Source organism: Talpa europaea, assembly GCF_964194135.1.
Source record: "Talpa europaea genome assembly, chromosome: 7".
Taxonomy (NCBI): domain Eukaryota; kingdom Metazoa; phylum Chordata; class Mammalia; order Eulipotyphla; family Talpidae; genus Talpa; species Talpa europaea.
In genome coordinates, this window is record NC_140074.1 from 74,773,358 (window position 1) to 74,917,536 (window position 144,179).

The 144,179-nt window shown below is 40.6% G+C and overlaps 2 protein-coding genes across 2 annotated transcripts; both read right to left on the bottom strand.

The window, feature by feature from the left end:
• Positions 1–4,900: 4,900 nt before the first annotated feature.
• FBP2 (fructose-bisphosphatase 2) lies at positions 4,901–61,373 on the bottom strand (the record flags this gene model as incomplete). Its single annotated transcript, XM_084238307.1, has 7 exons — positions 4,901–5,095; positions 6,628–6,747; positions 11,924–12,061; positions 22,007–22,147; positions 49,759–49,851; positions 52,807–52,969; positions 61,204–61,373. The coding sequence occupies 7 exons, from the start codon at positions 61,371–61,373 to the stop codon at positions 4,901–4,903; spliced, it is 1,020 nt and encodes a 339-aa protein (XP_084094433.1).
• Positions 61,374–91,173: 29,800 nt separating this feature from the next.
• Positions 91,174–120,637, bottom strand: FBP1 (fructose-bisphosphatase 1; the record flags this gene model as incomplete). Its single annotated transcript, XM_084236150.1, has 7 exons — positions 91,174–91,365; positions 93,636–93,755; positions 94,779–94,916; positions 98,567–98,707; positions 106,186–106,278; positions 108,623–108,785; positions 120,468–120,637. 7 exons carry the CDS (start codon positions 120,635–120,637, stop codon positions 91,174–91,176), a joined length of 1,017 nt encoding a protein of 338 aa, XP_084092276.1.
• Positions 120,638–144,179: the final 23,542 nt, after the last annotated feature.

A 144,179-nucleotide genomic window follows, 5' to 3' on the forward strand; every position in this document is an offset into this window, starting at 1 on the left:
CAGGTACTGATTGCAGCCCATGATAACAGCCCTCTGGGCATTGCCTAGTATCTGGAGGGTTTCTCTGAAAAGACTATCATGGAGCTGAACTTGCCAACTGGTATTTTCATTGTATGAATTGGGTGAGAACTTAAAGCCCATCAAGCCTGTTCAATTCCTGGGGGAGTGAAGGAACTGTGTAAAGCCATAGAATCTGTTGCTGCCCAGGGGAAGGCTGAGAAGTGAGTTGGAGCAGATAGAACAGGTTCCCAAGGAAACACACCTTTTCCTTGCACATGTCACTCTGAGTGTTTTGTAGGCATCTTAAGTTTTAGCTGCAGATGGAAACCAGTGGTCCCTAGTTTCATTTTAACTATTTTGTCTATTGCACTTTCTCCCTCCATACAGACTAGTCAGCATGGGCTCTCTGGAGCATGGGGTCTCAAGCCAAGCTGAACAATGACTCTTATCCAAGAGCACTTAGAGGAAGTAACTGGAATTTTTGCTAGTGTTTTGTTTACTGAGGGCTGGCTTGGGTAGGGAGGAACCATGCCAAGGTGTGACCAGTGAGCAATAAGAGAGACTATCTGTACTCCAGAAGCCAGTCCTGCACTATAATGTGGTCAGGAGACTGGCTGGGGGATCTAGACATTCAACTGGAAGATAAATGCAACCTGCATGGTGATTCAAACATTTGCTCTCAGAGGAGCTGACTCTAGATTGGGATCCATCTTGAATGTTGTGTTACATTTACTTTTACAAAAAAAAGTATATATACAAAATAAAAACCTTTTTGGGGTTTTCTAGTGGCGGGTGAAACATTTCCACATGTGGTCATGAGAAAATAAGCCATTCCTCATACTAATGAGGGGTAAGTTCCTTAATCTGCAAGGAGTTCATCCTGCTGTTTTAGAATCGCTACTCCCTTTCCTGTTTTGTGGCAGTGAAATTCCTCTTGAGCACATTCCAGTGTGTCATTGTGTCTGATTCTAAATCATGTGCTATTTGCTTGGTACTCTATTTGAGCATAACTTTACTAAACTTCTGTTTCCAAATCAGTATACCAAAAGAGTGATGTGAAAAAAAATAAACATATTTAAAATTTATGTCCCTAGCACATGCACAGTTCTGTTTAGATGGTTACCATAGCTATTTCTATTTCATTGTTATTTGGAGATATCCATACCATGTATATAGGGTACATACCATTTTGTATGTATTACAAATTTCTCCAGAATGAGAAATTTCTTTTTTTTTTAAATAGTGTTTTGTTTTAATTCTTAGGCATCTTATTTTTATTTATTTATTTATTTATTTATTTATTTGTTTATTTATTTTTATTTATACAAGCACTGGGTACAGTCAGAAGCGCGGGAGGGTGAGAGAATTCACCAGAGCCAGAGCAGGGAGCAGAGCAGGCAGAAGGACCGAAGTACACTGCTGAGGGGAGCAGCGGGCAGCAGGAGAGTTCTGCACGCCATGTGGGACCCTCCTCCGGGGGCCGGGGAGCAGCCGGGGATCGAACCAGCGCTTCAGAGGCTGCAGGCAGCTTTGCAACCCAGCGCTCAACCGCTGCGCCACTGGGGAGGCCCGAGAAATCTCTTATGAACAAGTAGACCAGAATATCTCATTGAATAAATTCAGTCTAATTTTTCAATTTTAAAGTGATCAATAGCATTTCACCCTTGGGATGTATTATTATAAACATGACAAGGAAAAATCATTAAGCTGCAAACTGTCTTGAAATCATATTTCTCTGAAGTTCATGCTGCCAATGACCCTGGCTCTGCTAGCTCTGTGGACTTCCGTAAGCAGAAGTTCGTATGAAAATAGTGGCAATTGTGAGATCCTTTTTTGTTGGTATAGATGCAGGTCACCATACCTTACAATTATGTATTTCATACCTTATGGTTACACATTAAGAAACACTTGTCTATGTATAAATTTATGCAGGAAAAAAAACACTGTAACACATAACAAGATTAACATTTTGGTATGTAGAATAATATGTAGATTACTTTTTCAAAGGTCAGCATAGGCTTTTTTGTGAATACAAATATGCAAGAGTATTGGCTCAGAGAGCCTGCTTGTTTAAACTTCTCAATGCATATTGAACTGGCAAACTTTACCCCAAATATCTATCCCCTTGAATGTTCTCAGAAATGGGAAATGTGCCATTTCCCAGCACCTTCTCCATTTAATATCATCAGACTTTATTGTTGTTCTTTGTCAGTGTGACAAGTGAAAAGTTACAGTCATTTCATTTCAGTTTCCTGATCATCAGATAGGTGAAACACCTTTTCACATGTCTAAGTTTTCCCTCCTCAAACTGAAGCTTTATATCTTTAGGCTGTTTCTGTATCAATAGCTATCTTTTTCCTTAATATGCATGATTCTTGATACTATTTATTATATTACAACTATCTTCTCCTCAGCTACCAGTTGTTTTTAACTTTGTATGTTTTTTTTTAAATAAATCTTTTTTTTTAAACATTTTTTTAAAGATTTATTTATTTATTTACATAAGCACTGGGTACAGTCAGAAGCACGGGAGGGTGAGAGAATTCACCAGAGTCAGAGCTGGGAACAGAACAGGCAGACTGACGAAATACACTGCGGAGGGGAGCAGTGGGCGCAGCAGGAGAGGTTTGTCGCACCATGTGGGACCCTCGCTAGTGGCTAGAGATCGAACTGGTGCTGCAGAGGCTGTGAGCAGCTTTACAGCCCAGAGCTCAACTGCTGCGCCACCAGAGGAGGCCCCTTTGTATGTATTTTTATTTTGATGTAATCACATCTGCCTTTCCTGTTTATTTTTTGTTTTGTGTCTTTCGGTCCTGTTTAAGGTCATAAATATATTCCCCTTCATCACTTTATAACACCTTCATAGATTGTTTTAATTCTGATATCCATCTGCAATATGTTTGGGGGTGTACTTTTATATGTTTTCCCCCAAAGACTAGCTAATTATCGAACATCAGTAATTCTTTCCCCATTGATTTGAAACAACATGTTTTCTTCTTATTTTAGAAAGCATATATTAAAATGATCATATGACTTTATCCTTTTGATGTGTTACTGGGTCTGCTTCCCTATTGCTGGAGCCCAGAGTACATGGAAACCATTAAACAGGTGTTCCTTCCACAGTGGTGCCAGACCTATATAGTATATTTTGGGAAAGTACTTGGAAATTAAAAGAACAGTTGGATTTCTCCTGACACAGACACAGACTTTTAAAGTGGGGAACAATCAGGAGGAATAGAAACAGAGGAAGGGGGTTCTCAGATCAGTTATGCCAGAGAGCCTAGTCAATGGCCTTTGCAGACCACACCTGTAGAAGCACTGGTCACAAAGTCATCATTGCACTAATGCTCTAGAATCTTTGATATGTAGCCTGCGAGAATGGAATTAGAGTCCCAGCTCTTTCCTAGTTCCCTTGCATTTGACATGCAGAAACCCAGTCTTGTTTGAAGAAGAAGGATGTGAAAAGTGAATGGATCTTTTTCTGAGCATCCACTGCATTGATCAAAGCAACGTAAACCATGAATGAAGGTGTTATCTCTCTGCTTTGTTTCCAACAAAACCTCCTCCTGGTTGTTTAGACTTTGGATTATACACTGTAAACTCACCAAGTCAAGATGTTAGTAAGAGATTTTGAATTGAAGAATTCAATTTGAATCTTTGAGATATAAAGGGTTAATAATAACCCATTGGTTAGAATGAGAATTTTCCCTTTGAAGTGAAAATCTCTTCTTTTTAGGGAGGATGAAAATATTCCAATTATGTATTATAAAATACTGCAGCTTCTCCTACCAAGTCACATTAGAATAAGGAACAAAGTTGAATACTGAGTTGTACCCAAGTTGAAATCTGCCTCGGTGTTGTATGAGCCTCCCTGCCAAAGCTAAAGTAGGAAAGAAGAACCTTGCTTTCTCCAGTGGCTTCTCCCAGTCCCTAATTCCAATTTAATAGATTTTTTTCAGTGTTGAATCATTCTTGAATTTTTTGATTAAGCCTGATTTTTCCCTGATCCATTTTGTTTTAAGCACATGCAGATTTGCCAATATTTCACTAAGGATTTTTGGCCCCCTAAGTCCACATATATATATGGCAATTATTAAAACTAGCTGGATTTCCTAATCCCAAACTTGACATGATTTAGACAAATGAGCAGTCATTTAATCAATGCACTCTGGTTAGGCCCTAAGATCGATTAAAACATTTCCCCCCAAAAATGAAAATGCAAAGTTATAAAGTTGAGAGAAGTAAATATTAATATTTAAGTATTAACACCATTTAGTATGTAGCTTTGTTAACAGGTGACCACATTTTCCCCCATTCAAACAGTTGTTGGTCATCTAAGTTATTGCCCAAACAAAATGCTCTATGTGAAATTTTAGACTTTAATAGCCCTGAGATTTCTGATTCAAAACTTATCAGGATAAGACAAAACTTCTAAGAAATTAAATCATTTAAATACATAAATTTACATTTAAATATGTATATAAAGTATACACATATAAATACATAAGTGTATAGTATGTATCAGTTTCATGAGAAAAATTGATCACTGCAGGATAAATACTAGTTTCAAATTTTAAGCCAACAGGATAAATTCTTAACTGATCGCTGTACTTTTTGTCTACAAGCATACAACCGCCTATTACACAGGCTGATAGACTTGGAAATACAACCCTATCTACTGATTCTCATGACAAAAGACAAATCAGCATTTTTCCCCATATGGGTTTTTATTTTCAGCCCTTTACATTGACCACTAGCTTCCAGGCATATCATGAGCAGTTTTCCACTGTTCCTTTGGATGTGATTTGGTGCATTTATCTTTTATTACTCATCACATTACTTCCAATTATCAGTTTTAATACAATGGAAAAGACAAAGAGGGCTTGTGGGGTCAAACTCACTACCTGCCAGACTGGTTTTTCTGTACACAAGTAAGATATTCTTGCACATCATCTGGGGACCCCAGAATGAGTGGGACTCTTTGGTGAATGGCCTCAGGCTTTACGTCCAGCACAGGTTGTGTGCCTGTGGTTGCCAAGCCTCCCGCCTGCTCAATGATGTAGGCCACAGGATTGCACTCATATAGGAGCCGGAGCTGTGGAGAAACAAAGCCAGGTGGACAAAATTTGCAAATTGTCAAAAATTGCAAATCAAGCACCTAAAGTTCAATGAGGAATTCCAACTACTGACTATCCGTGTGTCTTCTTAGTGTAGGACACTGGCGCACTTCAGCTGAGTGGGCTACCTGAGATCAAGACCCTCTAGAAGGTTGAATGAATCAGCAGGTGTTCATCACATATGCCTCTGGGGCACCTAGATCAGTCTATCTCTCTTACGAGAACCTGCCTCTTCACTTGGAAATCAAGAGATGTAGGGACTCATTTCTTGCTGGTTCCCCAATGAGATGAACTGATTCTGCAAGCCTGAAGAAGGGCCTCCAATATGTGAGGCCTAATGGCTGATAAGGAGTCAAGGTTGGATGGGATTGGAAGACACCTCAAGATTGCTAGGTGGTCTCTCTGGATTATTGTTGACTTGGGTACATGATTTGCTGGTGTTTAAATGGCCCTTTCTTTTGGCCCCTTAGAAGACGTTAACTCCCATTGCCTGCACCCCCACAGCATCCTCGCAGTTGTTTCCTCTTCCTAATAGTCATGGCACAGAAGTTTGCTTAACATCTGCCTTCCTCCCTAGATGTTCTCGTACTGTGTGTCTTGGCTCATCATGTGGCAGCTCCATTCCCAGTACTGACCAGTAAGTACATGGGGAATTGAAATGAAACAGACTAAACTCATTGTCTTTTTTCAGGTGTACTTCTGTGATGATGTAACTTTCTTCTCCCACCAAACACATACACACACATTAGATTCAGCGTGGTGTTCTAGCTGCGTGTTGAATCAATATCATACTATCTTCTTCCTTTCCTCATAGATGCAAAATCCTTAATTAAAAAAAAAAACATTCCTTTTCTAGGATCAGCTTGCAAAGCATTTACCTAGCTCTGTGTAGCTTTTAACCTTTCTGTTCTCTCTGGAAAATGTATTTTGAAACTATTTTGAAACACTTTGATAAAGAGTCAGATCCTGTGCTGATTTTTAAATTATTGCTATCACAAGGACAGAACAAAATATCTCTGATCTAGATTGGCAAGCCAATTCTGTGGCAGATTCTCAGGTGGACTTGGGGGCATCCGCGAATCCCCTGAAATTATCTGTAATGTGTATACAGATTACATGTGTAGGTATACATGTTAGTTTTTTCTAGGAAATGAGTCCATAAATTTCAATAAATTCTCAAGGTAATCTACGATCAAAAATCATTTATGTTGAAGCTAAAAGACACAGCATATGGAAAGCAGGAAATAAACATAGCTAACTCCTGGTGAATGACAGCTATGAGACCAGTGAAGGACAGAGAAAATCACCAGTAGCAACTATTTCAGTTATTTCTTCTCCAAACCTTCTACTGCAACTTCAAAATTCACTAATGGAAGAAGTACGTTATTTCTCTTCTCCCTGACCACTCACAGACACAAGTACAAGGCAGTAGCCAAAAAGCAGACATGAAGAAAAAGGAAATTCCAACTGGTTCACTGACTTGAGGTACCAGTGGACAAAGGAGAATTACCTTGCCCTTAGGACTTTTCTGGTTCGCTGGGTACAGGAAGATTCCTCCATAGACCAGGGTGCGGTGCACATCAGCCACCATGGAGCCCACGTACCTAGCCCCATAGGGAGCACTACCATCCTAGAGGGCAGAGAGGAGAGGGGTAAGATGCAGTGGTTTTAGCCAGCACCAGCTCCAGCCAGCCAGCACCAACTTTGTTCGCATCTTTTGCCCTCCACCCACCAGTTTAGGGAATGAAAACATTGTGTCATTGAACACTTAAATTCATTAAGAGGCCCCAAAACTCAACCAGTGGTTAAACTCAATAAATATAGGACTACTTAAAGTCAAGGATAATATCCTATAGCAATCTTAAGAAAACATCTGAGGAGAAAAAAAGAATAAAGAAACCACAAACTAAAAAAAAAAAAAAAAGAAACATATAGAATATGGGACCTCAAACTGTGCCATTTTGGTAGATTGACTATTTTGAATTAAAGCTAATTGAGAAACATGTAGTGCAAGAAGGACCCTCCTTATTCCCCCTGAAAACAGTAAATAAATCTCCCACGTGAAAGGTACCCTCCATCCATGTACCAGGGGAAAAGATATCCTTTTACAACAGAGATGGAATTTAGGGCTGAGATGCATAGATAAACAAGCCTTGTCACCTTCTCACTAATTTACTACCACCAGCTAAAGTTGTTTGTCTTCATCAATTTTTACAGGTTTATTGTTTGTCTAAAAGGTAGATGGAGTCACCTGCTTTGGTCACTTGTCTGAGTCCATATTTTTAAAAGGGATTTCTGTATGCACAAAAGGAAATTTGCTTTTCTTCTGTTAAGATGGCAAGCATTTTAGTATGACTGAAGAACAGGAGGCAGGAGGGACAAAAGTAGGCAATGAAAGGTCAGGCCCTATGTGCTCTGGCTAGGTGAGGTTAGGAAGTTTATTCTATATCCTCTATAATGTGAGACCTAGAAAGATTCCTATGGAGCCAGTATGGATGCTGAATTGAGAAAATTGGGTATTCACTACTTCCTGTTTTGTCCCACTACACGTTGCATCAATTTCAATAAGATACATTTATTTTTATAAACATTTTATGCGTTTGTGGCATAACTTTCCACACACTCCCCAACCACCAACACCACAGTGGGGTTGATTTACATAACAATTTACAGGCAAATGTCTAAAGAGAATGTAAAAAACCATACCTCAAACCACATGTCTAAAAGAATATTGCTCCTATATAGAACTCCCTAAATTATTTAATGAAATGTCTTCATTTTCATACTTCCCTTCAATCGTCCTTTGTAAGGCAAATTAATATGAGGAATTTCCATTTTTATTTCATTTCACATTCTTGAAAAATGTCTTTGTTTACAGGGAAGATATATCTATCACATACACTAGAATGTGGGTACATAACAGAATGTCTGGGACGTGGCATTAAGTACATCCCAGTGATCCCTTCCCAGGCCCCACCCACCACCTCTCCTTCTTCTAGTGCATCTGTGGCTCCTAACCCTGTCCTGACTGTGATGGGAACCAGCTGGGAACACAGAGGCAGATGCTTTGGAAGAAAGAAGGTCAATATATAACTCCATATACAAAAATTAATTCAAATTGGATTAAAGAGTTGGATATAAGACCCATAAAGTACATGAAATAAACATAGGTGATACACTCCTGAATGCTCACCACAGAAATATATTGGGACTCAACTTTCAGGGCAAAGGAAACAAAAGCAAATATAAGCAAATGGAACTACATCAAACTTAAAAGCTTTAGTATTGCTAAAAAAAAAAAAAAAAAAAAAAAACCCCACAAAAACAAAATGGCAACCAATGGGTTAGGAGAAGATATTTTCACATTACATGGTGCCAAAGAGGGGTTAATTTCCAAAAACATATAAGAACTCATACAACTCAACAATAAAAAAAGAACAATAAAAAAATTGTCAAAAGACCTAAATAGACACTTCTCCAAAGAAAACATACATATAACCTACAGGCATATGAAAAATGTTCAAGATCACTTATTATACCACTTGGGGTGGTTTTGATTGGCATTTCCCTGATAACTGATGTTGAACATTTGTATGTCTTCTTTGGAGATGTCAATATTTAACACTTCTATTCATTTTTGTTTGGGTTTGTTTTCTTTTTATTGAGTTGTATGAATTCTTTGTGGTTGTTGGAATATTAGCCCATTGTTGGATATATGATGTGCAAATATTTTCTCCCATTCTCTAGAATGTCTTAAGTTTCACTATGTAGAAGTTTTTTAATTTGATGTAATATATTTATGTATTTTTGCTTTTATTTTCCTTGCCATTGGAGTAGTGACCCCAAAGACATCAGGGAAGCCAATGTCGTGCGGTGTTTTGCCTGTGTTTTCACCTATGTATTTATGGGTTTTGGTCACAATGATATTCTTTGACATCTGGGCAGAAGTACAAAGCAAATTAGTTCTTGGAACGTTGTTCTGGTGACCCATCCCCTTTTATTTGATAGTCAGATAACAGGAAGTTGATGTTCATGTTAGCCTTTCAAAGATTTTAGTGTCTCAGATAATAAACAGCCAGTGACTTAAGCTTCAGATCTCCTAAAGCATTACCACCAAGTGGAAGAACCAGATAATCTTTGGCCGCCTTGAATTCTGCTGCTTTTTCTTCTTTAGAAATGTATTTATTTTAGCATTCATTTTTAAAAAGTGTCTACCTCATCTACATTAAAATTTTGGGCAAAATGTATCCTCCTTCATCAACCTCCCCCCCCCCCCGCCCATAAATCTGAGTAAGCAACTGTGCTTTCTTTGTCAACACTTACAAACTCACCTATTGTTTGGATGTTATACCATTTTGAATGTTCCTTAAATACTAAAACTTGTGACAAAGATTTCACTTTCAGCATTAGAACTATTTTTTCTTTAGATATTCAAATAAACTTAAAGCTTTCATTTTTATAGTGATGAGTGAGGACTGATCGCTTCACTGATGGGTGTCCTCCATCCCTATATTAAAATATTTTCCATATTTTCCACTCTGCTGTTTCTATGACAGGTTAATGTTATAGCAACTACAGGTGTTACACTTGGAGCACAAGCTTTGATTTTTTTGATGTTATTGCAGACAGTTGTCAGAGGTAATCAACAACTCTTGGAGCATCCATATCTCACTGTCCAAAAGCATACCTCATTAAGACTTCTAGTTACATTTCTCATACCACACTTCTCTGTTTATTTGTGACTAAAGATATCAGTCATGCACTGTGCACTTTAGATATCATTGCAATAGGGTTAAATCAGGGAGTAAGTGAGTGTAAATCAAAAATAATAAGTAGAACCTCCTATCACCAAGCAGTTCAAAAACAATAATAAATATGGCAGGTTCTCTGAGTGCTTTCTTCCCAGTCATTTATTGTTGTACAATACTGTGTACTTCTTGAATTTTTAATTTACAATAATTTGCATTCATTCACTCACTTTCCAATCTACCTCTTCCAATTCAGGTTCATGGATGGTTGGGGCCCATTCCTGCAGCTCAGGATGCAAGGTAGGCACCAGCCCTGGACAGGACAGTCTTCCATTACACACACTCAGACTAGGACAATTTGGACATACCAGTGAACCTCATGTGCAAAAACAGTAACTTTCTTTTGTAAATAAAAGTCTTGACATTGTGTTTTACACAATTGAGAGTTTGGTTAACATTCAGGGTGCCTCTGTGCCTGAACAAAAAGTGTGCTCATCCTTACAAACTGGCATATAATACAGGTGTCATATGACCCTCCTAATAACTCTTGGTCTGTGGGAGGAAACTGGCATACCCACCAAAAACCCATGGAAACATGAGGAGGATATGCAAACTCCACACTCTGTGGCCATGGCCAGTAATTACATTTTTCATCAATATTATAACAAAGCAACATTGAACAAACCACACATTATTTGAGGACCAGCTACACTATTCATGTGTGTGCATAAATACATAAACAGAGACACACACACACATATATATATTTAAATATGAGATTATATTTAGTTCTGTAACCTATTTATTTCACTATTAATACATTAAGAAGGATTTGCCTTTCCAGTGGATGACTAGATGGGTAGTACGGTATTCCACTGGAATATTATGGATGCCCCACAATATAATAACCAGCCTTTCCTGACATACTTCAGGTGCTCCTTCTGTTGTTATCAACATTGCTGCAAAGACATCTTTTTGCATTTATATTTCTAATTTTTTCTTATTAATTTCTTAGGATAAATTTCTGTGGGACTTCAGGACAAACTGCTGAGTCAAAAGGCATGGATATTTAATATTTGAAATCAGATTGCCAGATTGCCACCTGGGAAAGCTGTAACATCTTTTTTCATTAATAATTTATGAGAGTTCATGTTTTCTCACACCAGTAAGCACTAAATCTTTGCAAATCTCATACGCAGAAAGGAAGGATGTTGCATTTTAATTTTTATTTCTCCTTTATAAGCATATTCCCACATTTGTTGATGGGATGTTGATGTTTCCTCTGTGACTTGTATTGTGCCCTACGCCTGATTTTCTATTTGGGTGCTCATCCTTATGTTACGTTTTATAAAGGGTCCTGTGTCACTAGACTATTGACCTTGGTAGTCATGTATGCGATGACTACTTTTCTCAGTTGGCAACTGTCCTTTAACAAGATGTACCATATTTTTTATATAGTTTTATTTTTCACTAGTAAGATAAGTATTCTCCTTTATGAGTTGGTCAACTGTGCTCCCATACCAGTCTTATAAACTCTTTTTGAATGGTAGACTTATTTAATGAATTTCTTGGTCTATATTAATCATAACAGGAAGTCCAGAAATCAGTGTTCAAATTTTGAACCAAAGGGCTTATATTTAAAGTTTCCTAAAACTTTAAATATAAATTGGACTTTCCATTATCCCAGCTAGAAGCAAATATAACAAGTGACTAGAATCTCTATAATTAGTAGTTCAGTAAACAAATAACATGAGAATGGTTCTGAACTGAAATTCTGAATTTTGAAAATGAAATCTCCACCTTCTTTAAAAGCAATTTCTCCTGGGAAAACACAAATATAGTATTATCTTTAGTAGGCAAAGTTTGGCTATAAAATAGATACTAATTGCTTAAGAAGAAAGACAGGGTCTACCTTTCTTATACTGACCAAGCCACAAACATGGGCACCAACCTCTTCCAGCCAGGTTCTCAAAGTCACCATTGAAACATGAACCCATGTTCGCAAGGAGAATGGGGATACCATTCTCTCTGCTACTGCCTCTGGCTTTCTTCACTCACCTCAGGAAATTTCTTTTTCTGCACATATTCCGTGGTGGCAGCATCAAAGTACTTGGCATAGCCCTCATTGAGGCTATAAATCTTTCCTTTCTTTTTAATCTTGACATCTTTTTCCACTAGGACAAATTCACCAAGAGCCTAGAGAGATGAAGACAAACAGGAAGAAGAGGGATACCAGAAAACAGAAGCTGACGGCATACTTCCCAACAATCAAAGAAATTAGAGGATATGGGCTTGCTGGAAGGGCCAGGGGTTTGTGAAGTCTTTCTATCTCCCAATCATTGAGGTGCTGATGAGTTGTATAAAGAACAGTGGCAATAAAGAATCTGCACAGGAAGCTCAAACAGTACCATAACAAAAGTTAAAATATTTCAAAGGAATAAGGAATCTTTTATAATTTTCACTATCTGAAAAACATTGATTCAAAAGAACAATAACATTTATTCAAAAGAACAACCCCATGTTTACTGCAGCACTATTTACAATAGGTAAAACCTGGAAACAACCCAACTGCCCCAAACTACATGACTGGATCAAGAAGATATGGCATATATACACAATGGAATATTCATTTCAATGGAGACTCACTGTATTTACCTCTTAAGTGCTCATTTGTAATTGTCTCCTAATGTTTTTGGGAAAATTGAGAGTAAGAAGTTACATAGCTGGGGTTTGTTATAAAGGTGGGGAATGCCATTTGACCACCTGCTGTGGTCCAGTTATTTTATATATCCTAAATGACTCACTCTTGGAAACCATTAAAAGTTCTTGGTATCCCAGGACTCTTACAAGGTAAAAAGGAGAAATCTCTTCAGTAAGAAAATGTATTTACTCATCATAAGAAATAGTTGATTGCTATGAAATAAATCCTGAGAATTATTTTTAAAAAAGCTGTGCTCACAGAAACATTTATTCAAAAGAACACCTGTACCCCCATGTTTATTGCAGCACTATCTACAATAGGTAAAACCTGGAAACAACCCAACTGCCCAAAAATAGATGACTGGATCAAGAAGATGTGGTATATATACACCATGGAATATTATTCAGCATTCAAAAAAGATAAACTCATGCCATTTGCAGCAACATGGATGCAACTAGAAGGAATTATGCTCAGTGAAATAAGCCAGAAGGAAAAAGAAAAATATCGGATGGTTTCACTTATAACAGGATATAGGGAAACCAAATGAGACATCAGTGTAAAAAAATAATAAAAGTACAAAACACAACAAAGCAAAAACAGACAATTATAAATCAGAGACATAATACAGGAGAGGAGGGAGAGGGATCAGATGGAGGGAGGAAGGAGCACAGCGGACCGAGGTGATGGTGCACGGGTGCATTGGTAAAGGAAACTCCATGGGGACTACACCTGAGGGGGTGGGGGGAAGCAAATATTGTTTAAAAATGAACAATGATGTAAAAAATAAAAAAAAGAAATGGATACTATATAATGATTAATGGTTAACACAGAAGAAGAAATAACACTCATTAATATAGATGCACCAAATGATGAAGCATCAAGAAACATGAGCACAGATGGTTCCCCATGTCACTTGTTCCTCCTCTCAGCAGCGTATTTCAATAAATCTGCCTTTTCTTTTCTCTAAAAAAAAACACCCAAAAAACCAAAACTGTGGGCCTCCCCTGGTGGCGCAGCAGTTGAGCGCTGGGCTGCGAGGCTGCCTGCAGCCTCTGCAGCACCGGTTCGTTCCCTGGCCACAGGCGAAGGTTACACACACACACACACACACACACACACACACAATAAATAAGTAAATGAACTGAAATACTTAAAAAAAATAAATTAAAAAAAAAACCAAAACTGTGCCTAACTCATGTAGCCACTATGGTCTCTATCTGTGTGATGTCCCTCCGATATCTGAGTGCTGGTGATATTGGTCACCATAGACATGATTAAGTAGTTGTAGATGTTACCTTAAAAGACTGAATGTGTCTCTAAGTTGCTAGGAGGAAAATCAGGGCTGAAAATCTATTCAGTTTTGGTGAACTTCAAAGATGGAGGAAGTGAAAATCTCCCAGGATGGCAGCTTACAACTGCCAGCAAAACTAGAAGGTTCCTAATGAACACAGACTAATATCCACCCAGAATGGAAAGACATATGACCAAAATGTCTGAAGTAAGACAGTGACAAGGATGCTCAACAACAATAAAATAACAACATTCCTATCCTCTGCTGTACATTACTGGTGACTGCTTCTTTACCAAGGAATACCAAGGAATCTCTACCCTTCCTTTAAACTTCCCAACTCCTAAATAAAAAATGTTCTATATAATCATCAATTGCAGTCACTTCTTCCCAATCTAGAACTGGCCCTTTCTTTAAGCCTCCTTAGAATCATCAAACAAAAGTCCATGTGATAAAAGTCCATCAAACTCCCTCCTAGCAGGATACTCTAGAGTATATTGTCCTTTTATCAGTATCCAACTTTTGATTATATAGTATGTTCTTGATGGTCTCTGGTCATGACTCTAATAACTTGTCATGACATCTTATGCTGAGGATCAGCACAGCATGCAGTTTTTCTTCCTAAAATTACCCTAAGTTCCTGGAAGAATTTGCTCTTTGTGTGGGGTGTGAGTCTAGGAATACTCAAACCTGGGCCTCCTTTAGCCCAACATCAGGCACCTGACTTAGCTTGGCAAATTAGATACTCATGCCTGGCTCTACAATCTGAGCAAGAGGCACCAAATCATAGGTAGTGTCCATACAAGACTGGCCATGAAATGAGACCATTCCTGTGGTTCTTGCTTTCTGATCCTCTAGATCTGCCTACTCCTACCCTTGATCCTCAGCTTTTCTATTAGTGTAGTAATATCCTTTATTTAATTGAACCAGTTTCTCTTTTCCTTAGTATAGCTTGTCTGAACAATGATATTCACTTTTTATCCATCTCTGGGCCTGGGGAACTACAGTTCTTTATCCCATGAGAACTGTTTCCTATTGTGGGACAGAAAGGATCATGGAGCTTTACCTCACCCTCAAAAACATATTCCTTTGTTATGATTATGTGATTACTAGCAGCCACTGATTATTTAAATGATCTCTCACATGATCTGAGAAAATAACACAGCCATACCTCATTTTATTATGCTTTGCTTTACTGCACTTTGCAAATATTGCCTTTGTTAAAAGATATCCACCAGCAAAAAAGATTATAATTTGTTGAAAGCTAAGATAATGATGAGGATTTTTTTAAAGATTTATTTATTTATGCATAAAAGAGCTGGGGTAGAGGCCAGAGATGTGAGGGGTGAGAAGATCCATCAGAGACAGAGTGGGGAACAGAACAGGCAGAATGACTGAAATACACTGCTGAGGGGAGCAGCTGGTGAGGCAGGAGAGGTCTGCCTCACCATGTGGGTTTCTCCCTGGCCGGGGATTGAACTCATGCTGCAGAGGCTGTGGATTGCTTCATAGTGCGGTGTTTAACCCCTTGTGGCACCAGGGAGGCCCTGATGAGAATTTTTAGCAATGAAATATTTTTAAATTAAGGTATGCACACACACATTGGGGTTCTTTTAGACATAGGCTATTGCACACTTACTAGACTACAGCATATCATAAACATAAATTGTAAATGCACTAGGAAACAAAAAAATTCATATGACTCACTTTGTTGAACTATTAACTTTTCTGTGATAATTGCTAAATAGTGGGCTCTAGAACAGAACCTGAAATATATATGAGGTATGCCTGTACCTAATTATCACACAGCAGATCCCAGAAACAGTAACTACCATTTGTAAATGAAAACCTTGACATTGTTGTTTATACTGCAATAGACAGTTTGGTTATCATAAGCTGGCATCTCTGTGCCTGAAGAAATTGTGTGATTGGACAAAATCAAATTACCAGTTATACAAGCTCACATATCATACAAATATTGGTTGACCTACCAATAAATCTGTCTTGGGGAGACTCAGCCTAAATATCCTTCAAGCCACCCTCCATTGTATTTCCATCTATAATAACTGCCAGAAGTTTCTTCAAGTCAACCTCACAAACAGGCCCTGAGGTTTTATATACTGAATCTTTGTTCAAATGTCCTAAAGAGTAGGGTGATGTGACCCAAATGGTTTTCTGATGTGTAGACAAATTCAAGCCTACCTCCACCCAGAGTGAAGACAGAAAGCATGTGCTGAGTCTGCAGAATTCTTTGTTAGATACCTGAGTCTAAGTTACCTCCCTATTTCCAGAATATTCTTGGGGATATTTAGCTTGTACTTAGAGCAGTTTACTCAAAATTCATGCTGGTATTATAGTTAAGCATAAGACAGTGTGAGAATAACTACTACAGTAACCATCGAATTACATATCCTCTCTGTGCTTCCTTTCTTCATTTCAAAGTAGGAATTACAGTAGGACTAACTCCTAGGGTTGTTGTGAGGTCTAAATGTTGCAAATTACTTACAACAGATATCTACCCACCACTTAATAAGTGCCGTCAAGGTGCTAGTTAATATTCTAAAACCATTTTAGAAAGGGCATTGTAGTGCAGGCAGGCAGCAGGGAGGGCCGAGGGTTCTGGGGGGGCCAGGAAGCTGGAAGGCTCCCAGCCCCTGGTGAATTTTTCCTCTGGTCTTATCTCCGGTGTCCTCTCATGATCTCTTCCTCTCGCAGCAATCCTTGTCCTCTGCCACACACCATCCTCTCTGTGATGCTGCCCTTACATGCTTAGTCTCTCAGCTCAGGTGTGTCCACTTATCCATGCCCACTCCATACTCCAGGTACCCTGAGCCCACGTTCCCAAGCTCCTCTTGCATTCAAGTCCCCAGGTGATAGCCACAGAGGCCCATGGAGCAAAAGCCTGAGCATCTTCATTTACCCCCAAAGGCTATTGTATGAGAATAATATCTGTAAACTGTAAAATTTCTCCAGTTTTACCTCTTGTTCATAAATATGAAGAAATCAGGGCATCAGCAAACTGACACAGAAATGTATTTTTTTCCAAATATAATATCTGAAAATTTTTTTATTTTATTATTTTTTAAATATTTTATTTTATATAATTCTTACATCATTTTTCATTTTTGCACAATGTAGGCATTTTCATTTTGGTTATATTTCGCATACAATTGCACACCCCCCCCCTTATTTTGACTCTGATCCTTCCTCTCCTTGCCCTCTCCCCCACCCCATTGTATGTCTCTGGTTTATATTGTCTGTTGATTTTGATTTTTACTTTGTATTAATTAGTCTTTTTCCTGGTCCCTTATTTAGGTTTTCTAAATTCCTGCTATGAGTGAGACCATCTGGTATTTTTCTTTTCCTTTCTGGCTTATTTTGCTGAGCATGATCCCTTCCAGCTCCATCCATGTTGCTGCAAACTGCATGTGTTTATCTTTTTTGATTGCTGAGTAATATTCCATTGTGTATATGTTCCACATCTTCTTGATCCAGCCATCTATTTTTGGGCATTTGTGTTGTTTCCATAGCCTAGCTATTGTAAATAGTGCTGCTATAAACATACGGGTGCAGGTGCCCTTTGGAATTAATGTTTCTGTGTCCTTTGGGTAAATACCTAGGAGTGGAATTGCTAGATCATATGGCAGCTCTATGTTTAGTAGGTCAAGAAATCTCCAACACAGCTCTCCATAGCGGTTGGACCAGTTTGCACTCCAACCAGCAATGCAGGAGAGTTCCTTTTTCTCCACAACCTTGGCAACATTTGTTGTTACTAGTTCTTTTAATATGTGCCATTCTCACTGGTGTAAGATGATATCTCATTGTAGTTTTGATTGGCATTTCCATGATTACAAGTGAAGTTGAACATTTTTTCATATGTCTGTTGGCTATTTGCACTTCCTCTTTGGAAAAGTTTCTTTTTAGCTTTTCTGCCCATTTTTTGACTGGATTATTTTCTTTGTTTTTGTTGAGTCTCATCAGCTCTTTGTAGATTTTTGTGATCAGTCCTTTATCATTAGTGTTGTGTGCAAAACTTTTCTCACAGTCGGTGGGGTTTCTCTTTGTTTTGGTTATTGTCTCTTTTGCTGTGCAGAAGTTCTTTAATTAGATGCAGTCCCAGCTATTTATCTTTGCCTTCACTCTCACTGCTTTGGGTGATGTGTCTGTAAAGATGTCTTTGAGGTGCATGCCATGTAGTGTTTCGCCTATATTTCCTTCTATGTATTTTATGGTTTCAGGTCTTATGTCTAGTTCTTTAATACATTTTGAGTTGGGTTTTGTGCATGGTGTGAGGTAGTAGTCAGGTTTCATTCTTTTGCATGTAGCGACCCAGTTTTCCCAGCACCATTTTTTGGACAAACTTTCTTTGCTCCGTAGTGCATATTTTTGCTCCTTTGTCAAAGATTAGTTGACCATAAATCTGTGGGTTTATTTCTGGATTTTCTATTTGGTACCATTGGTCTGTGTAGGTCTGTTCTTGTTCTAATACTGTACAGTTTTGATGATTATGGCTTTGTAGTATAGTTTGAAGTCTGGGAGTGTGATGCCTCCATTTCCTTCTTTCTCTTTCGAAGAGCTTTAGCTATTTGGGGTTTTTGGTGATTCCATATGAATTTCATCAATAATTGTTCTATTTCTTTTAAGAATGTCATTGAAATTTTTATTGGAATAGCATTGAATCTGTAAATTGCTCTTGGTAGGATGGCCATTTTGATAATGTTAATTCTTCCAATCCATGAGCAGGGGATGTCTTTCCATTTCTTTGTATCTTCTATTTCTTTTAACAGTGTTTTATAGTTTTCTTTGTATAGGTCCTTTACCTCTTTTGTTAGGTTTATTCCCAAGTATTTGATTTTTTTTCAATAATAAAAGGGATGATTTTTTTTTTAATTTCTTCTTCAGATTTATTGTTTGTGTATAGGAAGGCTACTGATTTTTGTCTGTTGATTTTGTATCTTGCCACTTTACTAAACTGATTGATTAGTTGAATTAGTTTTTCTGTGGAGTTTTTGGGGTTCTCTATGTATATGATCATATCATCTGCAAATAGTGATAGTTTAACTTTTTCCTTCCCTATTTCGATTCCTTGTATGTCTTTCTCTTGTCTTATTGCTCTAGCAAGGACTTCCAGTATTATATGGAAAAGCAGTGGTGAGAGTGGGCATCCTTGTCCTGTTCCAGATCTTAACGGAAATGCTTTCAGCTTTTTGCCATTGAGAATGATACTGGCTATGGGCTTGTCATATATGGCCTTTATGATGTTGAGGGATGTTCCTTGTATGCCAAGAATTTCAAGGTCCTTTATCATAAATGGGTGTTGTACTTTGTCAAATGCTGTCTCAGCATCTACTGATATTATCATATGGTTTTTATATTTCTTTTTGTTGATGTGTTGGATAACATTGATTGATTTTCAGATGTTGAACCATCCTTGTGTCGCTGGAATAAATCCTACTTGATCGTGGTGAATTATCTTATGGATGCATTGTTGGATTCTAATAGCTAAAATTTTATTGAGGAAATTTGCATCTGTGTTCATTAGGTTTATATGTGGAAAAGTTATCATTAAAAAGGACTGGATTGCATACAGTAAAATTAGTTTAACTCTGTTCTGTAAGTTTGTCACCCTGTTCCCTCCACACACACATCAACATTTAGACTCCAAGGGATTGGAATGTTTCTCTGATTAGTGCTATATTTACACTCCTAGGACTGTGATTTGGGGCATAACAGATGCTTAATAAACATATGTACATTGAAATTAAATTGAAATATAAATCATTAAATTTGAATCATTGAACACTGGAAACTTTGATATGGACTTTGGTCAAAATTATTTGAGTTTTTATAAGACCTGACAGTACTTGGCAAAAGGGATAAGCACTCAGCATTTAAAAGAGAAATTCTGTAAGTTACAAATATTTTGTTATTGAAGTACCATTGGTTTAAGACAATAAAAGAGAACACTAGCAACAACAAAAGTATGAACAATTTTATCCCAACAAATTAGATGAACTATATTCAATAGATGATTTCCTAGACACATAATTGATAGAATTCACAAGTGAAGGTATTGAGTGTCCTGAACATTTCTAATGCATACTTACTAGGAAGGCCCTGATGTACTTTTTGAACTCTTGTGACTTTAATCAATTACCTCTTCCTTCAATCACCATTTTGCTATACATTTCTTCTACCTTGGAGTTGTATTCCTTCCCCTTCTACCATTGAGCATTTTCTCATTGTGGAGAGTGAGGCAAATAATGCAGAATCTAACAAAATAATTTTCTACCATTTATTCCTCCCAATGGGGATAACATTAGAAGTCCTCCAACTCCAAGTCCACACTGTCCAGTAGGTAGCCACTAGTCACAGCTAGCTACAAAATTTAGAGAAAATTAAATAATTTTCATAATCCAAGACTTGGATATAAGATCTGAAATCATCAAGTACTTAGAAGAAAACACAGACAAAACCCGCTACAACATTGACTTCAGTGAAGTCTTTGAGGACTCAACTCAAACAGTAAGGAAAAAAAGCAAAAATAAATAAATGTGACCTCATCAAACAAAAACCTTCTATACAGTAAAAGAAACTATCACTAAAATGAAGACATCCCATGGAGATATGGAAGAATATACTTGCACATCATATAGCTCACAAAGGGCTGATATCTACAATCTACAAAGAACTCATAAAACTCAACAACAACAAATAATAAAAAAAAATAAAAGAAAGATCTACAGAGAAACTTCTCCAAAGAAGTTCATGGCCAGTGGGCACATGAAAAACATTCATCACTTGTCATCAGGTAAACACAAATCAAAACCACAATGAGATACCACCACACACCTGTGAGAATGATCCATATCAAAAAGACCAGAAACAACAAATGTTAGAAAGGATGTGGGGAAAAAGAAACCCTCACTGTTGGGGGAATGTACACTGGTCAAGACCCTATTAAAAACAATATGAAGGGTCTCAAAATATTAAAAATAAATAAACCGTATGATCCAGTGATCCCACTTATAGGTACCTACCTGAGAAATACAAAAACACTAACTTTAGGGATATATGCACTCCTATGTTCCTTGCAGACAACTTATGGAAGAAACCTAAGTGCCTAAGAGCAGATGAGTAGATTAAGATATCATATAGGGCTTCCCCGGTGGCGCAGCGGTTGAGCCCTGGGTTGCGAAGCTGCCTGCGGTCTCTGCCGCGCCGGTTCGATCCCCGGCTGCTCCCCGGCCACCAGAGGAGGGTCCCGCATGGCGCGCAGACCTCTTCTGCTGCCCGCTGCTCCCCTCAGCAGTGTACTTCGGTCCTTCTGCCTGCTCTGCTCCCTGCTCTGGCTCTGGTGAATTCTCTCACCCTCCCGCGCTTCTGACTGTACCCAGTGCATGTATAAACAAACAAACAAACAAATAAATAAATAAATAAAACGTGCCTCTATTTAAAAAAAAAAAAAAGATATCATATATACACACAATGGAATACTACTCAGCTATTTAAAAAAAAGATGAAATCTTGCCATTTGTAACAACCTGGATGAAACTAGAGGGGAGAGGAGTATACTAAATGAAATAGGTCAAAAGAAGAAAGACAAATACCAAATTATTTAACTCACATGTAGAATATAAGGGAACAAAGCAAAGGAATGAACAAAGCAGAGGTATGATCCTAAATCATACCTAGAAACCCATGTTTTTTGATTCAAAAAAATGTTTAAATCCAGTTTCCCAGTCACACTATACACACTGCAAGTAGTAACAGTCACAAGAGTTTAGTGCCTACTATTCTAGACAGCAGAGGACAGATTTTGCTGCTCTGTCTGGATATCAGTGGCATTGGGATTCTTAAATCATTGAATTCCCATAAACCAGTGAGGTTGAATGCATTTTTAGATAATAAATTCTTTAAGGACAAGGCCTAAATGGATACAACTGACCCTTGTAGAATACCACAAATATCATCAACTGAAAAGGTCTTTAACATTTTTGATAATGGTGTTGGCTACCCAACTTAGACTCCTGGCCCTAAAAGCAAATATTAGGGATAATCAGTAAATTCGCCCCAGTACTGGAATTAGAGCACAGTAGTCCATGGAGCCCAAGTGCTGGATATGATGGAGCCCATCATACTGGATACCTACTGGGTCAAGCATGAAGAGGTCCACTCCTTGCCCTGTGGAAAGAGCCACCAAGGTCGCACTACCATAGAGAGCATAACCTGCGGCCACAATATTGCGGCCAGGCTGTAGGGCATCCTTTTCGGAAGGCTCGTCCTCTGACATCTGTGGAAGAGAGAAGAGTAACAAAATTTATTTCTGCCTCAGAAGACAACACTTTGCCAGAGGTCTGGCCTTCAGTTCTCCTTCAGTCACTGAAGGAAGTGCAATTCTCAGAAGTTCAAACCACAGCAAAGGCATCTGGAGGAAATGAGTAGCTGTATTAATGAATGGTTGTAGTTGAACCACTGCCAAAGGCCATTCTTGGCCTTTTCTCTACTTTTTGAACACACTTTCCTGCATTCTGACCAAAAAAAAAAAAAAAAAAAAAAGCACCCCAATGTGCTAAAACCACAGTCCCTCTTAATAGCCATAAGTCATACTCCTTAAACCTTATAAAAGCAACTGAGATTATAGAGCTCTGATTTTGTACAGTATCACATTCTATATATTCAACAGCCTCTGGTGTAGATATTATCATCTAGATTACTCATATGAAGACTCAGAGTCTGAGTAAGCAAATGGAAAACTCACCCAATGTCAGGAAGCTGGGGTCAAACCCAGAGAGCTCAGTCCAGTTCCCCACCTTCCCATGAGCTGCTGATTGATGACACTGTCCCTTCTTGCCCACACTCACCTCAAGAGCCCCTGACTACTATCCCAGACATTTTATAGATGAAGTCTTTCCTTTTGGCATAGCAACACTAGCAATGTTAATGTGAGTGGAATTCAGAAACAGGACAAGGCAGGGATGCTGGGAAAGGAACAACAAATCCTCTCAACTAAGGGACAACTGAGACTAGATTTCATATCCTACTTTCCCCATTTTCTCTTGAAGATCCCTCCCCTCCCCACTCATTGGACTCTAAAAGGCCAATGAATCAAACCTTATAAATTTGGAAAAATAAAAAGCAAACTTCTGGCCTCTGTTATAAGAACTGAGTAGGGGTGGGGGAGACTAAGGGACAAGGTCACTGGGTACACTCAGTTCTTTCTCCTCCTTACTCTGAAATTTTGGCCAGGCAGCAAACCCTTCAGGGAGTGGCCAGAATCCTGGACAAACAGTCCGGCTCTAGTTGTGCAGCTTAACTTTACTATGGGTGGCAAATGAGAGTTTGATGAGAGTTTTGAAGGAGGACTTCAACCAACTGTATTCAGATCAAAAGATCCAGATAGATAGACTAGCACAAATGGGTATGGCATATGTAATGAGTTGAGGCACCAAACTCCCTTCCTACAGTCACCACACACCAAAATTGTGGTGCAGGTGTCATTTGATTCTCTATTGTCTTTGTCTAAAACATAGGTCCATAAATACTACATATAATTTTCCTGCTATACAGAAAATTTTAGAGACTTGGGAAGTGATGGAGGAGAAAAATATACTTTTAAAATTATGAAGACACATTTAGTGATTATGTAAATAGGAAACAGAACAGTATCAATCCAAATATACACCAATGGGAAATACACCAATTATGCTAATTAACTCTCCTGAAAACTAATTTCTTAAGCATTTCCCATTAAACTTCTGAGAAACAATGTAGAAGTCATCTAACCCCACTTGAAAGAGAGGCAATGGAAGTTAGGAAAGGTGTTCACGCTGACACAACATCTTAAAATCAGTGAGTGACAAGCTGCGATTGGACCCACACCTGGATGTTAAGTCAGCATTCTTCTCAATGCCAACAAGGAATATGGGGCCAGGTTGCCTTATGCTAGGCATATCCTAACAACTTTATTATAAAGCTAAACCTTATCCTTCTCAAAAAAATGGTACGAATGTAATAATTGTCCTTGCTTTCACAATATTTCTTTCTAATTTTTTTTCAGCTATATACATTTTCATTCTTGTAGGGTAATTAATGATTGTCAGGTTTTTCTGTTCTCCCACCATTAGGATAGATGATGGATCCCTGCAGTCCTGAATGCATGCCTGATGGCGGGCACCTGGAGTAGGGTGTGGGCATGCGCAGGTGGGTTCACCTGGGCTGAGAGACTGAACCCATAAGTGTGGTGTCACGGGATGCCAGAGGAACAGAACCACCAGAAGGAGAACAGAAGACAGTAGAACCAGCAAAAGAGAGAGAATGAGACCATGAGAGAACATCAGAGAGTCCAGAAAGAGGGAAGATTCACCGGGGGCTGGGAGGCCTGCCGGCCTCCTGGCCCCCCCACAATGCTGCCTGCTGAGTACCTGGTAAACTCAATAAAAGCTTGAAAAGGCCACCAAGGGCTCCAGGACTCCTCCTTTACCCGTCTGCTTGGATCATAGAGATCCTGCACTGTCCATTCTTGCCACTACAATCCTACTCATTCCTGTGTTCAATAAATTAGCTTTGTTTCCAGATTCCCATATCTAGTTTCTGAGAACCAGGCCCTCAAGTAGTGATTCTCAATGTGGACCAGCAGCATCAGTATCACCTGGGATCTCACTGGGATCACCTGGGATCTCACCTGGGATCACCTGGGATCTCACTGGGAAAGCAAACACATGGGCCCTTTGTAGGGTAAGGTAAAAAGTATCAGGCTTTTCTGCCCTCCTGCCATTAGGATAGATGACGGAACCCTGCGGTCCTGGAATAGGGTGTGGGCATATGTAGATGGGATTCACCTGGGCTAAGACTGGGCTTTTACGGGTGGCATCACTGGGATGCCAGCAGAAGCAGAGCAGCAGAATGGAGCAGAACCACAAGAGAAGCAGAGAGAAGCACCAGAGAACGCCAGAGAGCCCAGATAGAGTGAAGACTTGCTGGGGGCTGGGAGGCCTACCAGCCTCCTGGCCCCCCAGCACCTCTGTCTGGTTAATCCCAATAAAAGCCTGCAAAAGCCACTGAGGGCTCCAGGACTCTCTCCTCCTTTACCCAGTCTGCTGGATCAGAAAACCTGCTCCGTGCCATTCCTGCCCCTAGACCCTTCCCACAGAATCAAAAGCCCAGAAATCTGTGTTTTCATAATCCCTCCAGGTGATTCTGATGCATGTTAAAATTTTGGAACCACTGCTTCTAAGGACGTCTTAAGAACCTTCTTTGGAAAAGTGGAAGGCAAAGGCAGTTATAGCGCCAGCAAGGCACAGAGCAGGTTTTCTATGATCTGAGCAGACAGGAAAAGGAGAGTCCTGGAGCCCTCAGTGGCTTTTCAGGATTTTAATGATCTTTCTACACTATTTGTAGTGATGCAACCAGGTGCAGGGCAGCCTCTTAGACTCCGGTAATCTTTGCTCTCTCTGGACTCTCTTGTTTTCTCTCCTGGTCTCTTTGCTGGTCTCTACTGCTGGTCCTCTGCTCTCTGCTGCTGCACCACTGTGACTCTGGCCTTATAGGCGGTCTTTAGGCTCAGGTGCACCTACTTACGCACGTGCACACTGCACTCTGCAATATTGGATCCTTGACTGTTGCCTTCTTGAGATTTGTGTCTCCTGAGTTTCTGCTTTTTTTTCTAATTTTCTAGATATGCCTTCTCATTTGCTTTTGCTACTCTTCTTCTTTAACCCCTTAAATGTTATGCTCCCCTTGTGTAGGGTAAATGGAAGTTTTCAGATTTTTTTCTCCCTCCTGCCATTAGCATCAATGTGGTCTTACCTGTGGTCTTACATGCAGGCCCGATGGTAGCACCTGGAGTGTGGTGTGCGCCTGCATGAGTGGGTGCACTGAGAGATGGAGCATATAAGGGCAGCAGCAGAGGCCAGGGTGGCAGAGTGCAATGAAGAGCAGTGGAGAACAGGTAAGAGAAAAAAGAGCGTTTGGGATTCACGGGGGTGGGGGGGTGGCGAGATGGGGGGAGCAAGTTGCTGTCTTCCTGCTGGCTTGTTTCTCCTGACCTGTGGGGATGATGCCAAGGGCTCCAAGGTTCTCTTTCATCTGCATGAACCGATGATGAACCTACACAGCCTGGGATGGTTGCAGAACACCCTGGCTCCTTCCCAACCTTCCAGTATCTAACCAGTGCAAAATGGACTTTCTTAACTACCAACCTATGCAAAGCAGCAACTCTCAGCAGCTCTGTGTTTGTGTTATAAACCTCCCATACCTCCACAAACTTAAGGGTATGAGATAGAGTCTGCATCCAAATTGGCTTGGTCAGTCTCTCCTCCAGAGATTAGGGGTATCACAGAAACATTCTGGTTGATGCCAACATGGGAGAAAACTGAGAGGAAGGAGTGAGGTGGCAATGTGGCAGGAAGGCAAGATGAGAGACTTTGAAGAAGAAAGCTCTTTTGCTCCAACTCTTTTCAGGTCCGACTCTTCAGAGCACTTCTTTGAAGCTGACCATATTGCTGCCTGGGGATTTCCTAATCCATCCCTGCCATCAATACCAATTCTCTTCTCTTTTCATTCTGCACACTCCTGGACAATCTTACTCACAAGAGTTCCAAGCACAAAGATGGCAATGCCTCACAGACCGCCATCTTCATCTCCCCTGAAAGTCCAATCTTGGAGTCACCTATCTACCAGACATTCCCTACCAAGTCTCCCACAGATACCTCTTAACACATCTAGAGTGGAACTCATCTATTCATTTTACCTCCCACAAGACCACAGTCTTTTCCAGTCGCTCCCCATCTCAGCAAATGACACCTACAATACCAGAGTCACCCTTCCTTCCCTTACCTTCACCACATTCTTCATCCTCACCCATGACCTCCATTCAGTCACTAAGTCAAATCAATTCTAGCACCCATACTTTAAGTTCTATGGCCCTCTTCTAGCCTCACCACTACCACTTGATCTGAGCAACCACCACCACTTCCCGTCTGGCCTCCCACTCTATGCTTGGCCCACTCATATCCATGTCAATTCTCTGTTGAAACCACTTCATTTAAATCATTTTACCAGATCTTCTATGATCTGGCCCTGCTTTGTCTAACACCATTCTCCATCCCCTAGTCCCAGGCCATATATTGCAGCAAGACCAAACTTTTATCTTCTTGAACACTCTACCCTACATTCCAGGTCTGGATACTAGGACTTGTTCTATGCCTGCCTTCCTTCCTTCCTTCCTTCCTTCCTTCCTTCCTTCCTTCCTTCCTTCCTTCCTTCCTTCCTTCCTTCCTTTCTTTCTTTCTTTCTGTAAAAGATTTATTTATTTATACAAATACTGGGTACAGTCAGAAGCACGGGAGGGTGAGAGAATTCGCCAGAGTCAGAGCAGGGAACAGAACAGGCAGACCAAGGAAATACACTGCTGAGGGGAGCAGCGTGCGCTGCAAAGAGGTCTGCGCACCATGTGGGACCCTCGCCGGCGGCCGGGGATTGAACTGGCGCTGCAGAGGCTTCAGGCAGCTTCGCAGCCCAGCTGAGCCACCAGGGGAGGCCCTATGCCCTTATTTCTAGCCAATATGGCCTCCTCCTTTCTCTAAACCTTTTGCATGAAAAATGCATAGCTTTCAAGTCTCAGGGGAAATATCAGTTTCTCCACAAAGCCCTTACCTGATCTCATGGTTTGGTCTTGCAGGTATTTGGTGCTTGTCCTCTGAAGCTACCACTCTCATTAGTGTGTTTAATATACTATGAGATCCATAGCAGCAGGTCTTGAATATCTTGTTCATATTGTACGGTAAGGTAAAAGTATCAGACTTTTTCTGCCCTCCCACCATTAGGATAGATGAGGGAACCCTGTGGTCCTGAATGCATGCCTGATGGCGGGCTCCTGAAGTGGGTACACCTGGGCTGAGAGACTGAGTTTATAAGGACGGCATCATGGAGACAACCAGCAAAAGCCAAGAATGAACCGAAGTCGAGAGAAGAAGAAGAGAAGCAGAGAGAACACCAGAGAGCCCAGATAGAGTGAGGATTTGCTGGGGGCTGGGAGGACTGCCAGCCTCCTGGCTCCCCAGCACCTCTGCCTGCCATATGCCTGGTAGATCTAAATAAAAGACCTGCAAAAGCCACTGAGATCTCCAGGACCCTGACTCCTCCTTTACCTGGTCTGCATGGGATCATAGAAAACCTGCTCAGTGTCCATCCTACCCCTACAATGTCTAATTTCCTACCACTTAGTATAAACTGGATTATTGTTGTTGCATTAAATTAACACACACACACATATATACATGAAGACATGTGTTTTCCTTAGCTCCCCCAAATTTAATCTACTCCTATGGTTTAAAACTGTTTTTTTCTAAATGTGAATTTTTAATTTAAAAATATATATTCACAGGAAGCTTCACAGATGGTACAGAGATCCCCTGCATTTTGCACCCAATTTACCCCAATAGTTACATTTCATACATTTTATTATAGTACAATATAAAAACCAGGAAACTAGTCATAGGGTAAGTGAAAAAGTATCAGGCTTCTCTGCCCTCCCGCCGTTAGGATTGATGATGGATCCCTGCGGTCCTGAATGCATGCCTGATGGCAGGCACCTGGAGTGGGCTGTGGGCATGTGTAAGTGCACCTGGGCTGAGAGACTGTGCTTATAAGGGCAGCGTCATGGGGACGCCAGCAGAAGAACCATGAGAGCAGAGAGTAGAGCAGAGAAGCAGAGAGAACACGAGAGAAAGCCGGAGAGCCCAGAAAGAGTGAAGACTTGCTGGGGACTGGGAGGGCTGGGAGGCCTGCCAGCTTCCCTGCCCCCCACCAGCACCCCTGCTTGCCATGTGTCTGGTAAATCCCAATAAAATCCTGCAAAAGCTACCGAGGGCTCTAGGACTCTCCTCCTTTACTCCATCTGCTTGGGTCATAGAGATCCTGCTCCATGTTCTCCTGCCATCTACACTAGTATAGAGTATGTGCGTTCTGTGCCACTTTCACACATGTAGATTCATGTACCACCAAAATTCAGGATACAGAACCATGCCATCACCACATATACCCTTTTCATGCTACCCCTCCCCAATATTCCTGACTCCTGACAACCACTGATCTCTTCTCCATCTCTATAAAGGTCATTTCAAGAATGTTACATAAATGACCTTTGAAATTGACTTTTTTCACTCAATAGCCATGAGATCTCTTCTTTGTTGAATATATCAGTAGTTTTTTTCATTTTGTTGCTATTTCTCCATGGTATAGGTGTATCCCTGTTTTGTGTTTGTCTTCTTGTGGATATACAATTGCTCCCGACTGTTTGCTGAAGGAACTCATTCTTCCATTGTGTTGCTTTCAAAATCCTGTCCAAAATCTGTTAGCCATAAATTATGTGAAACCTTTTCTGGGTTCTCTATTCAGTACCGTTGATCATATGTCTACCCTTCTGTTCATATCAGACAGTCTTAACTATGGCTACGTAAGTTTTGAAATTGAATAGAGTAAATTCACTCTATTTACACAAAACTAGTTGTTTTAAATATTCTAGTTTCTTTACCTTATATGTATTAGAAATATATCCACCAATCTACAGCTGCATTTTCACTCCGTAGGGTCAGGTCAGGACACGAAGCAAGTTTTCTGATCCAGCATACCGGGTAAAGAAGGAGTCAGAGTCCTAGAGTCCTCAGTGGGTGTTCAGGCTTTTATTGGGGTTCACCAGGCATATGGCAGGCAGGGGTGCTGGGGGGCCGGGAGGCTGGCAGTCCTCCCAGCCCCCAGCAAATCCACACTCTATCTGGGCTTTCTGGCGTTCTCTCTGCTTCTCTGCTCTTCCGTTCGTTCTGCTGCTTCTTGGCTTCTCTTTTGGCTTCTGCTGGCGTCCCCATGATGCCGCCCTTAAAAGCCCAGTCTCAGCCCAGGTGAATTCCATCTACCTATGCCCACACCCTACTCCAGGTGCCTGCCATCAGGCATGCATTCAGGACTGCAGAGATCCATCATCTATCCTGATGGAGGAAGGGCAGAAAAGCCTGACATTTTTCCTTACTCTACACACTCCTTTAATGTTGTCTTTTGATGAGCAGACTTTCTCTTCCTTGGAAATAATATCAGAAGAACTCTATTGTTATTTGTACTTGTAACTGGTGGCAACCGGTAGCTGAAGCCAAAAGACTGCTACAGGTGGTGCCCCCTGGAGGAGGTTGCTGGTAAAGATAGCCCTAAGGAAAATGCTAAAAGTGGAGTGGAGTGACAGATAAGTAATGATTGAAGAAGGGGGCTCGAGAGCAGTCTTTATGGGGCAGTCTTCATAGCATTTGGAGTTAGTGGATTTGGGCCCCCACTATGCCGATCTTTTCAAAAGCTATTGTGGCCTGGCAAAGAAGACAGGAGACCTGGGAGCCAGATGTCTAGTTGAGCTGTGGCCAGGTGGAAGAGACAGCAGACCAGGGAGCCAGGTATCTCACTGAACTGTGGTCTGGTGGAGAAGATGGAGACCCAGAGCCAGGTCTCTTACTGAGCTGTGGCTTGGTGGTAAAGGTGAAGACCTGAGCCAGGCATCTTGTTAAGATGCATGAGCATGGTGCTTGTCAATTCGTTCAGCTGCTATTGTTTTGAGTGTCGCTTGTCTGGTGCTGTGCTGGGGCATCCCGGCAGCTCATGGAGCATCTCCTGTTGTGTTTTCTGCTGTCTTCATGAGTCGAACCTGGCCTATAGTCTGACTGCAGCATGCCCACAGTGGCAGGAAGATGCCATCTTAGACATATGGCCTATTGTTTGAGACAGGAGTTCTGTATCCTCAGTGGCGGGAAGACACCATTTTAACTGCCTTTGTGCAAAACTGAGTAACACTGCACATGTCTTTGGCAAGGTAAAGGCCATTTTTGGTCATAGTAACCCTTTGTTTTCCCTGGTTTGTTAAATAAATCCCTTTGTTGTTTCCTGAGCCTGAGTAGTCTTGCGATTTTGCGCTTGGGTAAAGAACTCTGACAGTGATGGGTAAACTATTTGGGCAGTGTCCTTGGTCCTTGGCTAGTTTAGTGCCCCTTGCTGCCCTGTAGCATTAGCCTCCACAGTCTGTGCTTTATTTAAATTTTTTGTTTAAGATTTATTTATTTATTCATACAAGCACTGGGTACAGTCAGTAGCGCGGGAGGGTGAGAGAATTCACCACAGTCAAAGGGAAGAGCAGAGCAGGCAGACTGACGAAGTACACTGCTGAGGGGAGTAGCAGGTGGCAGGAGAGGTCTGCGCGCCATGTGGGACCCTCACCCTGTGGCTGGGGATCGAACCGGCACTGCAGAGGCTGTGGGCAGCTTCACAACCCAGAGCTTAACCGCTGCAGAGGCCACTGGGGAGGCTCAAAATCTTAAGATAAAAATATCCTTCAAAATCAGCTAAATTCAGGTGTGAATACTATATTTTATGTATAATAATGTTCCTCTCTCTTATTTTAAAAAATGTATTTTTAGGGCCTCCCCTGGTGGCACAGCGGTTGAGCACTGGGCTATGAGGCTGCCGGCAACCTCTGCAGCACTGGTTCATTCCCTGGCCGCCGGCGAGAGTCTCACAAAAAAAAAAAAAGCAACTGTATTTTTAGAGCAGTTTTAAGTTCACACCAAAATTGAGATGAAGATGCAGAGATTTCTTTTATATCTCCTTGCCCCACATGTGCATAGCTCCCCTATTATTCTCCTTTTTCTTTAAACCAGTTGGTCTTAAGAAGACATTAAAAGCATCAACATAATGAAAAGGCAACCCACAGAATGGGAGAAAATAGTTGCAAATCATACATGAGTAAGGGACTAATATCCAAACTCTATTTTACAAATTCTTATAACCCCAATAAAAAAACAAAACAAAATACGATTTTTTGTATGGACAATGGATCTTTATAGAAAATGTTCCAAAAGATATAAATATGGTCAATGGCCAGATGACAAATCATCATCACTAATAATTAGGGAAATGGAAATCAAAACCACAATGAGGGATCACTTCAAATCTATTAGAATGCTATCTTAAAAAAAAAAAGAGAGATCTGCTCTTGAGAAATGCATTACAGCCAGCGCTCAGTCACCAGTGCCTCAGGAACAGACACACAACCTAGTCTGGGCCATGCAGGTCCTCACCCTACATCAGGGATTTTCAGAAACCCTCCAGTAAAAACCCATGACCCCAGTCTCAATCATTAGCTCCCCAGATGCAGGCTCATGCCCCTTTCTGGGCATTGCAGGGCCTCACCCTTCACCACCAAACTCCAGGCACTCTCAGAAGTGCAGCCATCGACATACGCAGCCGCCAGCATATTTGGAGTAGACTCATGCCCCACTATGGACATTGCAGGCCTTGCCCAACACCATAAACTCCCAACTGCCATCCAGGAAGCATCGCCAACCATGAGACAACCCACCAGCAACTTGGGAACCTGTATAGGTCCCAGTCTGGGCCACAAGTAACAAACAGAAGATTGGAATTGAAACTTTGAACAACAAAATAACAGAATGGCAGGATGTAAGATCAATGGAGATTTTAAAAAGTCAGGAGAAAGCCATGGAAGTAGAATACCAGGTGGAATTAGTGATCTCAAAGATAAAAATGAGGAAAGAAGCAAGATAGAAAAAGGAAATATACAATGGAAAAAGAATGAAGAAGCAACTTAAGAAGTATCTGACATCATGAGGAAAAGAAACATAAGAATTATAGTAATTACAGAAGGAGAAGAGAAGGAATAGAACTGAAAAAATATTTAAAGAAATAATGGAAGAAAACTTCCTAAACTTGAAGAAGAATCTGAATATTCTTCAATACAAATACAAGAAGCAAAAATAATAATTAAAAAAAAAAACAAGTAAACAAGTTATCCAAATAAAAGGGAAGAACACAAGGGAATATGGTGATGGTTTGTGGGTAAAACAGTAGCAGGAGAACCGGAGTCCACACCTGAGGGCAGAAACCAATTACTATACAAAAATGAACAATTTAAGATAATTAAAAAACATTAATGATAGATAGATTGATTGATATATTGATAGACGAGGCCTACAGCAAGACATATCATACTGAGGCTTCCAGGAATACAAGACAAAGAAAAATAATGAAGCTGATGAGGGGCAAGAAACACATAACCTGGAAAGAAACACCCATTAGATTAACATTGGATTTCTCTAAAGAAACTGGAAAGCCCAGAATGAAAATTGGTAAGAAGAGAATGGAATGACATATTGAAAATACTCCAAGACAAAAAGAACTTTATCCAGCCAAGAATACTTTATTCCACAAAGCTCTCTTTCCTGTATGAGAGAGAAATAAGATACCTTCTCAGACAAAGAAAATCTTAGGAAGTTTGCATCCACCAAGCCCCCTGTTCAAGAAATATTAAAAGGAGCTTTAGGCTTTAAACCAAAGAGCAAACTTGTGGGATTCCCTGGCCCTCTTTGTTATCAGGGCTATTGTCTTGCTGCCCAGGGTTCCTGCTGGTCAAGCTAAAATGCAGAATCAGGCAGGGGACCTCTGACCAGGGCAAAAGTCCTGGTTTAAGGAACATACTGGGAAACCAGTGTCTACTGAAAACAGCAGGCAGACATTATGGCCAGTTTAGTAAGATCAGCTAGAATACCTTACTTGTAAAGATTAGCAGAAAGTTAGGTAAGAAAAGGGACTAGGGATAATATGCTATGATTAACAGGAACTATGGAGCCCCTCAAGCAATAGCCCTGATCACTCCACCCTAGATTACCCCAGATGATAAAGCATCCCTCATAATGCACCCCCATTCATGTATACTCCTTCACATACTTGCCCATCTTCTCTGAACCTAGTTCTAAATAAATATGAAACTACCCATAGATCGAGGCTGCATTTTTTAGCTGAAAGCCCCTCTACACATCTACCTGGATTTTGAGAAGTCTTTCCTTTGTCCCATGCCTCTCCCAACATTGCTGTCCCACAAGGTGGCAAATGGTGACCCCAACATGATCACCTTGGAAGAAAAGTATGGGATATCAACCTCCTATGCCCCAAGAAATGGGGAGCCTGAGAAAATGGTAGAAATGTCCCAAGAAAAGGGGAGCCTGACGAAAGTGTGGAAACACCCTGAGAAAACAAAGGACGTCCGATTTCATTTTAGGGAAGTAAAACAACAGATGGTGGTAGATTTAGCTCTGCTCTTCTGCAGGAGGTCGTTAGGTTTTTTCACCTAAAGGTTTCTTTTTTCCTTCACTCTGTCTCTTCCTCTCTCCTTTACAGAAAGTAGGCTGGAAAAGCCATATGCTGTATGCTTCTTTTAAGTGGGCTGAAAGGTTCACCTGGTGAATGTTTCTTTCTCTTTCTAAATATTTCCTTTATTTCAGAGACAATTAAGAGACCACACACACAAAAAGGGCACGTGTTGGTCACCAATGGAGTGGCCACCATAAGAATCCCATGACAGGATAAACTGGTAACTGGACCAGGTTAGGGATTAGCTCATGCACCAGTTGGAAGACAAAGTCCAGTCATCCTATGAGGGAATTGGGTCTCCAAAGAAAATAGGCACATTTACCATCTAGAAACATGTGCAGGGGTTGGCCATAAAGGATTGATCTCCTAGCAGCCTAGGTTATTTTCTCTTACTCTCAGCAGGAGGATTCAATTCTGTGCCATGAATTTGAAATTGCCAGCCCCAGTGTGACAGATGAGGAAACTGTTTTCTCATCTGAGCACCACACAAAGATCTGATACAAAAAACAAACAAACAGAAACCCACCCCAGGCCCAGATCTTCTCTCAGCTATTTAAATGGCTCCTCTTGTCTCTTTTTGTTTCCTCCCTTTTCTTAGAGACAAATTTAACTTCTTGTAGAATGGGGAATACACGAATGTGTGGCATTAAAAACAACATAGAAAGCAGTTGCCAGATCTCTTAAGGGGCCTTCCTGGTGGTGCAAGGGGTTAAGCATAGCACTATGAAGCTATCCACAGCCTCTGCAGCATGAGTTCAATACCTCGCCAGGAAGCAACACACATGGCACAGCAGACCTCTCCTACTCCGCCCGCTGCTCCCCTCAGCGGTATATTTCAGTCTGCCTGTTCTGTTCCCCACTCTATCGCTGGTGAATCCTCTCACCCACCACACCTCTGGCCTGTACCCCAGTTCTAGTATGCATAAATAAATATATTTTTTAAAAAGATCTCTTAAAAGTGGCAGGCTATAAGGTAACAAGGCAGCAGTTATAAGATCTCTTGATAACCACTAGGAAGAGATGCCTTTGGTATTCTAGTGAAAGAATCTTGGATTTTGCATCCTACTTCTTATTAAATAATTGGGGAAATGTACTGTAATGGCTAAGGCAATCAGCCAGCCCAGTAAAGATTCTCACCTTTCCACATGGAATCTATATCAATTACCACTAAGACCCATTCAGGGGAATAAAAAGGTATTATATCCAGAAGGCTCAGGGACTTCTGCTCTAACTTGTCCTCCTCTTCCCCTTCCTGTGCTGACATCACAGTATGGGTGTGGTCAAGATCTAAAGGCGGGTCTACCACCGCCAGCAGATTTTGAGCCACTCATAGAAAAATGTTTTCATGAAAAACAATCAAAGGGAGAAAGGCTCAAACTTTTCCAGTTAGTTATTTGAGGAGAAAGCTAGGGTCCCTGACACTAGTGTTTGCCATTTTCTGTTTTTAAGAAATTTAGAAAGGCATTTCTAAAAATGTCAATCAAAGCGCATTTACAAAATGAATTGTTAAAGTTATAAGAAATGGATATAATATCACTATATGGGACAGAAAGGTCCTCTGGTCTCAACAAGCCGCTGCCTGGACCTTTGCTACAGTGCTGGAAGCATTGCCATGTCTCTGCTGCCTTCTTGCTGTGGTGAAACTGGACTTTCCCTTTGCCCACTTTAACAAACTGTTTTGGTCTGTTCTATGTGTGGAAAATTCTATTTCCCTAAGTTCTCCTTATCTTCAAGTCTAGGCAGTTTAAGGCAAAAACTGCTAAATTACTTTAGACTTGCTACAAAATGCTCATAGAGTAAAAACTTCTAAATTGCTCACTGAACCTGTGAAAATTAGCTTTCTCATTAAAATTAATTAACATGGTAAAACTATAAAGTGGAAATGTAACTTTCTTTGAACTAAATTCCAAACCTCAGATTTCTAGAGTCTAGAAATAGGCACACAGTAGATAAAGATCTTAATCTATCTCTTCTCCTGTACTCGGGAAAGTGTCTTTTGTCTTTAAAATATGCTTGGTTTCAGTGAGATAGTGACACAGTTAACAAGTTTGTCTTTCCCGTATTTCTTGCAATTGCTCCCTTGTTTGATATAGGTGATGCCCTGTGAGAAACAAGGGCATCAAAGGGGGAAATGTTGTCCAAGGAGAAGGGAGTTAAGCAGCAGAGCAAGCTGGCGCCCACCCATCTATGTGCCGACCCCTTCCTCTTTGCAGACCCTTGCCCATCTCCCCTTTTTTTTTACTTTGTAAAAGTCTCAGGTTCCACCCTCTTGGTGCATCACTCCAAAGTGAAATGGGCCTACAAACCAGAAAAAGGACATTTCAGCCAGAGGATGGACAGCAGCCCCTGATCCGAAGAATCCCCTTCGCTCTTCTGCACACAACATGCAAGACTTGCTCCTTACATCTACTTGACTAAGTACATGAGGGCTCAACTGCAAGCGGTCAAGTTAATGGTCCTTAATATTCATTATCAGCCCATTGATAGTGATGAGTCCATGATTTGACTCAGTTACATAAAACTAGTGGGGAATGTGAAATGGAAGCAATGTGAAATGTAGCAGAACACACAAGGCTTGAGCTATCTCAGGAGGATAAGTTTGGACTGTGGGAAAATTCCAGTCCAAAACAATAGAGGCTGGGTTCCCATCAGAAAAATAAAATGTATGTACCCTTTGTACCTGGGACCTGGGATGTGGTGAAACACTCTGCTGCTGGTAACAGCACATTTTGGCTTCTGTACTCTTGCTCACTCAGGCAACTGCAAACTCCTGCGTACAGTTTTCTGCTTTAAAAACCCTTATCACCCACTGCTTGGGGCTGCTCCCTGCAAGAGGGAGGGCTGGCTAATAAAGGCTTTTTCTAAATCTGATTCAGACTCATGTCTGTGTCTAGGGGGAGTCTCTACAACAATAGAACAGAAATAATATGAATACAAAGGATCATTTCTTAAAAATACAAACTCAAAAATGTTTTCTGGTCTTTACAATTGTTGTGGTCATGGGCCCTAGGTCTTTGGTAATGGTTAAAATAGGGCAATTATGCTATGTAAAAATTTTAGCTTCTATTTCATTAGAAATCTTCTTGTTATAAAAAGATATTGAAAAATTGGTTAATTAGGGCCTCCTTGGTGGCGCAGCAGGTTGAGGGCAGTGCTGTGGAGCTGTCTGCAGCTTCTGCAGTGTGGGCTCAATTCCAGGCTGACCAGGGAGATACCCATATGGCACAGCAGACCTCTCCTGTCGCGCTCACAGCTCCCCTCAGCAGTGTTTTTGGTCCGTTTGCCTGTTCTACTACCCGCTCTGTCTCTGGTGAATTCTCTCACCCTCCTGTGCCTCCAGCCTGTACCCCAGTTCTTGTATAAATAAATAAATCTTAAAAAAAAAACCAACTTGGTTAAATAGATGTGCCAAATGTAAACTAATATCTAAGTTCAAGCCAAAGGGTTACTCTTAATTTGATGTAGTACCAGCTGTTTATCTTTGCCTTCGCTATCACTGCTTTGGGTGAGGAGTCTTTAAAGATGTTACTGAGGTGTATGTCATGTAGTGTTTCGCCTACATTTCCTTCTATATATTTTATGGTTTCAGGTCTTATGTCTAGTTCTTTAATGCATTTTGAATTGGTTTTTGTGCATGGTGTGAGGTAGTAGTCAAGCTTCAAATTGCTTCAACCACCGTGGAAAGCTGTGTGGAGATTCCTCAACCTGCTAAAGATGGAGCTTCCATATCATCCAGCAATTCCACTCCTAGGTATTTACCCAAAGGACACAGAAACATTAATTCAAAAGGGCACCTGCACCCCTATGTTTATAGCAGCACTATTTACAATAGCTAAGCTATGGAAACAACCCAGATGCCCATAAAAGATGACTGGATCAAGAAGATGTGGTACATATGCACAATGGAATATTACTCAGCAATCAAAAAAGATAAACTCATGCAATTTGCAGCAACATGGATGGAGCTGGAAGGGATCATGCTCAGTGAAATTTGCCAGAAAGGAAAAGAAAAATACTGGATGGTCTCACTCACGGCAGGAATTTAGAAAACCTAAATAAGGGATCAGAGAAAAGACTAATTATAATAAAGTAAAAATCAAAATCAACAAGCAACTATAAACCAGAGACCCATCACAAGGGGGTGGGGGGGAGGAGGGATTAGGGTCAAAATAAGGGGGGTGGGAATTGTATGGGGATTATAACCAAGATTAAAATACGTACATTGTGCAAAAATGACAAATTATGTAAAAAAATATATAAAAGAAAAAAAGAGAAAAAAGAAAAAAAGTAAAAAAGAGTTACTCTTAAAAATACAAAGCTCGTTTTACCTAAAGGAGTTACTAAAAAGCTGAAATTTAATCAATTAAAGTTTCTCAGTGTCTTCACAAATAAAACAACTACTTCTTAAGATTAATACACATGGCCAAATTTTTAAATGAAAATCAAGAGTTCTCTGTGTCTTTTTTTTTTTTTAACCTCTGGAGGATTAACTACAAATGGCACCTATAGAAAATCCCAAATTTTGAGATCACAATTTAGAACTTTGGTAAACAAGAACTAGTTAAGAATTTGATGGTTTAGTGTGAAGCATGCATGTCTTAAGATTATAATTTTGGGTATCAATACTTCTATGTTTGAATGTACTTAAAAAAAAGTTCATGGTATTCAACAAAAAAGGAGTAATTAATCTGTTCTATATATTAACAATGTTAATATCTAAACTTTTCTTGATAAAGTTTCTTTCTAGAAAGATTAAGCCACTTATCTTTGCCTCTTGGAGAAAAAATAATTTTGTTCTCTGGGTAAATGCCCCAATTTTCTTTTTTCTTCCCCCTTGTCCTAGCCAAAAAACTGAAGGTGAAATCTAAAGCCATATGAATGAGCTACTCAGCTATACTGAGACTCTTACAAAAATGCAGGAAATGTACATTCTCTGATTTTTCTTGTTTTTATCAATCTATCTAGTGCTTGCCTAAGAAGAAACTTGGTGTATGGGATTGTTACATATTCAACTCCGCAATTAATTTATAATTCCAGTCCTAAGAAAAAACTAAAGCCACAACTGATATCTTCACTTTAAATTTGTTTTTTAATCATTATTTAAATAGTGGCCAGTGGGCCTCCTCAGTGGCGCGGTGAGTTGCGCTCCACACTGTGAAGCTGTCCGCAGCCTCTGCAGCACAGGTTCAATTCCTGGCCGGCCAGCGAGAAACCCACATGGCGCAGCAGACCTCTCCTGCCTCGCCCGCTGCTCCCCTCAGCAGTGTCTTCCATCTGTCTGCCTGTTCTGCTCCCCACTCTGTCTCCTGTGAATCTTCTCACCCTCCTGCACCTCTGACTGTATCCCAGTTCTTGTATAAATAAATCTTTTTTAAAAAATCTAAAAAAAAGAAATAAAAAAAGAAATAGTGGCCAAATGTCTTATAAAACTAAGGTTTTACTAAATTTAACAATGAAAATTTGTAAAATATATAAAATCATTTAAACTAAAAATTGTTGACTTTTCAGATTTACATTTTGCTCCTTATTGCAGGAAACTAAAATTTAATACCATATCACCTGAAATAAAATTAAAACATGTGTTTATATGTAAGTTGTCTAATCTAAAGGGATGGATAGTATAACAGCTATTACAATATTTTACAATCCAGAGATTAAAAACAATGATGGGGCCTCCCTGGTGGTGCAAGGGGTTAAGTCTCAGCACTGTGAAGCTGTCTGCAGCTACTGCATCATGAGTTCGATCCCCAGCCAGGGAGCTAACCCACATGGCACAGCAGACCTCTCCTGTCTCACCCGCTGCTCCCCTCAGCAGTGTATTTTGGTCAATCCATCTGTTCTGCTTCCTACTCTGTCTCTGGTGAATCTTCTCACCCCACCCCCACACCTCTGGCCTCCGCCCCAGATCTTGTATGCATAAATAAATAAAATAAATCTTTAAAAAAATAAAAACAAGGATGTAATAACTTTAAATCCAAGTAAATGAGGTGTGTGTTTTAAATGAAGGGCTGTAGTGGGAATGTACATTTTAAAGGTCCTGGAAAAAATTAAATAAAATGGTTACCTTTGAAATGAAATGGTATTTAAAAAAGAAAAAAGAATCTGTTGAAGGTTTGAAAGAGGTATCTTAGGAAAAGAAATTTGATGTGCGCAAATGACTTGGTATTAGAATATTAACTTTAATATCAGCAGTGTACCTATGTAATACCAAACTTTGGTTCCTTTTTACATATGAAAAAATTAAGGTATTCTAAAACTGCTTTCACTAGCTTCCCATAATAAATTAAATACTGTTCAGGTAACCATGGAAAGCCTGGTGTTCTTTTACCCTCAGGTTACCTGAGAAAATTCTTACCCTATCAGCACTGCTGAGCCTTATCATAGAAACAGATCTATTCTTTAAAATCCTTGTCACTATGAGTAATTATCTTATAAAAATCTGTAAGTTTGTTAATCCTATGACAATATTTGCTAGACAATATTTGCTTCCCCTCACCCTCTCAGGTGTAGTCCCCATAAATGACACTGCCCATTGGTTGAACCCACAAAACTGGTTCTCAGGTCTCAAAGCTAGAATTTGGATTTAGGGGTATAGGGATATTATTTTTGTTACTTTTTCTCCTAAAAGACCTACTTTTTCTCCTAAAAGCCCTTTTTTCTAAAAGCCCTATGCCACCTGTTCCAGAAAACTCTTCCTGCTAAAGCTATGCTCACCTTCCTGCAACTCTCCCAATACCAGCCCTTACCTGTCTCTCCACTAAACTCCTATCCAGAACTTAAGTTTGAATAACAAGAAAGGGGAAGATGCGGGATCCTCAGTCCTCTTTGTTATCAGAGTTATTGTCTTTGTGCCCAGGGTTCCTGCTGATCAAGCTAAAATGTAGAGTCAGGTAAGGGGCCTCTCACCAGGGCAAAAATCCTGGTATGAGGAATATACCGGGAAACTAGTACCTACTGAAAACAGCTGGCAGACACTATGGTCAGATTAGCAAGATCAGCTAGAATCTCTTATTGGTAAAGATTAGCAGAAAGTTAGATAAGAATAGGGATTAGAGAGAGTATGCTTTGATTAGCAGGAACTATGGAGCTCCCCCAAGCAATAGCCCCTGGTCACTCCACCCTAGCTAGCCCCAGACCATAACACATTCCTGATAACACACCACTGCACATGTACATTCCTCCATATACTTGCCCATCTTCTCTGAACCTGGTTCTAAATAAATATGAGACTGTCCATAGATCAAAGATTCACTTTTTTAGGTGTAAGCTCCTCTTTGCTTCTCTCCACTTGGACTTTGAGTTGCCTTTCCTTCACTCCCCCACTGCTCCCAATGCTACCACCCCTCAAGGTGACATATAATGAACTGGACTGAACAAGGAATTAAATGGAACCATAAAATTTGGAACAAAATGGCAGTAGCAGATTTTACATATTAATAGTCACTCTAAGTATCAACAGCCTGTACTCACTGATAAAAAGATATAGAGTATCTAGTTGGATTAGTAAACAGAATTCAGCAATCTGCTCCTCCCAGTTCTACAGAGAGCCTCCTGTTGCTTTTGCAGTGCCAGTGCACACCTCAGACACAATGGTGATGTTCCGTGTGAATAGATTTGGCCAGATTTGGCATCTGGTCCCCAGGACTGCTTTTATTTCTGGGAAAGTAGATATTGTTGTCATCAATAACCCCCTCATTGATCTCAACTACGTGGTCTACGTTGATCTCAACTACATGGACTACACATGGAATCATACTGGAACCATAGTTTAATGGCATAGTCAAGGCAGAAAACAGGACAGTCATCAATGAATAGTCCATTGTCATCTTCCAGGAGTGAGATCCTGCCAGCATCAAATGGGGCAATGCTGGTGCTGAATATGTTATAAAGTCAAATGCTGTCTTCACTAGACTAGAGAAGAGTGAGTCTCACCTGACGCATGGGTTGAAAAGGGTTATCTTCTCTGCCTTTTGCAAATGTCCCACATTAGTGATGGATAAGGAACACAAGAAGTGCAACAAGTCCCTCAAGATTTTTAGCAATGCTTACTGCACTATGAACTGCTTACCCCCTAAACCCCCACCCCCAGCCAAGGTCATCCATGATAACTTTGGCATCACGGAGGTATTCATGACCATAGTCCATGCCATCACTGAAACCCAGAAGACTGGGTATGGCCCCTCTAGAAAGGGCTGCCCAGAATACCATACCCACTTCTGGAACCACCCAGGCTGTGGACCAGGTCATTTCTGACACACCAGTGTGTCAGTTGTATATCTGACTTTCCACCTGAAGAAAGCTTCCAAATACAATGACATCAAGAAATGGTAAAGCAGGTATCACAAGTCCCCTGAGGGCCAGGTTGTGTCCTGCAATTTTAACAGTGACACTTACTCCTCTACCTTCAATGCTGGGGCTGGCCTACCCCTCAATGACCACGTTGCTAAGTTCATTTCCTTGTATGATGATGAATTTGGCATATAAGGTGGCTGACTACATATTCCACACGGCCTTCAAAGAATAAGAGTCCCTGGACCACCAGCCCCAGTGAGAAGACAAGAGGAAGAGAGGTGCCCTCAGCTGCTGAGAGTCCATCCCCCAATCATCCACACTGATAACCTGACATGTCACAGTTCCATCCCAGACCCCCTGAAGGAGGGAGGAGCTTAAGGATCTCTGCTCTGTCATGCATAATCAATAAAGTGCATTGCACCCAGCAAAAAGAAAAAATGGGATGGGGAAGGCAGAATTCAACCTTCTGCAGCTGCCAGGAAATGTACCTTAGTTCCAAGGATAAACATGCACTGAAAGTAAAGGATGAAAAACAATCCTGCAAGGAAATGGCTCCCAAAGGAAGGCAGGAACAGCTACACTTATCTCAGCTAAAATAGACTTCCAGCTTAGAAAGGTAACAGGAGATAGGGATGGATGCTATATAATGATTAAGGCATCAATACAATGGGAAAACATAACACTCATCAATATTTACTCATCAAACAAAAGAGCACCAAAGTACATCATACAACTACTATTATATCTGAAAGCAGACACTGGAGAAAACATATATGTGGTTGAACACTTCAACACACCACTCACTCTCACCAATGGACAGATCAATGAGACAGAAAATAATTAAGGACATATTTACCCTAAAGCAAGAACTAGACTGCATGAGTTTAATAGACATTTTAAGGACACTGCTTCCCCCAAAAAAAGCCAAATACACTTTTTTTCTCAAGAGTACATGTGTCATTGTCTGAGATTGACCACATCCTGGATCACAGGGGAAGCATCAACAAATTCATTAAGATTGAAATCATAGCAAGAATTTTTTTTTTTACCATAATGGTACAGAACTACAAGTCAACTTCAAAAAGAAAACAAAGAAATAACTCTAATGTGTGGTGAATGTACAATACACCACTGAACAAACACTGGATTAATGAGTAAATCAAAGAAGAAAACAAAGAAAATACCTTTAGACAAATGATAATGAGGACACACCCTATAAGAACATATGAGACAGGGCCTCCCTGGTGGTGCAGGCAGTTGAGCGCAGCGCTGTGAAGCTGTCTGCAGTCTCTGCAGTGCCGGTTCGATCCCTGTTGACCTCGAAGCAACCCACATGGTGAGCAGACCTCTCCTGTCTTGCCCACTGCTCCCCTCAGCAGTGTATTTTGTCAGTCTGCCTGTTCTGTTCCCTGCTCTGTCTCTGGTGAATCCTCTCACCCTCCTGCGCATCTGGCCTGTACCCCCGCTCTTGTATAAATAAAATAAACCTTTTAGAAAAAAAAAAGAACATATGGGACATAGCAAAAGCAGTTCTAAGAGGGAATTGTATAGCAATACAGGCCCACATTAAGAAACTACTAAGAGTCCAGATAAACAAACTTGTCTCTCATCTCAAGGAACTAGAAAAAGAAGAACAAAGAAATCCAAAGCCAGTAGAAGGAAGGAAAAAATAAATATCACAGCAGATATACATGAATAGAAATTTAAAGATACAGCCCAAAAGCTCAATGAAACCAAAAGCTTGTTATTTGAAAAAAATAAACAAAATATACAAACCTCTGGCTAGGCTTACTAAGAAAAAAAACAGAAAACTCAAATAAATAGCATCAAAAATGAAAGAGAAGTTACAACAGAGACTGCAGAAATTCAGAGGATAGTAAGAGATTACTATGAACATTTACATGCAAACAAATTCAACAACCTAAATGAGATGGACAGATTCTTAGAATCATATAATCATCCAAGACTGAATAGGCCAGAAATAAAAAATCTGAACGAACTAATTACAAGTAAGGAAATAGAAACAGTAATCAAAATTCTCCCAGAAAACAAAAGTCCAGGACAAAATGGCTTCACAAGTGAGTCCTACCTACCAAACCTTCAAAGATAAACTAGTATCTACTCAAACTCTTACTCAAAAAAAAACAAAAAAACAAAAAAATCTTCCAAACATATTTTATGAGATCAACATTACACTAATACCAAAACCAAAGACAACAGAAAGAAAGAAAACTACAGACCAATCTCCCTAATGAGATTTAAAAATCCTCAATAAAGTCCTAGCCAAATAAATCCAACAATGCATTAAAAATATTTCACACCATGACCAAGTGGGAATTATACCAGGAATACCAGGGTGGCTCAACACCCAAAAATTAATCAATGTTATTCACCACATAAATTAAAGGAAAGGAAAAGCCACATGATAATATTAACAGATGCTGAAAAGATCTGATAATCTTCAGCATCAATTTATGATAAAACCCTTAAAACACAGCACATCCTCCAGATCCACTCATCTGTTCTGGGGCATTTAGGATGTTTCCATATCTGAGTCATTTTAAATAGTGCAGCTATGAACATAGGGGTGCAGCTTTCCTTTTGAGTTAGTGTTTTTGTGTTCTTTGGGTAGATACCTACGAGTGGAATTGCTGGGCCACATGGTAAATCCATTTCTAGTCTTTTGAGGAAATACACACTTCTTTCCTTAGGGGCTGGACGAGTCTATATTCCCACCAACAGTGTAATAGTGCTCCCTTTTCTCCACATGATGGAATACTACCCAGAAATAAAAAAAGATAAACTCACACCATTTTTGTCAACATAAAGTGATCCAGAAGGAGAAAGATAAATACTGGATGATGTCACTTATATATGGAATATAGGGAAACCAAGCAAAGGATTAGACAAACTTTAAAACCAATCCTTGAAAGCTTGCCAGAGATCTGAGCATCCAGGTGTACAGAGGAAGGGAGAATACAATGGGTGGAGGGAGGAAGACAGAGAGCTCAGTGGACTATGGTGGGGGACTACAGGTTCTTTGGTGTTGAGAAAGCTATGGTGACTACCCCGGAGAGGAGAAAATCTATAAAGAAATAGCCAAGGATGTAAAATCATGGTGTATCATTAATTTCAAAGTAGCTTTAAAGTAAATTATATGCAATTCTGTAAACCAATGTTATCTCAATAAAAAAAAATAAGAAATCACACGTTAGTATGTGGAAAGGGAAACTCTTAAGCACTACTGATAGATATGCAAATTGGTGCAGTCACTCTGAAAAACAGCACAGAGTTTCCTCAAAAATCAACTACTATATAATTCAGCAATTCTATATCTGGACTTATATCCAAAGAAAATGAAATCACTATCTCAAGGAGATACCTGTACTCAAAGAGATACCTTCTTTATAGAATTATTTACAGTAGGCAAGATTTGGAAATAATGTAAGCACCCATTACTGAATGAATAAAGAAAATGTACATACATACACACATACAAAATTGTCCAGCCATTAAAAAAAAAAGAAAATCCTGCCATTTGCAACATGGATAGACCTTGAGGACAATATGCTAAGTGAAATAAGTCAGACATAGAAAGAAAAATACTGTGTGATCTCACTTCAGAGTGGAATCTAAAAAATAATGGGCTCTTAGAAACAGAAAATATTGGTGGTTTCCAGGCATAGGGTAAAGTGGTTGAGGGAGAAATGGATGAATATGATCAAAAGGTACTAATTTCCAGTTATGAGAAATAAGTTCTGGAGATATAACATACAGCATGTGACTATAGTTAATAACAATATATTGTATATTTGAATGTTGCTATCAACAGTCTTTAAAGTTCTCATGGTAAGGGAAAAAATGTTTAACTATGTGTTGGATGTTAACTAAATTTATTGTGGTGATTATTGTGGTGATTAACTTGCAGGTAAACAGAGCAGCACCTGCCTCATGCTCAGCAGAATCAGACATAATGATGAAACTGATATTTAAAAATACCTCAAAGATAATTGGTGTCTTTTTGCAGAATATCATGGCTATCACACCATCTATCCTTTAATTTTTATTTCTAAGTTGTAAGTAAAATGCAGAAATAAATCTACTTTCCTTACAAAGCTTATGTTTGCTTAACCTTGAACCATCCTCTTAGTTTCTAACTTTCTCAAATACCAGAGAAAATATCTTGTGTCATTCTCTCTGGCTCCCTCAGCAAAAACCTTTTCTCTATTCACAAGTGAAAAAGAGAAATACCAACTGGTTCAGCAACACCCACTAAGGTTTCCTGTAATGCAGGCTGGCTTAGTTTCCATTTTGCTCTTGAAGATGAGTAATAGAGCACTTCCCTATCTCTTGCTACTCCTCCCAAAAAGATAGTTCAGGTTAACTCACATATTCTGCTAAGGTTAGTTTTCTGCTAAGCTTTTACCCCTGAAAACCAACTTCTGGCACTCCTTTTTTTGGACCACTATCAGCCGAACACAGATATATTATGTTATCAGTATCAACAGACAAACATTAGATGGTATAGCGCATGCCCGATTCTCCCAAGTTTATAATCTAGGAGTCCTTAGAAAGTCATACATGGAAAATTAACTATACATAATTAGTGCCAAATCAGTAGGAAAGCGTTACCTACAGTTTGTTTGCTGGTTATTAGTCTAGTGGAGATGTCGTATTCACATGGAGTCAGGGATGGGTCTCTAAGACCAGCCAGAAGGCAGGAGTAGGGTAAGGAAAAATGTCAGGCTTTTCTGCCCTCCCGCCATCAGGATAGATGATGGATCTTTGCACTCCTGAATGCATGCCTGATGGCGGGCACCTGGAGTAGGGTGTGGGCATAGGTAGATGGGATTCACCTGGGCTGAGACTGGGCTTTTAAGGTCGGCGTCATGGGGACGCCAGCAGAAGCCAAAAGAGAAGCCGAGAAAGAAGTAGCAGAAGCAGAGAACACCAAGAGCCCAGATAGAGTGAAGACTTGCTGGGGGCTGTGAGGACTGCCAGCCTCCCGGCCCTCCAGTATCCTTGCCTGCTGTGTACAGGGTAAATCCCAATAAAAGGCCTGCAAAAAACCACTGAGGACTCTGACTCCTCCTTTATCCGTTCTGCATGGGATCATAGAAAACCTGCTCTGTGTCCATTCCTGACCTTACAGCTGGTCACCAACTGGACCCTGAAGAAACACAAGTGCCGTTGGCGTCCTCCAAGAAGCCCCAAGGGCAAAGACACAGCCACTCTGATTAGACTGAGGAATAATCCCTAAATTAAAGCTTATTCGGGATTATGTAGCCTGACATGAAGTTTCTGTTCCTACCGACTGGCCACAGACCAACCGATAAGATCATTTCTGTCATTAGATGTGTGGATAGAGGTGGGTATGTTCCAACACATGGCATCTGCTCTGCAGATGGCATTAGGGTTACCAGTTCAAACTAGGGAGAGTAGTCTGGATTATCCAGGAGGACCCAATTAATCCAATGACTCCTTAAAAGCAGTGGCTAGAGGAAGCGTTGATGAGGCAAAGTGGGTGTGTTAGAGAGCACTTCTTTTTTTTATTTATTTATTTATTTATTTTTGCTTATTTATTTATTTATTTTTAAATAAATTTTATTGTTATATTCCCCATACAATTGCAGCCCCCCCATTCTGACCCCAATCCCTCCCCTCCCGCCCCCGCCCCCTAAAAGTGTCTCTGGTTCATAGTTTTTTGTTGATTTTGATTTTCACTTTCTTATAGTTATTCATTTTCCTGGTCCCTTATTTAAGTTTTCTAGATTCCTGCTATGAGTGAGACCATCCGGTATTTTTCTTTTTCTTTTTGGCTTATTTCGCTGAGCATGATCCCTTCCAGCGCCATCCATGTTGCTGCAAATTGCATGTGTTTATCTTTTTTGAATGCTGAGTAATATTCCATGGTATATATGTACCACATCTTCTTGATCCAGTCATCTATTTTTGGGCATTTGGGTTGTTTCCAAAGCTTAGCTATTGTAAACAGTGCTGCTATAAACATAGGGGTGCAGGTGTTCTTTGGAATTGATGTTTCTGTGTCCTTTGGGTAAATACCTAGGAGTGGAATTGCTGGATCATATGGAAGCTCTATGTTTAGTAGGTCCAGAAATCTCCACACAGCTCTCCACAGTGGTTGGACCAGTTTGCACTCCCACCAACAGTGCAGAAGAGTTCCTTTTTCTCCACACCCTCGCCAGCATTTGTTGTTGCTAGTTTTTTTAATATGTGCCATTCTCACTGGTGTAAGATGGTATCTCATGGTAGTTTTGATTTGCATTTCCCTGATAGCAAGTGATGTTGAACATTTTTTCATATGCCTGTTGGCCATTTGCATTTCCTCTTCAGGGAAGTTTCTTTTTAGCTTAGAGAGCACTCCTTTAGAAGAATGCAAATGATTTGGCCTGCCTGTTGGCTTTCAGGACATAGAAGTCAAATACCAGGGAATGCAGAAAATCTCTAGAAGGTAAGGCTGGTTAGCTGGTTAGCCCCAACACTGGTTAGCAAAAAATAAGGATCTCCATCCTGTGACAGAATGGAACTAATTTCTGCCAACAACCTAAATGAGCCTGGAAGCTAATTCTCCTTGAACCACATCCTCATCACCCCTCAAAAAACCCCCACCACCTGGAGTCTCTCACTAGGAGACCAGGCAGGCTGATACCTAGGTTGTAGCCTTATGAGCCCCCAAGCAGAGGATCCAGATTTTCCTGTAGACTCTCAACCTACACAACTGGAGGATAAGAAATGGGTGCTATTTAAGCTTCTAAATGTTTGGCAAATAGGGCCTCCCTGGTGGCACAAGGGGTTAAACACAGCACTATGAAGCTATCTGCAGCCTCTGCAGCAAAAGTTTGATCCCTGGCCAGCCAGCACAAGTTCGATCCCACATCGAGACCTCTGTCTCACCTTTTGCTCCCTTCCAGCTGTGAATTTCAGTCAGTCTGCCTGTTCTGCTCCCCACTCTGTCTCTGGTAAATCCTCTCAACCCCCACCTCTGGCCTGTACCCCTATTCTTGTGTGCATAAATAAATAAATCTTTGAAAAATGTGTGGCAAATTTTTACAGCAACTATAGAAAACAAATGTGGTAAGACTGGAGATACATCAATAAGAAATAACGGGACCTTCAGAAGCTGCCTGGAACCTAATACATGTCTAACATTGCGTTCCATCCATATTTTCAAAATAAGGCCCCATTTACCATGATGAATATTTTAAAGTTAATGCTGTGAAGAAAGTAAGGAAAATTTACCAATTCAGGTTTCCAATGAGGAGCCCTTTGATTGGACAAAGGTTGGTTATCTGCAGTAGTGGAAGGACAGAAATTAGAATTCCAGACTAGATGCTCCTACTCAGGAACCTTCCAGAAACTGCCAGAGGAGGGAGGCTTTAAAGATCTCCTTACCTTTCTGTAGATGGCAAATATGGTTCCAATGGAGGCTAAGCAGTCGATGTTGGAAGATCCATCCAGAGGGTCAAAACAGACCACATATTTCCCCTAAACTCAGAGCAGAGAAGAAATACCTGGTCAGATCATCTTCTGATCAACACTTCACATAAGTTGCCATGTGCAGCAAATAACACTACAGCAAAGAGAAGTGTAGGGCAAGAGGATACCCTCATTCAAAAATGCAATTTCTTCAGGTGGGCAGAGTGTATCAGTATAAATGAATTGTGCAGCTTGGGTTCAATCTGTCCATAAGCAGATTAGTTGAACCCACAAAGGGTCTGCATCCCCACCCCAAATAGCTCCCCCCCCAAAACTGATCTTATTTCTTTACTATATTGGTCTGCTCTGGCTCTGCCTCCTCTCCTGCACTGGGGACTTAGAGATATGAGGGTGAAAGGAAACCAGGTTTGAAAGTAGTACCTTCTGAGGAAGAGATAAGGAAGCTAGGACTAGCTTTAGCTGTGTCAACAATCAGGTTAGTTCTTGATTTAGTTCTTTCTATTTTTTTTCCTTGAGCAATGAGGGAGGGGGTAGGATTATTCATAAACTTGGAAATTCCCCATCCTCTCTGTCCAACTTTGTCCATTCATCCATATATGCATTCTCTCAACATATTTATTGAACATCTAGAATAAGTTTGAAAGCAGACATGGCACATTCAAGAGCTAGCACTGAAGACCAGTGAGGCTCAGGTCAATTGGGAAAGAGCACAAGAATGCGGCAGGCTGCGCCTCCCATGCTGTCTCTTGACATGGTCCGGGCATTGGGGGAGACTCCCGAGAAGAGGGGAGTTCCTGTGCTCTCCCAAAGAGGGAAAGTTGTACTTCCCAGAAGAGGGGAGTTCTTGCACTTCCCAGAGAAGATCTGAACTAGGGAGTCTCCATGGCAACACCTGCCAATGCTCCCCTCTTTGTTCTTGGTTAATGCTGAAGTAAGTTAGTTATAAATTGGCATGTGAAAACCTAATTCAGAACCCAGGTGACAGTTGGCTTATTGTTCTTACGCATGAACTATCACAAAAGAAGTAAAAATTGTTAAAGATATAGTTAGGAAAGAAATGTTTCGGCCCTGAGAACTATGGAGAACAAGCTTCCCTGAACCAGCTGTGCTTGGAAACCATAGTCTAACCTGGGGGGTACCTGTTTGAGGCAACAATACATCTCCTGGTGTATGCGAAAGGCCAACAATTCTCAGGGTATGTGGAGGTTAGGAAATTCTAGTTAAGAGTTAGACTTCAGTAGAACTTACATATATTTGATGAGTTGTTTTAGATTACTTTGAAGTAATTGATATTAGGCTAGATGAATTGAATACTAGAGAATGGGTTGATTTTAGTAATATAGCATAACAATGGACTTTCATGTCTACTCCGAAATTAGGAAGGCTTGACAGGATGATTGATTGTTACTGAACATTGTACTGTCTTAGACAATTGATTATGTTAGAAAAAGAGTTGTACCTAGGAGAGTAATTGTCCCTGTTGATTTTCTTAATCAGATTAAAGAAGTGTCCTTTTGTAGTATGAGATCAAGAGGGTCTTTGTATATTCATGAGAAAATATGTAATGATTGTCTCTGTTCTGCTTTGATGCTTATGCTGATGTAATCTCACCTTAAGGTATAAATGCTTATGCTGATGTAATCTTGCCTTAAGGTATAAATAAAGACCTGCTGAGGCCCTCAGTAGGAGATACTTGCACCAGAGAGGGTGTCTGTGTCTACCTCACTTCTACCTCTCTCCACTTCCCCTCAGGCCTCCGAAAAACTTCACCGACGCCGTCCTCTCCTTTCTCTCCTTTCTGAGATCCCTGACACGACATCTCGCTGGAGCTGGTCTCCAGCACAAGAACATAGTGGTCTCAATTGCAGAAAGCACCAAAGATCAGTGCAGTGTGAATTTAAAGTTGAAAGTGATAGGTATGATTTAGCTTAAATTACGTGAGACAGCAAGAGTATGCACAGTACTTAGCATACAGAGATGCTTAATAAATTTGACTTTACCCTTCCTGTCCTTCTGCCCATGCATCATGAAATGGTAGCTCAACCAGTGCCCAGCATTTATTCTGCCTTACTGTATCACAGCTGAACATGGGCTGAATTTTTTGACCACCAGCGAACCTCTCTCTATACTAAACTCTTTGTCAAACCATAGTAAATATGGCTACATTAACCAGGATCTTTATAGCTTCTTTACTACATTATTCCAGTAGTTTGTCAGATATGAAGAAATCTTTGCTGAAACCATCATCCCTTGGTGAAATAGGTGTCGGGGGCAGAGGTGGAATAAAAGTGAGAAGGGAAGAGTAAAAGACTCTTGCCAGGAACTCTACTTTTTACTGGACTTGAATTTAAAGGCCCCAAATTGCACTTGTTTGTTTATATATATATGTATATATATATAAACTATTTTGCAATAGAGTCTTATTTATTTATTTAAGATTTATTTATTTATACAAGAACTGGGGTACAGTCAGAGGTGTGGGATGGTGAAAGAATTCACCAGAGACAGAGTGGGAGCAGAACAGGCAGATGGACCAAAGACACTGCTGAGGGGAGCAGCGAGCAACGCAGGAGATGTCTGCGGCGCCATATGGGTAGCTTCCTGGCCGGCGGGGAATTGAACCCGCGCTGCAGAGACTTTGGACAGCTTCACAGCGTGGTGCTCAACCCCCTGTGCCGCCAGGGAGGCCCAATTGCACTAGTTATATGTACATTAGGGGAAAACCCTTGAGCCCCACCACTGAGGTATTTCAGTAAATCACTCTGATGTATTTCCTGAGTGAGTCTCTGCCCTGCTATGGAGTCTTTTTTTTTTCTTCACCAGACAGCATACCTCCAACTAAAAAAGTAGGCAAACCATTGATTCTGGAAATTAAAAATTAAGTAATAAAGGGAAATCCAAGAAATGAAAGAAAAGCAAAGCAACCAAAGATTCTTCCCAGCTCAGTAGCACCACTGCTACTGATAAAGATGGACATATATCTCAGGTCCCCTGCACACGTACCTGCCTGTCCTTGTTTGTGATAATCGCCTCCTTATTCTCTTCTGAGACCAGGACACAGGTGCTGTAGGAGGACTGGAGCATGTTGATCACCAGGGTATTGGACAACACGTCCAGTTTTTTCACCTCATCCCCTGTCACGTTCACACTTCCCGCAATTCCATACCTAAGAATAGAAAGGTTGAATGAAATAACTAAGTGAGCTGAAACTGGCAGAGATGCCCAGATGCTAAGACCACTGGCCTTCAGAGTTCCAGAATCTTCAAATTATCAATCCAGTTTCACAGTGCTAATTCTCAGCCTTGCTTCCTTCATACCTTGGGGATACCATCATTGTTCTTTATTCTCCTGATAAGCCTCACCAGAGTTCAATCTTACAGACCTGCATTGTGCATTGGAAGATGAAGACAATGTACATGAAGTCAGACACATTGCCATAATTAATGACTCCAGAGAGTAAAGGACCACAGTTTCCCAGCACTGGAATTTCACATATTTATTGATTATCTTGCCAGGATAGTGGTCTGCTGGGTGGGAAGGAAATTTGGGGATAAACAATAATTTAATTTGGTTCTTCACAATATTTTCATACAATATAAGAAATAACTCTACTATAAAAAGTCTAGCTTTCTGTTTTAGAGTATTAGTATTAAATAAAAATCCAGCCCAGTTAATTGTGAAGACCTGATTGGTTTAATTAGACTATTTCTGAATTGAACAAAATCCCATCTAGCAAGTAGAAGAGAGCTCCGAAAAGCTATAAAAGATGAAAGGCTCTTACAGGCAGAAAAGGGGCGACATGGGGGAAGAGGGTGTTATTTCAGGATTAGGTAACCTACCTATGGGGAAATGGGAAAAGGCCTTGTGACAAATTATCTAGTCTGTCTTTGGGGAATAGAAAATATTTCCACATTGATGCTGACCAGAAAATCCTACAATTGTTAGGGGGAAATGATGTCCTGAGCTAATCCCATACAGGCTTTGTGGACTCCACCCCCACCCCAGACCAAAGCCATCAAGACTTTGGGAAAGACAAATTCCGTCACCACCAAAGGGAAGGTGGCTGGGACCTGAGGGTGGAGTTAAGCAGCCACGTTGGGTATAAAAACCAAACACACGGGCCTTGGGGTCTCTGGCTCTGTCGCTCGCCTCCTGGCTTCATGGCTCCTGGCTCGCGGCCAGCGCTCAGAGTGCCATTTGGGATTCCTGATCGGTGGATCGGGTAGGATGCATTTAAAACTTTGTCTCCCACTTTTCTCCCTCAGCTGTACATTTCCTCATTTTCCCTTCCCTTGTAAATAAACCTTTTATTAACCTTTCCCGTGTGCCTGCAGTAGAGCATTGATATGTCCTTTTAAGTGCGCGGGTGAGGACCCACAGTCAGGCACCCCGTTTTGTATCGGGGCTGCCCTATAACACAATGACCAGTGAAGACTATATTCCTAGGCTGGGGGCAGGGCAGGGGTTGGCAGGAGGGGTGTTAACTCTTGGAGGGTTTGGCACACTTGTCTCCTTTTGGGGGCTTTTCTCATGTCTCTTGTGGGAGGGGCAGTTTGAAAATGCCTGTTAGATCACACTCATCTCATCTAATTCCTGCAACCCCTAGAGTAGACTGCAGGTTCCAGCAAAGAAGCCCTGGCCTCTGTCCCTCGCCCCTTCACTCACTCAGTAAGTCTCCGTCCCCTGAACAACAGGGAACGCACTTGCCATACACCCTGGATTTACTGTCTTCAGCTCCAAGCTCTAGCCAGTCTATCACCCCATTTAAGCCTTTTTCATTCCAATATCTGCAAATATCCTGCGACCACCAACTCTCAGCAAGCTGCTCCTCTCCTTTTCACCTTCACTCTGGGCATTCCTTCCATGGGAACGCTGTCCACCGCTGTCAGATTTTTCCTTTGTTCTGAAGCTTCCATGGTCTACCTTCAAGTTCCCACCACATACCAAGCACACTCCTGTCATTTCTGGCTCACAACCTGTTCAAGGGAATGTTCTTCCTGCTGGATTATCTATTCAATGAGGGCAGCAACAGTGACTTACTGCATTTGTTATCACTGGGTCTGAGGACATAATAGATGTGTGTTGCCTCCTCTCCTGGTGGCAGCATTGGGAGCAGAGTGGGTCGAAGGAAAGACAACTCAAAGTCCAAGTGGAGAGAGGCCCGGAGGGGCTTACACCTAAATAAGTGCAGCCCCAAACTATGGGCAATCTCATGTTTATTTAGAACTGGGTTCAGAGAAGATGGGTAAGTACATGGAGGAAGTACATGTGGTGGTATATTATTATCAGGGATGTGTTATTATCTGGTATACTCTAGGGTGGAGTGACCAGGGCTATTGCTTGAGGGCTCCATAGTTCCTGCTGATCAAAGCATAGTATCTCGAATCCTATTTTTACCTAACTTTCTGCTAATCTTTATCAGGAAGGTATTCCAGCTGATCTTGATAATCTGACCATAATATCTGCCTGCTCTTTTCAGCAGATACTGATTTCCCAGTATGTTCCTCATAGCAGGACTTTTGCCCTGGTGAGAGGCCTCCTGCCTGATTCTACGTTTTGTCTTGAGAGCAGGAAACCAGACAATAGCACCTATGTTAGGGGGAAAGGATGTTCTGAGCTAATCCCATACAGGCTTTGTGGACTCCACCCCCACTCCAGACCAAAGTCATCAAGACATTGGGAAAGACAAATCCCGTCACCACCAAAGGGAAGGTGGCTGGGACCTGAGGGTGGAGTTAAGCAGCCAGGTTGGGTATAAAAAAAACCAAACACGTGGGCCTTCGGGGCTCTCGCTCTCTCTGTGGCTCACCTCCTGGCTTCACGGCTCCTGGCTCACGGCCAGCTCTCAGAGTGCCATTTGGGATTCCAGATCAGCGAATTGGGTAGGACGCATTTAAAACTTTGTCTCCCATTTTTCTCCCTGAGCTGTACATTTCCTCATTTTCCCTTCCCTTGTAAATAAACCTTTTATTAACCTTTCCCGTGTGCCTGCAGTAGAGCATTGATATGTCCTTTTAAGCGCGCGGGTGAGGACCCACAGTCAGGCACCCCGTTTTGTATCGGGGCTGCCCTATAACACCTAGAGCAAAGAGGGCTAGGGAGTCCACTGACATCACTGAATTATGAAGGATAGCATGAAAGTAATTTCCCTTCCAATACTTTTTGAATGGCATTTATTTGTTGAAGGAATCCTCAGGTGGTTCTATTAGGTAGCCAGGTTTGAGAATGACTGAACAACTTAAAAGGACAGTGGTGACAGCCTCTCACCTTTCAACAAATTTCCCCTCTCTGATATCTGATGTAGGTCATGAGTTGAGTTGGCTGCCTTGGAAAATATTACTGTTGCCTGGCCTCAAAAATTATACCCTCTGATTCAAACCAGAAGAAAACAAACAGCAGCAGCAGCAACAAAACTAGTTTATTTTTGCATCAGATTTTAAAGTAATCACAAACCCAATCCTTGTATTTAAGATGGAATCTTGATACTGCTGCTGGCCGGAGAATGAGGAGCTAGGATGCCCTCGCCTGTGGTGAGCAGAGCCCAGATAGAGGCTCTTTAGCCTAGCAAACCCCACCAACCCACCCTTCAACTGGCCCTCAGCACCCTCCTTTCAGGCTCTGGGCATCCCACTAAGTCTACCTGTCATTAACACTCCTCCTTCCAGAAAGAGCTGAAACTCATCCACAGTGAGATCTAATTGCCTATGAACTGCTCCAAGTGAGACTGTAGGTAATACAGTGCTTTACACCCACAGGGAAATAATTTTTAACATGTTTAACTAGCACTAAAACTCAATGATAATTTTTAAATGGGATGTTCTAGCACTGCAACAGTAGAGAGCCATGGAGAGGTTTCCAGGGGAGGCGTTCTAGCATTCCCTTCTTCCTACAGCAAGGAGAGGGAAAGAGACCTCCTGGTCACTTTCAAGTTCCACTTATTAAGCCTGTGCCTAGAAATGTCTTACCAAACAGAGAAACCAAAGAAATGAAGGGTTTGAGTACCTCTGATTGGGAAAAGAGTGGGAATATGTGAAAGTCCCATTTCATGAGCAGAACTGCGCCAGAGTACAGCCTTTTAGTTCTCCAAGATATAATACCAGGGTCCTCTTAAAATAATCTCAGCATCTTAAAAAGAAGGAATTTCCATTCAGAGGGCTTCTCCTGTGACAATCTTTGGTGTCTGTTACTGAAGGCCCATAAGAAGGATGGTGTTTGAACGGAAGGACTACTGGTTCCTCTGCCAGCGGTCGGACCTCTCACCCAGCCCTGAGAAAGAGCAGAATTCTGACGTCTGTTTCATAGGCTGTGGCTGCCACCTAGTGGTCAGTGACTGTTATCGACCAGTCAGGTCTTGACTGAATGGTAGTAATAAAAAGCGTTTACTGAGCATTTCTGATAGGACCAGCACACACAGAGATGAAGTTGTCATCATGTGGCCTTACTAAGGTTTAAAAAGGCTCTACAAATTAAGACATATCAGTACTGAATGAGTTCCTGGACCCAGTACCAGCAAGAGAGAATGTGTGCCTCTCCACACCAACAATTCTCAGACTCAGACACCTAATAGAATATCTGAAAAGTGGGCCTCCCCTGGTGGCGCAGCGGTTGAGCTCTGGCTGCGAAGCTGTCAGTAGCCTCTGCAGTGCAGGTTCGATCCCTGGCCACCGGCAAGGGTCCCACATGGCGCACAGACCTCTCCTGCTGCCCGCTGCTCTCCTCAGCAGTGTATTTCGTCAGTCTGCCTGTTCTGCTCATCGCTCTGGCTCTGGTGAATTCTCTCACCCTCCTGTGCTTCTGACTGTACCCAGTGCTTGTATAAATAAATTAATTAATTTAAAAAAAGAATATCTGAAAAGTCAACTCAATTCTGACAGTGTCTACCTCAAGATGGCATCAGGTCCACAGGTAAAGGGGTTAATCCTACAATTCTGTCCCCCCCTACACACACACACACACACACACACATACTTCAGATGCTTATGCAAAGCACTGTATTTTTGATCAACTGAATATTAATTAAGAGTTCCCAATGAAATAGAGGATGTGGAACAGTGGGGACAGGAACAAGTCAGACCGGTCAACAGCCACCCTGCCATCAGAGGGTCCTGAGACTGGGAAGACATGATGGACATCAGAGATACTGTTATAGAGCAGCCCCGATATTAAACGGGTTCCTGGCTGTGGGTCCTCACCCGTGCGCTTTAAAGAGACTTATGAATACTCTACTACAGACACACACAAAAGGGTTAATAAAAGGTTTATTTACAAGAGAAAAAGAAAATAAGGAAAAGGTACAACTCAGGGAGAAAATAGGGAAATAAAGTCTTTAATGCATCCTACCCGATCCGACGGCCTGGAAACCCAAAGTCACTCTCAGAGCTGACCGGACGCTGCAAGCTGGCCGAGAGCCCAAAATGGAGAGCCCCCCAAAGCCCACGTGTCTGCCTTTTGTATCCACCTGGCTGCTTAACCCCACCCTCAGGTCCCAGCCACCTTCCCTTGGGTGGTGATGGGATTTGGAGTTCCCAGTGTCTTTGGCTTTGACCTGGGGTGGGGGTGGAGTCCACAAAGCCTGTATGGAATTTGCTTTGGGACCGCCTTTTCCCCCTAACAATACCACATTTTTAACTACTCTGTTAATGCCCACCTTGTTCTAACTTAACATTTTTCCACTTATGCTTTCTGTGCTCTCGACCATACAGGGACAGTTCCCAGGTTTATGAGCAGCCATGATTACCATGTAACTTCTGGAGTTATGAAAAATCAAACACGTATGCTTACTCTGGAGGATCACCCAAAGAAGGATACAAGATCTTTGAAGACTGCTTAAAAACTGGTCTCAGACTCCCTTTGGAGAGTCAGCCTCGAGTCAGATCCTCAGGCTGCCTCCCTTGTACTCTTTGAGTACACGTCCTCATAAACTTTGCCCAGATTAACTACAGCCAACATTCTCTGTGGGTTTATTCTCTAGAGGGCAAAGGACTCACTCCTTCGGGTTGGAGTCTATAAAACCAGGACCCTCTCCTTGAGTTGGGCTAATTTGCTAGAGCAGCTTACAGAACTCAGGGAAACATTTTATCCCCTGGACTACCAGTTTGTTATAAAAGGATATGATAAAGGCTATACATGAACATTCAGAAGGAAGTGATACCTGGTGCAAGGAATGGAGAAATGACACAGAGCTTCCATGACCCTTCCCTCCACTCTCTCCCAAATCTCCACATGATCACCAACTTGGAAATGCTCTAAGCCCCAGCTTTTTGAGTTTTTGTGGAGGCTTCATTATAATAGCCATGGTTGATTAAATCCTTGGTAGCAGATCGTCAAACGATTCAACCTCCAGGCCTCTCCCCTACCCTGAGCTCTGGGGATGTGACTGAAAGTTCCAATATTCTAATCAATTGGTAGATTCTCCTAGCATCATCCTTAGGTGCTTAACAAAAACCACCTCATTAACATTAAAAAAAAAACACACACACACATTTATCTCTCGGACTTTTAGGAAATTCCAAGTGCTTGAGCAGCTGTAAGCTAGGAACTATAGATGAAGACCAAATGCATATGAGAAATATATTTTCATCATCTGAATGACCAAATAAAATCTGTTTATAAATCACAATATCACAAGTATCTTCTCCATTTTACAAATGAGGTCCTAGCGAGAGTAGATCATTGCCCATTATCACATGACAGGAAAAACTAAGTTATATGATTCTCATTATGCAATTCCTGAGCCACTTCATCTGGACACTCACTGTCACAGTGGGCCTCCCTGGTGGTGTAGCAGATTGAGCGCTGCTCTGTGAAGCATAGCCTCTGAAGCATGGGTTCGATTCCCGGCCGGCCAGGGAGAAACCCACATGGTGTGGCAGACCTCCCCTGCCTCGCCTGCTAGTCCCTTCAGCAGAGTCTTCAGTCTGTCTGCCTGCTCTGTTCCCTGCTCTCTCTGGTGAATTCTTTCACCCTCCCACGCCTCTGACCTATACCCCAGTTCTTGTATAAATAAAACTAAAATCTTAAAAAAAAAAAAAAAAAGCAAAAACTCACTGTCACAGAGTTCTGCCAATGATTAGCACAGTGTCCCCACAGCGCGGCTGCCTGGCCAGCACCCTATAGAAAAGGAGCCCGATGAGTGGGGTGGATAACACTGAGATGCCCAGAAAGTGGCAGTGAGTTTAGCATGGCCCAAACACAAGGGGAAGCAAAGTTGCTTCAGGGAGTCCAGTGTAGTTTTGTTACAGAGTTGGTGAGGGGAAAAATTGTCCGGGGGCCTGATGTTGAAGGAAACACTGTATTTGAAGATCTGGCTTCACTATAACTCCTCCCTCAAGGTTGTAGTTTCCAAGAACCTATGAAGGACTTAAAGTGAGTATGCTCTGTACTTGGTGTCACTCAACGAGTCCACCACCTTGTAGGAGCAGAACAGGCAAAAGGCTGCATCTCACATACATGAGGGTCCTTAAATGCAGAACCTTACAACAAATGAGGCAATAACAAAGTTATAGCAATAAGTGGGAGTGTGTGGGGGGGGAACCCAACTATAAAGCATCCTATTACTTGTTCACAAAGTCACATAAATAAATTCTATAATTACATTCTGAGTTAATTCTATCAGTCTTTTTTGTTCAAAGCACTAAATTGTTAAGAAATATTTTAAATTATCGTATTTTGTTATTTCTTCATTTTGAAACCTAAATAATAAGTCCCTTCGAATGTCTGAGAAGGCTTCTGTTGGAAAGTTCAAAGAAAGAAACTGCTTTTTGAAATCACATACTTAAAAGTGGACACTTGGCTGGGACAATCAGCAGCCTTGGTGTGAACTTGGCCTCTTTCCGTGCTTGGATAAAGTACTGCAGAGCAAAAGTGAAAGCAAGCTCTGCATTCCCTCCTCCCAGGCCTGTGCCTCCCATTTCTTACACACCAAATGGAGGGCATAAAGAAAAAGCCAGAGAAGAAATGTTTAAAAATGGCCAGCAAAAGATTCCTTTCCATTGTGAGAGACATGATGTAGGGCCTGGCCCTGGAAAGTTACCTATTTTGGAAATGATTGCTAGCTCCCAAGGTCCTGACATGAAAAGGCTCCTATCTGCAAATGAGAGAAAGATACTTCCCAAGTCTCCTGGCTGTTGGTTTGTGCCAGGGAGAATGCCAAATACAAGTCATGATAGGCAAATACATATTTGTATTTTTTTTCCTCTAAAGCAATTCGCCAACTTCCTTTCTAGACACAAGTATCATATATATGCCTTTATCAAATCACATGTGACAGAAACTTTAATTGCAACTTCCTTCCAAGGCACAGAGACAAACAGATTCAGTTTGGGTTTCTGACCCCAGGACTGCAGCTTTACTCACATCCCACCAGACCTCAGATCCCTTTGTCTGCACCCCACAACTCACAGGTTGGCTAGACCGGCCTTGCGCACCGCCGAAGAAATGGCTTTGATGGCTGTCAGCATGGAGTTCAGCAGCTGCGTGAGCTCCCCTGTCCCTTTGGCCTGACGTCCTTTCTCCATAACATAGCGGGTCAGAGTGAGCATATCGGTTTCAAAGGGGCTTCTGTCCGTCATTCCTGCTGGCAATTCTTCAAATCTTTCTTTTCTTTGTGCAAAAAGCCTGATTATCTAAGAACTCTGTCTCCCTGATATCAGTGCTTAGAAATCCCGGACTGCAGTAAGGATCTTTAAGGAAATGTGCCTCAACCCACGTGGTTGAAATAAGTGGGCGAGGCCTCAAGGAAGTTTGCCCGGCTTGGTTATCCTGAAGGATGCCTGGGTGCCCTAAGCAAGTTGGAAATAGAACCTAGCAGCCCGGTGAAACACAGACCTACTTTCTCTGGACGAAACTTTTTCAAAAGAGAGATGGAGTAAAGAGGCCGGGGGCGGGGCGGGGCGGGGTGGGGGTGGGGTGGGGCGGGGTGGGGCGGGGGTGGGGGGGAGCGGAGAGAGAGCCTAAGAAGCAAACTTTTAGTAACAGATGGGAAATGGGAAATCCAACTACTAAAAAAATGATCCATAATACTGTCATATTCAAAGATTCAAAAGGGCTGTTAACATATATTTTCTGTAGACCCTGATTCTCCCATGATTATAGGAGGCAAATTAGCAGCTATTTCCCCTGGGGTATAGATCATATAATAAAATAATATCAGTTCTGGAACTTCTTACAACTTTAAAAAGGTTGCTTTTTCTTTCCAGAAAGCCGGTATGATTAGATGAATATTCATAACAGATAACCATGTCTGGAAAAAAACATTCTATTCCTAGCACAATGACTAACACCAGGGTTATTTTATCAGTTTCTTTAGATTTGTACATTTATAACAAAAATAGTACTTTCTGTTTATAACAAAAATAGTACTTGCTAAACCAAGGAAAAACCAAGGAAGTATACAAAGAAAAAAAGAAAGTCCTCACTCCCAACCTACTGCCTAGAAGTAATTGTTATTACAGGCCTTGGGGGATGCGTATTGTCACAAGGCACCCATAGGTGACTGTACAGGGTTGGGTGAAGGGATTCCTGGACCCAATTTCAGTATGTTTGGAGGCCTTCCTACACCAACAAGCAGTTCTCAAACATGAGCAGGGTAGCCAGGATTTCATCTCAATTCTGACTATCAGAGATAGTGTACGATTCCACTGATAAAGAGCTCAATCTTCCAATATCAGACTCAACCGAAGACCCCAATTACAAGTCCAGATTGTACCTGTGTCTCTGACCAGCCAACTACAGATTGGAAGTTCTCACAACCACGTGATCAACTCAGAAAGTCAGTTGCGAGTCTAGGTTCTTACCTGTACTTCTGATCTACTGGCTAAAAGCCAGGAGTTCCCATGACCCCATCCTTGGCTTCAACTAATTTGCTAGATGACTCACAGAGCTGAAAATTGGTTTACTGTCTAGATTACCAGTTTATTACAAAAGACATTAAAGGATTCAAGTCAACAGCTAGATGAAAAGATACCTACATAAGGTCTGAAACAAAGGCGTTTCTGTTCTCATTGGGTCCCAGCACTGTATTAAAAGGACATATTATGGTTCCCCAATGATAAGTTCTGTGAATGCCCTCCTTTTGGGTTTCTATGGATGCTTCATTACGAAGAATAGCTCCCCCCCAAAGATGTCCAAAACAGGCCTCTCCAAGACATGTCGCTTTGGCATGTGCATTGCTTTGAATTGAGGTCAATCAAGATCCTGCAGTCTCAAGAGAAACTTTTACTACTCCCTTAACTACCTAAAAGAATGAAAATTGGGGAATACTAACCAGATTTTGAATTATCTCCAGAAATAAATGTTCTATTGGAGAAAACTTTCTATATGGCAGACAAACATGTAATTATAGAGCATTTGGTCCTTTCATCATGTGAGGCCTTCTACTCTCTATTACAAGCCCCAGGCCCCTATCACCATAAATACCCTCTTTTTATCCCATTTACTTCAGAATTTACATCAATGCACATTCTCCATGCGTATGTAATTAAATTTGTTCTTTTCTCCCACTAATCTGTTTGATGTTTATTATGATTGCTGCACCAATCTGAGAAGAACCCTGAGGGGCCTGGGGAAATCACCTTTCCTCCCCCGCACAAGTATAAAGTACTCTGTCTCCCTTCCTGCATGAGAAGAGGAAATGACCAAATCTTTGTAACGCTTATCAGTGGAGAAGATGGCAACTTAATTCACATAACAGTCATATTCTTGTTTGCCTGTGCCTTTTCCAGGCAACGTCCCATAATTGGTCTTCTCCTCCACCCCAACATCCTTTGTCTTTAGCTGAAGGTGTTATTTAGTGATGTAGCTTAGACCATTTAGACAAATTACTCCATTTTGCAGGGGTTCTCTAAAAATTGCAGGAGGTTTTTAAACTTTGGTTTGTTTTCATCTATTAAGCTGTATTTTATTATAGCAATGTCTCAACTAAGAACCTAGAAAAAGTGGGCCTCCCCGGTGGCGCAGCGGTTGAGCGCTGGGTTGCGAAGCTGCCCGCAGCCTCTGCGACGCCGGTTCGATCCCCGGCTGCTCCCCGGCCACCGGAGGAGGGTCCCACATGGTGTGCAGACCTCTCCTGCCGCCCGCTGCTCCCCTCAGCAGTGTACCTCAGACCTTCTGCCTGCTCTGCTCCCTGCTCTGACTCTGGTGAATTCTCTCGCCCTCCCGTGCTTCTGACTGTACCCAGTGCATGTATGAACAAAACAAACAAACAAACAAATAAATAAATAAATAAACATGCCTCTATAAAAAAAAAAAAAAAACCTAGAAAAAGTAATGGGAAAATTAATTTTCTCCCCTACACTCACAACTTGATTTTTTGCCCTTAAAGGATATTTCACTCACAATATATTGAGCTACAAGTAATAGAAAAATAGTGATTTAAATTATGTGCAGGGATATTGTTATATTTCCATATGAGTTCATTTGGCTATATTTGTTATGTTTCCATATGAGTTCATTCATTTAGCTATTCAAATGTTCCATTGAGAAAATTTAGTTAAAGAAATTAACAGTAGGTAGTTTAAGTTGCTCCAAGTCCTGTTTGACCTTTGTCCAAACAATTTGGTCCACTGATCACAGGATGCCATTTAAGACAAAAAGCATTAGATCCTTGGATGGGAGAGAGCTCAGACACATATCAGGAGGGTTCCAGAGGGGCCAGAGACTTTGTGACCTTCTTTGTAACACTGCCAGCCCCAGCCCAGACCAGCAGAGGTCTCACGGCTTTCTGCAAGACCCACCAGTACACACCCAGACTGGTGAGATGCTGGACCCATGTTGGGGGTAAGTCAGAGTGGCCAGAGGCTCAAGACCTCTCATTAAACTCCACTAGAGGCTTGCACAAATAGAGAGAACACTGACCAATCAGGGGGGAGAACCATGCCCAGAGGAAACCCCACATACAAGAGCTGGGTTCCAAAGCTAATAATGGACAGGAGGAAAAATCCAACAAACAACATGAGTACCCAAGTAAATAGCACAACACAGAGAAAACAAATCTCTAGAACCCTAATTCATAAATATGGAAACTATGTTCTCTCTATTAGATATAGAGTTTAGAACTCCAATGATAAAGAAATTCTAAGAAATGGAAGAAAACACAGAAAAACAAATGAAGATCCCTGGAACTGGATCAAAATGGAGTTTCAATATTTCAAAAGAGAAATACAGGAGGTGAAAATTGAGGAGTGGGGCCTCTCTGGTAGCCTAGGGGTTAAGTCTCAGTGCTATCACAGCTACAGACTGAGTTCTATGCCTGGCAAGGAAGTTAACCCACATGGAACAGCAGACATCTCCTGTCTCACCTGCTGCTTCCCTTAGTGGTGTATTTCAGTACACTGATCTGCTCCCCACCGTCTCTGGTGAATCCTCTCACCCCTCATCCCCTACCCCCCCAACTCTGGCCGACACCCCACTTCTTCTACATACAAAAAAAAGAAAATATCTCTATAGAAAGTAGAGTGGCACATTAAAATTTAAAAAAGGAAAAAGAAAAATTCAAGAGAGAGTTGTGGAAGTAGAATAGATCAAGAGGAACAATACTGCTCGCCAAGAAAATAAGGGAGAAATCTTAAATAAACAGATAATTACTATGGTTCAGTTGTCAATAACAGATATTGCTAATGTTCTCTTTTGTTTTCCTTGCTATTGAGGATGACTCCCTAATGCCTTCACTAAAGGTTATGTCATGAAATATTTTGCCTCTGTTTTTTTCTATGTATTTTATTATAATCCCCGTAAGTGTCTCCATTGTAATGGTGTTATCTTTCTTGATTTGAGTCAAAGTCCCTCACTTCTACCTGGTCCATTTCATCAGGTTCTTCTGCTTCTTTTCTCTCAGGTAGGAGTTTTTCCAGCAAACAGTTTATCAGGAAAGAAAAAGCCACTCTGAGGAAAGTTTACATTAAATTCAATGATTATGCAATCCTTTTCATATGGTCCATGATAAATTGCCTTCATTTAGCACACACCTGTTATATCCATTTTTGACAATCTGATCTGACCTGGATAAGAGATAATTACTGTGGTTCAGTTGTCAAAAGTAGATATTGGCTTTTGGAAGCCAACAATGCTTCAATCAGTAATAAAACAATACAGTCCTTCAAATCTAAGACAGTGATATTGCCTCCTGGCTACAGTCATGGTTCTTGGCCTCCTTCACTGTGGAATGTCACCTTCTGGCCATCTTTCATGCCTTTGCTAATATAAACTTCTAGAATCTTCTTTTACACTATCTTCCTTCCACAGGAGCTTTTACATCTATTGTTAGGACTGATCCATTCCCCTTGGCCCTGGAATTCCATGGACACAGACTACATTTGCTGAGCTCTTCAAGGTCCTATCGAATAATTCTTATTTGCATTCCAGCACCTCAGCGTTTGGGACAGCACTCTACGTTCCTTTCTTACCACTTCAGCCTTCACATTTGTCAAATCACATTCTTTTGTAGAACGAGCTTTCTCATTGCACCACTACATAAATTTACTAATAGTTGATGTGCAACATTTTTACCTCTCCTTTTTCTCTGCATACTTCCTCCTTCTCCAAAAAACATATCAAAGATGTCCATGGAGGAGCCAAAACTGACACCTTCTCTACTTTATTTAATAGCCTGTTCTCTTTTGTCATATAAGTCCCTTTTCTCTGCATCAGAGAGCTCTTCATAATTTTGAGAAATCTATTTGAACTTCTCTCCTTCATTTGGATTCTTATCATGGTAGTATTTCAAGGACACTTTCCTGTAAACCATTTTATTTTACTTATTTTTTTTAAAGATTTATTTATTTATTTATACAAGCACTGGGTACAGTCAGAAAGGCGGGAAGGTGAGAGAATTCACCAGAGCCAGAGTGGGAAGTACAGCAGGCAGAAGGACCAAAGTACACTACTAAGGGGAGCAGCGGGCGGCAGGAGAGGTCTGAGCGCCATGTGGGACCCTCCTCCGGTGGCCGGGGAGCAGCCAGGGATTGAACCGGCACTGCAGAGGCTGCAGCGAACTTCGCAACCCAGCGCTCAACTGCTGCACCACCAGGGAGGCCCTCCTGTAAACCATTTTGAACTCTTCCTGGGTGGCACTGGGTTTGATCCCAAAGACATCATAGTAAATGGTTTCTTTCACCATTTTCTTTAGCCAGTGAGCAGACTGAGGTCAGTGTGGAAAAGTAGGGGGAGCACAATGTTCTGTCCAGCTCAGAAAACTGCTGTTCCTTTCTGATTATATTGATCAAAATGCAATTTAAATTTAATAAAGTGCAATTTAAATTTAAATTAAATTAGGGCCTCCCTGGTGGCGCAGCAGTTGAGCACTGGGCTGCAAAGCTGCCCGCAGCCTCTGAAGCACCAGTTCAATCCCCGGCCACCAGCGAGGGTCCCACATGGTGTGCAGACCTCTCCTGCCATGTCCGCTGCTACCCTCAGCAGTGTACTTCGTCAGTCTGCCTGCTCTGTTCCCTGCTCTGGCTCTGGTGGATTCTCTCACCCTCCTGTGCTTCTGACTGTACCCAGTGCTTGTATAAATAAATAAATAAATCTTTAAAAAAAAAAAAAAAAACCTGAGTATTAAAAAAAAAAAAATTTAGGATAGGGGGCGGAGCAACATGGCAGCGAGGAGACGCTGCGAGTAAGATCTCCCATTAAAAAAAGTTAATAGGGAGGAAAAGCGGCAGGTCCCAGTGAGAACTGGGACACGGAAGATAAACGGACGACTCCAGCAAACTGCCCAAAGAAGAAAGTTGCCATAAAAGAGGACCAGAAGGGAGGGAAGCGCAGAACCCTGCTCCCCTCCCCCGCCCACAAAGTCGGCACTCTCCGACCGACAGAGAGGAGGAAAACAACAAACCAAAACAGCCAACAAGAAAAACGGACGCAGCAAGTGGGACTGTGAGTGGAAAGGAACTATTTCAGCCACCACACACCGTGAACGGGAGCTGTGGAGAACCCTGCAGGATCCGCCGCGGAGGTGAGCTCCAGGCGCCATTAAAGAGAGCCCCTCCCCCCAGGAGAAGACCAGCACCAGCACACAGCCCCGGCCGCCCGGTAAGCTAGCACAGAAAGCAGCGCGCTGAAAAAGCAGGCGCGGATCCGGATCGGATCGCAGCTGCCCAGGTCCCCGCGCCTGCGACCTAGGCTTGCGGGGAGATGCGTGGAGGCCCTCCCTGAGTGAGCAGGAACAAGGCGCCCAGGCACGGGAGCGGGATTCAAAAGGCGCCATTCCCGCGCCACTGATCTGGGCTACAGCCCGCGTCCTGGAACTGAGGGCTTTGGAACTGAGACCCGGGGCACGAAATTAGGGGCGTGGGTTCCCCACGACGGTGGGGCACAAGGCAGACACAGCAACCCAAAGCCGTTGAGGTGTACCCTACCATCCCCGCTGTGCTCCCTGTCCCACGGGGTGGAAAATCAGCTCCCCAAGGGCTCTAGGAGAGATCTCTGGCGCCACCTAGCGACTTGAAGCCAGCACAGGCTCCTGAAGGAGCTAGTGGCCAGCTGGGGAGTTAGCCCACACCAGGCCCCTTCCGAACAAGTAGTCTGAGCCCACAGGGAGAGCAAACACCCACAGCCGGGGTAGACCAGGCGCGCAGAAGAGTGTGCCTGAGACCAGACGCGCAGGGAGTGTGTCCCACATCACCATTTTAGAACAGGGACATTTCTTCAGTAAAGACTACCTGCAGAAGGCTTCCTCAGGAGCCAGAGGTGAGCGGGGGAAGTTCGCCCAAGCCAGACCCCCTCTGGCCTGCAGTCCAAGCCCAGAGGGGGAGCAGGAACCCACCGCCGGGGCAGACCAGGCGCACAGGGGAGTGTGTCCCCACATCGGCATTTTAGAACAGGGACCTTTTTCCAGTAAAGACTGCTTGAAACTGACAGATGGCTCCTGGAGGAACCAGAGGGGAGCAGAGAAGCCCACCCAAGATGCCGGCCAGTCCCAACAACACAGTGTCCCAACGCATACGGCAAATTAGAAAACAGACAGTAGGGAGGAGAAGAACCACACGCAACCTAGCAACTCTCCAGAGAAAAAGCACACCACAAAAAGAAAACCAGCCCCCAGATTGCAACGACAATAACTTGGAAGAATTTCTGAGCCTTCCAGAAAGAGAATTTAAAATTGCCGTGATTAAAAAACTGACAGAAGTCATAAAGGAAAACAATGATAAGGGAAAAATAATCAACGATCAGAAGAATGCAATTGAGTCCCTAGAGAGGGAAAACAATGGTCAGAAGAAAGAAATTGAGTCCCTAAAGAGGGAAGTAAAAGAAATGCAGGAGATCAAAGAATTAATGGAAGAACTAAAGAATTCTGGGAAAAGCAATGAAAGCAGAATAGATGAAATGGAAGAACGAATAAGTACTCTTGAAGACACAGAAATAAAAAGAACCAAAACAGAAAAGGAAAGAGAAGTACGAAGGAAAAAGAACGAGGAAAGACTTCGGGAACTATCTGACTCCATGAGGAAAGGAAATATAAGAGTTATAGGAATTCCAGAAGGAGAGGAGAGAGATGTAGGAACAGAGAAAATATTCAAAGAGATAATTGAAGAGAACTTCCCAAATGTGAAGAAGGAGCTGAAAATTGATATACAAGAAGCAAAAGAACACCAAACTTCCACGACGAAAGGAAAAATACAGCAAGACACATAATAGTAAAGCTCCCAAGAATCCAGGACAAGGAAAAAATAATGAAGCTGGCAAGAGGGAAGAAACAGATAACATTCAAAGGAAAACAAATCAGGCTGACATCAGACTTCTCCGAAGAAACACTACGGGCAAGGAGAGAGTGGAGGGACATAGTCAACAGACTCCAAGAAAACAGATGCCAACCAAGAATACTCTATCCCGCAAAGCTCTCCTTCCTCTTCGAAGAAAGAACATGGACCTTCCCAGACAAACAGAAACTCCGGAATTTCATTGCAACTAAACCCCCACTCCAAAAAATACTACAAGGAGTCCTAAAGCCAGAACCTCAGAGGGACGAATAACAATGAAAGAAGGCAAAAAAAAAGTTATTAAAAGAATAAATAAATAAAATCAAAGGAAAGACAAACACAATGGCAAATACAGATGTTAACATATCAATATTAACTCTAAATGTAAATGGACTAAACTCTTCAATAAAAAGACACAGAGTTGCAGCCTGGATTAAGAAACAAAACCCAACCTTTTGCTGTCTCCAGGAAACACATTTAGCTACAAAAGATGAAAATAGGCTCAAAGTTAAAGGATGGAAAACAATCCTACAAGCAAATGGACCAAAAAAGAAAGCAGGAACAGCTATACTTATATCAGATAAAACAGATTTCAAACTCAAAAAGATAAAAAGAGACCCCAATGGTCACTACATTATGATCAAGGGGACAATACTTCAAGAAGAAATAACACTCATTAACATATACTCACCAAACGAAGGAGCACCAAAATATATCAGACAACTGTTGTCCTCTCTGAAAACAGACATCAGAGAAAACACATACGTAGTGGGAGACTTCAACACACCACTATCAACAATGGATAGATCAACAAGACAAAAAATAAGTAAAGAAACCAAAGCTCTAAATAAGGACCTAGAGCAATTGGGCTTAACAGACATCTATAGAACACTAAACCCCAAAAAAACGGAGTACACATTTTTCTCAAGCGCACACGGATCATTCTCCAGGATCGATCACATACTGGGGCACAAGACAAACATCAACAGATACACCAAGATTGAAATCATATCAACCATCTTTTCTGACCATGAAGGCATCAAACTAGAAATAAACCATAAAAAGAAGGCAAGGAACTTTCCTACCTCATGGAGATTAAAAACCACACTACTGGAAGACCATTGGACTAATGAGGAGATCAAAGAAGAAATTAAAAAATTTTTTGAATTGAACAACAAGGAGGACACCAATATCCTAAATGTATGGGATGCAGCAAAAGCAGTAATAAGAGGAAAATATATAGCAATAGAAGCTCACATCAAGAAACAAGAAAGAACTCAAAGAAACAACCTAATCTCGAAGCTCAAAGATCTAGAAAAAGAACAACAAAAAAACCCCAAAAACAGTAGAAGAAAAGAAATAATAAAAACCAAAGCAGAAATAAATGAAATTGAAACTAAAAAAACAATCCAAAAGATCAATGAAACCAAGAGCTGGTTCTTTGAAAAAATCAATAAAATAGACAAACCCCTAGCCAGGCTCCCAAAGGAAAAAAGGGAGAAAGCACAAATAAACAGGATCATCAATGAAAGAGGAGAAATCACAACGGACACAGCAGAAATCAAAAGAATAATCAGTAACTACTATGAACAGTTATATGGAAACAAGTTTAACAATCTAGAGGAGATGGACAAATTCCTACAACTCTACAATCACCCAAAGCTAGATAAAGAAGAAATAGAACACCTAAACAGACCAATTACAATTAGCGAAATTGAAATGGTAATCAAAAACCTCCCCAAAAACAAAAGCCCAGGACCTGATGGATTTACACATGAATTCTACCAAAGATTCAGAGACGAATTAGTGCCTATCCTTCACAAACTCTTCCAAAAAATTGAGAAGGAAGGGACAATACCAAACACGTTTTATGAAGCCAACATTACACTAATACCAAAACCGAACAAGGACAACACAAAAAAGGAAAACTACAGGCCAATCTCCCTAATGAACACTGATGCAAAAATCCTCAATAAAATTTTAGCTATCAGAATCCAACAATGTATCCATAAAATAATTCACCACGACCAAGTAGGGTTCATTCCAGGGACACAAGGATGGTTTAACATCCGAAAATCAATCAACGTTATCCAACACATCAACAAAAAGAAATATAAAAACCATATGATAGTATCAATAGATGCCGAGAAAGCTTTCGACAAAGTGCAACACCCATTCATGATAAAAGCCCTTGAAATTCTTGGGATACAAGGAACATACCTCAACATCATAAAGGCCATCTATGACAAGCCAACAGCCAGTATCATTCTCAATGGCGAAAAGCTGAAAGCAATTCCATTAAGATCTGGAACAAGACAAGGATGTCCACTCTCACCACTGCTTTTCAATATAATACTGGATGTCCTAGCCAGGGCAATAAGACAAGAGAAAGACATCCAAGGAATCCAAATAGGAAAAGAAGAAGTCAAACTATCACTATTTGCAGACGATATGATATTATACATAGAGAACCCCAAAAACTCCACAGAAAAGCTAATTCAACTCATCAATCAGTTCAGTAAAGTGGCAGGATACAAAATCAACACGCAAAAGTCAGTAGCCTTCCTATACACAAACAATAAATCTGAAGAAGAAGAAATCAAAAAAACCATCCCTTTTGTTATTGAAACAAAAAAAATCAAATATTTGGGAATAAATCTAACAAAAGAGGTAAAGGACCTATACAAATAAAACTATAAAACACTATTAAAAGAAATAGAAGAAGACACAAAGAAATGGAGAGACATCCCCTGCTCATGGATTGGAAGAATAAACATTATTAAAATGGCCATCCTTCCAAAAGCAATATACAGATTCAATGCTATTCCAATCAAAATTTCAATGTCATTCTTCAAAGAAATAGAACAATTATTGATGAAATTCATATGGAATCACAAAAAACCCCAAATAGCCAAAGCTCTCCTGAAAAAAAAAAGAAGGGAATGGAGGCATCACACGCCCAGACTTCAAACTATACTACAAAGCCATAATCATCAAAACTGCATGGTATTGGAACAAGAACAGACACACAGACCAATGGAATCGAATAGAAAATCCAGAAATAAACCCACAGATTTATGGTCAACTAATCTTTGACAAAGGAGCAAAGAATATGCATTGGAGCAAAGAAAGTTTGTTCAATAAATGGTGCTGGGAAAACTGGGTCGCTACATGCAAAAGAATGAAGCTTGACCACTACCTCACACCATACACAAAAATCAACTCAAAATGAATTAAAGAACTAGACATAAGACCTGAAACCATAAAATATATAGAAGGAAATATAGGCAAAACACTACGTGATTTGCACATTAAAGACATCTTTACAGACACATCACCCAAAGCAGTGATAGTGAAGGCAAAGATAAACAGCTGGGACTACATCAAATTAAAGAGCTTTTGCACAGCAAAAGAGACAATAACAAAAACAAAGAGAAACCCCACCAACTGGGAGAACATTTTTGCACCCAACACTAATGATAAAGGACTGATCACAAAAATCTGCAAAGAGCTGATGAGACTCAACAACAACAAAGAAAATAATCCAGTCAAAAAATGGGCAGAAGAGCTAAAAAGAAACTTCTCTGAAGAGGAAATGCAAATGGCCAACAGGCATATGAAAAAATGTTCAACATCACTTGTAATCAGGGAAATGCAAATCAAAACTACCATGAGATACCATCTTACACCAGTGAGAATGGCACATATTAAAAAAACTAGCAACAACAAATGTTGGCGAGGGTGTGGAGAAAAAGGAACTCTTCTGCACTGTTGGTGGGAGTTCAAACTGGTCCAACCACTGTGGAAAGCTGTGTGGAGATTTGTGGACCTACTAAACATAGAGCTTCCATATGATCCAGCAATTCCACTCCAAGGTATTTACCCAAAGGACACAGAAACATCAATTCCAAAGAACACCTGCACCCCTATGTTTATAGCAGCATTGTTTACAATAGCTAAGCTTTGGAAACAACCCAAATGCCCAAAAATAGATGACTGGATCAAGAAGATGTGGTACATATATACCATGGAATATTACTCAGCATTCAAAAAAGATAAACACATGCAATTTGCAGCAACATGGATGGCGCTGGTAGGGATCATGCTCAGCGAAATAAGCCAAAAAGAAAAAGAAAAATACCGGATGGTCTCACTCATAGCAGGAATCTAGAAAACTTAAATAAGGGACCAGGAAAATGAATAACTATAAGAAAGTGAAAATCAAAATCAACAAAAAACTATGAACCAGAGACACTTTTAGGGGGGCGGGGGTGGGAGGGGAGGGATTGGGGTCAGAATGGGGGGGCTGCAATTGTATGGGGAATATAACAATAAAAAAAAAAAGAATAAACACACATGTAACTATATACTAACAATATACTCTAGTGGTGAATTTGTTTCCAGGAACATGATTTAACAATTTTGAAACTACTTTGTAGGTATACTGGGAATGGGCAAACAGGCATATGGATTACAAAAAAAAAATAAATAAATAAAAAAATAAAAAAAAATTTAAATGAAATTAGAATCTAGTCTAACACTGAAGATTTCAGACCTATAGTGTATGTATTTGTTTATTTCATTTTTCCAATAATTTGTTTTACCACTTTAGCTATTTAGAACTGTACAGTGCAGAGTATTAAGTATATTCATAGTGCTGTGCAGCCATCAGCAACATTCATCTTCAGAACTTCTTCTTCTTCCCAAAGTGAAATGCTGTTACCATTCAATACTAACTTTCCTTTCCCCTTCATTTCCCCCTGGAAACCTCCATTGTACTTTCAGTCTCTATGAATGTGATTGTTCTATGTACTTCATATAAGTGTAGTCATAGAATATTCATCCTTTTGTATCTGGCTTATTTCACTTAGCATAATGTCTTTAAGTTGTATCCATGCTGTGTCTGAAGTTTCTCCCTTTTTTAAAAATATTTTATTTTATATAATTCTTACATCATTTTCATTTTTGCACAATGTATGCATTTTCATTTTGTTTATATTCCCCATACAATTGCACCCCCCCTTATTTTGACCTTAACCCTTCCTCTCCCCGCATCCCCACCCCCGTAGTGTGTCTCTGCTTTATAGTTGCTTGCTGATTTTGATTTTTACTTTGTATTAATTAGTCATTTTCCTGGTCCCTTATTTAGGTTTTCTAAATTCCTGCTATGAGTGAGACCATCCGGTATTTTACTTTTTCTTTCCGACTAGGTATTTAATTCCAAAGGGCACCTGCATCCCTATGTTTATAGCAGCACTATTTACAATAGCTAAGCTATGGAAACAACCCAAATGCCCAAAAATAGATGACTGGATCAGGAAGATGTGGTACATATACACCATGGAATATTACTCAGCAATCAAAAAAAATAAACACATGCAGTTTGCAGCAACATGGATGGAGCTAAAAGGGATCATGCTCAGCGAATTAAGTTTCGGCCTTTTTAAGGTTGAATAATGTTCCATTTTATGATGTATAGTTGGTGTGTGCTAGAGACAAATTTCCATCAAGGGCATGAGTAGGAGCTTCCCCATAGAATTCAACTCTATTCTGATACTGTATTTTGGATTTAGCATCAGTTTGGACAGATTAAGAACCCATTCTTCCAAGACCACCTTCCACTTTGGACTCCAGTCACAGGTCCAAGAGTTCTTGACCATCTTGTAACAGATGGGAGGTTCCCACAACCTCCTCCTCAAACTTCAGTTTCCCTTCATGGGCCCAGATTATTATTTGCACTATGACAGATATAAATCAGAAATTGCCAGGACAACTTCCTGAAGTTCAATTAAAAAGTTAGACTGGCACACAGAACTCAGGAAGTCCATTTACGCATTAGACAACCAATTTATTATAAAGGATACTAATCAATAGCCAGTTGGAAGATGAATAGGGCAAGGTACAGGGAGAAGCACAGAGCTTTCATGCCCTCTCCAAGTGGCCATTTTCCCCCTTATCCACACATTCACCAACCACCAACTGGGAATTTCTCTGAGGCCTCTTCTGTTAAGTATTTAATGGAGGCTCCATTACAAAGGCAAGAGGTGATTAATTTATTGGCCACTGACAACTGAACTCACTTCCTGCCCTTCTCCCAAGAAATCAGGGAGTAGGGCTGGAAATTCCAACCCCTCTCTTCATTTTGGTTTCCCTGATAACCAGCTCACATTCTCAGAAAGTTTCCAAATATTTCCTTCATTAACAAGGCAAAAAATACCTTCAACACTCAACACTTCAAAATTTAAGAAATTCCAAGGGGACCATGTGCTGAGAATTCTGTATAAAGACCAAATATGTATAAGAAATATATTTTGGCTATCTGAATGACCAAACATATATATTTCCTATAAATTACAATATTGCATATCAACATACCATATTTAGTTTATTATTTATATATTGATGGACACCTGAGTTGCTTCTATATTTTGGTTTTTGTAAATAGTGTTATTATGATGAACATCTCTTCAAGTACCTAATTTCAATTCCTTTGGGGTTCATACTCAGAGGTGGAATTGCTATATCATATGGTAATTCTATGTTGAAATTCTTAAGCAATTGCTACTTTATTTCCCGCAGTGTCTGCACCATTTTTCATTCCCACCAGCAGCACACAAGGATACCAATAATGTCTCCATAGTACTGCCAATACTTGTTACTTTCTGCCTTTTTTTTTTTTTTGATGATAGCCTTATCCCAGTGGCTATCTCATGGTGGCTTTGATTGGCATATCTATAATGATTAGTGACATTGAACATCTTTTCATGTATTTATTGGCCTTTCTGGTAATTCTTTTTATTATATTTTATAATAAAAGCATCTATTCAAGCAGATTGGAAGTGAAACAAACTAACAAGGGCTTTAGCACAACTATCCAGAGAAGCACTGTTGTCCAGCACTCTACGGGTGTTAAAAATGAGCAAAACACTGGATGACTTGGGGATTAGGTAGAAGTGTTGACTGGTGTCATTTATAAGCAGTCAATGTCACTTCTTCAAAGTGTTATGAGGAAGGGTCTGCTATTTCTGCTACCATCTAGTTCAGCAGACTGCTTGGAGCAGAAATCATACTCCTTCACCACTACATTTAAATGTTACAAGTTCAAGTTACCCCAGTCTAAAATTGCAGCTGTTGACATTTCAGTAAATGCCAAAGTTCTTTCAGGGCACATGCCAAGCTGGAAATTTATAGAACAGCTGTGATAAAAAGCCCAGAGGAAGGGAAGGAGTATTTATTTTACATTTGTTTCAGTGTCACAGATATACTGATGACCACAAAGTTATCTGTGGCCTTATTATGCTTTAATGAAAGATGTTCTTAGACCTGATTCCCAGTAGATAAGGACAAACAGACTCTCCTAACAGCCAAGGCAATCTCTCACATTACCCAAAATCAAGGATCTAGAATGTGACTGTAGAATACCAACTGAGAGACCATTCTTTGTTACCATTTTTTGTTAGCTGCTAAGATGCATTATTTACATTCTCCCACATAATATAAAATATTTCTTTTGGGGAAGAGGAAGCATTAAACCATTTTAAATCGTTTCACATGGGAAATATGATTATTGGCTGATCATTCTCACTTTTTCTCATGCACCAGTGAAATCAGATTGGTGCTTAAGCATTAACTTTGTAGGATAACAGAAAACAAAGATGGAAAATAAAGAATACAGTTTCTATTTTCTTATAACATAGCTATATCAAGTCCAGTTTTCAATGTGTAAAACATATATAGAAATTGCCACATACATTCTTCAAATGTAAAAACAAAGTTAAGGTAAGACTGACAAATGTTGGATCTTTTAATTCTGCAGTATTTATTGTACCATTTACTTATATTCTTGTCATACTATGCTTTTTTCTTTTGCACTTTTAATAAATACTTGGGGTTTTTTTTTAGAGCATTTTAGGTTTACAACAATAATGAGAGGAGGTATCAAGATTTCTCATTTTCATCCTGCCTTTGCACACACATTTCCTCTCCTGTTATCAACATCACTTACCAAGATGGTATGGGTTTTGTACATTATATGGTATGGGATGAATTAATGACATACGTCTATCATTAGAATGTCATACAGTGTATTTTCACTGCCCTAAATATTCTCTGTGCTCCGTCTATGCGCTCTAACCCATATCTGCCTCTCTGACCTTACTCATGGCAACCACTGATCTTTTATTGTTTTGTCTTTTCCAGATGTCATGCAGTTTGAATGACACTACAGCTAATTTTTTCAGATTAACTACTTATTTAGTAATATGTATTTAATGTTCCTCCATGTCTTTTCATGACTTTATGGCTCAATTATTTTTGCACTAATAATATTCCATTGTCTGAATTTATCATAGTTGTTTTTGTTTTTTTTTTAAGATTTATTTTATTTATTTATACAAGCACTGGGTACAGTCAGAAGCGTGGGAGGGTGAGAGAATTCACCAGAGCCAGAGCAGAGAGCAGAACAGGCAGACAGATGAAGTACACTGCTGAGGGGAGAAGCGGGTGGCAGGAGAGGTCTGCGCACCATGTGGGACCCTCGCTCGGTGGCCGGGGATCGAACTGGAACTGCAGAGGCTGCAGGCAGCTTTGCAACCCAGCACTCAACTGCTGCGCCACCTGGGAGGCCCAGTTGTTTTAGTTTTCAATCCATTCACCTATTGAGGGATATCTTGGTTGCTTCCAAGTTTTAGCAATTATTGATAAAGCTTCCATTAATAACATTTTTCTGTGCAGACATTAGTTTTTGACTCCTTGAGTAAATAATGGAGTGATTGCTGGATCATATGATGAGGGTATGCTTAGTTCAATAAGAAATCTGTAACTGTCTTTCAAAGTGGCTATACCATTTGAATTACCATCAGCAATGAATGAGAGTTCCCATTGCTCCACATTCTCATGAGCATTTGATCATGTCAGTGTTTTGGTTTTCTTCATTTTGATAGGTATGTAGTGGTATCTCATGGTTTCAATTTGTATTTCTATGATATATAATTTGAAACATTTTTTTCATATGTTTATTGATATCTGTATATCCTCTTTGGTGAGGTGTCAGCTGAGGTTTTTGGCCCATTTTTTAATCAGGTAGTTTGTTTTCTTCTTGTTGAGTTTTAAGAGTTCTTTGTATGTTTTAGATAGCAGTCCTTTATCAGATGTATGTTTTTCAGATATTTTCTCCCAGTCTGTGACTTGTCTTCTCATTTTCTTGATATTCCTTTACCCAGAACAGAAGTTTTTAATTTTAATGAAGTCCAGCTTATTAATTATTTCCTTCATGGATTGTATCCTTGGTGGAATGATATTATCCCTCTCATTTTATCTAAAAAGGTAGCACAATAACCAAGGTCATGTAGGTTTTCTCCTATTTTTATCATATAGGTGTTTTATGGTTTTGCATTTTACATGTAGGGCTATAATAAATTTTGTGGTGATAATTGCTATGGGTATAAGATTTATTTTTCTTAATATTTTATTTATTTATGCATACAGGAACTGGGGTACAGGCTAGAGGTGTGTAGGGTGAGAAGATTCACCAGAGAGACAGTGGGGAACAGAACAGGCAGATTGACTGAAGTACACTGCTGAGGGGAGCAGTAAGCGAGACAGGAGTCACCTGCACCATGTGAGTTTCTCCCTGGCCGAGGATCGAACTCATGCTGCAGTGGCTGTGGATAGCTTCACAGGTTTTGTCTTAACCCTTTGCGCCACCAGGGAGGCCCTAAGCTCTGTGTTTAAATTCATTTTTTTGCATGTGAATAGTCAGTGTTATAGTTTCATTTTATAAAGAGATTATCTCTGCTTCATAGTGCTGCTTTTTCTCCTTTGTGAGAGATCAATCAATTATATTTGTGAGAATCTATTTCTGGGCTCTGTGTTCTGTTCCACTGATCTATTAATCTATTCCTTTGCCAATACTTGATTATCTCAATTAATGTATCTTTGCAGTAATGCTTCAAGTTGGGTATCACCAGCCCTCCAACTTTGTTCTTAAACATTGTGCTGGCTATTTTGAGTATTTTGCTTCTCCATATAAATTTTATTTTATTTTTTTTATTAATTTTAAATTTTTTTTACATCATTGTTAATTTTTAAACAATATTTGCTTCCCCCCCCCTCAGGTGTAGTCTCCATAGTTTCCTTCACCAAAGTATCCGTGCACCATCACCTCAGTCCACCCCCACCTCAGTCCTGATTTATAATTGTCTGTTTTTGCTTTGTTGTGCTATGTACTGTTATTTTTTTACACTGATGTCTTATACTGTTCCCCTATATTCCTGCTATAAATGAAACCATCTGATATTTTTCTTTTTCCTTCTGGCTTATTTCACTGAGCATAATTCCTTCTAGCTCCATCCACGTTGCTGTGAATGGCATCAGTTTATCTTTTTTGAATGCTGAATAATGTTCTATTGTGTATATTAACCACATCTTCTTGATCCAGTCATCTATTTTTGGGCATTTGGGTTGTTTCCAGGTTTTACCTATTGTAACTAGTGCTGCAATAAACACAGGGGTGCAGGTGCCCTTTTGAATTACTGTTTCTGTGTCCTTTGGGTAAATACCTAGTAGTGGAATTGCTGGATCATATGGAAGCTCTATCTTTAGTAGGTTGAGGAAACTCCAGACAGTTTTCCATAGTGGTTGGACCAGTTTGCACTCCCACCAGCAATGTAGGAGAGTTCTTTTTTCACCACATCCTCTCCAACATTTGTTGTTGCTTGGTTTTGTTTGTTTTTTAATATGTGCCATTTTCACTGGTATAAGGTGGTATCTCAATGTGGTTTTGATTTACATTTCTCTGATTATAAGGGATGTTGAACATTTTTCTTATATGCCTGTTGGCCATTTGCATTTTCTCATTGAAGAAATGTCTTCTAAGTTCTTCTGCCCATTTCTTGACTGGATTGTGTACTTTGTTTTTGTTGAGTTGTGTGAGTTCTTTGTATATCTTTGTGATCAGTCCCTGTCAGTTGACTGGAGTGCAAAGATTTTTTACCCAATCAATGGGGTATCTCTCTGTTTTGGTTAATGTCTCTTTTGCTGTACAGTAGCTTTTCAGTTTGATGCAATCCCAGATGTTTATCTTTTCCTTGACTTTCTTTGCTTTGGGTGATGAGTCTTTAAGGATATTTTTGAGATGTCTTGTAGTGTTTTAATTATATTTTCTTCTATATATTTTATGGTTTCAGGTCTTATGTCCAGTTCTTTTATCCATTTTGAGTTGATTTTTGTGCATGGTGAGAGGTAGTGGTCTAGTTTCATTTTTTTTGCATGTGGTTGGTGGTCCAGTTTTCCCAGCACCATTTGTTGAACAAACTCTCTGTGTTCCGCTGCATATTCTTTGCTCCTTTGTCAAAGATCAGTTGTCCATATAAGTGTGGCCTTATTTCTGGACTCTCTATTTGGTTCCATTGGTCTGTGTGTCTGTCTTTGTTCCAATACCAAAATACCAATACCAATACTGTTTTAATTATTATGGCTTTGTAGTACAGCTTGTACTCCTTTCTCTTTTGTTTTCATCATTAGGGTTTTGGCTCTTCGTGGTTTTTTGTGCTTCCATATAAATTTCATCAGTATTTGTTCTATTTCTTTGAAGAATGTCATTGAGATTTTTATTGGAATAACATTGAATCTGTACATTGCTTTTGGTAGGATGGCCATTTTAATAATGTTAATTCTTCCAATCCATGAGCAGGGGATGTCTTTCCATTTGTCTGTGTCCTCTTCTATTGCTTTCAAGAGTGTTTTATAATTTTCTTTGTATAGACCCTTTACCTCTTCTATTAGATTTACTCCCAAGTATTTGACTTTCTTTTGTTTCAATACTAAAAGGATGATTTTTTTTTTTTATTTCTTCTTCAGATTTATTGTTTGCGCTGTCTTTGTTTGGTTTTGGTATTAGTGTAATGTTGGCTTCATAGAACATATTTGCTAGTATTCTTTCTTTTTCAATTTTTTTGAAAGAGTTTGTGTAGGATAGGCACTAATACACTGCTGAATGTTTGATAGAGTTCATTTGTGAAGCCATCTGGACCTGAGCTTTTGTTTTAGAGGTGTGCTTTGATTATTGCCTCAATTTTGCTGCTTATAATTGGTCTGTTTAGGTGTTCTATTTCTTCTTTGTCCAGCTTTGGGTGATTATATCATTCTAGGAATTTGTCCATCTCTTATAGGTTATTGAATTTGTTTGCATATAAGTGTTCACTGTAATCTCTGATTATTCTTTTGATTTCTACTGAGTCTGTTGTGATTTCTCCTCTTTCACTTATAATCCTATTTTTATGTGTTTTCTCCATTTTTTCTTTGTGAAACTTGCTAGAGTTTGGTCTATTTTGTTTCTTTTTTCAAAGAAGCAACTTTTGGTTTGAGTGTTCTTTTGGATCGTTTTTTAAATTTCCATTTTGTTTATTTCTGCTTTGATTTTAATTATTTCCTTTCTTCTCCTGGCTTTAGGGTTTTTGTTTTTGTTTTTGTTGTTCTTTTTCTAGCTCTTTGAGATTTGAGATCAGGTTGTTTCTTTGAGTTCTTTCTTGTTTCTTGATGTGAGCCTTTATTGCTATATATTTTCCTCTTATTACTGCTTTTACTGAATCCCATACATTCTGGAAAGTGGTGTCCTCTTTGTCATTCAACTCAAAGTATTTTTAATTTCTTCTTTGATCTCCTCATTAGTCCAGTGGTCTTCCAGTAGTGTGGATTTCAATCTCCATGAAGTGGGAGTGTTCCTTCTTTTCTTTTCATGATTTATTTCTAGTTTGATGCCTTTATGATCAGAGAAGATAGTTGGAATGATTTTGATCTTCACGTATGTGGTGATGTTTGTCTTGTGGCCCAGTATGTGATCAATTCTGGAGAACGATCCATCCACACTTGAGAAAAATGTGTACTCGGATTTTTTTGGGTGCAGTGCCCTATAGAGGTCTGTAAAGTCCATGAGTTCTATGTCTTTATATAGGGCTCTAGTGTCTTTGTTTATTTTTTGTTTTGTTGATCTGTCCATTGGTGAGAGTGGGGTGTTGAAGTCTCCCACTATATATGTAGTTTCTTTAATGTCTGATATCAGAGTTGATAATAATTATCTAATATATTTTGGTGCTCCTTCATTGGGTGAGGATATGTTGATGAGTGTTATTTCTTCCTGGTGTATTGTCCCCTTGATCATAATGTAGTGTCCGTCTTTGTCTCTTTTTGCCTTATTTAATTTGAAGTCCATTTCATCTGATATAAGTATAGCTGTTCCTGTCTACTTTTTTGGTCCATTTGCTTATAGGATTGTTTTCCAACCTTTTAGTTTTCAGTCTATATTTATCTTTTATGGTTAAATGTGTTTCCTGCAGACAGCAGAAATTTGGATTTTGTTTTTTAATCCAGCCTGCTACTCTTGTTTTTTATTGGTGAGTTTAATCAATTTACATTTAGAGTTAATATTGATAACTTGGCATCTGTATTTGCCATGTTGTTTGTATTCTTTGTGATTTTATTCCTTGCTTTGTTCTGTTCTTCTTGTTCATTCCTCTGCTGGTTTTGACTTTAGGATTTCTGTAGAAATTTTTGGAGTGGGGGTTTAGTTGTAATGAATTTCTGGAGTGTCTGTTTGTCTGAGAAGGTCCATATTTTTTCCTCATAGAGGAAGGAGAGCTTTTTTGGGTAAAGTATTCTTTGATTGCATTTGTTGTGTTGAAGCTTGTTGAATATGTGACTCCATTCTCTTCTTGCCCATAGTGTTTCTTCGGAGAAGTCTGAAGTTAACCTGATTGGTTTTTCCTTATAAATTATCTGATTCTTTCTCCATGCAAGTTTCATTACTTTTCCTTGTCTAGGACTCTTGCAAGATTTACTATTATGTATCTTGCTATAATTTTCTTTTCATTGTGGTAATTGGTTGTTCTTCTCACTTCTTGTATGTTTATATTTGTCTCCTTTTTCATGCTTGGGAAGTTTTCTTCAATTATCTCCTTGAATAATTTATCAGTTCCTTTGTCTCTCTCCTCACCTTCTAGAATGCCTATAACTTTTACATTTCCTCTCTTCATGGAGTCTGGTAATTGTTGAAGAATATCTTTATACCTCTTCCTTTGCACTTCTCTCTTCTTTTCTCTTTTGGCTCTTTTTTTTCTGTGTCTTTGAGAGTACTGATCCATTCTTCCATTTCATCGATTCTGTTTTCATTGCTTTTCCCAGAGTTCTTTATCTCCTTTAGTAATCTTTTAATCTCCTGCATTTCTTTTCTTTCCTTTATTGAGGTCTCAATTTTGTTCTTCAGTTCAGTGATTATTTGTCTCAAATCATTTTTTTTCCTTTTCATTTTCTTTCTGCTTTTAATCATAATAATCATTAATTCTCTATTTGACAGGCCGAGATAGTCTTCCATATCATTGTTGAGCTCTGGTGACTTTTTCTTCTTGTGGTGGGTCCTCCTCCTGTGGGCTTGCTGGTTATTTATATTTTTCCTTCTCACTGCTGTTAGTTTTCTAATTAGTTCTATGCGTTGGGACGTTGTGCCACTGGTGTTGGTGGGTATCTCTTTGAGGTCCTCTTTTGTGGTGTTGGAAACTGTTTACCAGACTGAGTCCAAAACTCCAAAACTCCACCAGGGTGTTGATGCTGTGTTGCTGGGCACTGTCCCTTGCAGTTCCCTCCCTCTGTATTGACTGGGTTCCAGCAGGGAATCAGATAGTTGGTGATTTTGTTCTGGTCACTAGGTGACGCCAAAGACCTGCACTTGCTGTGCTTTTTCTCAGTGGTTCTCTGAGAAAGGGAGGGGGGGAAAGGAGCACCTCAACACAGGGCTATTGTTCAAGCTGGGTGCTGTGTCTGCCCCGTGTTCATCCAGCGTTGTGCCCACAGCTGTATGGATCCCGCACCCTGAATTCTGCCCTCTAGGTCTCAGTTCCAGGGCTATCAAATCAAAACGATGACCATCACCCTGTGCAGTGCCCACTGTTATGGCATATCCCACACCCTGGATCCTGCACCTGCTCTCAGTTCCAGAATGGGGATGTGCTCCATGCCTCGTTTCTCTTCTTACCCCTGTTTGGTTGGCCCACTCCCTCTCAGAGCCTGAGGGTGGTTTTAGGATCCCTGGCTTCCAACTATCAGGAAGTTGGTGATTTTGTTCTGATCACTAGGTGGCACCAGAGATCTTTTTTAGTATCCTTCCAGACCTGTGTTTTTGCCCCTGTGGGTCTCCAGGGAACAGAGTGGGTGTGGTGTGGAGTGACTCAACGACGTGGGGGTGCTGTGTCTGCCCTCTGCCCCATCATTGTGGGGATTCCACACCCCAAATTTCCTGCCCTGGTTCTCAGTTCTGAAGCCCTGAGATCCAGGAGGCGGGCAGTAGCCCAGTTCAATCTCTGCAGAAACGGCGCCTTTTGCACCCTGCTCCTGTGCCCAGGCTCTGGTTTTTAATTACTCCATGAGGGTCATTCACCTCAGTGTCGCAGGGCGCGGTAATCTGGGCAACCACGATCCGGGTATGCTTTCTGAGTGTGCATGCGTGCTTACTGGCAGCTTACCAGCAGGGCTTTGGCTATTTGCAGGTCTCTGCGGAGTCCTTACCTTCCTCTAATGGTGCCCAGAGCTGTTGGCTCACCTTCATGGCAATTCCCGTACCATTCTCCACAGTTCCTATTCACAGGGTGCGGTGCCTGCAATAGTTCCTTTCCACTCAGTGTCCTGCTCGATCTCTAGTTCATTGTTGTTCTTTTTTTTTTTTTTTTTCTTTCTCCTTTCTGTTGGTCAGAGTGTGCCGGCTTTGTGGTAGTGGTGGGGGGAGTTTTCCTTTCTTTTTCGTCCTCTTTTATGGCTACTTTCCTTTTTGGGCAGTTTGCTAGAGTTGCCTGCTTATCTTCCATGTCCTTGTTCTCACAGGGATCTGCCGCTTTTCCTTCCTATTAACTTTTTATGGGAGGACTTACTCAAGCATTTCTCTGCCGCCATATTGATCCTCCTTCCTCCATATAAATTTTAAAATCAACTTGTTGTTACCCACAAAATATCTGGATTTTGATTGATATTTTATTGAATTTATTGATCAAGTTGGGAAGACTGACATCTTCACAATATTGAGTCTTCCTATCCATGAATATGCAGTAACTCTTTATTCTTTGATTTCATTCATGAAAGTGTTGTCATTTCCCTGTAAAGCCAGTGCAAGGGGCCTGGTGAGGGCCCCAGGCCGTGGGCACAAGGAGGGGCCTTGAAACTGCAGACAGTATTCCACCTTTGCCTCAACTCCTGGAACCAGAGGTCTCCACCCAACGCAAACAGGATTTGATAGTGATCGACCAAAAACCACCAGCAAATAATAAACAACTTCCGTTCCTCATTCCCAGTTTCCCGCCTAACGTTTCCTCACCCTATAAAAGGACAACGTCCCCCCACAAAGGGCATGAATTCTCCGACCCCCGCAGGGGTCTGCAAACCCTGCCAGGGGCGCAATAAAGTTTCTGCCTGTGAGAAACTTAGCCTGGCTTTCCTTTTCTTTACTGTGCCAATCCTTTCCTTTCATTCTCCCAGATAGACCTTGTACAGATTTCATTAGATTTATTCTTAAGTATTTTATTTTGTTGAATACTAATGTAAATAAAATTGTGTTTTTAATTTCAACTTCCACTGGTTCATTATTGGCATATATTAATTTGAATCTTGCTCCAATAGTTATTTTTTGTCAATTCTTTTGAATAATTTATGTAGATAATTGTATCATCTGTAGACAAAGGCAGTTACATATCTTTCTTCTCAATCTGTATGCCTTTTGCTTCCATTTCTTGCCATATTGCATTAACAAAGACTTCTAGTGGGAAAGTTTTGAGTTTCTCATGCACTAAGTATATTATCTGTAGTTTTTTTGTAGATAGTTCTTATCAAATAGAGAAAGCTCCTCTCTATTCCTAGCTTACTGAGAGTTTGTGTTGTGAATGGATTTTTAAAAATGATTTTATGTATCTGTTGATATGATCATTGATTTTTCTTCTTTGATCTGTTGATGTGACAGATTCCATTAAATGATTTTCAAATGTTGAACTAGTCTTGCATACCCAGATAAATTCCAAATAGTTGTGGTATGTTGTCCTTTTTATACTTGATTTGATTTGATACTATCTTATTGAGGATTTTTACATCTATGTTCATAAAATACTGGTCTGTAGCTTTCTTTTCTTGCAATGTCTTTGTCTAGGTTTAATAGTAGGGTAATATTGGCCTAAGTGAGTTATGAAGTATTTCTGCTTTTATCCTCTGAAAGAGATTTTAAAGAATTAGTATTATTTCTTCTTTTCCTTTAATGTTTGGTAGAATTCACAATCTTGTCTTTCTGCTTTCTCTTTTGGAAAGTTTTTAATTATTGACTCAGCTTCTTTAATAGATAAGCCAGTTATAGTGTCTATTTTTGTGTGAGTTTTGTCAGATTGTGTCTTTCAGAAATTAATCCATTTTGAGATCCATTTGAATATTTAAAATAATCCCTTTCCTATTTAGCTAGAATGAATGGGATTCTCTTACTTACAGTGAAAATGGTCTTGGCTTATAACAAGTATTACAATTAACATTTTATAAATGAAGAATCTGAGTTCAGAGAAATATAAAAAATTTCTAAGTTCAATCATAGGATGTTCTAGGTTATGTTGCAATAAAGAATATGCCCAAAATAAAGGCTTGTTTCTCTTTCCTATCATAATCCGATATAGACAAGGTGGTGCCTCATTATGTTGTTTTTATGTTGTGATGCTGTCATTAAAATGCACTGTTTCAGAGGTTACATGGAAGGGAGGAAAGAGGATTGGATGTTCAACCTAAGAGGTAGTGAAATACATTTCTATTCATATCTTTTTGGTCTAACCTCAGTTACATGGCTCTTACCTAAATGCAAAGGATAGTGGAAGATGTAGTTTCCCTATGAACCTAGGAAAAACAAGCATTTTCCTGGCTCTAGCAGGTACACACATTCATAACACAGGCAGGACTGGACCTCAGGTCACCCTGATTCCAGCACGAGGCATCTCAAAGTCAGTCTCTATTACCCCACTGCCTTCTCTGCAGCTTGCCAGAACTCCCAGCCGACAGAGGTGTGCACTTCATGCTTCACCATCATCTGTTCCCTTCTCCACCCCAGTTTGTGCAAATAATGGGGCACAATTACACTTTAGAAGTATCTTCTCAGACCTTCAGAGAAACCAAAAGTAGCTTTTCAATGAAAGGTCAGGGCCATTTTGAGTTTAGCATTCCAAATCTCCAGAATTGTGTAGTCAATAGTTTGCGCAAGTCCAAGGACTTATTCATTGGGAAAGGACCTATGAAGGAAGAGCCTTGTTGTCTAGGCTCTGTTTCATGAAGGGTCTTGAATTATGTGATTAGAAAACACACACAAAATTATCACCATTTCAAAAAGGGCTTTACATTACTTTTCTAGGGTTATCTCAACAAATTTTCTCAAAGTGGATAACTTAAAACATCAGAAATTTATTCTTTCGCTTGTGGAGTCCAGAGTCAGATATCAAGTTACCAACAAGATGAGGATCCCTCTGGACACTCTATGGAAAAATCCTTTCTTGGCTCTTCCAGCTTCTGGTAGCTGTGGATATTTCTTTGGTTTCCTTGACTTGTGGTCAAATCACACCAATCTTTGCCGCTGTCTCCATACTGCCTCTCTGTGTGTATCTTGTAAGGATAATCATCATTGCATTTAGGATCCACCCATGTAATAGCAAATAAATACTTCTCAAAATTCTTAATTTATCTACAAAAATATTTTTTCTAAATAATGTCACATTCATAGGTTCTTAGGATTTGGAATGAGGACCTGTCTTTTACAGGGGTGAGGCCACCATTCAATAGACATCTCAAAATTATTCCTAATTCATAAGTGGGAGACTAGGTCACAGTCACTCTGGAGATTTGGTAAACCCGTGGTGCTCACATGGCTCATAGACCCCCATGCTGGTCACAGGTGCTCTAGAGAGTGCCCAATGGTGTTCGGGCCAGCCGGGCAAATCAACAGGGTACCCGGGGGAGGAAGCAGGGGCTTGGTATGGGACAGGGGTACGCGAGGAGTGGAGACAAAGCTAGGATCATCGCCAGTCTCATTTATTCAGGAATGTGTACAATGTTATATAGGGTTCAGAGGGGGAGGTCTCTCGTTATCTCGAACAAGGAGAGACCACCAATGCAAACAAGCCACAAGGAGCAAGCAGGGGGAAGGGTTCAGTCGTCACAATAGGAAACTTGAAACCTTCACTGGAGCTAACATTCAGTACCTGCTTCAGGCAAGAACCCAGATGTTCAGGTCTGGGCCCCAGGTCTGGGCCCGGGCGCAATGGCATAATGTGGTGGCTAGCCAAGGCAGGCAAATCATACTAGGGTCAAACTGCAAGATTGTTTTCTTAAGTTTTGGCAAATTACAAAAACAAGCAAGTATGCCTTATGGAGAAACTCCTCTGTTGATTTGTTTTAAAATATTTAAAATTTAGTCTTAGCACTAAGTATGGATCCACTTTTGTCCCCTGATTGTACCCAAAGCCCAGTGTATCTCCTGTTCCATCTGTGCTGGGCCTTCTTAAGAATGTCCTGGATTAATAAAGCACCTTTTTATTGTTGACCTTCTTATAAGTCAGTTGACTCTGGTTCTGAAAGTACTAAAGGAGTCCTGGTAATCCAGGAGCCATTTCCTTTTATTAAGACAACAGGATGGGAAATTGTACTCCCCTACCCCAATGCCATGATGGAACAAAGTAAAAGCACAAAAAGATCCCTTTCTTCTGGTTTTGCTTGAGGGACAAAAGTGGACCCAATACACAAGCACAAAATAAATTTCCTATTAGAAAAAAACATAGAATTAATGGGGATTGTTTTTACAGAAGGTGATGGCTCTGGAAACTCTACCAGCTACAGTCACACTTGTAGGAGGGAACAGGAAGAACAGGGGACCTCTTTACAAATCCTAGTGTTTTTACTGACAAACTTAAGAGAAAATCCCTAGTAGCCATATATGAGAGGGGGGTGTGTTCCTTTGCAAAGGGAACATTGTGTATCTTGAGTCTGAGTAGAAGGAGTTCCCATTTTCAGGGCAGCATGACATTGTGCAGCCTGACAGTCAGCTCTCACCATGTCTTCCCAAAGCTCAGTGAAGTCAGTCTCATTGGTGAAGTATATTCAAAGAGCTCCAAGTTCAAATTCAACTTTGAGATTCCAAGAATCATCAAAGGAGAATCACTGTTTGTACTTCTGTTTCTCTAAGTTTATCTGTTATTGTTTTTTTTTTTTTTTTCAGAGAAAGACCATGTGCATCCACATGAGAATGGAAATAAGTGTCTATTGAAAACTCCCAGTTAAAGGAACCAAAGCCTTCATCAAAAGTCACCACACAGAGCATACAAGCAAAAACCAGAAGAAAGGGATCTTTTTGTGCTTTTACTTTGTTCCATCATGGCATTGGGGTAGGGGAGTACAATTTCCCATCCTGTTGTCTTAATAAAAGGAAATGGCTCCTGGATTACCAGGACTCCTTTAGTACTTTCAGAACCAGAGTCAACTGACTTATAAGAAGGTCAACAATAAAAAGGTGCTTTATTAATCCAGGACATTCTTAAGAAGGCCCGGCACAGATGGAACAGGAGATACACTGGGCTTTGGGTACAATCAGGGGACAAAAGTGGATCCAATACATAAGCACAATTAAGTTTCTTGCTAGAAAAAATATGGAATTAACAGGGATTGTTTGGAAGGAAAGAAGCAGGATTTACAGAGATACCTGCTTTTTTAGATTCACACATCTAGAGCTCAAGAAAAGTCACAGATGTTTCTTAACCCTTGATAAAAATTGCCAGGATCTTGGAATTCAAGTTCAGAAAGAACCAGGGTGAGTTAACAGTTATATAGAGTTCAATGAGAAACATACTTGCTTGCAAAAAGCTGTATTTTCTTAAATCTCCTCATGACAAATCCTTCTTCTTATGTTAAGTCAACCCTTGGAATTATAAGGCATAGTTAGTTCTATCAAGTGTTATATTTTTATCAAAAATTCATCATTAAGTAATAGCATAAACCTCCATCTGAAACTAAAATGGTTACACCTATGTATCAGAGGGTAAGAGCTCAGATGCCAGTATCACCACTAACTTAACAGCTTTCCAGTTCCCAGGAAGACATAAACAGCCTTGTTCAGGGTAGTTCTGCCCACCCATACCTGAGCGGACAACACACAAAAGAAGCAATACCTGGGTTTGCAATCTAGCTCTGCTGCTTGTTAATTGGAGACCCTGGGTATCTTACTTCACCATTCTGTCTTCATTTCATCATCTGTGAAATGGATTAGTCATAGCACCCAATTCATAAGGTTGTTATGAAGTTTAAATGAGTTCTCTAATGTTATATGAATTACTTGTTACCATTATTATTACTATTATCAGACATAAAGGAATGTTCTTTTTTTAATTAAAAAGAGAATATGTTTCTTTTTCCTCTATCCACTCAAAATATATCTTGACCATCAATGGCATTATTGAGATGGCATTTTAGTTAAGCAGCACCACGCAGTACACAGCATTTGATGGTGAAAATACCCATGCTTTTTATTTCTGTGTCTAGGAATGCATGATGAACAGTCAGAATGGGGTAGTACACCATGTGAGAAAAAAGGTCCAGATAAAAGGCAATTTGTTTTGCTATGAGCAAGGCCAGCTCTTTATTTGGCAGCATGCTTCTTATATATCCCCAGGAACTCATTCACATCTTCAGGAGAACCCAGAATGACTGGCGCCCTTTGGTGGATATCAGTTGGAACAATGTCCAGTATAGCTTCCTTCCCAGTGGTAGCCAATCCTCCGGCCTTCTCCATGATGTAGGCCATTGGGTTACATTCATATAGTAGTCTCAACTGAAAAACAAGAGCCAAGAGTGGTGTCCTCATACCAGTCATTATTACATAGAGAGGAAGCTTCTTCTATAACAAAACCTTGTGGCACTGGTGGAAGATTCCAAGATACTTTTCCATTTCTTATGAGGTTGTAAAAGATTCCACCTCCCCTCAAATCAGAGATCTTTAATTTAACCATTTGGTTAATTTAACCATTCATTAGGCCAGAGCCAGCAAGTGACTACCTGATGCAAATGTGAAACAAACCACCTGGATTCAGAGCTGAATGACATTTTGGCAGAACTGATAGTTCCCTTCTTGTTAAAGCATGGAAACTGGTCCTAATGAGTGATTCTATGTGTGCAGAATTGGATGGAGCAGTGCTTATTCTAAAAGCATTAAAAATTCCATGGTAGTGTCTGGCTACAGACATCTGGAAAGCAAGCTAACACCTCCAAACACTATAATATTGTTTGCAACTCTGTACACATTCCTTTTACAATTCTCCTAAGGCTTCAGGCAGGATTGGAATTGAGTATATTATAGCTCTTGGCATTTACTTGTAAATATTAACTTTTTTATTGTATGCATTTTCATGCAGTCTGCCTACTGAGCAGACAGCATTTTGCAGGTGTTTCCTGGCTCTATTTCCACATTGTTATCATGGCAAATTTGCAAAACTGAAAAAATGCGGAACTCCAATTTGTGTTAAGGAACAATTTTTTGAGGTATTAGAGAAAAGTACAATAAAGTAAGCTAATAATATATGTAGGATGCCTGAGGTGTCTATGGCAAGAGTGGTATTTTAAATAAATAAGAATGCCTTCAGTGAAGAGGACATTATGCTGTAAACAGAGATCTAAACATATCCGAAAACAGATGATCCTTGCATAACACAGTTATGAACTTCTCAGGTCCACTTTTACACGAATTTTCTTGTAAACGGATGATGTAAACTTACAGTATCAGTAAAGCATTACAGTACAGTAACTATTTTCTCTTCCTTATGATTTTTTTTAGTATTTTCTCTCTGCTTTCTTTATTGGAAGAATACAGTATACAATATATATAAAATACATGGTATGTGTTACTTGACTCTATGTTACCAGTAAGGTGAACAGTAGGCTATTAGTAGTTAAGTTTTGGGGGTGTCAAAAGTATTAAACAGGAGGGGGAGTTAGTGTCCCTGACACCTATATTGTTCAAGAATCATATAGGTTTTTAACTATCTTAAGGAGATCCTTAGTCCTTCATTCACATTTTTTTAAAAGATTTATTTATTGCAAAATGTAATAATGTAAATAAAATGGGCACTTAATTTTTAAAAATAAATTTTTTATCATGTCAAAAAAAAGATTCATTTATTTATTATATACAAGAACCGGGGTACAGGCCAGATGCGTGGAAAGTTGAGAGGATTCACCAGAGACAGAGCAGATAACAGAACAGGCAGACAGACGAAATACACTGCTGAGGGGAGCAACGGGCAAGACAGGAGAGGTCTGCCGTGCCATGTGGGACCCTCGCCGGCTGGCTGGGATTGAACCGGCGCTGCAGAGGCTGTGGACAGCTTCACAGTGTAGCACTCAACCTCCTGCACCACCAGTGGAGGCCCCCTTTATTCACATTTTTTAAAGAAAATGTGTCCATGGGAAAAGCAAAGGGACAACACTTAGGAAAGCAACAACCCACTCTAACTGTGTAGCAGAAAAGTGGAGCATCCCTTAGCCAGCATAATCAAACATACCCCACGCTTTTGAGAACACTGTGGGCATCAGACCTGTGCAGTCAGTGCTAACAGCTTACCTGAAAGCTCTAGATTTTCCAGAGATTCTTTCCAAGGAGGAAATGTTGGCTTATTACTTATTTCTATTTTATGCCTTTTGAAAGCAATCAAAGAAAACCTCTATTTGGAAACTGTATTTGATCTGCTGCCTTAGTAATAAGGCTGTACTATTGCACTCACCTTATGAATTTTACTCATTTTATCAAAGCCAAGCCATTACCAACCAGAAGCTTTTAGTCCCCTTCTGACCATAATACTATTATTGATCTTTAGCAATGGAAATGTTCTCAAGGGATTGATTTTAGCTGATTTCACCTGGCTTTAACCAGGATAACCTCTAATATAGGAAAGAATATGCCACAAACATCCTAACACCCTACTGCACAGTATGCTACCACATCCTTTCTATTTTCCTGAGTCAACCAGTCCCCCACCTCACCCACACCGCCCCTGGCTGCAAATGAAATTCACTGCTTCCCAAACACTTTTCAGTGGACTTGTTTACCTTTCCGTTTGGACTTTTCTTGTTCGCTGGGTACAAAAAGATCCCTCCATATACCAGGGTGCGGTGCACATCAGCCACCATAGAGCCCACATACCTGGCACCATAGGGGGCTGAGTTATCCTGTAACATTAAGAGAAACAAAAATTACAGTTGCAGAAAAAGAAAGAAAGGGAGTTCAATTTATTTCCTCTAAACTCATTTGGCTCAATAATCAACTACTAAGCACCAATGAGGTATGTGCTTGGGAATGGGCTAGAAAGGTGTCCAAAATTTTCCCAAGGAGAGGAAGATAAAATAATGGGTACAGCCTCTTATGCATCTTACAATAGTCACATTACCTCAAGAAGCCTGGAGGAGGGTGTGGCTGATTCTGGCTTTGGGGTTGGGACAGGTATCACAAAAATTGTACCAATAAGCTGGGTCTTGAAGGTTCGGAAGGATTTATCCAAACAAACCCTAGGTAGGGTTTTCAGCTCTCAGGAGAGAAAACTACCCATGCAAAGCCTTGGCAATATAGAAACAAGTGCTAGGTACACTGGTCTGGCAGAGGAGCCAGATGCAAAAGAACTTTTTTGTGCAGAGTTCTGGGGTTGGAGGGGAAACTGATGAAGGTGGAAAGAGAGATAACAAAGTCAGACAAGGCCTGCGGCCAGCTTGGAGTACACTGGATACCACACTAACAACACCTGGTTCCGGCCCCACAGCACAGCAGCCGTCACTGTCTTATAAGCAAGATGATGGCAAAATTGGATATTTAGATCTATAGGCAATGATTTCTTTGTTTTTTCTTCAGTAATTTGTAACCTTGGTACTAAAATGGACACGCTCAATCTTGAGAAAATTGATAGAAAAATAACCCATCAAATGATGTGGGGCTGACCCCTAGAGGCAAGAACCACATCTGTGAAACATGTTTTCTTGTCATAAACTCATTCATCAGTTAACTTTATTATCCTGATTTCCCTCTGCCAAAAGTAAGTGGCAAAGGTGGACATGAAGACTTAGATTTTGACATCTCAGGGCAAGGGTTCCAGTTCTCAGTACATAAGTGGTGACTTAATTATGGGTCATTGCACAGTGGCACCCAAGCCATTTCGAGGGTAAATCATGAACCAACACATTTCTGCAGGGGCCCTCACTCACTGGGGGGAACTTCTTCTTCTGGATATACTCAGAGACTGCTGGGTCAAAGTCCTTGGCGTAGCCCTCATTGAGGCTGTAGATGTTCCCTTTCTTTTTGATCTTCACATCCCTGTCCACCAGAATGAATTCCCCGATGGCCTGTGAATTGGAAGGAAAGGAAAGGAGAGGGTGAAAAGCTGTCTCCTCCAGTCCTGAGAGGGAGGGCGTGGATTGGGCCATGGGTCACAAGGTCATGAGTATCCATGTCTGGCAACCTTCTTTGAGCTCTGGAGCACCAGGTACTCTCTGGCTCACCTCCCTGATGACTATGAAGCAGGTCAGGGAATGTCAATGGTCAGAACTGGAGAGGACAGGCATGTGCTGCTGATGTTGTGGAGGACATTTTTTATTTTCTTTTTAAATGGTTTCAGTAAAACAAGAAAGAAAATCATATACAACTAGAGAGGGCAGAAATATGTAAAACAGCAACAAAACTAAAAGAGAGTAAAAATAGTGTGTCTAAAGCAGCATAAGATACCTATGTCCTGGGGGGGAAATAAGATTGTGGGTGTAGATGGGAAGACAGGGAGCAGCTGAGTGACATGTTGTTTTTAATTTCCAAACTAAAAAGTGAAGTAATATTGGTTTACAACACTGTATAAGTTTCAAGAGTATAGTTTCACACTTCAACATATGTATTTACCACACCACACCTACCCCCAAAGGTCCAGTTTCCACCCAATTGACTCCCTCCACCCATTCCTCCAACCTACACCCCAGAACCCTATGACAACCACCATTCTGTCATCAGAATCTAAGGATTTGTTTTGTTCACTTGCCTTTCTTTTTATCTTCCACATATGAATGGAATCATACAGCATTTGTCTTTTGATATAGAAAGCCTTATTTCCCTAAGCAAAATCCCCTCAAGGGCCATCCATGTTGTATAAACACTAATTAGGAAAGACTGCTGTACCCCTATGTTCATCACAGCATTATTCACAATAGCCAAGATATGGAAACAATCTAAGTGCCCAATTATCAATGGATAATTAGATAAAGATGTGTTACATATACTTGATGGAATACTATTCAGCTATAAAAAAAGATAATCACAACAACAGGGATTGTCCATTTCTCCATTGATGAGATTTTCTCTTTAATGTGATGCCATAAAAAAAAAAATCAGAACCTTGACTTTCACTGCCAGGGAGTGTTTCTCATCATGGTCCTCCTTTCAAACCTAGTGCTGTGCTGACGTGTATAGTCTTCAAAGGAAATTCAAATCAGAGGAAAAGGTCACGTTACTGCTGCTCTGGACTGAGGATGATTTGGGGCTCTTCTGTGTCACTGGCCAGAGAGTGAGGCTCTGCCCCTGTGGGTAGGGCATACACCTTGGAAACAAGAATTAAGATTGGTTTCTAAAGATATGGGTGATGTTGGAACTACTAAGGAAGGAGAAGAAAAGGTAGGACAAGGGAAGTAGAAAAAAAAGCAGGCAAAAATAGGGAGGCAAGAGGAAAATGATTAAAATTGATAGTGGTCACTTGAAAGGTATTGTGAGTGATTCTTTTGTGATATTAATGCTTCCAAAATTTTATACCATTTTGTGCTTCCAAATTTTTGATTATTCTTTTATGATCACTAAACAAACAAACAAATATCTTTCCAAAACAGCTTAGAAAAAAAAACATGGCACAGTAGGTGATTCAGGGCCCAAGAAGCCAGGCTTTGCAGGCATCTGGCCTTAGCTTCCAAGGTGTGAAGGAGTGAAATCTTCTGTACCTGGAGATGGGGGACTGAGAAAGTTCCTGAAAATTAAAGCCTGCTAAAAATACCAATATAGCTGTTGCAATCTTTTCAGCAGTACCATTAGCTTCTCCTTGCAGATAGCCAAAATGACCAGAGGTTGCCAAGCTGCTCTGAAGCTGACTCAGGAGGGTCAGTGAGACAGGGAGGGAGCCTGAGGGAAACACTCCAGCCAGCAGTGCTCCCACAAACACTGGGTGACTAGGAGGTGTGAAGAGGGCAAACAATTGCCAAACACACAGAAACTTACTCAGAGAACCCTGTTCTGCAACCTGGACACAAGAAGAGATTTCATTTTTTCTGCACATTCATCAACTCAAAGGTAACAGCAAAGCCTCCAGAAGAATGTCTGAAAACATCAGTGATTTGGGAAACTGTACCCAGAGTTCAGAGTGAACTCTGCTCTGGTTCCGCCTCATTTGGAAGCTTAAACTGTTCCCCTCTCCTTGTTTATTTATTAAGCTCCTGTGCTTCCAAGGAGGCGAAGTCCAGTTGTGCAAGAGTGCTGGGGACAAAGGCAGCTGCCTCCCCCTTTATACCACCTGCCCACACAAACCTGGGCCTCACCATCAGCCACTCCCCTGCTTCCAGGGCCTGCTTGCACCTTATGTTCAGTTTGTCAGCAAAAAGCAAGATATGAATGAAGCCTTTTATGAATGTCATACAAGGACATTTCTAAATCTAGAAGATACTTATAAATCCAATTATTTTCCCCGGGAACGCTAAGGAAAACATGTAAAAAACTTGTCAACCTACTGAAGATTATTTAATGGAGTCTATAGTCAGTGGTCAATTTAGTTGTGCCATATATTAAAATAAGATTTCTTTCCCCAATTTGTCTGCTTTGTTGAGACTCTCATCTGACTGAATACATAATTCCAATTAATAGACATGTGGAAGAAATTATCCATAAATTAAAACTGTAATGAATAGTTTTCATAGAACCTTGAACTCCTCTCCATAAGGCAGCATTTCTCTACAAGGTGTAGTAAGGAATTATATTTATTTCCCTCTTTATGTTTACTTTCTTGAGTTCATCAAAGACTCATTAAAAGTGCAACAATTACCTATAGGTTTTCACACATTACACAGCATCAAATAAATTTGGTGGCTGTTTCTGAAGAAATTGTGGGGCCCACAGCTGCATTTGTTCACTTCAGGAAAATAAGCCAGTAGTGTATAGTGGGTGATAAACAGACCATGTACAGGTCCCATCTGAACCAGCGGTTTAAGCTGTTTTAAAAATCTAGGAACATTACTTATTTTTTAGAGTTAGTGTTTCTTGAAACATTGAAAACCTTGATAACACTGAGCCTGGACCTTCCCGGGTGGCACAGGCAGTTGAGCACCGCTGCTGTGAAGCTGTCTGCATCCTCTGCAGGTCCGGTTCCTTCCTGGCCAGCTGGTGAGGGTCCCACATAGCACGGCAGACCTCTCCTGCCTCTCCCGCTGCTCCCCTCAGCAGTGTATTTCAGTCAGTCTGCCTGTTCTGTTCCCCGCTCTGTCTCTGGTGAATCCTCTCACTCTCCCACACATCTGGCCTGTACCCCGGTTCTTGTATAAATAAATAAATAAATCTTAAAAAAAAAAAGACTGAACCCTATGACTGAACAGTCACATCTGTAGGCCTCTCCAGCTCACCCTGGCTCCACAAGTGCCCCTGGCCTTCCTCCCCCAGCACACTCCACTTATTTGTATGGCCTGGCTGGCCATGTGGTAGTTGAATAATGCCCATTCTAAAAAATTAGTCTTGAGACAAACACTGCCTCTTATATTCTATACAGATATTTTTCACCTCAATAATCTTCTCATGACCTACATGTTATCTCTCTGTCTCCCCATCCACTTCTCTATCCCATAAACTCTGTCCCTCCATGAATCTCATCTTCCTTCTCTAATACCCCCTCTCATGCTCACACACACACACACACACACACACACACACACACACACACACAACAGACTTTCACTCACAGTCTACCTCCCACGGGTTTCCTCACCGGGTCTAGCATGAAGCAGTAAACACCACTCGCCAGGGCCAGAACCAACATAGTGGCACTGCCGTAGAGCGCGTAGCCAGCCGCCACCAGGTTCCGGCCTGGCTGCAGAGCATCCTTCTCAGAAGGCTCCTCAGTTGATTTCTAGAATAAGAAAGAAAACAAAACATCTTTTCTTCTATCTTTTGTGTGTGTGTGTGTGTGTGTGTGTGTGTTTAGTTCAACTAAAACACAAATACATTGTCAAGGGGAAACAAGACATCTATCCAGAAGGTCCCTCCTCCATGCATCAGGAATATCTTGATTATATTACTACAACAGCCTTCTCACCACACTCCAAATTTCCTGAACCTGGAAAGAAAGCTTTCCAATCATAGTCCTCTTCCAATGTTATTAATTTGATATTCCTTCATTGCTCCATTATCACTTTATAAAAGAACATAGCTTCTTGCCAACTCCCACTTATTTAATCTTATTATGGTCATGAATGTCTTTCACCTGCCTACACCACATTTGTTTAAACAAATTAAGATTGGACTTCAGGACTATGAGTCTGGGAAAGAAATCAACTTCATGAGCTTTGCCAGTTGTGACACACATCCCACTAAGTAGTGGGCATATCACTCGCACATTCTCAGAAATATAGAAACTTAGACCATCTTTGCAGAGTCATTACAGGATAGAGCAGATGCTTTCTAATTTTTTGATCATAACCTTCAAGAATAAAATACATTTTACACCACAAACCAGTACCAACACACACATGTGTACACACACAACATAACATGCACTCCTCTATTTTTTTTCATTACAAATATAGCCTATAGGATCATATAACCCACAGTTTACCTAATATGTGTGGAAGGGAGCACAACAATAATGATAATTTATTCCTATAGTTTTTGAAAGCATGGTTCATCTGCATCAAAATCACTTGGGACCCTCATGGAAAATGAACATCGTGAGGCTACGTGCTGAATTTCAGTAAGACTTCCTATGATTGTCCTGAGAATCTGCATTTTATTTTGCATCATAGGTGACTCTTTCTCTGAAGTTTAAGAACTACTGATGTAAACGTCCCAAAAACCACTTCTCTCTTTTTTCCCTTCATCCCCATACTTCACACTTAATAAGTGGTCCTCAGCAAGGTAGGTGGTCAGCTGGTTGGTTGGTTGTGTTGAAGACCACAACACCCAAAGGGCCTTACTATCTCTTGAGAAAAGAATTTCAAGAAGCACAGACCGAAGCCAGCAACCAAATGTATTAGGAAGCTGTAAGGCAGAAACTGCAGAAGCAGGGGGCAGCCTCAGAAAGAAGGAAGCCACACTGAGCAGTAAAGCTAGGGTTTTATTTTTTTTGTCTTTTTATTATTATTATTATTTTATTTTAACATTTATCATTTTTTACATTTTTTAGACAATATTTGCTTCCCCCCACCCCCTCAGATTGAGTCCCTATAGAATTTCCTTTCCCTAGGCACACATACACTATCACCACAGTCCCCTGTGCTCCTCCTTCCCTCCCTCTCACCCCTCTTCCTCCTCCTCCCCTGCAGTATGTCTCTGATTTTTAATTGTCTGTTTTTGCTTTGTTGTGTTTTGTACTGTTATTATTTTTTTACACTGATGTCTTATTTGGTTCCCCTATATTCCTGATATAAGGGAAACCATCCGATATCTTTCTTTTTCCTTCTGGCTTATTTCACTGAGCATAATTCTTTCTAGCTCCATCCACGTTGCTGCAAATGGCGAGAATCAACATTATTAAAATGCCCATCCTCCCAAAAGCAATATACAGATTCAATGATATTCCAATAAAAATCCCAATGACATTCTTCAAAGAAATAGAACAAATACTGATGAAATTCATATGGAACCACAAAAAAAACATGAATAGCCAAAGCCCTACTGATGAAAACAAAGGAGAAAGGAGGTATCACACTTCTAAACTTCAAGCTATACTACAAAGCCATAATAATTAAAACAATTTGGTATTAGAACAAAAACAGACACACAGACCAATGGAACTGAATAGAGAGCCCAGAAATAAAGCCACACTTATATGAACAACTAATCTTTGACAAAGGAGCAAAGAATATGCAATGGAACATGGACAGTTTGTTCAATAAATGGTGCTGGGAAAACTGGACCTCCTCATGCAAAAAAATGAAACTAGACCACTACCTCTCACCATGCACAAAAATCAAGTCAAAATGGATAAAAGAACTATACATAAGACCGGAAACCATAAAATATATAGAAGAAAACATAAGTAAAACACTACAAGACATACATCTCAGAAACATCTTTAAAGACTCATCACCCAAAGCAGTGATAGTGAAGGCAAAGATAAACAGCTGGGATTACATCAAACTGAAAAGCTTCTGTACAGCCAAAGAGACATTAACCAAAACAGAGAGACACCCCACTGACTGGGAAAACATCTTTGCATTCTATTCAACTGATAAGCTAGGGTTTTAAAGGATGTTTCTTTTTGGTTGGGGAGGGGTCCTCTTATTCATGCACACCTTGCTCCCATCCCTTTTCCCTATTCTGACATGGATTGGTACGCCTCCCTCCCTTCCTCCTTTCCAATAGGTGGAAATTATACTCAAAAGATTCTTCCAGGGCCTCCCAGTCCTGCCACAACTTATCTGGTCCTTGAAACAAAGTGACAGCACAGTTGGATTATTGGATTGTGGAAATGCAGCTGTGGTCCTCTGCTGGGGCATATGAGAGCCCTTTTCTATCCCTAAAGGTTGGTTGTTAATTATTTGGTTGCATCAAGTTTGGTTTGTATTATAGGATCATGCAATATGGCTAAATACTAAACAGTGTATCAAATTTTAGTTGTTTTCCCAAACTCCAAATTTTGCCAGTGTACAACCATGAAAAAGGAATCAGTTTCTTCCCAAGCAGTGATACAGTGAGACCCCAAACTATATTCTATCATGACTACTTAACTCTGCTAGGGCAGTGCAAAATCAGACAAAAGTAACATGTACACAAATGAATTGACTGGAAGCAATCAAATTACCAAGTCCCTACCAAGAAAAGCCCCCCAGATATCCTGCTCACTCAGTGCCACCATGCTTGCCAGTGGTGAAGTAACAGGAGTAAAATGCTTGTCCCTGAAACAATGCCACCAAATAGAATAAGAAAAGGTAATATTGTCTATGATCTACATACTCAAAAGAAAGAAGATAATTCCATTAAGTCAAGAATTCAAAGAAATTCTTTTCTAGCATGACCCCTTTCTAATATATGAATTCCTTCCTCCAGCCCCCAGCAGTGAATCCCTCTGCTTCAGGGAATCCATTCTACAGATTCCTTCATTCAGGTGCTCACAGGTCATTCAGGTGACAGCACAGTTGGATTGTGGGATTGTGGAAATGCAGTTGTGCTCCTCTGGGGGAGTTTGTGAGAGCCATTATCTATCCCTAACAGTTGTTTGGTTGTTGATTATTTGGTTGCATCAAATACTTGGCAAAATTAGAAAGCCAAGTATCTGGGCCCCACCTTTCTCTATCTATCCAAGGCCAGCTGCTACAGGTACTGGCTTATTTTATTCCACATTCTCCTGTAGTGAATATTAGGGAAGACACCATGGATCTTGGAAACTTGAGGTTGTAGAAGAGAAAGTTGGGCAGAAGGGGAGTGCGGCTGTCATGTCACCAGTTAGTCTTCCCTCAAAGGGGCAGCAAAACTCTTCTTAGAGGTCTCATGGGCATTTGGAAGTCAATATTGTTTTACTATTACACTAGACAACCTCAGACAAAACAAATAAGTAAGATGTGACCTTTACTTTAGAGAGTTTGTAATCTGTGGTGAACATCAGGCTTATTATACTTCTACTGATAACCACAACTTAATCTTCCTGAAAATACTGCCTCCTTTGCCCTCATCTCCAGTCTGGGCACGTGACCCTGGTCTGACCAACCAGATCATTGCTTGTCTCAGGCAAAGCTGATTGTTTGAAGAATGGGCACATGACCTAAGCCAAGAAAGTAGGACCAATGAGATGATATTCTTGTAGGAACTGTTGGAAAAGAAGCTTACATATTCTGCTTGAACTGCTGATAGGGAAACAGATTTCTGACTAAGTATTTGTACAAGCATTCTAGCCACTGGAGCCCAACACCACAGGGAAATTCTACCAATTCTGGGTATCTCTAGGTAGAGGCAGACTAGCCCTTGGGGGGACCTGCAGCAGGACCTGCATGGAGCACTGGACTATGCTCCCTTTGAGGTCCTTTTACAGCCTGTTTGCAGGCATCACATGGGCAAGGCCTGCTCATTGTTACCAGGTTCTAGTTACTGATTGTGTTGTGACTAGTGTCTGAAGCCAAAGACTGTTATAGGTGGCACCCCTTTGGAGGGGGATGCTGGTGAGGTTAGATAGCCTCAGGGAAAATGTGAACGAAGTATCACATTTGGGGTGGAAACTCTGATAAGAAATATCAAATATCTCTGGTTTATAGTTGCTTGTTGATTTTGATTTTTACTTTATTATAATTAGTCTTTTTCCTGGTCCCTTATTTAGGTTTTCTAAATTCCTGCTATGAGTGAGACCATCCAGTACTTTTCTTTTTCTTTCTGGCTTATTTCGCTGAGCATGATCCCTTCCAGCTCCAATTTGCTGCAAATTGCATGAGTTTATCTTTTTTGATTGCTGAGTAATATTCCATTGTGTATATGCAACTATAAACCAAAGACACATTATGGGGGGAGGGAGAAGGGAGAAGAGATTAGGGTCAAAATAAAGGGCGTGGGAATTATATGGGGGATATAACCAAGATAAAAATGCATATATTGTACAAAAATGAAAACGATGTAAAATATATAAAATAAAATTAAATTTAAAAAAAAAAGTGATACCGGATTTGATCAAGACATCATAAAATTTCTGTATTTCAATGTACTCAAAAAAATCAGATTATGCTAGAATTTTTTTCTGAGGGGTAAAATGAATAAACATCTCTGGATCATGAACATAAAAAAAGAAAAGAAAGAAATATAATTGACTGCAGAGGCAACCCCTAGGATTCAGTGTTTGGGATTCAGTGTTTGAAAATTCAGTTTTCAGAGTTTCAGCCTTTGAGGATCTTCAGCAATTCCAGGGTCAGCAATTCCTGCCCCCACCATGCAGATCTTCCAGAAAGCTGCTATGGGCCTCTTAAGGATGTAGAAAGGCTTCCAGGAGCCAATCTCAGAAAGGAAAAGTTTGGAGGCTTTGCAAGTAGCTGAGTAATTGAAACTGTCCCTGGTTTGCCTGGAGCCGGGCACCTCACTGAGCTGTATGAGTGTGGCCATTTTTTGGGTGTTTGGCTGCAGTAGTTGCTGTTTTGAGTGTCACTTGTCTGGTGCTGCGCTGGGGCATCTCAGCAGCTCTGGCGAGCATCACCTATTATGTCTTCTGTTGTCTTTGTGAATTGGATCCTGGCCTATAGTCTGGCTGCCATGTGCTCCAGGTCTGCAGTGGCAGTAAGATGCCATCTTGGGAGGACTTGTGTTTAAGACTTTAATACACTGGACACTGTTCTGGGTGAGGTGAATAACCATTTTGGGCCTCAGTAACTCTTTATTTTCCTTTGGTTTGTTAAATAAATCCCATTATTGTTGTTCTCTGAACCTGAGTAGTTTTGCAATTGTGATTGTGGGTGAAGAACTCAGAGAGCAACCAATAAATTTTTTGGGCAGTGTCCTTGGCCAGTTTAGTGCCTCTTGCTGCCCTGTATCAGTGTCACTCAGCAGGAGCATCAGGGAGCTTATTACTAGACCTAAACCATCTCTGGCTAGCTAGAAAAGGTCTTTTGTGAAGCAGGAGGCCCTCAAATGGTTTCAAAAATCCAATAAGACTTTCGAAAAATGAAATGTCTTAAAAGACCAGTTTCACACTCCTTGTCTCTTTAAGACCTTTAAGAGAGTCACTTCAAATTTATTAAGAAAAGGGTGCAGACTCATTATTGAGTTTATTTGGCATAATTCAGATTGCTTTGCAAGATGGTTTTTTTTTTTTTTTTTTTTTAGTTAATAGTGTCTCAGTTTTCTAGGTCATTTTTCCTTAAAAAGGTCTTTAAAAAGGAGGATTGGGGTGGAGACTGGGACAAGCAAATATTAACACTGGTTTGAGTTGAGTCATTCATCAGAGGTCTTCTTCCACAGAAGAACTTTGCTACAAACTATGTTGCAAAGCACAGATCTGACATTTTTCAGGTAAAATTAAATCCCTCTATCGTTATAACAGTATGGTATGATTTGGAAAACAGATGAACTGTTGCTTTTCCTTTCCCTCTACTACTCAAATTGACAAAAGAAAAATATATTCCAATGATAAAAAGGAACTATGCCATATGTTTGAAAGGAGAGTATGTGCTGTATTATGCAGAAAATTAAATACTGAAAAATAAAGTGTCAACTGCATTCTCACACCTTAGGTTATGCCTCTGTGTCCTAAAATAGAGGTCAGCTGAAGTAGCCCCTTGTCCATTAAGATGAAGAAAGAGTCTCAGCTTTAATGGCATCTGTGAGGTTACTTCTAAAACAGTCAAGAAGAGCCAGAGCGAGATGACACATTTTAGATTTCATGTTTTATGCTGGACCCATGGGTATTTATTCTATTTTTTTAATTGCCTATATACTTGAGCACTCTTCCACCAACACACACACACACATACACACACTCTTAAAGAAAAGGAAGAAATGAGAGACTTTGGAGGTACAGTGACCTGTGCAGATTATACAAGAAGACACAGGGCAAGGGTCTGGGTGTCTACACTGAAGCAGTGTGTTTTCTGTATGGTCAACAAACTCTTACCAGACAGTAAACATTCTAGGTTTTACTCTCATACAGTCTCTATCATGATTACTTAACCCTACATTGCAACTCAAAATCAGCCAAAAGCAACAAGCCCACAAATTAGTTGAGTATGTGACATTAAAACTTTGTTTATAGACATTAAATTTCATATAAATGTCATGTGTGATGACATTTCTTTAGATTTTTTAGTCACTTAAAAATGGCCTTATGCCTCCCCTGGTGGCGCAGCACTTGAGCCCAGGGCTGCGAAGCTGCCTGCGGCCTCTGCAGCACTGGTTCGATCCCCGGCTGTCAACGAGGGTCCCATATGGAGCGCAGACCTCTCCTGCCGCCCGCTGCTCCCCTCAGCAGTGTATTTCGTCAGTCTGCCTGTTCTGTTCCCCGCTCTGGCTCTGGTGAATTCTCTCACCCTCCCACGCTTCTGACTGTACCCAGTGCTTGTATAAATAAATAAATCTTTAAAAAAGGCCTTTAATTAATTGTTATGATTATTCTATGTTGTCTCTTATTTTTATTTTCAATCCCCATCATTAAGGAAAGCAAATAATATTGAAATGATAGTTCATTATTTTATATCTTTCTCTTCCCACCCACATTCTGCTACATTTTCTAACAACTTAGTGCATCTTCATCATGGAGTTAATGCTGGAAAAGGCAAAACTTGAAAAATAAACCTATTTCAAGGCTCACTGAATTTCATGATATACATTCTGTTGATTCCACCACTAGTGAAACAGAACAAGATATGCAACCTTAATTTTTCTTTCAATCTCAAACCATATGTTTAATATATTACATTTTACCTTCATGTAGATGCCAAAAATGGTTCCAATGGACACAAGGCAGTCAATGTTGGAAGATCCATCAAGGGGATCAAAACAAACCACATATTTACCCTGAACAAAAAAAAAAAGAGACTCAATTTTACTTTCACACAATATAAATTAAACACGTTATAACAAAACAGAGAGTACACACTAAATGATGAAAAAGGGAAATCTAGAGGAAAGTTCAAGAAATGTGAGTCTTATTTATACTGTCATGGAAGGTGGCATGCAGAATGAAAATAATAAATGAATATATATATTCATTATATGTACATATATGTGTGTGTGTCAATGACAAAAGATCATTAGGCAGAGAAAACACAACCTAGAATAGGAAGTGTAGATGAAGTTAATGGAATTCAGATAAATAAGTTATAATTTCCTATATTGATACAGATGAATGACAATTTTGGTTTGAATTTCCTGGCAACCAAAGGGAAAAAATTAAGATTAGTCACTTATTTCTCCTTATTCATAGGTGAAACAAAGATAATATTAAACGTTACTAGAAATTTCTCATACAGGTCTTATAGATCACTTGAGTCTGCTGTGCACAAAGTAATCACCAATATCCCTACTGTAATTCCCTAAGGAAATATCTTCTGTTATAGTTGGACAACCAAAGATTCATATTTTGAATCTTTGATGATGTATGCTGGAGCTGGCTAGTATCATGTCTCAAGAGCTAATTGTGTGCATATTTTCCACAGGTATATCCTGTTGGTACAAAGTATCACATTGGTACTTTGAAGTCAACTATGGAGGAGTATTTTCACCATCGAAACTGGCAAGTGCTGCAGATCAGAAACTGTTTTTTTTAAGAGCCAGTTTACCAACACATCACTGATGATTTATTCCACCTCTAAATTAGTCACTTCAAGATGTGGCTTATAGGAGCCTCCCTGATAGTGTAGGGATTAAGTCTCAGACCTATCCCACTATCACAGATGTAGCAAGTTCTATCCCCAGCCAGAGAGCTGACCCACATGGGGCAGCAGACATCTTCTGTCTTGCCTGCTGCTCCCCTCAACAGTGTATTGCAGTCAATCCACCTGCTCTGCTCCCCACTCTGTCTCTGGTGAATCCTCTCACTCCTCACACCTCTGGCCTACACCCCAGTTCTTGTATGCATAAAAAAATAAAAATAAATATTTTTTAAAATGTGTGGCTTTTAGCTGTTGTGCATCAAATTAAGACAACTCTCTGATTCCCTGACCTGTTGCTCTTAAAGGTATTTTTGTTAAAGATTTATTTATTTATTTATTTATACAAGAACCTGGGTACAGGCCAGATACGCAGGAGGGTGAGAGGATTCACCAGAGACAGAGCGGGGAACAGAACAGGCAGACTGACAAAATACACTGCTGAGGGGAGCAGTGGGCGAGACAGGAGAGGTCTGCTGTGCCATGTGGGACCCTTGCCGGCTAGCCAGGATCGAACTGGCACTGCAGAGGCTGCAGACAGCTTCACAGCACGGCTCTCAACCTCCTGCGCCACCAGGGGAGGCCCTGACCTGTTGCTCTTGACAAATCGCCCTGACTGATGCAGGAGAGACTGCATCTGGAAATGGGATTTATAGAGAATATGAAACAAACTCAATCCACATGCCTGAAACTACCCACTACCTCGAAAAGCCCAGCAGAGAACATGAACTTTGAATCCAACATGGAATAGTGTTTGAGGAATGATGTAAAACAAGTTAAATGCATGTGACTCTCTATTCTTCTTACAAAGCTTAAGACTGAGCATCAGGCAGTCTTCTTAAATTCCTCTCCTGATTATTATTTTCTAGTTCTATTCCTTCATATTCCAAATCATCTCAAATAGGGAAAGATAATAAGCCTATATATAACTACACTTCTCACCACAGTGTTTTTAAATTATTATAGTATTGTTCATTTTTTCAACAATAATTTCTTGCTAAACCTCTACAATATGCTAAATGCTAGGACAGAGAATAGTATAGCTCATTCCCTGCCCTCAGAAAAAATAAAAGTAATAAGGATCCCAGTGGATTTCAGTGCATGGGTCAGTAATAGCAATTTCAAGGACTTTAGATTGGCAGGAAAGTCTGATGGCTATAGATGAAGCAAAAGAGAAAATTAACAAAAGTCAGAATTAGAAGAGATTGAAAATGACAATACAATGTTAAGAGAGGAGGTGAATGTGAGTACATGTGAGTCTGTTGCAGGTAGATGGTTACAGAGAGCTAGCGATGGCATAAACTATAGTGTGGATCCTGGAGGACAGATTTGAGATCTGGCAATAAGATAAAATCTGTGAATGATTGGGCTGATATGATTGGGGAAGAATCTCAGATAATTCCTAAGAATCCACTTTGGTTGGATAAATTATGGATCTAGCAAGAAAAATGGTTCCCTTAAAACCCCCAAGAATAGAAGTGCAGACCCACCCTTTTCTCAGGTTCTACTATTATGGCATTTTTATCTTCTTCAGACACAAGCACACAGGTGGCAAAGGATGACTTTAACATGTTAATAACCAAGTCATTGGAGAGGACATCCAACTTCTTAACTTGGTCACCCGTCACGTTTGTAGAGCCAGCAATTCCATAGCTAGAGGAAAGAAAGGTCACAGAAAATATGTTACGATCACAGGAATATATAGATATACCTATGCATCCAACTGAAAAAAGGCATTTAGTGGGATTTAGAAGAAAATAAGCTACATTATTTGCAAGAAACAAAAAACAAGATTGGTTGGGCCTCTAGACTGGCTCCAGTGAGAAGGAAATAGTCACTTACCTTTGTCCCAGTACTTGCACACATTTGTAGTTAAATTCATGTGTTATTTTTTTCTGTGATTTATTTTCCAATATTGCCCCTTATGAAACTTTTTAGGCTGTTTCCCTAGTTAACACTTCCCCATGAAATTTTAATTTTAATATTACAGATATAGAATATATCTGTTTATGTATATATCTATTTTATACACAAAATGATTGATTTTTTTTTCACCTCCCCAAGAGCAAATTTTTCTCCCTGAATGCTTGCATTAATACATAATGAATCAGTTGAGAGACACTGCAAGCAAGCAGGGAAACCTTCTGAATAGCAGGGAATATAAGATGTGAGCTAAGCCAAGGTAATTTATGGTCTGATAGCTAAAAATTTCCTTAAAAAGAAATATTTCCTGGCCCTACCACCTCATTTTATAAAGGAGGAAGCTCATTCTGAGACACCAATAGTCTTGTCCAAACTGAAGAGGCAAAGAAAAGGTGAGAAATTCCTTTTGACTTCCAGACCAGGGGTGATAACCCACTGCTCTTGGCACTAGGGGGATGGAGAGAGTGGGAAGGATGGAGTTTCTACTTTATTTTCAAGGTACCTACAGATTATTTAATATGGAATTCCCCAAAATTGTGTGATTTGCCCAAAATGCACCCTAGTTTGTTAAAATGAGGGAGGAAACAGGTTGAATGGGAAAACTGAAAAGTAGGAGGGGAAATGTTCCAGAGAAAGAATGCACAGAATAAGTTGAGATGGGGATGTGGGAGGGGGAAAAAAGAGCATCAAAGATTAGGTCCAACAGTTGCAAGTGGGTGATAAGGACACAATTATATCCTAGGTGGAGTCTGCTGGGAGCACTTGCCTGAAAATTGATTGTTAAGGCATCTGCTGCTTCGGTTCCCATGTATTTTCTCTGAACATCACTTTATGTCTTTGTCTAAACAAAATACTAGGAATTGTCCAAACCCAAATGCCTCGCCTGGTTTGACTCCAGTTATCTCATCCCATCCATTTTTCAAGGATGGTCACTTTCAGCATCACTGCCCACCTTAGAGAACAGCATCTCCTTCTTCAGCCTTCCTCCCCATTTGTCTCTTCTTGCCATGTCACTCCTATGTCACATAAAAGACCAAGAGTTCGGGCCTCCCCGGTGGTGCAGCTGGTTGAGCACCGCACTGTAAAACTGTCCGCAGCCTCTGCAGTGCGGTGTTGATTCCCGGCCAGCCAGGGAATGTCACTCCCACACAGCATGACAGACCTCTCCTGCCTTGCCCACTGCTCCCCTCAGCAGTGTCTTCAGTCCATCTGTCTGCTCTGCTCCCCTCTCTGTCTCTGGTGAATTCTCTCACCTTCCTGCGCCTCTGACCTGTACCCCAGTTCTTGTATAAATAAATAAATCTTAAAAAAAAAAAAACCAAAAAACAAGAGATCTATCAGACTTGCAGCTACAGCCCTTGACCCTGGGCTTTTGGGTCTCTTGGCACATAATCTGTTCCTCACCTCAACTGGGAGCAGGCAAATTCTGGGTGGAGCTACCAGGACTTGGCATGGCCCACCAACTCAAACATATCTCCCTCGCTGACCCTACTGGTGCCAATTGTCTCTCCTTTGTAGCCTGAGATTTTCACCACTGAAGTCATTTTTAATTTAGGAGGATGAATAGTGTTGATGGAAAAGAATATGGACTTCATGACAGTGAGAGGGTGAGACTTCACTCTGCAAGAACCTTGCCATCTCTAAGTTTTCTTTTTGGTCCAGAAGGAAGGTGTCCCCAGGGCTTCATCCACCATCATATTAGCATGGTTGGTTCATCCTTTTCTTTTATAAGGATGGGGGCAGAGGGGGTGGTTTTCCCCACTGTGTCCCCAGCCTCCAGCACAATGCTTATTGGATAACTGAATGGCATTCACTGAAAAGAGCAGAAACCTGAGGCTGAAGGAGTAAGTATAGCAGCAATCAACTTCTCAGGTTGTTCCACACCTTAGAGAGCTGGAGGAAGCCATTGTCACAGCCCCCAGGGTGGGGAGGCCTACTGGGACAACCCCCACGGACTCCAGGAAAGCTGCAGCAGATGGATGAGACACTGAGGAAGGCATAGGAAAGGTCTATTTCACACTTTGGCCAAGTTTCACCCACTTGGGTATCTCACTCAGGGAGATGGGTTCCTTTTTTATAGACTCCTAGAATCCTGTTTGAGTGTTCATTTATTCCGCGAATATGTAATGGACTCCCACTGTGCCAGGAACTATTCTCTCTGCTGGGGTCACATTGCTGAAAAAGACACATGAGATTCCTAACCTCATGGAGCTTATATTGCAGGGAGGTGAAACAAACAAGAAACAAGTGCCCTTTGAATGTATAAGATACTGTCAGAACAGTGCAGGAGTTCTAATAAGATGAACCAAGATGCCAGGAAAAGGCTGACAAGGAATTAATGCAGATGATCAAGTTCTCATCTGCAAAGAGGCTGTTCAAGCCTAATGATATGTTGAATTTTTTCATAAGAAAGTGGCAGAATGAAAAGCCCTAAAGGAATGCAAAATAAGTCAGCTAAGGTAGTAATGACTCCAAAGAACAGCTCCATGTCAGCAATTTATTCAAAGAAAACAGAGTTTGTTTTTCACCTACAGTTGACCCTTGAACAACACAGGGGATAGGGGTACTGACTCTCAGTGCAGTTGAAAATTTGCATATAATTTTTGACTCCCAAACCTTAAGTACTATACCCTGCTATTGACTTTACTGATAACATAGTCAATTAATATGTATTTTATATGTCAAATGCATTCCTCACTGTATACTTACAATTATGTAAGCTAGAGGAAAGAAAATTGTTTTTTTTTATTTTGTTTTTGTTTTTACACTTTATTTTTTTTAAGATTTATTTATTTATGCATGAAAGAGCTGGGTATAGGCTAGAGATGCAGGGGTGAGAGGATTCACTGGAGACAGAGCAGGGAACAGAACAGGGAGACTGATTGAAATACACTGCTGAGGGGAGCAGCAGACAGGAGAGGTGAGACAGGAGAGGTCTGCTCGCCATGTGAATTGCTCCCTGGCTGGCTGGGGATCCAACTCATGCTGCAGAGGCTGCAGATTGCTTCATAGTGTGGTGCTTAACCCCTTCACCACCAGGGAGGACACTGTTTTTACACTTTAAAAAGGCAGATTTACTAGGAAAAGGAGAAAGAGAGAGGCCCCTGCATTGTCACAAGGAAGCAGGAGAGCTGCCTAAAGGAAAGAATCTTAAAGAAATACACCTACGATATCAACACTGTAAGTTTACAGTCCTTTTATAAACAAATCTTTTATCCCAAAATCAAATGCTTGACTACCTTACTTACATAAATGCCACAGATATGCTACCAGAGTGCTGGCAGAGAAAGGACTTTACTGCAAAGTCAACTGAGGAAGAGGCAGGAGCCCCAAGACTCAGATCTATCTCCTCAAAAAATGGGAAAAGGACATGTGTCACATCTTGGAAAACAGGGTTTGGACAAACAGAATAGTTGAATTCCATTGGCTGGGTTGTGAACTGGGGGCACAGGAATGTGGGTTTGGCAGGAGATCATCGGGTGAAATGGACAGGGATAGAGGAATGCAAAGTTGGCCATTGGTTGTGGCTCTGTACATGTGCTGCAATTAGATCCTTTTGATGCATGGATGCCTGGTGGACAAAGTACTAGACCCAGGTTACTAGGTTTTCATTATTTGAGAAACAGAATTCCTAGAGAAAAACAGGTGAGTTATGATATTGTAGCAACCTGGCCATACATTATCTGATTTAACTGACCAGGCTGAAAAATAGAAAATGGTTAGACATGGTTAACTATTGAGCAGAAAGAATGCAAGCCTAGTGTCAGTATGGATTTCAGCTTTGGGGGCTGATTTCATAACCAGTGTCAGACTAGTGACTTGTCCAATCAAGACCACCGCCAGATTCTTCACCGATGCTCCAGAGTTCTAAGGTGGCTCCTGTCCTTGGGTCACAGCAAGTGGCACTAACTATGCACAACAGAATTGGGTAGGGCCATATAACATGCTGTAGGAAGACACTAGAGGGGACATATTCCCACCTGGCACAGGAATGGCTGTCTTCATCACTTATCTGGCTCTACCTCCCTGAAGGGGTGGATGGCTACCTCTCCCTTCCTCCTATTCTCTTCATTGAAGGCCCTTCATCTGTTCTAATCAGAAGGGCTCCTCCAAGCTTCCTATAGTAGCTTGTGAAGCATACATAGATTATTTTGGACCCCTCAAACTAAAATATAGGTACTTTATCACTGTTCTAGGAAACCCACTTCTAAGAGATCATCCCCTGCTGAGACATAGTATTAAGAATTTCTTCAAGAAAGTATAGGAAAGTGATTCTAGACAGAAACAGGCTCAGGAGGAGGCCCCAAACTGCCATGTTGATAGCAATGATATCCACACTGATACCATATCATTGATAATACCAGGCATTGGATCTCAGCAGATGAAATTAGTTGTGACTCATTTTTCTCACACAATCCTGGATTACTTTTCCAGGGAGAATTAGTTGGGCAAAAACTCTGTCAAAAATCTCCTAACATACCTCAAGAGGGGCTCAGAAAGGATATAAGATGTGTCTGAGGGAACATGTTTTCACAGGTCAATGAAGATCTGGAAACCGCCAAAAGCGTTTATAACTTTGCCAGAAGAAAAAGTTCTCAGAAATATCCTCAAAGAACTAGTTCTATATCCTATAGAACTTTTGGAGCTTGTTTTCTCTGTAAGTTTTCAGAAATCCTCTTAGAAACAAAGAATTTCTGCATTCTGATCATTTTTTGTCAAGGACAGATAAACACTATATACTCTGATGACCACATGGAAAAAACAGTGTAACTCACCTAGAGCATCTATGACAGGCATGCTCCTCAGGTCCTGGCAAGACAGCCCTCACCTTTGTTTGGCTCATTGAACTAGAGTTTGGACAATGAGTCAACTGTGTCCCCCAAACTAGTATTCTAGGTAGACCTCAGGAGAGTCCAGAGGGAAAATCAGAAGGCATGGTTGGTTTGTAAGGAGTTTCTGTGCCAGCCATTGTGTACAGGAGCAGATGGCAATGACCACCCTGGATGAGATGCTAATGTCTGTCACACATCACAGGCTCTTTCAGATTGGTTCCCAATTTGCCACCCTTGGGGCCAAAATCAGACAGCAAATGAGGCTGTGGAAAAACCATCTTACAATCCTGCTTAAAAAAAAAAAAAAAAAAAACCGTCCAGTGGACAACTGTGCCTTCCAATCAGTGGAGAAAGAGAAACAAACCAAAGGATGAAGAAATGGATTGACTGGGCAAGGTATAAACTTCTAGGCATTGCTTCCTCCTTTACCTCACCCAGAAGAGGATTCAATACCAATTAGGTACTGATCACTCAGTGACAGCAAGAGTTTTGACTTAACCAAGGAAGCTTTTCTTAAATGCAAGCTGTCACAGAGGGGAAAGCACCATAATGGATTTCTCTTCATGGGCTTCAAGTCTAGACCACTGGGACTCAAATCTCAACTCTGCCACATACTAACCGACACTGGGCAAGTCACTTATAATCTCTGCCCTTTGGTTCTTTCTCTGTAAAATCAGAATCTAGTATATGTACTTCATTATCTGTCAAGGGGGGGATAAAAGGGTTGACAAAAGTAAAAGGGCCTAGAACAGAGCCTGGTACACAGGCAAGCCAGGAGGGAGTGTTATGGTTCCATTCCCATCCCACATTCGCCTTCATAGTAATACCACCAGAAGTCAGGTGGGTGCTGGCAAGAAAGATCAATGTTTCAATTCTGCCTTTCCCTCTTGCTGATTATGTGACTTTCATCAAGTTGTCTAAATTCCTTGATGGATTCTTTCTGTTTCCAGGATTGGTAAGGGTAAGGGCTAATTCATATGATGCACCAGGTTCATAGCAGCCAAATGGCAGTCATCAATAATTTTTTTAAATTTTTTAAAAAAGATTTATTTATTTATTTATACAAGCACTGGGTACAGTCAGAAGCGCGGGAGGGTGAGAGAATTCACCAGAGCCAGAGCGGGGAGCAGAACAGGCAGACGGACGAGATACACTGCTGAGGGGAGCAGCAGGCGCGGCAGGAGAGGTCTGTTGTGCCATGTGGGATCCTCACCAGTGGCCGGGGATTGAACCGGCTTTGCAGAGGCTGCGGGCAGCTTCGCAGCCCAGCGCTCAACCGCTGCGCCACCAGGGGAGGCCCAGTCATCAATAATTTTAAAGGAGCCCCCAGGCTCAACTGCTTGTTGGTGAGGGGGAGGGGGAAACCATGACCTCTAAGCTAGTTTTGTCTGCAATTCCTGGAAAAACAATCAATGCAGAATTATGTCACAGGTAAGAGGGAACAAAGGATCATACTCTAAGTTTACCTTTGACTAAAGTCCCGCTGAGAGTGTTATTTCATTTGAGATAAGTAGGACATTTCCCTTCTCTTTAATTCAAATTCATTGCCCTACAGCCCAAGTAGTTAGAGGGGGAAATAGCATCTTGTCAAAGGACTTCAAGAACATGTGACTGTTCCTAATGAAACTCTCAGGGACATACAAGTTCTCTCTCTGGAGTTTGGAGAGCCAAAAACCTATTTGAAAAGCTGCTGTCCATAATATCATCTCTTTTATTTTTACTGTAAAACTCACTGAAATTTTGAAAAAAACACTCTAAGTCATTTTAATTCATGGGGAACTTCTTAGAAGGACAAGTTAATTGGGCCAGTATTTTAAAATTCTTCCAAATTTGGAATAAATATTAGCATTGTTTTTCAAATTTGCATATGGTTTCTAGAATGGAATGAGCATTTCACAGCCATAAAGTTTGATAAATGATCACCAGGGAAAGGCAGCCCTTCATATCTCTGAAGCACAATCTTAGATGGGAAGATGGAAATCAGGGCCACAGTTATGGAAAAATTCCCCATAACTTCCCTGATTTGATAACTTCAGACCCTTTCCTCCTTATGTTGACTGAGAGCACACAAAAGAAACAAGCGGGAAAGCCCATTTCCAGAATAGCCAACTGGAGAAAAAAGGGAGGCAGTGTATTATTTAATCCTTATCACTAAAGTTTAAGGTATAACTGGTTATTGATTGATTCCAAGGTAAATGACCAGCCAACCATCCATTCTGAAAAGTCTAAGGGTCAGATTGGAAATACACTGAAGAAGAGAGGTGCCAACCACAATAGCTTTTAAAAGCCACAGCAGCTCCAACCTTAATCTGAATTTGCACTAGTCAAAAATTACCATGTAGGATGATGTGTGACTGGCTATGCTTCTAGCATGAAAAGGAATTTACAATTCGCTCTTTGGGAATGCAGAGGAGATAATTCAAGAAATATAAAATATACCTGAAAAAATTTCCAAAAGTTGACGCACACAAACTCTGCAAATTTAAAGATAAACTTAATCATGTATTAATTGACCTATAATTCCAAAATTAAAACTGAGGTTATCTATTATTTTTTTTCATAAAGCAACAGAAAATCTCCCATATAGAAAAGCAACTTTTCTGGACATCACATGAGCATAATGTGAGGAAATTTCCCGTAACTAATTTGATGGCGTAACATCATCTCAGTATATAATATTCTAGTCTGGACTATACATGTGGGCAATTACTAAGTAGTGAAAAGCAAAATATAAAGATATTAGTTTAAAAAAAATCTTCAGCCTAGGAAAACGATGATGTAATTGGAACCTATGTGATAAACTCATTCTCATTCAACACTTTGACACTGAAAAAAGTAGGCGTCTTTATATTAAAGATGAGGAAAATGAGGCTCAGGGATGTGTCAATTTCCCAAACGTTCAAGAAATTAAATGGCAGAGCCAGGAAATTCAGGCCATGTCTACATCTCTCCAAGATGTGCTGGTAAGTCCCAAATGTTTCTTTTCTGTCAAATTCAGTCCTGTTTTTCTATTTCTCTCTGCCTTGGAGCCAACATGCCAAAATGCAGTGGCCAAATCTTTAGTCAGCACTTCATGCCCACATTCTGGACTGGCATTTCCAACTGCATCTGAACAAAGTGGGCTGAAAAGTCCTCTAACACCTCAAATTCAATGTTGCCAACATATTACAATCATCTCATCTTTCCCCAACCTCAAACCTCAAACCTCCTACTTTGGAATTCTGTTTTGCATTGTTATTGGATGCCCCAGCCCTTCTCTCAACTGCTAGGAACACCTCCCTAGCTTCTTTGCTATCCTCACTCACTCTACACTGAGTCCTCTCCTGTACTCTCACACTTCTTCCTCCTAATGTTCTTATTCTAGCTGCTGCTTTCCTCAACTTTCCCTTTCAACTGGGTTTCCATATCTCAGTCTCCTGTCTTCTAAAGATATGCTTCCAGCTATATCTTCCCCAAATTAATCTTTAATCATTCCTCTGCCCTACTCAAAAGCCTGTATTCTGTCCCCTTTGCATATCTCCCAAATAGAAAGTATTCATTCTTGTCATTATATGCACCCCCAGTGTAACATCACCTACCACAAATGCCCCACCACATATGCTCCATGGTTCAGTTAAACCAAATGAAAAAATTCTCCAGAAATATTTGCCTACTTTGTATCTTTCATCACACCCTGAACCAGCCTGCAGTGTTCTTCACCCATGAGGTCTGACCACCACCTCCTTCCCATTGCAAATGCCCACCTTGAGGCTCCATGGTCCTTTGCATGCATATCATATTTTTGCCTGAAAGTATTTTGAAGAACCTCTGTTGTATCATTTAACTAACTTTATACCATGTTTTGCTTTCCCATAGTAAGTACTGTCTCATTTTGATCTCAATCTCTTCTAGAACCTTGTAGATTGTGGGTGTTCAGTAATATTTTATTGAATGGAATGGAACCAGTGAATTCTTCAGACAGCCAACTTCACATGCCTAAGCAGGCTACTGGAGGACTGCTTTCTCCAGAATGAATTCAAATGCGTGAAATTAAAGAGACCGGGGAACAGTGAAATTTGACCCAGGAATGTATCAGATTGACTTGCAAGCTGCTATCCTCATGAGAGAATAGATGACGGTGAGTCTCTTGTCTGGACAGCATCCCATCCCTCTCTCCCTGAAGGGGAGTCAACACACATGGGTGAGGCTTCAAGAACATGTTTACTATCACAAGTCTTGGGATACAACTCTTAATCCACACAAAAAAGTAATAAATGTAATTAATAGATGATATATAGTGCTAGGTGTGAGTATAACTGATTTCTAAAAGATAAAGGAAAAGATGAGTGGTATGATGGGAAGAGCCCAGTCATGGGCTACAGACCAAGGCACCTCATCTTCCCTGGTGCCAGGATCCTTATCTGTACAAAATGAGTTTGACTAAATGACTTCTGATTCTTTAAGCTTAAAATTCTAGGACTTTATGAACATCTTATTAAGAATAATGAAAGTGATTGTAACAGCAACTGTGAGGGGAGGGGAAGCTCTCCAGCTTTATTCTTAAGCTCCTGATATTTCCTTGATGAGATATCCTGGTCAAGTTACACAAACTGGTTCCCTGTGAGGTTCTGAAAATGTGCAGTCATCTTGTCCCTACAGCTACAAACCCTTGCAGGACAAATATTTAGCACAAACAAGCTGTTGGCAGGCACACTGGCTTTTTCATCCGGGATAGCAAAGTCAATAATGAATGTAGTTTGGATACATGATTTGAGATCTTGTCCTATTGGTGCCTGCCTGACTGCATGTTGTACAGAGATAGCTGAACTCTTCTTTTTCCAATGGAGTACTGAAATATCAAATCTGGCCCTTCCCCTGTCACATACTCACACCACAAAGCATCAACACCTGCTCTACCAGTACAAAGCTGCCTGAAATAGTTGAAGAGCTGTGAAATGCTCAAACACAGGGGCAGAGCTAAACAGGTCATAATACGTCTAAACAGTGGATCATTATAACAGTGTTAACAAGAAGAAGATGGATTATGTATCCTGACATTGAAAGACGTTCATTACATGTTGTTGAATAATGAAAGCAAACTGCGGAAGAATATATGGTGAGATCCCACTTTGTTATTTATATATGGGCCTATGTAAATACATATTCATGTATAAATTTAGATGCCTATATAGAAGTATCTGGAAAAGAACCAGTAAATTATGAATAGAGGATACCGTCGGGAATGTGTATAACATCAGTTTCATATTTCTTTGTGTCCTTTCAAATGGTTTGAAACTTTGTCAATAAGTGTAACTTATTAAATGGTTTACAATAACAACGCCATTTCAAAAATCTGATATTCACAACTATGTAGTCTCAAAGTGTATATACTTTATATATCCAAATTAGCACATTTATTACTGATCCCACAATCAAAATCTAATGTTCCACTATCTGAAGTTATACCTCGAAGCAGATCTTAACTTTGAGTCTCTTCAGGGTTGTGGTAAGTACTGGCATTTTTAAATAATACAAGAAATAATAAGTACTCTTTTTAAAAAAATACTCCCTGGTCCTTAATGATAGGTTAAGCTGTAATTTCACCTCCACTTGTCTCAAATTAAATTCAAAGTAAGATTTTAACTGACTGTGTTTCCTAAAGCAAAGGCTCTTTAGAGTTAAGTGTGTAATTAAGAAGGGCCAAGAGACAAACAGTCATGGAGTCATGCCCTCCTGATATACCTGTCACAGTCCCTCTCTCAACAAGGCCTATCCCTGCTTGGCATCAGAAAATAAACAAGATATACTCCTTTCTTAAGAGTGAGCTCCACCAACCCACACTACTAGATCAGAGCTAACCAACTTACCAGAAAAAGGATCCAGGTTGCAGGAGCTATACTTTTTCCAATCAGCTATAAGTGCAATGCTCCCTTTTCAAAGTTTTCCTAAACATGGGAAATGTTAGAAAGAAGTAAGGGCAATCTGAAGACTTGGGTACCCTTCAGCTAAAGTGCAGACCAGTCTAAATCAATAATACATGTGCACACAGAAAAAAACCAAGGGGCATCTGTGTTACTTACAAAAGGCCTCACAAGAAGGTGCCCTTTGAATCCCTGTGTGACCTGAACCCTTTGCTACACACAGCATGATCTGCAAACTGGCAGCTCCCGGACTATCTGTCACAGAAAACCTTCTTAGAAATGCAAACTCTGTACCACCTCAGCCTCACAGCAGGATGGCACACAAGCACTGAGACTCTTGAGTGCTCTGTGCAAGCAGGTTTCCCCTCAGCCTATTTAGGAGTTCCCTCATTCCAAACAGGTTATATTTAGGGTTAAGAAGATCCTGGATTAATTCCAAGTAGAGTGAAGAAAGACAAAGGGAAGAAAAGGGTAGGTAGGCAGCTTGCCAGCACTTTCTTGTATGAGGATAGGATGGGCATGGTGGGCAAGCAAGGTGCCCGAGGGTTAGAGCAAGGGGATGAAAGAGACGGAGATGAGGGCGGCTTCCAGAGTCAGATGGAAAGGCAGGCTGATTCAGGAGGGTCAGAAGACCTGACAGTGGACCAGATGCGGCCAAGCGGCTAGGAGGCCAGACTCACAGGTTGGCAATGCCCGCCTTGCGCACGGCGGTGGAGATGGCTTTCACAGCGGTGCACACCGAGTTGAGCAGCTGTGTCAACTCGCCCGTGCTCCGGACCTTCCTGCCCTCTTCCAGGACAAAGCGGGTCAGGGTGACAATGTCGGTGTCGAAGGCCGCCTGGTCCGTCATGCTGAGGCCGGGGAACTCCGCGCTGGGTGGCAGGTGCCCGCAGCAGGACGCTTGGGGAGGACGGATCAACCACCACCAAGAGTTCGTGCTGCTCGCAGCGTCACTGGCCCGGACCCTGTCTCCACCAAGAGTGTCCTGGGGAATCTCGGGGCGCCGGCCCCCAGGAACACCGCCCCCAGCCCCGGGAACACCTCCGCGCGCCGCCCCGCCCCCAGAAACACCTCTGCGCGCCGCCCCGCCTCTCGGAACCCCGGGACCCGGGTCACGGTTTCTCTTCCTCCTGCGGCTGGGTGCCTGAGTCCTCGCAGCCCCGCCACCCTCACTTCCTCGCGCTGTTCCCCGAGCCTCCGCGCCGCCCCGAGACTGCCGCTGGCACGGTGGAGAGCGACCCCGGGCCACTTACAACGCAGCCACGAGGGAACGCTAAAGCCCCCCAGAAAGGAGATAACACGGGAGTTTGAAAAGCTAAGTTAAGGCGGCGCAGCTAGTAGGCAGAGAAGCCGGTGCGCCTGCCTTTCTTGGTCTGGTCTCCCCTGGCCTTTCCACCCCTCCTTCCGTCCCACTATCTCCCTATCTCCCACCCCCTCCCCACCCCTAGCCAACCCTTTCTGGCCAATTGCCTGTCTCTTCTGACCCACCTCAGGAGAAGTGGATTCCCCTGTCCCACACCTGTCCAATGGCCCTCTCTGGATCCTTAGTTCAGGCCTCTGCTTCTCCAGATTTCTATAATTAATGAGATATTGGGGGCCTGAGTGTCCAATATCTATGTTTTGCAGAGAAAACTTTAGTTGACACAGGGAAGTGTCTTCTGGACACACACTGAGGCCAGAGGCACCCTGGTAGCTCTGTAGCCACAGACCGCTGTCCTCAAACATTTCATATACTGACTCATGAACATTTTTAAGCCCTACTGTGTGCCAAGCACTGCCTGTGCCCTGGAAATAGATCCTGAAGAAAACCCAGATGAAATGCCTTCCTTTGTTGACCTTACATGTTAACAGAGAAACAATAAAAATAAGCAAACAATAGATTAGCATATTGGATGAGCCATAAGTGCTGTAGAGAAAAAAGAAACAGGGACTAACAGGGAATGTTTAGTGGGAGCCTGGAATATAGAAGTTGGGGAAAACTTTATTGAGAAAAGGACATTTCAACAAAAAGCTGAATGATGGGAGGGAGGAGTCAATGGAGATGGTAGAAGAGTGCTTTCCACAGAGATGAGCAAGCGCAAAGGCCTTGAGGTGAAGAATGTGTGATATGTTTGAGGAATGGCAGGTAGAATTGAAGTAGAGCTAGCCAAGGAGGAGGCAGAGGAATTGGGTCCAAGAGAGGAGGGGAGGGTGTCGGTGTGGAGCCTACAGGACCAAGTGAGGTATGACTTTAACTTGAGGGAAACCAGTGGAGAGTTTTCAATAGAAGAGAAACATGATCTGCCTTTGTTTTCATCCTCTGGGTGCAGTGTTAAGATTAACTGAAGAGAGAAAACAGATGCTCGGGAGGTTACTGAGAGATGGTGATCCAGGGAGGCAGCAGTGGAGGTGGTGAGAAATGGTCAGAATCTGAGCAACCAGAAGGATGCAGTGGCCTTCACTGGGAGGACTGGGGAAGGGAGGGGGTGTATTATTGGGGCAGGGTTGAAAGTGAATAGTTAATTATGGGATATACTAGCTTTGAAATGCTTAGTTGACATCCAAAGGAACTTCAAGTAGATAGCCAGATTTATGAGTCTGGAGTTAAGAAGAGACATCCACACTGGAGAAAGAAATTGGAAAACCTTATTGATTGATGGTGTTTTGAATCAAGCATCTGGAAGAGATCACCCAGGAAGGGATGGGCTGAAAGCCCAGAGGTGCGACATCCAGGAAGCCAAAAGAAGAATGTGAGTCAAGGAGCAAAGCTGACCCATGTGCCAGATGCTGCAGATGGTCCAGAAAGATGAGATCTGGAAGTGGGCAACTGGATTGAATAGTGGGAACCTGGAATGCTCATGCTTGTGCCCCAGGTTTTCAGATGGGGGAGTACTGGGTAAAGGAAGCTGGTGTACCAGGAAAGAAAGAAAGTTACTTAGAGCCTGAAGGAGCATTGTTAGCATCAGGGAGAGAGCAGACTCTTTGAGGCTCCATTTAATTCTATTCCTTGGGCAATTTTTCAGGAGAAACACTTTGGAGTGTTAAAAGTTTAAAATGTAGTCTTAGAAGAGAAATATTTTTTAATATTAAATCTGAAATGTGACGACTCTAGGCCAATAACCTAGGTGCTGGTTACGGGAGCTCTATTCAGGAGACCGTCACTTTATATGTCAGACTTGCAGTCCCTTGGGGTTTCAGATTGGCTGAGACCATAATGTCTAACTTAGCACTTTTGAAGTTTAATCCCTTGGAAGCCATCCATGGTAAGAGGTGAATGAAGAACTCAGGATTGGGGTTGGGCAGGCCAGCTGGATTTCCAATTACAGTCCTAACCAGTATGGAGATCTCAGCCAGTTACCCAATCTCTGCAATCCCGGGTTATTGCTATAAAGTAAGATGATTGCTCTAGCTGAGTGTGTCAGGAACATGGCATGAGTTGTCAGTTTGCCCATCTTCAACCCTGATACAAAAAAGACCTCTGTCTAGCTCAGTTATTGATCCTTGTAACTCAAAGTGATGGGAACTCCCCAATAGAAATAGTCACTTCACATATATCAAGTGCACCGACTCTAGCTAGATGGCCTAGGTCTGACTCTTGACCTTGTCCCTTACAGCAGGGTCAGCCTATGCAAGTTAGTGACCTCACTATGCGACATTTTGCTCAGCTGTAAATTAGGGTTAATGATTGTAGCCACCTCATTACAATGACTGTAGCCACTTTACTACATAAGCAATACAAGTGTTTAGAAACCCAACCTATGGCAGATAGGTTATGTTTACTTCATCAATGGATAGTGATAACTATTGTTTCCATCTGAACAGAAGGAAAATTCCCTTACCATCCAAAAGAAAGAGAGGGATCTGGGAATATAAAACCTCAGCCTTTGTTGACCTGCTATAAAATTATGTCCCCTCCAGCACATGAGTTGACTGCTGCTACCTCTTTTCTGGGTCAGCGTGCAAAAAAAACAGAGATGCAAGGCCTGAAGAAGGTAGGCCCCTCCCCACAGGGGATCCTCCCTCCTGCCTGCACCCACCCAGTGGCACAGCTGCTTCTTACCTGCTGTGATAATGTCTCCCCCACTCTGATCACCAAACACAGTCCAGTTCACACAACACTGCATATCCAAGTGTTGTATGTCATGGATATTACTATTTTGCAACATCTCTAAGTCCTGTGAACAACCTTCCCCCCTCCTACCCCAGGAGGTCTGCTCTGATTCCTGTCAGAGGCAGGAAGTTGAGAAGTGTGTGCCCGATCATCCACTCCCTTCTTCAAACCCCCTTCCTTCCCTCCTCCACCGAGAGCATTAGTGTGACAGAGAGAAATACCCAGATGTTGCTCAGGATAGAAGTACAGCAGCATACCCAGCCTTAGGTGAGTCCTGATGTTCCCATGGCTTCAGTGGAGATGGGTCTGTCATTTCTGGGGCAATAGAAATTAAACAGCCAAGCCACGGAACTAACATTTAGTTAGCATTTCTAAATGGCCAGTGCTCCTGAAAGCTGCAGATGTAATCTTGAATCAACCCACATGTCTATGAAGTTGGTCTCAACTTACTTCTGACCTTACAGATGAGGAAACAGATTTTTCAACTTGTCCAAGACCCTTGGCCAGCCAGGAAGTTGAAGGGCCAAGACTCAAACCCTAGTCTAACTGATTCCAAACCCCAAGTTCCCAATGGCCTGGTGGTTCCCTGAAAAGTAGCATTTGTTCCTGCCCCCAGGATCTAAGCCTACTGACTACAGCTTCAAAAATATGCTCTCCAAATTGTCAAACCATTAGCTCTAGAGCTATTTCTTCGGTCTGTGCTCATTCATTCTTTCACTCAGCAAAGAACTTTTGAGCATCTGTTGTATGCCCAAATCACCCCAAATGCTGGGGCTGCATTGGTGAACAGGATAGCCCCATCTCTTTGTGGCAGAAGAGCCAGAAACAGAATCATATGATATAGATACAAAACCATCTTAGAGCAAAGAGGGCTATGAAGAACATAAAACACTGAAAAGAAGTAGAAACAAATCAGTGGAAGTTATCTTAGCTTTTTTATTCCAAACTGAACAAAAAAGGAAAGGGGCATATGAAGAGCTCATAGAAAGACCTATAGAAGAACAAGCAACAAAAGTACCAGGTGCAACAGACAATTATAAACCAGAGATATCCTGCAGGGGAAGAGGAGGGAGAGGGATCAGAGGGAGGGAGGGAGGAGCACAGGGGACTGTGGTGATCGTGCATGGGTGCCTTGGGGAAGGAAGTTTTATGGGGACTCAATCTGAGGTGGGGGGAAGCAAATATTATCTAAAAAATATAAAAAATGATAAATGTTAATATAAAAAATCTAAATAAAAAAGGTAGCAGGTGCAAAGGCCCTGAGATAGAAATAAACTGATTTATTCAAGGAATGTCAAGAAGAACACTGTTGCTACAGGAAGTTGTAAGGGGAGGAGCCATAGGAGTAATATGGGGAAAGGAAGCAAAGGCCAGATTATGAAAAACATCCCAGGTCTTAGCCAAATACTGATTTCTATTTATAGTGTGGTAAGAAGCCACTGGAGGGTATTAAACTGGAGAAAGATATAACCTGATTGATGTAAATGATGTGAGGGTAGACTATAGGGGTCAAGCAGAAAGACCCAGCAGAACATTTCTTGTCTCTATCTGATAATTTGACCTCTATTTCATATTCTATCTAATATGTGAAAACTGGTACAATATTCCTCATAAATCTTTACTTCTCCACTAAATAGTTTCAATTCCCTCAACTTGTCTTTATATGACAAGGTTTTAGACTTTTCCTATCTCCCTTTGCACCCACTCACTTATTGAAGTTCCTTCTTATACCACACTCTGTTTCTGCCATTCCTCTTCCCATCTGCTCCACCTCATGCCCCATGAGTAATCCATTTTTTTACATGAAAAATTAGCTTTCTTTTCGTACCCCTGCTGATAATGTAAAAAGAGGCTAATTATTACAGCAGCAGGATGGGACAGAGAGAAAGTTTTGCCATTGCAATAAAGAGTTCAGCAACTCTGAAGCTGGAAAGACCCTTCAGAGTTGTCCAGAGTTGGGGCAACAGTGCAGGAGCAGTGACTGTATGTCAGCTTGTTATTGCTTACAGGCTGCTCTGGAAAAGGGCAGGACATGGGAGAGGTAAATTCCAAGACAATAGTCCAGGAGCAGGAGAACAAATTCTTTGTCTTCCGGGAAGAACTGGATACAAAGTGGAAGGAAAAATACAGCCTGTCTCTGCATCTCTCTGCTGTCTTTTTTTTTTAAAGATTTATTTATTTATGCATACAAGAACTGGGGTACAGACCAGAGGTGTGGGGGTGAGAGGATTCACCAGAGACAGAATGGGGAGCAGAACAAAAACAGGCGGATTTACTGAAATACACTGCTCAGGGGAGCAGCAGGCGAGGCAGGAGAGGTCTGCTGTGCCATATGGGTCACCTCTATGGCTGATCAGGGATCAAGCTCTTGCTGCAGTGGCTGTGGGTAGCTTCATAGTGCTATCTTAACCCCTTGCACCACCAGTGGGGTCCCTCTCTGCTGTTTTTGCCTCTATGTGTCATCATGCTGAGCTCGCCCCTGGAAGTAGCATGATGGCCATTGACATTTCCAGACCTGGATTATCAACTTGTGCCAGTAAAAATCTAATGTTGAACTCTTATTGGTTCAGATAGGTGACCATTCCTCTGTAGCTGATGTTAAAGGGATCACACTGCATCTTCTAACTTATAAAAGATGTTAGTAATTACAAACCTAGTGCTTGTTACCTAAACTCAATGAAGTCATGAGTAAAAGTTTAGTATCAGAAGATTAGGTGATTCTGTTGTTAGGATTTAGCTAGGTATCAAGGCCTGGTCACCAGGATGGAATGTTCCAGAACCAAGGATAGCATTAAATACTATGAGAAACCTGAAGGGATATTTAAAGAAGCATTGAGCAAACTATATTGACTACTTGGAGAGTTTTGATGAGAAAAGAATAGTCAGTGGGCCTGGAGAATAGATTGGCTGAGACTGAAGGGTTTTAATGCACAAGTAAAAGTTAGGATGTAATCCTATGTATCATTCTACTCCACGTGGGGTCTGATCTTCAAAGTGTTTGGCTATCCATGAAAAGTGCAAAAATTGAGCAAAATAGTCATAACAATTTGACAAAATAAATATATGTCTATTGAATGTAATAATAAAAATTGGAATCTTTATTTAATAAGATTTTAGTTTCATTATTCTAAAATACAATTTTATTGTATTCTTCTAAAGCAACTCCGATTTACTGAAATGTTTTAAAAAACTGGTTCTTCACCAGAGAGAGTTTGAAAAGCACCATAGCGGACAGCCAAGGAATATCAAAGTTTTATGACAAGTGATATGTTACAGGATCCTACTCTTGCTAGAGGAAAACACCTTAGGTAGATTGACTGGAGAGAAACAGGAGGAAGGGATGCCAAATAGGAGGACTGTTCTGCAGGAGTTGAGACGGGTCTTTAGAAGCAGAGATCTTGTGAAAGATGGAATCAGGGCAGGGACTCCTTTCTTTATCAGGGTCTTGACTACAGAAGGACTTCAAGGCATAAGGGAAATTACACTGAATTGGGTATGTAGGCATAAATCCCTATACTTCAGACATCATATGGAATAAATCTGGTACTCAAAGGGTGGTATTCAAATAAGACAACTCTGTTATTTGTCTGATGAAAAAGACCTATCATACTGACCCTGGTACATTTCTGGACCCCTCCATTCTATCAGGTCATGTTCATTCTGTTCCTGAAATAGCTCTACTGTCTCTCCCTTCTTACCACACACCTTCCCCTCATCTCCCACCTCTGCCCTTAATGCTTTCTCTCTCCTGAGGCACATCTTATCACTCCCTCATTCTAAAACCTGTCATGATTCCCCATTGTCTGAGAAAAAAAATCCCTCTTGAGCAGATCATTAAAGACCACTACTGTGTGTCACCAAACTCTACATTTCAGTCTAAGTCCTCCTTCTCCCTTCAGCTGCCCCTTGTACTTCTGTTTGCCTTTCCTGCTGCAGCTTACTCTGACAATGAATTTGTACCTAGTGAGTTGGACAAGCTCTGCCCTGAAGGCCACTGTGCTGAAGGCCACTGCCCTGAAGGCTACTTCCTTCACATCCTTTCATATGTGAAGGGAAATCTTGACCATTTCACTGTCAGACTATGTGATTACCTTTGACCTAGCTTCTATTTGATGTCTTTATTTTGAGAATCAATCTTAGCAAGTGAGAGGAAAATTCAGAAAGAGGTATAATGGTGGGCTGAGGTCCTTTGTGTGCCCTTGGTGCCTGTCATGGAGTTTTACCCCTATGACAATCCACTGAGGATTTTAGCCACATTTACAGCAGAGGAAACCAAAGCTTACACAAGTTTACTATCTTACCAAACAACATACAGTGGTAAACAGTTGAGTCTGAATTTGAATTCAGGCACTGAACATATTGCTTCTTCTGTCATAAGATGAGACAAGAAGTGTAACACCCAGAATCCAGAACTGGCTCTACTAGAAACCAGATCACCTTAGGAATGTCACTTAATCTCTTTGAGCTGAGTTTCCTCATTCATTTAAAAAAAAAAAAAAAGGATGTAGAACTAAATGTTTTTGCAAAATTCCTTCCTTCTCTTGTATTCTTGATGCTGAGCAATAATAATAGCTCATGTTCGCTGAATGCTTATTACTTGCTTAGCAATGTGCTTTTAAACAAATTACCACATGCCCTTGTGAATAAGTATGACTATGATTGCCCTCTGACAAATGACCAGTAAAGAAACTGTGCTTTGGAGAAGTTAAGCACATTTGACTTTTGAACAACTGAAGTTTAGAGGCACCAACTTCCCCCAGCACGACCATTAAGCAGATGAAAATCCACAAAAAATTTTTGACTTCCCCAAATCTTAACTACTAATAGCCTGTTGTTGATTTACACCAATAATGTAAATAGTAACACATATTTCATGTTATTTGTACTAGATACTGTATTCTTAAAGTAAGCTAGAAGAAAATGTTATTAAGAAAGTAATAAGGAATGGAAAATGTGTGTAAAGTACTGCACTGTATTTATTGCTACTTTAAGTTTACATCTTCTGTTTACAAGAAAATCCTCGTGTAAGTGGGCCCATACAGTTCAAAAGCTCGTGTTGTTCAAAGGTCACCTGTAGCACTTTCAAGGTTACACAGCTAATAAGGAGGAGGGAAGATTCTGTCTCAGAGAAGCTGAGTCAGGAGTCCCTGTTTTTAGCCTGTCCAGCTTCTGGGATCTTCAAGTCTAGGACTTGCATGAGGCCCCACTGTCTCAAGACAAGGCCACCTGCTGCTTCCCTTCCTGAAACAGTCCACCCCTTCCCCACATCACTTGTCCTGGGTAATTCCTAGGTATTAGGCAGGTCTCCAAGGCCAGCTTTCCTGTGCCGAGTCAGCTCCTCTCCTGTGGGACCTCACTACCTCTGGGCCCCCTCCATCACCCATTTATTATACTGCTCTGCAAGTTTTTGATTATTTTTCTGATCCCCACTTCATATCCTGGCTATTAACTCCAAGGAAGGAAGGAACTGTCCTTACTTCTTCCAGGAACAGAACAATGAATTGTGCATTGTGTTATAAAAGGAAAATACCTTCACTAGAGCAGCACTTACTGAGATATCAATTCAAATCTGTTTCACCTTAGCTGATTCTAACTGGCTGATGTTACCCAGGATACCAGAGTCATACTGGAATTCACTGACGACTCTTTTTTTGACAAAAGAATGATGGGACTTTTCCTAACCATTGTACCCAGGGAGCATGGTGTTAATCTTTAATTAGCATAACCACTATGAACCTTATTTTTCCTCATTCTTATAACAAAAACCCTGGGTTTTCTCCTTCTGGAGAACATGTCAGTGAGTTCCTTCACTGGTGTGTTCCCTTGGCTGGTAAGTAAATAACTTGAGCATTATTATTATTTTATTATTAAATACATGGTGCTGATGGCCTTTCTATTATTCTTTAGCAGAACTTGGTAGGCTCAATAAATATTTGATGAGTATCATAAATACAAATAACTGTTGAATCTGTAAGGGAATATAGTACAAGGATGCCTCAGGAACCAGAAGGAAGGCAGAATAGCTTCTCCCCAAGAAGACTGGGAAGCTTTCATAAAGGAAGTAAGGGGAAGAACTCATGTTGGTAGTCATTTATCCTTTACTTTTCCTAATCCAATATTTTGTTTCAGCCTTCTTTTTCCAGCAGTATATATTCAACAAGACATCATTTCAATGACATCCTTGGCTATACTCTCAACTCCTTACCCTCTTTTCATCACCGTCACCTACATAAACTGAACTATTTTCTCTTTCCACTGGGCACTCACCAAGAAGAGATATGGGATTCATTATAATTTCATAAAACCAAACTTTGCCCTCAACAATATCTGGCATGTCTCCAATTGATTCATTTAGCTCTTCTCAACCTCCAGCCTTCACATCCAAGTTCACTGATCAAATAAAAGCTTCAGGTAGAAACTCTTCAAGTTCTCCTGCCTAAACTAGAAATTTAAGTATATGTGCCCCAACTGATCTTTCTTCCTTGTTCCAAACTCCAGTCCTTCTGAGGTTCAGATCCTGTCTCCTTACCCTTCTCAGCAAACCTTGAACAATTGTTTCTGTGTCTCCTTGCATTTTCAATTACCTCCTCTCAATTAGAACCATCTTAATACCACTTAAATATGTTCAAATCCCTCTTATATTAATATAAAAACAAAATCTTTCTCCTTGACTCCCTTACTCCTTTCCATCTATTATTTATTAATCAAAACTCTTCAGAAGATGGAAAAATGGTCAAGGAGAATAAAAACTACCCCCGTTTTCTCATCCCATTGCAGGTAATACTTGGCCTCCATTCACCCATTGAAAGAACTCTTGCCAGGGTCACTGACAACTTCCTTTATTGCTAACCTCAACAGACATTTTTCAGTTCTTCTCTTTACTTCTCAGGAACATGAAGACATTGTTGACTGCTCCCTTTTTCTTGCAACACTCTCCTGGTTTCTTTGTCATATAACTCCTGTCTTGCATTTCATCTCTCTAAAGTTCTTCATGGACCCCGTCAGTAGATAGTATCCCTAAGTTAGCCCATGACTTTAATTACCATCTGTTTTGAAAAGTTTCAAAACTCCAACCTCTATCTGGTCCACAGTCACCTCTCCTGTGTCATCACCATATTCTACCACTAACCCTCTTTCTAGTCCAGACAAATGGTGTTCCTTTCTCTAGAGGGTCTTTACACATGGGGTTTCTTCTGAGTGGGTCACTCTTCTCCACCTGCTCTTTGCTCATCTCAGTCCTACTCATTCTTTCAGCTCAGCCAATATCTTGTCCTCACCAAAACATTCATAATCTTGGTTTAGACCAGCTTTTACACATCACATAAACAAATGTTCTTCCTTCAGAATCCATATAACAATTTGTAAGACATAACCGTCAACATGCACTGATGTAATTACATGATTGGAGCCTCTTTCCATCCACTACACTCTTGCTCACTGTTTTGTCCCCAAGTATTATTAATGTTGGGCCCACAAGACTCTAAGCCCTCAATAAATATTTTTCAAGTGATGATTTAATGTGGAGAGGACCAGAGATAGAAATTAAGCTTGGTTTTGAGTTCTCTGAGGGAGAGGACTATGATGAGTTCTCTAAAGCACCTTTGTGAAATTACTTGTGAAATTACTGGCTCAGTGTCTTGTACATAGTGGGGTTAATACACATTAGTAGGACTGGACTGAATTAAATTGAATTGAACTGAACTGAACTAACGCATCATACCAGCTCCACCCAGAAATAAGTCTTGATTTACAACTTACTGAGCATATGACTATGCTGAACTCTTCATGTGTTATCCCATTTAATCCTGTAGGCACCATGAAATAGGCATTGTTTTTCAATTTTTACAAATGAAGGAGATATATCAGCCCAGGTCTCTGAGAAACAGATGGCACACTTAATTTAGGATGATTTAAGGAGAATTTCATAAAAGATCAGCTGACAAAGATGTGGGGAAATGAAAAAAGTTAGCCACATGAGGAGATGCACTACTCCAGGTGTGAAGGGACTGGGATGATGCCATTGTTATCTCTAAGCCTGAATATTACCAGGAAAAAGGCACCCAAAGAGCATATGTAGAGAGGGCTGCCTGGGGCTGAGACCATGAGTTAGGGGATGTGACCAACTTATGGTAACCCTGAAGGAACGTGAATTAAATGCCCTTACTTTATTTTCCTCTCTCTCTTTGAGAGTCTGTATTAGCTAAATTCAACTGGAATCCAGAAAGCAAGAGAATCCTCGATGTCTTATAGGTCAGCCTCTCTGGGCCTACAGCAGCTGGAGAAGAATGGAGAACAGGGCAGGAAGTATGAAGTGAAGTCACCCAGCAGAGTCAGGAGCACAGCTGTCAGAACCAGACCTCTCCTCTCCAAGGTCCAGGTTTCCTACCTCAATAGTCCTCAGAGAGCTCTGACTGACTATGTACATACCACCTACTTGGAACAAGATTCTTCTCCCAGCCAAATTTTGGTGAGTAGATGTTCTGAGACTGAGTGATTGACTGGGACAGCATGAGCAATGATTCAAGGAATATACAAAGTACAGAGAAGACATATTAGGATACAGGGGTGGTCACCAGCCCAGCAACTTCCCATTATCTGTGCCTTGGAGGATCCAGTGTATGGGAGGGTGGGAGAGTCAGCCTGGACCTTATATAAGTGCACAGGCTGGAGGTAAGATGGAATCCAGACACCTAATGACTCGTGCTATGGACCCAATCCTATACTTTATTTTTTTTTAAATATTCATTTATTTATGTGTACAAGAACTGGGGTACAGACCAAAAGTGCAGAGTGGGGGGTGAGAGGATTCACCAGAGACACAGTGGGGAACAGAACAGGCAGATCCACTGAAATACACTGCTGAGGGGAGCAGAGGGCGAGACAGAAGAGATCTGCTGGGCCATATGGGTCAGCTCCCTGGTAGGGGATTGAACTTGTGCTATAGTGGCTTCGGGTAGCTTCATAGGGCTGCAACTTAACCACTTCCACCACCAAGGAGTCCCTCCAATCCTATTCTTTAAAACAAAAACTGAGAACAGGCTAGCTCACCCAATGTCCATTTCATCCTGAATTAACTCTGGTGGATGTGGTTTGCATAACACATTCCATGTCCTTTGACTTACTTAGTGATTCAATCTCTAATATGAAGATGAGAGAACATGGGGATACCCCAATACTCACATAATTTTAATGACTATTTGCAAGGAAATGCATCTATTAGTAACACTCTAATATCCTCCTCAACATACCATTTACTGTAGCTTTTTGGACCAGTAGACATATGCCTATTGTATAAGAAATCCAAAAACCACAAACCCAGGGGCACAGATTCTAGAAAACTGGCTCAGTAATTGTTCCTTTAAATCCAGCTCATTTCCGGACGCACTTTTTTGTGTTGCTGTTATGATTCCACAGGCTGCTTGAAATTCTGTTTCTCTGTTTAGTTTGCATAAACTTGTTATCAGTAAGTTTTTGTCCCGCATGTAGCTCCTATTCCCACTGTCGCAAATTACTAGATGTTCTTTTTCATATGAAGACATTGAAAAAATATGTATTATCACACATTCTGAGAATGTCAGATTTGGTTATTGCTTTTATATCGATCAATATATTGAAGTGCAAAATGTCTAAAGTTATGTTGAAACAAAGCCTCTGTAGCCTGAAAGTTCCAGAGAGTAACTAATAGAGTCTCAAGGCCACATGCCTGACTCATCCAAGATAACTGCTTAGAAGGCTCTTGCTTCTGTACTATCTGCTGGCTTTTAGGTGCAAATGGACTCCTCCTAAGACAGTAAATATCCTGTTGCCTAATTGCTTGGGGCTCAGACTTTGGAGAAGTATCTCCTCTGAGCCCACTAGTGCCAGTGTTAATAAAGAAATTCCCTCCTCCTCTCCCAATGCTGCTTGGTTTCCTGACAAAATTTCTGCCGTATCAATATAAGTCAAACTGGCTAATGTTTAGACCAGATGTTAATATCCAGAATAAAATTTTAGGACAGTAGTGCTAAGGCAGAGTGTAGTGGATTGAATGATAGCTCCTTCCAAGATATACACCCAGAACCTCTGAATGTGGCCTTCTTTGGGAAAAGGGTCTTTTCAGATATAACTAAGTTAAGGATCTTGAGATGAGATCATCCTAGACTACCCAGGTGGGCCCTAAATCTAATGACAAGTATCTTTGTATGAGAAAGGCAGAGAAGAGCTTTGAGACACACAAAGGAGTCTGTGACCAACCAAAGTGATGCAGCCAACAAAGCCAGGAATGCCTAGAATCACCAGAAACTGGAAGAGCAAAACCTTCTCTAGAGCTGTGGAAAGAAGTTCGGCCCTGCTAACACATTGATTTCATATTTGGCTTTTATAAATATGAGATAATAAAATTCTATTGTTTCAAGTCACCCCATTTGTGGTTTTTTATTATGGCAGCCACAGGAAATTAATACAGGTCCTATTCAAACCCCTGATTGAATTCTTTCATTTTACACATGAGAAAAATAATAACTTTAGCAAGAATGAAATGATTTTGCACAGGCAATCTCATACAACCTTCAGAGCAGCTCAAAGATACTCCTCAAGAAGAGGGATCTGATACCCAAGGTGATTCAATGATTTTCCCAAGAATAAATGAGTAATAGCTGGTGGATTCTTCTTGCAAAAGTCATTCTTTCACCACCAAATCTCTGCCTGTGACTCAGAGAGATTCAGCAACATGTCCAAATCACACCCCACCCCATATCCATACCCAGCCTTCCCCTCTCTTGTACAATAAACTCCAGGAGTCTTCCCAGGAACAACAGGCTACATCTCAAGATCAAACTGTTCAATAATAAAGAAATTGGACAATGGCATGGTCTCATAGCTTGTAACCTCAATTCTGGAGCTCAATAAAAATTAATGTCTCCACTGGGCTTTGGGTTATGGGTGTGGTGTAACATTTCTGAGTGAGAAACTATACACTTGAAACCTAGACAGTGTTGTAAACTAAAATTACCTCAATAAAATATAAAAGTTTTGTAGTTCATCAAACCATGATTAGGAATCATTTTTATTTTGGTTGCTATTGTAAACCCTCCTTCAAATATTGTACCTAGTATTTGCTATGATCATTTCTTAGATTCAGAAAGTGATTGGCCAACCCTTGTACTTATTTTCTTTTCTTATGTCATTCTACCTTAAGTTATTTAAAGTAAGATGAATATAAAAACAACATTAAGCCATTATAAAAAGAATACAAGAACAATAAAAAATTTTGTCTCCAAACACAGGTATATTTGTAAACTGCAGGTTCTTTGAAAGAGTAATTCATTTGTTTATGAAGCAAGATTTAACACTTTTCCAACACTCAAAGTCAAACTAACATCAGCTCTCCTAGGCCAAGCTAGTTTGGGGGATCCTCCACCCTGGTCTGACTTGTAACTTCATGCTTCATTTATGTGTTGCAGGGGGCACCTCATCAAAATCTCAATGATTCTCAATGTTATCCAACACATCAACAAAAAGAAATACAAAAACCATATGATAATATCAATAGATGCTGAGAAAGCTTGGGATTCAAGGACTATACATCAATATCATAAAGCCCACATATGACAAGCGCATAGCCAGTATCATTCTCAATGGCAAAAAGCTGAAAGCATTTCCATTAAGATCTGGAACAAGACAAGGATATCCACTCTCACCACTGCTTTTCAATATACTGGAAGTCCTAGCCAGAGCAATAAGACAAGAGAAAGACATACAAGGAATCCAAATAGGAAAAGAAGAAGTTAAACTATCACTATTCGCAGATGATATGATAATATACATAGAGAACACTAAAAACTCCACAGAAAAACTAATTAATCAGTTGGTTTAGTAAAGTGGCAGGATACAAAATCAACACACAAAAATCAGTAGCCTTCCTATACACAAACAATAAATCTGAAGAAGAAGAAATCAAAAAAACCATCCCTTTTATTATTGAAACAAAAAAAAATCAAATACTTGGGAATAAACCTAATGAAAGAGGAAAAGGACCTATACAAAGAAAACTATAAAACACTGTTAAAAGAAATAGAAGAAGACACAAAGAAATGGAAAGACATCCCCTGCTCATGGATTGGAAGAATTAACACTATCAAAATGGCCATCCTACCAAAAGCAATATACAGATTCAATGCTATTTGAATAAAAATTTCAATGATATTCTTCAAAGAAATAAAACAATTATTGATGAAATTCATGTGGAATCACAAAATCCCTGCAGAGCCAAAGCTCTCCTGAAAAAAAAAAGGGAATGGAGGCATAACACTCCCAGACTTCAAACTATACTACAAAGCCATAATCATCAAAACTGCATGGCATTGGAACAGAACAGACACATGGACCAATGGAACTGATTAGAAAATCCACAAATAAACCCACAGATTTATGGTCAACTAATATTTGACAAAGGAGCAAAGAATATGAACTGGAGTAAAGAAAGTTTGTTCAATAAATGGTGCTGGAAAAACTGGGTCACGACATGCAAAAGAATGAAGCTTGACACTACCTCACACCATACCCAAAAACCAACTCAAAATGGATTAAAGAACTAGACATAAGACCTGAAACCATAAAATACATAGAAGGAAATATAGGTGAAACATTACATGGCATGCACCTCAAAGACATCTTTAAGACACATCACCCAAAGCAGTGATAGTGAAGGCAAAGATCAACAGCTGGGACTACATCAAATTAAAGAGCTTCTGCACAGCAAAAGAGACAATAACAAAAACAAAGAGAAACCCCACTGACTGGGAGAACATTTTTGCACCCAACACTAATGATAAAGGACTGATCAGAAAAATCTGCAAAGAGCTGATGAGACTCAACAACAACAAAGAAAATAACCCAGTCAAAAAATGGGCAGAAGAGCTAAAAAGAAACTTCTCTGAAGAGGAAATGCAAATGGCCAACAGGCATATGAAAAAATGTTCAACATCACTAGTAATCAGGGAAATGCAAATCAAAACTACAATGAGATACCAACTGACACCAGTGAGAATGGCACATATTAAAAAAACTAGCAACAAATGTTGGTGAAGTTGTGGAGAAAAAGGAACTCTCCTGTATTGCTGGTGGGAGTGCAAACTGGTCCAACCACTATGGAGAGCTGTGTGGAGATTTCTTGACCTACTAAACATAGAGCTTCCATATGATCCAGCAATTCCACTCCTAGGTATTTACCCAAAGGACACAGAAACATCAATTCCAAAGAACACCTGCACCCCTATGTTTATAGCAGCACTATTTACAATAGGTAAGCTTTGGAAACAGCCCAAATGCCCAAAAATAGATGACTGGATCAAGAAGATGTGGTACATATACACCATGGAATATTACTCAGCAATCAAAAAAGATAAACACATGTAGTTTGCAGCAACATGGATGGTGCTGGAAGGGATCATGCTCAGCGAAATAACCCAGAAAGAAAAAGAAAAATACCAGATGGTCTCGCTCATAACAAGAATTTAGAAAACCTAAATAAGGGACCAGGAAAAAGACTAATTAATACAAAGTAGAAATCAAAATCAACAAGCAACTATAAACCAGGGACACACTACGGGGGTTGGGGAGGGACAGAGAGAGGAAGGACTAGGGTCAAAATAAGGGGGGGTGCAATTGTGTGAGGAATATAACCAAAATGAAAATGCATACATTGTGCAAAGATGAAAAATGATGTAAGAATTATATAAAATAAAATATGTGTAATTGTATGAGGAATATAAAAATAAAATTTTAAAAAATAAAAAATAAAAAAAATAAAAATCATGCTAAAAAATAAAAAATAAATTAAATTTTTAAAGTCTCAATGATTCTCATGGTAATGAGAAAATAATCCAGTCTAATAAGCAATTAAAGAACAATAGCAATTGTTTTGCTATAAAGTTTGCAATTACTTAGCAGTTTAAATTCACTTCATTTGGAAAATTTTGCCTCTGAGGCACATTGAGATTCTCATTCAGAGGCCAATTAGATTAAATTAGGAGTAATACATTACCTGGTGAGACCTCATTCATTTTTGGGTTCTTTGCAGCTTTAATTATAATCCAAACACAACCAGAGCCATCCTTTGTAGCATTTTTTGCTTCAGTGGCTCTGAAAGTGATTGAACCCTGGTAGAGATGCTCCTGGTGGCATGTGTGACCAGTCGAATGACACAAGGCTACTTTGTCTAGGCAGACTCTGCTGTAGACTCATTCCCCAGGCTACTATGGAGGAGTCATGGTAAGTGAGGAATCCCAAAAAGATCATCCTTTCTAAAAGATAGCTTTTCTAAGATATAATTAATAGACAGTAAACTGCAGGCATGCAAAATTTGCTATTTGATAAATTCTGAAATATATATAGACCCATGGAACAATCCTCACAATCAAGATAACAAGTGTATCAATTGCCCCATCTTATGTCCTCCTTCTCTCACCAGTGGTCTGCATTTTTGTTACTACAGCTTAGCTTGTATTTTCTAGAATTTCACATAAATGAAATCATACAATAAGTACTCTTGTTTTATTATTTAAAATAACAAATTGTTTTGAGATTCATTGAAGTTTTTGCTGGTGCCAATTATAAATCCTCTCTTTTGCTAAGTGGCTTTATGGTATGCATATGCAACAAAATGTCAATGCATCTTTTGAGAAATATGGGCTGTTCCCAGCCTGAGCTGTTAGAAATAAAACTACACACATTTGTGTACAAGTTTTTGTGTGGGGATATGCTTTTATTTCTCTTGAGAAAATACTAACAGTGGCATGATCCAAATACCTTAGTCTTAAGCATATGGCTAATTTTTTCTGAAATCACAAAACTGTTTTCCAAAACCATTGGACCATTTTATGTACCCATCAACAATATATGAAAATTCTTGTTGACCAACATCCTCACCAGCTTTTGTTATGGTTTGTCATTTTAATTTTAGCCATTTTATCTTATTTTTTAATTTTAGCCATTTTAATAGGTGTATAGTGGTGACTCATGATTTTAGCATTTTCATAATGATATTGGTGTTGATCATCTTTTCATGTCATTATTTTCCAATAATACATCTCCCTTAATAAAGCAGCTCTTTTGCCCATTTTTAAAATTGGGTTAGTTGGTTCCTTACTGTTTTTGAAAATGTTGATAGTTCTTTACACATTCTGCACACAAATCTCTTATGAAGCTTGAGATTTCAAAGTATTTTCTCCTAGACTGGTTTGTCTTTTCATTCTCTTGGCAGTGACTGTTGGAGGAATGAAGTTCTTAATTTTGATAAAGTCCTGTTTATGAATTCTTTTCTTTTACAATTGGATTGTGTTTTGGTGTCATGTATAAAAAAGTGCTAGCCTACTTACAATAGCTAAGCTATGGAAACAACCCAAATGCCCAAAAATAGATCAAGAAAATGTGGTACATATACACAATGGAATATTACTCAGCAATCAAAAAAGATAAACACATGCAGTTTGCAGCAACATGGATGGAGCTAGAAGGGATCATGTTCAGCGAAGTAAGTCAGAAAGAAAAATAAAAATAACAATAAAAAAATTTCTCACTCATAGCAGAAATTTAGAAAACCTAAATAAGAGACCAGGAAAAAGACGAATCAATACAAAGTAAAAATCAAAATCAACAAGCAACTATAAACCAGAAAAACACTATAGGGGAGAGTGGTGGGGAGAGGAAAGCCTAGAGTTAAAATAAGGGGGGGTGCAATTGTATGGGGAACACTACCATAATGAAAATGCATACATTGTGCAAAGATGAAAAATGATGTAAGAATTATATAAAATAAAATATTAAAAAAATTTTAAAAATTAAAAAAATAAAAAAGTGCTAGCACAAGCTCACAAAATTTCCTCATGTTTTTTTTTTCTAGATATTTTAAAGCTTTAGGTTTACTTATAGATTTTTTTATACCTTGAGTTATTTTTCTTATGTGGTACAAGGTATGGATCCAAGTTCAATTTCTTGTACATGGAAACACAATTTATTCTATCATCATTCTTTCTCCACTGAATTGTCTTTGCACTTTGTTAAAAAGCAATTGTCCATATGTGTGTGCATCTTATTTTTTGGACTCCGTTGCCTATACCATTGATCTATTTGTCTATCTTACATGAAAACCACGTATTTTGATTACTTTAGCTTTAAGAAGGTCTTGAAATCAAAGAACATCAGTCTCCAGATTTGTTCTTCTTTTTAAAAGTTGTTTTGGCATTTCATTGGCATTCTTGCATTTCCATGTATACTTTAGAGTCAGCTTGTCAATCCCTTCAAAATCCTGCAAGCATTTTGACTGGCATTTTGACCCACGAGTACAGCACAACACTCAATTTATTTAGACATTCTTAAATTTCACTCAGCAGTGTTTTATATTTTTCAAGTGTACCTGTTTTTCTCATCTTTATTCAAATTTATTCTCAATATTTCATATTTTGATGCTATGGTAAATAAAAAACTGTTTTTCAAAATTTCAATCTCTAATGGTTCATTGCCAATATACAGTTAAACTTGGGGTTTTTGTTGATCTTGTATCCTGCCTCCTTGATACTTTTCTAGGTGTTTTGGGTTTTTTTTTTTTAGGTGGTAGAGAAAGCCCAGTTTGGTTACCTCTTGTTAGCATTAGAAATTCCAACATTCCTTTGGGGTTTTGGAGGTGGGATTTGTAGGTTTCTTTTTATTTTTTTTTAATTGTGATAACATTGATTTAGAATACCTATATAATTCAGAGGTATAGAATCCAATTTTATTTTGTGATAGTTGTATAGTTTTTTTTTTATTTTTTACACCATTGTTCATTTTAAAACAATATTTGCTTTTCTCCCCTCCTCAGGTGTAGTCCCTATAGAATTTCCTTCACCAATGCACCTGTGCACCATCACCTCAGTCCCCTGTGCTCCTCCCTCCCTCCCTCTGATCCCTCTCCCTCCTCCTCCCCTGAAGGATGTCTCTGATTTATAATTGCTTTTTTTTGTTTTGTTTTGTATCGTTATGATTTTTTTACACTGATGTCTTATTAGTTTCCCCTATATTCCTCCTATAAGTGAAACCATCGATATTTTTCTTTTTCCTTCTGGTTTATTTCACTGAGCATAATTCCTTCTAGCTCCATCCATGTTGCTGCGAATGGCATGAGTTTATCTTTTTGATTGCTGAATGGTATTCCACTGTGTATATATACCACATCTTCTTGATCCAGTCATCTATTTTTGGGCATTTGGGTTGCTTCCAGGTTTTACCTCTTGTAAGTAGTGCTGCAATAAACATAGGGGTACAGGTGGTCTTTTGAATCAATGTTTTTGTGTCCTTCGGGTAGATCCCTAGGAGTGGAATTGCTGGGTCATATGGTATCTCCATTTTTTAGTAGACTGAGGAACCTCCAGGCAGCTTTCCATAGTGGTTGGACCAGTTTGCACTTCCACCAATGATGTAGGAGAGTTCCTTTTTCACCACATCCTAGCCAACATTTGTTGTTGCTAGTTTTTTTTTGATATGTGCCATTCTCACTGGTATAAGGTGGTATCTCAATGTGGTTTTGATTTGCTTTTCTCTGATGATAAGGGATGTTGCACATTTTTTCATATGCCTGTCGGCCATTTGCATTTCCTCTTTGGAGAAACGTCTCTTAAGTTCTTCTGCCCTTTCTTGACTGGATTGTTTACATTGTTTTTGTTGAATCGTGTGAGTTCTTTGTATATATTTGTGATCAGTCCCTTATGGAGTGCAAAATTTTTTTCCCAATCATACGATCCAATACTCTTTTGAAAGTTCCTGATTAGAATTTAGATGCCTCTCTTCCCCAACAATAACTATCATTTTTCATTCCTAGCACCTGACTGCCTTTTATTATATCATTATTATAATCAGCATCATTTCTCCCCAGTGTCAAAGCAAATGACAGGTAGTTGAGAAAATTTTTTTTCTGACCAGAAAAAAGGCCACATTTTTTATCATTTTAATCTCCTCTTGAAATTCTGCAAAGCTTGGGGAATGTCATGGTTTTTGGGTCCTCATCCATGCAATTACAACTCCAAGGCATAACTCAGGCTCAGAGTGAAACAACTGGGTTTATTAGCACAAGAGAGATTGGGAAAAGAAAGCATTTCTAAGAACACAAATGGCCAGCAGTCCTAACCCAGATACTGTCTGCAATGTCCAGTAACCCAAAGCAAAGTTTACTCATGCAAAATGGTGCTGTCCCTTGAATGAGAACATGGAGCACATCAGGATCCAACTCATAATGGCAACTGGAAGAAATTCATAGGTGGCACTGCTGAGGTGGTACCCATGGCAGGCAACAAGACCTATCTGTTAACTGGGCTGGGCAGGACCAGATGTCAGACCAGAGAGTGTCACAGGAAATAGCACCAGGAAGCAATGCTGGAGGGTTGGTAGACAACCTTAAAGATGACCAGACACCAGCCAGACACTGGCCACAGGTCAGCAGTTCTGGTCAGCACCATTCAAAAGATGGCAGTGCCAGAGGACCAGGCAGCAGTATTACAACTCTTAGAGGTGCCAGGTATAAACCAACAGCAGACAGCTGTTTTAGAAGCAATGCCAACAGACCATGTACCACTGTACTACTCTTTCAGAGACACCAGGCACAGGCTAACATTGCCAGTGCCTGGAATACTAGTAAAGCTTCAATTTGAGGCAAAGATAAGAAGCACAGGTCTTAGAAATATTGAAGGGCTCAAAGATCTCCAAGGTCTATGAAGTCCTAATCCCAGACAAATTTACCAAAAGCCCTCTGAAACTTCAGCTTACATCTCCTTTAGGGTACCTGCCTTTCCAACCTGATTGGTCCATTTATAATTCCAACTCTGTTTCTAAGATTTTATTGGTCCCAGTTGAGCTCAAATCTTATTGGTTCATTTACAATTCCTGAGTGATCTCAAATGGTTAAATAGCATTGGTGGGTACTTGAACTTGACTGGTCCATTTTTAAAATCAGCCTAGTATGCAAAACTGAAACCCACCCACCTCCCACCCCCAGCACATACAAACTGTATCCACTCTGAGGTCTGGTGGTCTGTCAGTGGTGGGTCCTGCAGTGGATCTGGGTATGGCAGCGGTCTCAGGGGGCCCTGAAACAGAGACAGGGTACAGGTCCAAGTGGCCAGGGTATGGGTTGCCATTGCCATTTGAGCCCACCAGACTGACCTGCAGACTGTATACTGAGCTGATGACCCACATCACTCCTGGGGCCTCTCTCTCATAGCTCATGCTGAAGTCAACCATCAAACCCAGCTGCTAAGACAGGCCTCAGCAAAGATGGTCATGCCCTTACAGTACCAGGAGCCACCGAACTTCTGATACACTGAAAATTCCCAAAAGGTAGTTTTTTTCTCAAATTCTGATGGAGATCAGAATCAACGAAGGAGTATATTTTTTTAAATATATATTCCTAACACACCTCTCTCCAATCCAATGAATCAGAATCCAGGAAATCTATATGATCCTTATGCTTACCAAAGCTTAGATGTTGCTGCTATAAAGATGTCTTTGGAGCACCTAGTTCAAGCACTTGAAAAATTAGTAAGTTGTAAAACTGCTCTCCTTAGTATTCCTAGTCTTCAATTTTCTCTACTCAGCCTACTAGATTTCTGTTCTTTCCCTAGCAAAGCAGACTTTGCAAATTATTTCCAAGTGTTGTTCTAGGAATGTCACTTTGGTATATTCTTCCTCACCCTTTCTTCCATGAGAAATTACATAGTCACTATCTCCTTCTGCCTAGAAGGTCCTGTGACCTTGCCTCCTCTCTCCCCTACCTGGCACAGTTTATTACCTCAGAATGCATAGAACCAAAAATGAGCTTTAAGCTAACTCAACTAATCTGAGAAGTGATTGTAGTACAGTCTTCTTCAAAAGCCCCACATAAGCAGGGCCATTACAACTTCCACACTCTGTGAAATGTCCAGAAAAGGTAAATCCATAGAGACAGAAATCAGATTGGTGATTGACAGGGTTTCAGGAGATAGACACAGAACAGTGCCTGCTTGATATAGCATTTCTTTCAGGGTGATAAAAAATGTTTTGAAACTAGATAGAGTTGGTGATTGCACAACATTGTGAATGTGCTAAATGCTAACGAATTGTTGACCTTAAGAGGTGAATTTCCACTAAAGTACAAAAGTTAGAGAAGGGGATGTGTAGTGGATGAGAGGGCCTGTTTCCATGGGAGGTCTGGAATGGGCTGGCAAGGGGACACCAGTATCACTAAGTTCTGTGAGGTCACCTTTACAGGCAGGACTGAGCACAGAAGAAGTCACTAAACTTGACTGTCAGAGGCAGT